At 42.9% G+C, this 141,605-nt stretch overlaps 12 protein-coding genes across 15 annotated transcripts in view; 7 read left to right on the top strand and 5 right to left on the bottom strand.

Moving 5' to 3' along the window:
- rcor2 (REST corepressor 2) overlaps positions 1–6,711 on the bottom strand; it is a gene marked incomplete at its 5' end in the record, with an annotated part of 8,409 nt that extends 1,698 nt beyond the window's left edge. Inside the window, 11 exons of the mRNA XM_079295764.1 lie at positions 197–264; positions 1,148–1,205; positions 1,542–1,619; positions 2,168–2,407; positions 2,661–2,727; positions 3,076–3,200; positions 3,334–3,495; positions 3,588–3,640; positions 4,041–4,121; positions 5,065–5,121; positions 6,588–6,711. Coding sequence (XP_079151890.1) covers positions 197–264; positions 1,148–1,205; positions 1,542–1,619; positions 2,168–2,407; positions 2,661–2,727; positions 3,076–3,200; positions 3,334–3,495; positions 3,588–3,640; positions 4,041–4,121; positions 5,065–5,121; positions 6,588–6,711 — 1,113 coding nt within the window. The remainder of the gene's footprint in view (positions 1–196; positions 265–1,147; positions 1,206–1,541; positions 1,620–2,167; positions 2,408–2,660; positions 2,728–3,075; positions 3,201–3,333; positions 3,496–3,587; positions 3,641–4,040; positions 4,122–5,064; positions 5,122–6,587) is intronic.
- A 10,676-nt stretch (positions 6,712–17,387) lies between these two features.
- naa40 (N-alpha-acetyltransferase 40, NatD catalytic subunit) lies at positions 17,388–25,572 on the top strand. Of its 2 annotated transcripts, XM_079295229.1 has the most exons (8): positions 17,388–17,697; positions 19,258–19,353; positions 20,959–21,011; positions 21,192–21,287; positions 21,711–21,869; positions 21,952–22,035; positions 22,400–22,477; positions 22,576–25,572. In XM_079295229.1, the coding sequence occupies exons 1-8, from the start codon at positions 17,692–17,694 to the stop codon at positions 22,721–22,723; spliced, it is 720 nt and encodes a 239-aa protein (XP_079151355.1). In that variant the 5' UTR covers positions 17,388–17,691; the 3' UTR covers positions 22,724–25,572. The 2 variants fall into 2 exon arrangements, with proteins under 2 accessions (XP_079151355.1, XP_079151356.1); XM_079295230.1 differs by lacking the exon at positions 20,959–21,011.
- A 419-nt stretch (positions 25,573–25,991) lies between these two features.
- Positions 25,992–28,722, top strand: b3gat3 (beta-1,3-glucuronyltransferase 3 (glucuronosyltransferase I)). The gene is made up of 8 exons (XM_079295125.1): positions 25,992–26,120; positions 26,403–26,516; positions 27,107–27,278; positions 27,385–27,568; positions 27,656–27,817; positions 27,975–28,061; positions 28,224–28,427; positions 28,574–28,722. Exons 2-8 carry the CDS (start codon positions 26,417–26,419, stop codon positions 28,670–28,672), a joined length of 1,008 nt encoding a protein of 335 aa, XP_079151251.1. The 5' UTR covers positions 25,992–26,120; positions 26,403–26,416; the 3' UTR covers positions 28,673–28,722.
- Positions 28,723–53,653: 24,931 nt separating this feature from the next.
- arl2 (ADP-ribosylation factor-like 2) lies at positions 53,654–55,599 on the bottom strand. Its single transcript, XM_079295699.1, has 5 exons — positions 55,406–55,599; positions 55,174–55,284; positions 54,488–54,650; positions 54,210–54,290; positions 53,654–54,086 (listed from the first exon to the last, which is right to left on the bottom strand). Exons 1-5 carry the CDS (start codon positions 55,468–55,470, stop codon positions 53,952–53,954), a joined length of 555 nt encoding a protein of 184 aa, XP_079151825.1. The 5' UTR covers positions 55,471–55,599; the 3' UTR covers positions 53,654–53,951.
- Positions 55,600–68,397: 12,798 nt separating this feature from the next.
- On the top strand, positions 68,398–95,386 carry ppp2r5b (protein phosphatase 2, regulatory subunit B', beta; the record flags this gene model as incomplete). Its single annotated transcript, XM_079295798.1, has 13 exons — positions 68,398–68,590; positions 82,884–83,080; positions 84,473–84,574; positions 85,434–85,526; positions 86,023–86,153; positions 87,101–87,160; positions 89,147–89,255; positions 92,103–92,156; positions 92,830–92,880; positions 93,064–93,183; positions 93,459–93,586; positions 94,259–94,360; positions 94,909–95,386. The coding sequence occupies 13 exons, from the start codon at positions 68,398–68,400 to the stop codon at positions 95,141–95,143; spliced, it is 1,575 nt and encodes a 524-aa protein (XP_079151924.1). The 3' UTR covers positions 95,144–95,386.
- A 5,248-nt stretch (positions 95,387–100,634) lies between these two features.
- LOC306796678 (glycoprotein hormone beta-5-like) lies at positions 100,635–102,965 on the top strand (the record flags this gene model as incomplete). The annotated part of the gene is made up of 3 exons (XM_079295738.1): positions 100,635–100,744; positions 101,643–101,850; positions 102,777–102,965. Exons 2-3 carry the CDS (start codon positions 101,644–101,646, stop codon positions 102,963–102,965), a joined length of 396 nt encoding a protein of 131 aa, XP_079151864.1. The 5' UTR covers positions 100,635–100,744; position 101,643.
- Positions 102,966–105,107: 2,142 nt separating this feature from the next.
- Positions 105,108–105,884, bottom strand: gpha2 (glycoprotein hormone subunit alpha 2; the record flags this gene model as incomplete). The annotated part of the gene is made up of 3 exons (XM_079295143.1): positions 105,108–105,222; positions 105,320–105,504; positions 105,764–105,884. 3 exons carry the CDS (start codon positions 105,882–105,884, stop codon positions 105,118–105,120), a joined length of 411 nt encoding a protein of 136 aa, XP_079151269.1. The 3' UTR covers positions 105,108–105,117.
- A 6,698-nt stretch (positions 105,885–112,582) lies between these two features.
- Positions 112,583–117,433, bottom strand: majin (membrane anchored junction protein; the record flags this gene model as incomplete). Its single annotated transcript, XM_079295892.1, has 7 exons — positions 117,330–117,433; positions 116,388–116,433; positions 116,201–116,276; positions 115,995–116,105; positions 115,799–115,833; positions 115,359–115,498; positions 112,583–112,739 (listed from the first exon to the last, which is right to left on the bottom strand). The coding sequence occupies exons 1-7, from the start codon at positions 117,428–117,430 to the stop codon at positions 112,583–112,585; spliced, it is 666 nt and encodes a 221-aa protein (XP_079152018.1). The 5' UTR covers positions 117,431–117,433.
- A 496-nt stretch (positions 117,434–117,929) lies between these two features.
- LOC306796897 (putative oxidoreductase YtbE) lies at positions 117,930–120,350 on the top strand. Its single transcript, XM_079295964.1, has 6 exons — positions 117,930–118,072; positions 118,374–118,660; positions 118,969–119,114; positions 119,363–119,502; positions 119,623–119,781; positions 119,890–120,350. Exons 2-6 carry the CDS (start codon positions 118,422–118,424, stop codon positions 120,067–120,069), a joined length of 864 nt encoding a protein of 287 aa, XP_079152090.1. The 5' UTR covers positions 117,930–118,072; positions 118,374–118,421; the 3' UTR covers positions 120,070–120,350.
- A 414-nt stretch (positions 120,351–120,764) lies between these two features.
- LOC306796896 (putative oxidoreductase YtbE) lies at positions 120,765–123,111 on the top strand. Of its 2 annotated transcripts, none has more exons than XM_079295963.1 (6): positions 120,765–120,902; positions 121,365–121,666; positions 121,845–121,990; positions 122,118–122,257; positions 122,378–122,536; positions 122,645–123,111. In XM_079295963.1, the coding sequence occupies exons 2-6, from the start codon at positions 121,416–121,418 to the stop codon at positions 122,822–122,824; spliced, it is 876 nt and encodes a 291-aa protein (XP_079152089.1). In that variant the 5' UTR covers positions 120,765–120,902; positions 121,365–121,415; the 3' UTR covers positions 122,825–123,111. The 2 variants fall into 2 exon arrangements, with proteins under 2 accessions (XP_079152089.1, XP_079152088.1); XM_079295962.1 differs by lacking the exon at positions 120,765–120,902 and adding an exon at positions 121,021–121,154.
- Positions 123,112–123,521: 410 nt separating this feature from the next.
- LOC306796513 (glyoxal reductase-like) lies at positions 123,522–126,204 on the top strand. 2 transcript variants are annotated; one of them, XM_079295470.1, is made up of 6 exons: positions 123,522–123,659; positions 124,136–124,437; positions 124,557–124,702; positions 124,830–124,969; positions 125,049–125,207; positions 125,324–126,204. In XM_079295470.1, the coding sequence occupies exons 2-6, from the start codon at positions 124,187–124,189 to the stop codon at positions 125,501–125,503; spliced, it is 876 nt and encodes a 291-aa protein (XP_079151596.1). In that variant the 5' UTR covers positions 123,522–123,659; positions 124,136–124,186; the 3' UTR covers positions 125,504–126,204. The 2 variants fall into 2 exon arrangements, with proteins under 2 accessions (XP_079151596.1, XP_079151595.1); XM_079295469.1 differs by lacking the exon at positions 123,522–123,659 and adding an exon at positions 123,792–123,925.
- Positions 126,205–128,892: 2,688 nt separating this feature from the next.
- On the bottom strand, positions 128,893–130,900 carry badb (BCL2 associated agonist of cell death b; the record flags this gene model as incomplete). The annotated part of the gene is made up of 4 exons (XM_079295965.1): positions 130,746–130,900; positions 129,805–129,960; positions 129,130–129,341; positions 128,893–129,030 (listed from the first exon to the last, which is right to left on the bottom strand). Exons 2-4 carry the CDS (start codon positions 129,950–129,952, stop codon positions 128,893–128,895), a joined length of 498 nt encoding a protein of 165 aa, XP_079152091.1. The 5' UTR covers positions 129,953–129,960; positions 130,746–130,900.
- Between the last annotated feature and the right edge of the window lie 10,705 nt (positions 130,901–141,605).

The raw sequence follows: 141,605 nt of genomic DNA, 5'->3' as shown, positions 1-141,605 counted from the left end.
GCGAACAAAAGGATGCGGGGACTCGAGGTCAGTAGACAAACGAAAGGAGGAATAACGAAGATTATAGTTATCCTATAAAATAAAAATGCTTATCTAGACGGGGATGAGAAAAGAGATGACAAGCTGATGGGCTTCCTCACAGAGTAAACTACTGGGTGGAATGAGGTCACAGTAAGAGATGAAAGAGGAAGCTCACCTGAGCTGGTGTCTTGGTCCCGATCACCTCAGCGATGGCTGCAAAGTCTTTACCATAGCGACGGATAGCTGTGAGAGAGAGAGAGAGAGAGAGGAAGAGACTGGAGTGAACGGCTTGATGTGTGTTTCCTGTTAACCTTCACTGAGGTTGGCTGGCTGAGTGCACTCTGCGCTTCATCCACTCATATCAGACACGCATTCATGTGTTTCAGCCTCTGCATTACACAGCTGCGGCCAATGGGGGGTTAAACGCTTTGCTCAAAGGCACGCTGACAGCAGCTGCTTGGTTCCTACTTACTTCAAAATGCATCTGATTCAGCCGTTCAGGACTTAACACCCATTTATGCAGAGCTCTGTGTCCGTACCAACAAACAAACAACCTCATCAGCCGTGAATCCTCTTAATGAATAACTCAGTGAGCGATCCTCGATAACACAACGCTCTCTTTAATTGATGAGGAGCTGGAGCGATACTAGTGTACTGATGTGGAACAGTAGCTGCTTTACTTCTCCCGGAACTTTAATTCACTTAAAATCCCAGCTGGGATCTGACTCCCAATCACTCCTATCGCCGTTGCATCAAACTATAAAGGCAGTACAATTTATTATGAAAACAAACGCATCATGTCAGATGGTAAAATAAAAAGGTAAATCCAATATTTCCAACACAAACCAGGCCTTTTTATCTGACAGTTGTGTTTTTCTGTCTAGAGTTCTGTCTTAGAGCAAGTAGTGATTATGGACACAAGCCCCAGTAATTAAAGTCAACCCAAGCAGAGGGGTAACTTAGAAATGTAAAGATGCCTATTTGATCTTTTTTTCAGGAGATATATGTCGTGCGGTGACTCTACAGTACCGACACATGCAGTTCCTGTTTGTGGAAAATATGAATGTCAACAACATGAGGTGACTCTGTAAGAGGAGAGGAGGATGATGCTGCAGCCTTTACTCACCCTGCACAGCCAGTAGCTGCTCCTCTGAGGTCCAACGAGAGTTCATTTTAGGGACAGGCTGAGGGAGAGAGAGGGGGGGGGGAGAGTGTGAGAGAGGGAGGTGGGAAGAAAGAGAAGAAAACAGGAGGCGTGAAAATGACAGCAAGAGAGAAAAGGGCAGATTAAAACTAATCTCAGTCCCACAAGGGGTGAAATGATATCTTGGGGGAGTTGAGGAAGGGCAGAGTGAACACATGCGAGAGGAGAAAGACACTGAAGAGAGATCAGAGATGAAGAAGAGCGAGTACGCGTAGGAAACAGAAATCAAAGAGGGGATAGATGAAGGATGTAAAGGAGGGACGCTGTAAAAGAAAGGAGTGGAAAAAAGGAAGCTGTAGAATAAAAAAAGATTTACCTCAGCGGGTTTTAAAGTGTCAACACCTTCATTTAAGCTCTGCTTTAAACTACTGTTGTTCTGTTTAATAGACTGGACCTGAGAGAGAAAGTGTAGAAGAAGAGAGAGCGAGGAGACAGTGTAGTCGTTTTATTGGTTAGTTGCACATACACAAAGAGGCTTCTGTTACTTAAACATGCAGCTGCAGTGTCAAATGATGAACAGTTATATTACGGAAGCTGCTTGTAAAAAACAAAAAGACTGAATTCATTGTAGTTGTCACATAAAAAGGTGACAATTCATTAATATATTGTTGCACCATAAAGCTTTGGAGGAGGTGTTAAACTGTCACCTTTATTGGCAGATACATAGTTCTAGGAACATTAAATCCTGTTGTGTTCCTTGAAACTACCTCTAGAAGGTCGTGAGTGAGTGTGTGCGCATTTCTGTCTGTCTGACAAACTGAATCGAGCCGACTATAACTGAGCGCGTCTTCTTATGCCAGTAGGAAGAGAGCTAGTTAGCTGTTAGCTGCCGTGGTCAGCAGAGTCCTGTGGTGTGTTTGGCTAACAAAGCTAACGGCTAACGGAACTAAAAACGCACAGACGCCGAAAGATGCAATGTCAGGTTAGATTAAAAGTACACACCTGTCTCTTGAGTGACACCAACTGTGTGTCCAGCTGCCGTAAAGTCAGCACCCCGGAATCATGGGAGGCCGACACCGACCTGATGTCTCCCTGCTGCAGGTACATGCCTTTGGGTGGCCTGCGGCGGGCTCTGAGCGGGTGGTGGCGGTACTGAGCGCCGAGGTTTTCCTTCTTCACCGGCCCAGAGCGACTGGGGGCCGCCTTGTCGGAGTTGGCGTTGTTGGGGTTTTGTTTCACCGCCTGTGTTCGCCGAGAATAAACACAAATATTAGAAAATCTGGTTCTGTCAGAATGATGCCTTTGAAATGAATAATAAAATGAAGGAGGCAGCGTTCAGTTTATGTATAATAAATGAAGTTGGAATTGAAGGATAGAGAAGGCGATTTGGCTCGGCTGATTTCCTCAGGCAAGTCATGACTAATAAAACACACAAAAGTTTACATAAGCCTGTACATACACACACACATACACGATTAGGTTTTATATTTCTCACCTCTTTCTTGGTGTCAATCTCAAAGTCACTGTCACTGCCAGGGTCTCCTTCCTCTACCTCATCATTACTAGAACAAGTAAAAAAAATAAATAACTATCCACACCCATGGTTGAGTATCATCTCCTGCCCATTGTCTCAATTTCATCAAAAATATATCCAAAATGCTCGAGAATGTCAACAGAAAATGACGAGTCATATCAAAGTACCTCATTGGTATTCACGAGGCTCTCGTTACCCAGGACGACATGCTTATGAGTGTCATTCAACAATGGAGCTTTGTAAATGTCACTTCTCAGAGGAGTAGTTGCTGAGAACCTGTGTTTCCTTCCTGCTCAGCCCTTCCGCCAATATTCATTCCCCCCCTCATTCTGTCGCTCCCTTCGGGTGACCATTAAAGTTTCATGGTGTCTCTTACCTATCTTCTTTCTCTCTCTTGCTGATCAGCCTCCTGGCCTGTCGGTCCATGACTGAGGTCCTGGTCCTGGTCTTCTTCCAGCTGTAGTAGTACTTCACGAGGCTGGAGATCAGCTTGTCAGGAAGCTACGCAACAACAATACAGGAATAAAAAAAAAAATGTAGTATGAAATATTGAAAGTGTGTTTGAAAATTGCACTGAATTCTGTACAAAATATTCTGTGTGTGCGCGTGTGCTTGTGTTCCCCCAGTCTCTCACCATCTGCTGGATGCGGTGGAAGCTCTTGCCGTGGAAGCTGAAGGCCTGCTCAAACAGCACTTTGTCCTCCACTGTCCACTCATCTGGGAAGGGGGTGAAGTTTGCCAGGTCGGCAAGGGAGCGCTCCACGTCGTGTTTGTGCCACAGTAACATGCCCAGAGCCTGAGTGGGAGGACGGGGACAGACAAGCAGGGACAGTGATGAGAGAAAGATCATTTACGCATGTTGATCATGAAATTATCAGTCTGCCGTACCTGCTCCATGTTGTATCCATGTTTCTCTTTAGCCATGAAGATGTACTCGTCCACTGGGGGAGGAGGAGAGAAGAATGGGTTACAAAGTGAAGAGATGTAGAGCAAGAAAGGAGGAGAAAAAAAAACACAACAGTGTGGAGGAGAGAGATGGATCGGGAAACAAGTTAGAGAGAACAAGGAAAAAATGAAAGAGAGAGAAAACGAGTGCACAGGAGAAAACACAGAGCATGAAAGTTGTAACTGCTATTCTCTAGTCAGCATGTAGCCATTAAACTGAAGGTGACTTTGTTAAGCTTGCACCAGCAGAGAGGCGTGCGTGCGTGCGTGCGTGCGTGCGTGCGTGCGTGCGTGCGTGCGTGCGTGCGTGCGTGCGTGCGTGCGTGCGTGCGTGCGTGCGTGCGTGCGTGCGTGCGTGCGTGCGTGCGTGCGTGCGTGCGTGCGTGCGTGGCTTACACATTGCATCAGAAAGTTGACTGTTGGGACACCAGACCAACATGCTCCTCTGGTCCTTCTCATTGTAGCGGGCTGGACTGTCTGGTGAGGAAAACAAACACGTTTTGAATTGTTTTAACACAAAGTAAACAGATTAGGCATTTAAATCCATATGTTATTTGAGGTTATACATGTATTTGAATCTCTCTCTGCCCGATCAAACTTCATATGAACTCCTACTTTCTTCCTCCCTCTCATTTGCATGTTTTCTCCTGTCTGGGCTCCATCTTTGTCTTCCTCTTCATCAGCAAGAAACACGGGGAGGCGGTGGCTTGTCAGTCGTTTTGGGAATTCAACACCTGTGTTTTGCCAAAATGCAGACGCTAAACGAGTTTAAACGTTTGCCTGCTTCTTCCCTAATCTACGGTGATTGTTTTCCGTGTTCAGCCACTTTACATCTACACCAACACATCGGGCCGTTTCAATGAGCCCCATGTCAGAATATTTAAAGCTTTTCATTCCTCATGAAAAACTATTCAAACAAAAAACAGGCTAACACACTAGCTTTACACTGAATCGCTACAAACTGTTCTGACACAATTATTGAACGCCCAGCCGCGTTTACTAAAGCAGATATGATGAATAAAAGGCTTGAATATTGCAGAGCTAATCCTTTTGTTTGTTATACAAAGTCACCACTCTCAAAAGAAACCTTTCGCTGCACGGCGTCATTGGTGATTCTAATTATTTAACACATTTTCTAACTTTTAAAACCTCAACTTTACATTTGAAGCCCCTCAAGGTACCACAGATACTTTGGGCATCTCTGTAAACCTGACAATCCACACTGAGCAAGGACAACCTCTGCCACATGTCTCCGTGTCCTGGAGAGCAGGGAAGCTGGTAACTGGTCATTTTACCTCGACTTCCCTCATCATCTGTATTCCCCTCCTTCATCCATCTCAATGTCCTCACCTCTAGGTCTCCTTCTCAGCTCTGATTTCCTCCCTCCATCTATTAACCTTCCTTTCCTCTCTCAGCTTACCCGGTTTGAACTCTGGTATCTGAGCCTGGTAGTCTCCTCCCACTCTGATCATGCTGTCTGTAGAGAAAGAGAGAGACACACAAGACAAATGTGAGTTTCTATTTCCCAGAAGGAAGGGTAGAGCTGCAGAGACAGAAGAGGATGGGGGACGAATATTCCCGTAGATTTCCCAAGAAGTTGCAGGAGTAACTACATCTCGCTATTAATGTAGTTACAAGAAGATGGTCAATGAGCCTAATATTACATTTTACCAAAACGCCCTCTATTGGGGGCGCTCTTGGTGGGGCACCTCCACTATGAAACAGTGTGGGAAACCCTGGGGACATACCGTTACTTTGCAAAAGAGCAAACAGTCCTTAAGTCGTCAGCCTGTGAGAAACACTCGGGGAGAACGCTTTTAATCAACTATTGAGATTCTAATGGGTTTAAAAAGACTGCCGAGTGTGTCCGTCTTCTCTTCTTCCACTTAATTGCTCCAAACATTTGGGTTTCTCAACAGTTTGGTTGAATCGCAGCATATCGTGTCTCTCTCTTTACAAGACAACAATTCAAATTGAACAGAAATAGCATATATTGTGATAAATACCTTGAAGCGTGCTATTTTTATGCCGATAACATTTTCAGCATGTTCATCCCTAAGTGACAGTTATACAGACAAGACACAGATGTGTGTGTGTGTGTGTGTGGGGGGGGGGGGGGGGGGGGGGGGTACGACAGCGAGCGGATGGCAGACATTAAGTAATTTGTGCCGTGGTAAAGAGGGAGGAAGACGAGGAGTGCAGAGAGACTATGAGTGAGGCAGGGAAGCAGACCAGCGCGGGGAAGAGACAGATTACGATTCCCTCGGGGAGAGAGGACAGGAAGGGAGGAGACGAGGATGAGAGAAACTGGAGGAGATGGGAAGAAATGGGTGGAGACGGGGAAGGCGGATGAGGAAGGAAGGAGGAAGACTGGATGGAAGGAATGAAGGGGCATGAAAGGAGGCTAGAAATGAGGGAAAAAATAAAAAGATGGATGAAAGAGATGTTGACGACTGGAGGAGGCCGAGACGAAAGTGGGCGTTGCAATAATGTTAGGGTGGTGGCTTTTTGAACGCTCGCCAACTATTCCAGTTAAACTGTCTGATCTGATAAGATATTGTTCATCAATGTGCCTTGTGAGATAACGGAGAGATCGGTGGGTGAGGAAGTCGGTGGGTGAGGAAGAGGACGGAGGAAGGAAAGATGTATGTGGGCAGAGGATAACAAGGATGGATAAGTGTGGGACGAGGGTGAAGGAGGGGAGGACAGAGGGGAGCAGTGTGCAGGGACTGAGGAAGCACTGCAGCAATGCAACGAATGCAACCGGAACAGCTGGCGTGATGCATCTGTACAATGGCAACGCGTGTCTACTGTACTGTTTAAAACAAGCAGCTCAATCACCCACGAACCCATTGAATTCACATGAGGTCAGTAGATTAGACTTCAGGAGAGTGTGTGTGTGTGTGTGCGTGTGTGCGTGTGTGTGCATGTGCGCGTCTCTACCGTGAGCGTGCTCTTCGTCGCTGCTCTCCTCTTCGGAGTGTGGTAGGCTGTTGCCGTTGGTTACGGTCTTGGCTCTGCTCCTGGACAGGACCCCGGCCCCCGAGCGCTCCATCACTGAGGGCATGGCTGCAACAAACACACAGACCCCGCATGTAAAATATCCCCCACATACACACACACACACACACACACAGACACAGTTTCTGTCTCAAGTATAATTCAATCTCTCGTTAAACCATCACTTAAGTGTTGTTTCAATAGCGGGTTGGCAGCTGTTGGTTTTCACTAGAAACCCTATAAAAACCTAACTCAGTCTTGTAAAGTAGAACAGCACCGTATGCTGCTACCTTGGAAGCGATCCCGTTCTGTTCCCTTGAGCTGGGTTTGTTTTCCAAACACTGGTTTACTGTAAACTCACTCACACTCAACAGCTCCCAGCTATCTCTCCCTGACCCTCATGTCATTCAATAGCTACGACTTGGTTGAAACCAGTCGAGAGTCTGAGACTTCCTGTTTGATTTGCTCTGACAGAAGTGTAGACGTGGTCGCTGGTCGTTCAACACCACGAGTGAAAGGTTCCCGACTCATTTGCATTTGGTCTGCGATATCGGCCTAAGACATTCTGTCAAACATCTTTTAAGACTTTTAGGCTCACGTTCTGATCTTCTTGACCTCAAGAGCACCTCAACACCCGATCCACAGACGCGTCTTCTTTTTGATCATCACAGGACCCAAACTGATTAACTCAAGCCTGCCTTTATTACTCCACTTAATTAGGAACATGCTTGTCATGGAGGCACCACCCACAAACAGAACAGAGGGCTCCAGACTATTTGTTTAAGACACACTAGAGCTAAGATACCAGAGCTCTTTTTTTCCAGTTAAAATCTGTCCACTTTACTGTGTTGAGCTCTATGGAGTCGTTTCTATGTAAAGGTAACGGGATGTGTTATAGTGTGGCACTCACAACTGAGCTGACGGCCCGCCGTAACTAAGCGAATGCAGACTGACGAAGACTTTTTATTCAATCTGTGTGAATTGTTCGCTTATGGCCGATATCCAATCCTCTCGACAAGGTCGGTGAAATGGCTGCGAGTCAGAATCGGAGGTATCGATCCGGCAGGTCTGCCAGGTGCATCGCTGTCACATCCATTCATCATTCAGGACAGTTTTCAAGCTAGAATGTTGAATAATTCCTCGATTCAGCTTCTTAACGTCTTAAAGCAGGGGTCTCAAACTCCCGGCCCGCGGGCCGAATTCGGCCCGCCACGTCATTTTATGTGGCCCGCGAATCCGCCAACACAACAAAAAAAATAATTAAAATTCTTTTTTTTTTTAAAGTTAGAATTGATAATAAAAATATCCCCATAGTCGAAATTATGAGATAGAAAGTCGAAGTTATGAGATAGAAAGTCAAAACTATGATAGAAAGACATAATGATGAGATACTTAAACACAGAAGCAGCTCTTTGGCTGGTTACTGTACATTTGAAATGGAAATGTATTGTGAGTACATTGAAGACTACTTCAAACGTGGCTTTAAAAACACGTGAAATACTTCATGTCGGATTGTGCAAACGCACCCTTGAAAGGATTTTAAGCATTGAACAAAGTTATTGTAATAACTTGTTTGATATTTGTCTTTGCTATTTTCTTTAATAGTTTGATCTTTGATAGAGTAATGTGGGTTTCTTAACCCTAAATTAAAAGGATTTAAGTTATAATAACAGAAATGTGCTTAAATATATGTTTACATTTATATAACTACATGCACAATATTTTTACACTTGAATAAACAATAATCAAATGCAGAGACAGTTATTTACCAACATGTTAGGAGTAGTTACATTTACACAGTCTTACATTTACAACCGGCCCTTTGAGGCCGACCATGATGCTGATGTGGCCCGGAGTGAAAATGAGTTTGAGACCCCTGTCTTAAACAAAACAAGCTGTATACATGTTAATTTGGGCTGTATTAATGATGTAACTGATTAATCCAGAAAAAGCCCCTGATCATTAACACTCCTGTGTATGTGAAAAGACTAACGAGTGAAGTTTGCTCTTGCCCTGGTCTGACCTCATATTCAGTCCACGCATAATCAATTTCGCTATTAAGATGTCCAAAATACGATGTCCTATTTTTAGTCTGACATAATTTCTAGTCGGCCAAATAAAAACTTGTGCATCACAAATATCGAGCACACAAACCATTACAAACACACGTCGGCCTCTTCGTCACAACAGCACAGCTGACAAGTGGCAGCATCTGAAAAACAACGTGGACACGAGAGCCCTCCTGCGTGAAGGGTACTCTTATTTGAAGTGTCATCCACAGTCTCGCGGTGCTATCTCATCGCGTGGCCGTGCCTCGTATTATCTCTCTCTCTCTGTGTGTTGATCTCTATGTCTCCGGGCCAGCGAGTCTCACAGCAGCACAAAAGACTAGACGGTCAGCTCAGGACACGGCTCCACAGAGCACAAAGTAACCCAACCAAACCCCCCGCCCACAAAAGAGCGAGATATTACTCAGACCACGGCATAAACGGCGCAATGGCCACTCCCACTCTTCACATTCGCTTTTCTGTCACCAAATCATCATCACATCGGCAACTTCATCGCCGGTGTCCAAACTTGAACCGCGACCAGAACAAAGCGCTTTAGGGCTTTAGGAGTTACAGACGGGCGACGTGGACTCGTGTCTCGGCACATTAAACATGACCGGTGGTACTTCTGCAGAGGGTGAGGGGCAATCTCTGCAAACCGAGAGATTCACATCTACCAAACTACTCCGGTAGACAATACGAGTGTCTGAGGCTCTCTGGGGGTCTTTGTCTGTCTCCCGGTGCCCCCTCCCCTCCTCAAGCCTACAACAGCTGTCCTCTCCCAACTTCACTGGAAACTCACATCATCCAAACATAGTTAACATCAACCACCTACTTATGCTTAGTAAGTCATTTTCACAACTTCTCACCACCACAAGGAACTTCTGGCTCAGCTCCTTAACTTTCAATATTTGGACATCTGACACACATACACATAACCAATCCACACTACACACACACACACACTGCTAAACATGGTTTATCAAGTTCAAGGTAAAGTCTCGAATTATTATTTGAATATATATATATATATATATATATATATATATACATACACACATATATATATATATATATAAATTTGTTCTATATCATCCCTAAATGTGTAGTATCTGGTCCTCCTTGACGCATCATTTTTGACTCATTCCTAAAGTGACTAATAATGTGCTCACGGATCACAAGAGTAAGTTTAAAGTGCCCTTGTAGTGGATTTTCTGAATTGTATTTTAGTGAAGGTAACGTGAACATTATAATATTAGTATGGGGACTACTTTTTAAGCATCCTTTTAAACCTGCTTTTGTTTTTTTTAAATAGAAAAAAAAATCATTATTAAACCAATACCAAAAGAGGTTAATTAAACCAAAGAGGTGGTGGATTCGCATCCGGTGCTTTATTGGAGCTAAATCTATATTTTTTCACAGCTTTCCTAAACAGTCGTGTGTGTTGTGTGTCAGACTTCGGAGTCCTTTTGTTTTCCGCACGCTTACTTCTCCTCGCGCTACTGTCTGCTGCTGGCACCAAGTACCAAAAAAACTCGCTTTCTGGATGAATATTTTAACTCAAATTGGCGCTACGTTTAGCCGCAAACATAAGCAGTTTGAGCGGGCATAAGTAATGTGTGGAGGCTGAAGAACACAAAATGAGGCGACATTTTCCTCCTCTCCGAAGTGCGACCTGAAGTCAGACCTATAGTTGGTCGGTGGGACGCTAACGTTAGCCACTTAGCTTGCGGTTCGTACCCTCGCGTTACATTAGTAACGACGATAGTTGGAAGTCGAGATAACAGTCACACCGTACCTGTGTTTCGCTTCTCTCCGCTCTTTGCCGCACTCAGAAACTTCTCTGCGCCTCTGTCCGCGGTTTGTAAATCCTCTTCGAAGCGCAAAGGGACAAGTATCGCATCTAAAACAGCCTAATTCTTGCCTAATTGATGAGCTCGGTCAGTACAATGAAGTGAACAGCATGGATAGATGGAAGCAGAGTGTGTGTGTGTGTGTGTGTGTGTGTGCAGGGGAGACAGACAACACCCGGGGAAAAGTGAGGTGGACATCCGCCCCGATGCGTTCGCCTCTCCCAACCAGCCGTGTGGATTGACAAAAAGTAGTCCCGTGAAACTATTAAGTGTAGACCACTCTTAATTTTAGAATTTGTTACGAAACACGTAATTTGACGCGCTAGCGTGTTTTATTCAGCAGCATGTTGTACTTAAAGGGTCTAGAAAAAGAATCAGCTTTTAATAACTGCCTACCTACTAATTCCTACTTTGAATGTTATCCAACGTTATTCTCGTTCAAATAGAAGGAGAAAGACGGCGCGGTTGTATGTTGTAGAAACAATAGCTGTAATAGACTCTTAATCTGACATCTATCAAAATCCCATAAATTAGGGACTACTTGCCAGTGTGTCGGCGGAGGGATTCGTCAACTGTGCATCTCTGTACTGAGGCAGGCTGTCCAGACTTGCACTGGTGTATGCATGTTGGAGAAAAGGGCAAAAGAGTGGTACAACTCAACCTACAGTGCGCGTGTGCGTGTGTGATTCTGTACGCGTACGTGTCTTCAAGAGCGTGCATGACTTTATGCATCAACGGACAATGACTCAGATGAATAGCCTCAATGTACTTGGCCTTTTTTTTTTTTTTTAAATGTCGAGCAATTCAAATAGTTCTGCCTTGTGCCACCATGTGTGTACGTGTGTTTGGCTGCGTGCACGTGTGGGTGCACAAACGTGTGTGTGTGAGTAGAATAGGGATTGTTTCAGTGTAGCAGGATTCCTCACACCTGATGCTGGCAATAAACACAATAACACACACACATAGAGCCTGCTGCTACCTTTACTCGTGCCTGCTGCTGACATGTAACAGCCTGTTACATACTCCTCCAGCTTTCACTCTTCGTCTCTCTCTTTGGCATCACCACCTCCTCTTCATTTTCACTAACTCTTCCTCATCATCCCAGTTCTCTTCATTTCCCCACCTTATCTCCATCACCTCCATCTCCCCCTTTTCCCCCTCCGCAGTCCTGCTTCCTGCTCCTTTCCTCGCCCTATACTTCTTTATTTCATCTCCCCCTGTTTGCTCCTGTCTTCTCCTACTTTCGCCGTCTACTCCCCTCCCTCTGCCCTAATTCTCCTCCTCCTCCTCCCCCTCTTTCCACTCTCCTCTCACTCTCTGTGCCCCCTGCCTGTTTTTTTTGTTTCTCCTCCTTGTTCTTCCTCTGTCTTTTTCTCCCCCTACCTCCCTCCTTCCTCCCCATCCATTTCCTTTGCCTCCTCTGCTTTCCTCCCCTCCTTGATATCTCTCGCCCTCCCTTCACTGCTCCCCTATACTTTCTTTCTCTCCTGTGATGACTCCTACTCTATCTTTTCTGCCTGCCTCCCTCCCCTCATTCCTCCTCTTCATCTCCTTCCGCACCCCTCCTCCTTTCCCTCTTCCTCTCCTTCCTCACCCCTCCTCCTTTTCCTCTTCCTCCTTCCCTTCTCCCTCTCTCGCCGTCTTCCTCTCATGTCGCTTTCAATTTCAACAGTGTGTGTGCGTACGTGCAAATTCTTCCCCTCCCCCCACTCTCCCCCTACGGTGATACAGTAGGCTAAAGCAGTTTCGCTTCGCTCACCTACAGCACCCCCCCTCTCCTCTCCTCTTCCTCCCTGTGCAGTCTCATTTTCACCCCTGCCACCTCCTCCCCTCGCCTCCTTCCCTCCTCTCATTAGTCAGTGTCCATGAAACTCACCATTCCACTGTCTCTCCTCTCGCTCAGTCCTCCAGTCCCTAACACATCCTCACTAATGAACAACTGCTACATCTCTGCCCTCCCTCTCTTCACCTCTCAGCTCTCCTTTCATCCTCCTCCTCTTCTTTCTGTCCTCCCCTCTCCTCTTCCTCTCCATTTGTCACTCCGTCGCTCTCTTTTCCTTCCCTTCCTCTTCTCGCTCGGTTTCTCTTCGATCTCTTAGAACTGAGTGTCCCTCCCACTCTCCCTTTAGCTCACTCTCGTTTCCACTTCTTTCCTCACCCCCTCTGCCCACCTCCTCCCGTCTCTCTCCACCTGTTTCGTTCCTCCTTCTTGCCTGTCTATCTGTCTGCTCTTCTCACTTTTTGTCTGCCTCACTTCCCCATTTCCCTCCACATGTGCTCGCAACAATCCCTCCCTCCTTTACATCTCCCCCTGACTCCCATCCCTCCCTCCCCCCTCTTCGAATTCTCTGACTCTCTCTGTTATCTCAGGAGATGATCTAGAAACAGATGGTTTCCTTGCTGTGTTCGTTGAGTAGTTGCTGTCACACAGGACCATCATGCATGTTGAAATGTTCTGCGCTGCACAACTCACCTTCACAGGCTCAGTGAATGAGGCCCTTCTCCATCGCCAACTCGTTATTATATGATTTCTGTGCACCGATTGCTAATGAATCGTCACTGATGTTGCCCACCATGACACACCAGATGACTCAAGCTGTTATGACGTGAATATATGTGGACCAAACTGAAATTATGTAAGGATGTAAAAGATAATGTATCACTGGATTAAAATGTGTGTCTGTAGAGGGTCGAAAACGATCTGTAGGGGAAAAAAAGAGTGTCTCTTAAGGAAAGTTCAGAGTGTAAAGAAGAATAAATGGAAAGGGCTTATCCTCTTGGGATCATGACTCAAAACTGCATGATAATCCAGCCTTCAAATCACTTTAAATGGCTGCATATGGAAGTACCACTGCAAGAGACAGACACCAGACATCTGCAGCCCACGTGGGGACACTGTACAACCGTCTCATCTCAGTCGAATAGACATGCAGGGTGGATGCCCAGTCTATGTGTCGTAATTCTGTGCTGCAGGGCTCGCTGTGTTGAGAGAGGCCTCATCCTCATCCACCATTCTCCTCTGGTCCTTTCTGCATCTGTTGATTCCCTCTCTCATCCTCCTCCCCCTTCCTATCGCTTGTCTCCCTTTCTCATCCTCAATGTCTGTCTGTCTATCTATCCATCTATCTGTCTATCTTTCTATCTAGCTGTCCCTCTGTCTATCTATCCATCATCCGTCTCCATCTATCTAATTGTCTGTCTGTCTATCTTTGGTCTGCAAGAGAAAACCACACACAGCAGTGCTGAGATGAAGAGAGGGATCTGAGCGTGTGTGTGTGTGTGTGTGTGTGTGTGTGTGTGTGTGTGTGTGTGTGTGTGTGTGTGTGTGTGTGTGTGTGTGTGTGTGTGTGTGTGTGTGTGTGTGTGTGTGTGTGTGTGTGTGTGTGTGTGTGTGTGTGTATGGGTGGAGGTGGGAGAGGGGGCAGCTTAAATGTGTCATTATCCAGTCCTGCGAGCCGACACACTACCTCGAGAATGTACAGAAAGTCTTAAATACTTACGAAATGAGTTGATGACTTGATGTTTGTCATTATGTGTCATCTGTATGCAAAAACGGACTTCTTGCAATGAGCACCAGGCCTCTGTATGGACTCTCAGAGCCTCATCGCGCCCCCTACTGACACATGAAAGAAATAGTTTTCGAGAGACAGATTCCCTGAAGACAAAAGGCTGTAGGCGGGGTTTAGAGACTGGGCCATCTGCGTGCTGGGGAGGGCTGCTGCTGTGTGTGTGTGTGTGTGTGTGTGTGTGTGTGTGTGTGTGTGTGTGTGTGTGTGTGTGTGTGTGTGTGTGTGTGTGTGTGTGTGTGTGTGTGTGTGTGTGTGTGTGTGTGTGTGTGTGTGTGTGTGTGTGTGTGTGTGTGTGAGAGAGGGGGGGGGGGTGAGAGAGAAAGAACCCCCCCATACAAGGCCTTTATTTGCATTTTGAAAAAGTGGGTCTTGTGAGAGTGGCCTTCTCATATCCCACCAAACCCAGATCTCACAGTCGGGGATCTAGAGGAATATTTGACCCTTTTGTTTGGGTCCAACAAACACCATTGTTTAGACAAAATAAATCCTTTGCTTTTTGTTTTCTTCTGACCTAATTACAGTGAAACCCAACATGTAAATAGTAATTCCTTTTGCCCCAACTGCCTTGCACATTTGATAAGAGGTATACAGACATGACCTTAAAGCTTTGTTGTTACACCACAAAATGTCACAATTTGTCACGTGTCGGATGAAAGGAAAAGCACATTATAGTGCATAGTGATGCTATTTATATGGTCACTTCGACTCCAGAGTACTGAGAAAACTACAACAACAGAAATTCAAACAGACTTTTGGGAGAGCAGATGAGGTGTGCACCTAGCAGCGTACGACCGTTACTGGATGTGCACGTTAAAGATGTCGTGATTGTGATGTTGTTATCGCCCCTCAGATGCATTACAACAGGATGCTTTGACATTCCTTTAGCAGTGTTTCTGCACTCAACAGTGAGTTTAGGCTGAAGTGAGCTTAATCACTCTGTGGTCCTATCAAGTTCTCCTCGGGGACTAATAGTGGGACTTAGTCTTCCTTGACATTTTTACAGTTGCGTTCTAACCAAATGATGCATTTGGTAGATACCACAGTGTGTTTTCTGCTTCACCAGACAATTATTGTTCATAAGAGCTGGCCTAAAGGGTAGAAGTGTACTCTAAATGGAAGCAGAGGCCGCTGAAATAAAGGCTTAGCTTTCCTAAAGCTAGGCCTACTTGTCTGCTACCTTGTCCGGGGCTTAATTCTAGGGTTGGAAGAAGTAAAGGGCTGCTGCAACGTGAACTGAGTGATTTCACGCTCCACGTTACCACCTAGTGACCAATGGGATGAACTGCTTCTCAGATAACAAGACAACCAGGAGCTTATTCTAACCCCTGTGTTTATGTAATTCATTGATTCATATATGTATTTTGATATCAATGAGGCAGACCCTCCAACCCATATACTTTCTAATAATAATTTTGATAGTCCAGTGACTTTTCTTTTTCTTCTTTTTCATATTTTTTGGAAGATTAATAAAAAAGAAATCGAAAAATATGTTTTTCTACACCATGATCTAGAAGCTGTCTAAGATTGTTCTCTAATTTTCCGAAAAATGTCATGTTGATTGATAAATTGCTCTATTAATCATGCATGTTTACAAAATATCAGTATTCCCATGTAAAAAAAACAATACTTTAAATTAGAAAGTGTAAACTGTTTCCCAGAAAATAACTCCTGAGTCTGTGTCCTACAGCCCTGAATAACATATATAGAAATGGCTGTTTACTTTATAAAGTGCAAATTGTACTGTAAATGCAAGATTAACAGAGAGAATACATTAATACATTTTAGAACAGGATTGCAAAAAAATATTTTAAAACATGATATACCATCCAAACACATCTCATCGCCCTTAGTTTGATATATACTCGTTTAACATAAGTAAGTAGAACATCTGAAAGAAAGTATTTTTAGGTAATATTATATTGAGAAAATATAATGCATATATCACTGATGGCAGGGTGTAATGAGTAATTGTGTTACATATAATATGTAATACTTTAACTCAACTCCCTGCATTTCTGTTGGTTATTATAATTAGTTCGGGTTCATTGTAATGTTTAAAAGATATTCTGTCATGACAGTTATGGCCAAAGTTGAATCGACTTGCAATATGACGCTTCTTGACCCGTCCACCCGTCTGTCGTCACTTTCTAAACAGGGAAACCATATTCGCGCTAAAGTGGTGGTGCTTTCAAGCGCTGTCGGAAAAGTGATACACACATATTTATGGAGTGTGTACAAGGTAGCGTGGCCGAGCGGTCTAAGGCGCTGGATTAAGGCTCCAGTCTCTTCGGAGGCGTGGGTTCAAATCCCACCGCTGCCAGAATTTTTCTGTGGTACATGGTGTGGTGGGTATGCAACTGGATACCTAGACTATAAATACTGTCGGTTTTATGTCAGTACTGATCGTGGGCCTAAAGGTTATCTTGGTAATGCAGAGGTGCAAAGGAGAGTAATGCACATATAGGTTGTGTTTAGGATTATTCCAACAATTAATGGCTACATTCAGTGTTATTTTACATTTCATAATTTGGAATCTGATGAAAGTAATATATTCTTCTGTTGTCAGGGATGTATTAATTCTTTCGAAATTTGCAACCATATGAAATGTGCGACACAGTTTATAAAATAGTCTAATTAAATTATTGAAAATAATAAAAATTAGAGGTTTCATCCACGTTCATGGATAGTTGTTGAAGTACCAACTTTGTTTTCTGCAGCTTTAAACTTGCACTTTACCTTGCAGATTAGGATTTTACGAACAAAATCTATAATTACCTTATAAAAACCGATGCATTGTTATAGGATAAAAAATAGTGAAATAGTTTCAGCTATCTCGACTTTGACCAACTAGAAACCCTAAACGGTCTGCACCACCAACAATAATCCAAAAATATAATAATATAACACTCACGGGGAGTTATTCTGCTGCAAAATGAGAACTCTCACCTTTCATGCCTTAAGTACATTTTGTTGATAACAGCCTACATTATTTAGCTCAGTGACATTTTGAATGCAGGACTTGTAATGAAGTTTACTTGGACTTTGTGCTAATTTTAGATTAAAATAGAAATACATATACCTCCTGCTCCACCGCTTTGAAGCAATATTTAGGAAACTCATCTTTGCTCTGTTAACAGTAAAATAAAAGTATGTATTTCTCATAAATATTACTCTCCCCAACGTTTTGGAGGTGTTCAGTAGTATTCAGAAGTCGGAGCCAGAGAAGAGCACGTGAACGTAGCATAGTTGGACGCGACGGAGAGGAGAGGAAAGAAAGGGGGCAAGGAAAGGACCTGTAATAAATTCAGCCTCGCACTCTTGGCGCCAATCCGATTTAAAGAGAACAAAAACAGCATTTTTTTTTCATTGATGTTTTAATCAAATGTTCGCCAAAGTGCTGGTACTCCCGCAGCCGTCAGTCGATGCTACATCCAGCTAGCCTCGTTAGCACACATTCATTGTCATATTAATCTGGCCCCTTCTCTGTGGTGACGAGACGAATAACTCAACACCAGCACAGCACGCGGACAATAGGTGTGTTTCTCTCTCCGGGGGATCGATACCAAACAGCTGCAAAATGGGGGTGAGTTTTTATGTGTTTTGCTTAATGTCTCGATGCGAGGTGAGTACACGAAAGGTGAATGTTTTGGGGCTCATGCGTGATGGTGAGATGGGAGAGAGAGAGAAGGAGGGAGGAAGAGAGACCATGGTGGATGTGTGCAGTCTAAGGTGTCGGTGGGTTTATTTGGCTGCCGTTAACGTTAGCTAGCTCTAGACAACGTTAGCCTGGTTAGCATTGTAACGGCAGTCCCAAAGCGTACACGTAGCGTGACATTTTCAGCGTTATTACCGCATTGTCCTCCCCGTTACGCACAGTTAACTTCTCCCGGTGTGTGCTGTGCCATTGTTAGCGTGCTAGCTGTGTTAGCCACTTCGGAATGCCATGTACATGACGAGTGCTTTGCTAGCTGTTACTGCTAATCACTTGCGCGCGTGTGGTTGTATATTTGTATACCAACAAGCCAGAAGTGTGTTGTCTCAGCCCACCTTAATATAATACATTCAGACTCGTTGGGTGTGAATAGTGTACTTCTTAACAGCAGCCAGGCCTGCACTCGTGCTGTACAGTCTCCATAACTTGAGCTAACGTCAGTCTCTTTAAGCAGACCTGAGTCTATCCTCCACTTAAACCGATCCACGTGTTTCCACAGTCCCGGCTCAGTCTGCAGCCTCTCGATGCTTGGTACACAGTTAATGCCCTGAGCTATAGTTGGCAATTCAATGCATTCCCGCCCATGATTGTTACCTCTCAGGTCTGGATCTAATGAGCTAATACCTACTTGTTTGTTCATGAAGCACCGGCGCTGTAAACATGTCACTGAAAACGTGATCATGTGTAATTACACGAGGCTTCGCAAGGTGGTTCATAGCTGCACACAAAATAGTATGCTGGAAGTGTAGGGACACAACGAATGATGATTTTCCATTATTGATCAATCTTTAAATGTCAGAAAATGTTCAAAAATCCCCAGAGTAATGTCTAAAGATAGCATTTTATATGACTCCCTGTCCAAAACTCAATTAAAAGTGACTTAACTTTCTCTATAAATTGCAGGTGCCAATAATTAAAGACAGCTAATAATCGTAATATTTATGGGAGTGCACCTGTTAGACATATTTATAGCAGCTTTGAGCGTGTGTGTGTTGTCAGCCAGGCATTGATGCAGTCAGAGTAATAATGTGTGTGAGTTATGGTTGCACCATTGCTGATAGGGGCACTGGACATCAAGCCAAGAGCAGGCAAAATTTGAGTAACACTACAGTCCCACATGGTCGAGAGCAATATGCAACATCAGCGAATAGAACCGCTCTTTTTATTTTTATTTTTAATCAAACCGATATAAATAATTGTCTGTCGGTGAATTTTGGGCCTGATCACAAGGTGGTTGAATAAGGAGTAGTTTGGAAAAATGATATTTCTGACACACCTGTCCTATATATTTTCCCGATCCTCTCACCTCTCGTCATCGTGCTACTTTCTTCCATATTTGCCCTCTCTTCTCTCCTTTGTCCCTGCTTTTCTCTTCTGCCTCCACCTCAACACAATCCTCCATTTACCCCTTTCCTTATTTCCTGTGTCCAGAGGAAGTCCAACAGAGCAAAGGAGAAGAAGGCCCGGCGTCAGGAAGAGAGGGCAGCCATGGATGCTGTCTGTGCCAAGGTGGAAGCAGCCAATAAGGTGGGACTGTTTTTGGTTTGCCGATTAACCAGAGAGGCAGCTATTGTCAGCCTTGGGAGCGGACCTCACGGAGGGGCTTTTGAGGGAGTCTTTTGGGGAGATGGAATTGAAACAGTGGTTCAGTTGTGAACTGCGGGATGGCTGCAAAGCAAGCGCAACATTCACATTTGTGATGTTTTGTAATTTGTAATGTTCGAAATAAATGCACTTTTTCCATCTAAGTGCTTCACATAAAAGCCTCCACCACTTGGCCCCTTTACGTGCTGTTTCAGGTTTGGCTTCAGATTGCACCGAGCACTTAACACACTTGAAACCTCCGTTGTGAGCTGTGATTTCTCTCATTTGTTAACTTGCAGTAACAGACATGGTTCAATGCAATGACACCAAAAGATGGGGATGCCCTTCTTACTCTTGACTGAACCCGTAATTAATATCCTCCCCAATGCAGTGCCATATGTTTCTCTATGCATAATTGATCAGCATTATTAAATCCTAGCCGTGTAGTAGAACACACAGCAGAACGCTCCTGTAGCTCGGAGGTTGGCTCGAGATGTAAACCTTTACTGAACAAAGCTCACACCCCAGCCTCCTCGAGCTGAGCTGCAGCTACTTCCTCCACGAGCTCTGAGCAGGCCTGCCTGTACGTCTTACTTCTCCGTGTCACTTTGTCCCAAAATGTGGCACTCTGTGTTGCATGCTGTTCTGTCTCTCTTTTTCACTGTTGATATGCCAACGGCGCAGGAATGCAAGAAATTCTCCCAAAGTAACCTTTCTGTTTGTTTGAGCTCTTGCCAACAGTGATGAATCTTGACTCTGATTATTGTTTCAAAGGAACAAACAGTGCATTCACTGCTTAAAAAACTATTTCTGGGAGGTCTTCTGATAGTTTCTCCTACGTCATTGGAAAAATCAACTGGCTCGTTCAAAGAGTAGGGGACGTCTGAACTGATATCTGTTTGTTTTGTATGTTTTTTCATCTTTCCCCCAATAAAGCTGCAGAGGTCACACGTCTGTGCCCAGGGGCCTAAATGTCCCATCATCTTTGCAAGAAGAGGTGTATTCTTAATGTGATATTATGTGTTCTATCAGGACCGAGGAAAAGGTGACTTTGTGGGCGCTTATTATGAGTCAATAACGGGGCCCTAACACTAACTGTAATGTTCCTGCCTGTATGGGCCCTGATTGGCTTATTTAGGCTCCAGAGCCTGTGGTTGAGCCTGAGGGATGTTTGGATGATACAGTGTCTATTACAGTCCATTGTGGGGATTTCCTGCATTCACAAATGAAGGCGTTGATTTGAAAATACAGAAGTGTAGCGGAACTAACGATAATTTTGATGAGCGAATAATCTGCTTGTCGTTTTATCGATGATGAATTGTTTTGTCCACATAATGTCAGCATTTCCTCAAGCACACGGTGACGCTTTCAAATATCTTGTTGTGCCAACAGTTCAAAACCCAAAGAGACGCAGTTCACTACCATTTAATTACAAAGAGAAATACATAATCATTACGTTTGAGAAGCTAGAAACGGCTCATATTTGATAAAAACACTTTTGTGTTTTTGAAAGTGTTTTTCAGCTAATTTTGCCTCTTCTCATCACAGCTTGATGACCCACTGGCTGCCTTCCCAGCCTTCAAAAAGTACGACAGAAATGGGTACGCAATGTTACAAAGGACTTATTACATACTTGTGTCATTTCTTTTGGTTGGTCTGCTGGTGGCATTTCTGTCTGGTCTTCTGAGTCTTTCTCTTACTTTACTTCGGCACGGACTCGTACACACACGCATATGTTCTCGATGTAGTGATTGACCCTGTTTCCTTGTCCTTCCGTCTAGGCTGAACCTGCAGATAGAGTGTAAGAGAGTGACCTCCCTCAACCCGCTGTCTGTGGAGTGGGCCTTCGAGCTCACCAGAGCCAACATGCAAACACTGTAAGAAGTCTGTACTCTGTAGCTGAGGAACAAAGTGACCCATATTTAACAGGGATGAACAGTCTGGCGAGTGGTAGATTACCGCTGAAAATAGATAGAAGAAGAAGAAGTGCAGACATGCCAGGTGTTTTTTTTTTTTTTTTAGTATGCAAGAGAATTGGAGAGTGACATCAAACATAGATATGAATGTGAATTGAATCATCCTCACTGGGGAGCCTGTGGAAAGGAGAGCAGAGGTAATGCAGACGGATTAGAGACAGAGGCAGAGAAATTACTACAATTGTGTTCGATTTAGCAAACGGCATCCATCCAGTGAGTCGACACTAAATGAGTCCGTTCTGGGACGATGGTGAGGAATGAGAGGGTAAAATTACAGCAGGCCAGGTTTGAGATGACCCGCTTTCTCCCTTTGCTGTGCTGCAGGTATGAGCAGAGCGAGTGGGGGTGGAAGGAGAGGGAAAAGAGGGAGGAGATGAACGACGAGAGGGCGTGGTACCTACTGGCCCGCGACGGAGACTCCGCCCCCATGGCCTTCTCTCACTTCCGATTCGACGTGGAGTGTGGGGAGGAGGTTTTATATTGGTAAGTTATAGCAGTAGCTTTTATTACCACGAGTGAAGAAAAATGTATTTCACTTGTTTTTAACAATATGCTCTCATTGCAGCTATGAGGTACAGTTAGAGAGCAGAGTGCGGAGGAAAGGACTCGGAAAGTTCCTCATCCAGATTCTACAGCTCATCGCGAACAGGTAAAACCCACAGCTGTCCTCATAATGTGTGTATGTGTGAATGACCAAGTTAATCTGGATGAATTGATGTGTTATGTGCTAACAGCTGTAAAACAATTGTATAAATATTAGTTTTTCTGAGGATGTAAATGTCTCTTAACATGTTGTTGGATCTCAAGGATGCATGCAATGTGTTTTGGTGGGAAACACTGACTGCACTCCCAACTTTAGTCGACTGGAATATATGCCCATCACATCCTTCAGTCATGTGAAACTAAGACGTTTCCTTTCTGCTCTGTTGCTCTCTCTCTCTCTCTCTCTCTCTCTCTCTCTCTCTCTCTCTCTCTCTCTCTCTCTCTCTCTCTCTCTCTCTCTCTGTGTCCAGTACGCAGATGAAGAAAGTGATGTTGACAGTTTTCAAACACAACCACGGGGCTTACCAGTTCTTCAGAGAAGCTTTACAGTGAGTGTACCGGCTCCACAAAGGCCATGTTTGTTTTTAACGTTACAGGACAGACCTGGAATGTGAAACATCTTTCTCTCTCTCTTTCTCTCTCTTAGGTTTGAGATCGACGAGACTTCGCCGAGCATGTCCGGCTGCTGCGGCGATGACTGCTCCTACGAGATCCTCAGCCGGCGGACCAAACACGGCGAGGCCTCGGCGGGACACACCCACGGGGGTGGCCACTGCGGGGGCTGCTGCCACTGATCCGCTCCGGCTCCACCCTTTTTATGATTGGTTAAAAAGCCAGCAACTTTCGTGGCTGTGTGTGAAAGCTTGAGCTGCCTGCTACTCCGCAAGCGTTTTGAGTTTGCCCCCCCCCAAAGTCATTGTTGACATTCTTCACCACGGCAATGAGCCTGGTCTCCTAACGAGCTGCGTGCTGTATTCAATCACCCTGCAGCGCTTCTTAAACTGTGGCTCAGGGACCCGGCCTGAGGCTGTATTATAGAAACTCACAACCTCAAGTCAAGGCGTCACCGTACATTTTTCTAAATAAATCACGCCCTCGTTCAAGTACCCATCAGATAAGAAGATTTAGTCAGTTTCTGTTATACAGCCCCGGATTTCTTTTGCCCCCCCCACGCTGAGACTACCAGCTTGTGTCACTGCACCAGGGTCCCACGATTCGGCCTAAAGTACTCTCATCTGGGTCCCAGAAAACAGTCAAACCCTGCTGTACCGTGATACCACCTGTTGTATCCAAATATGGCTTTAGTGGTTTTGTAACAAGTGAAGTTCAGCAAGCAGCAAACTCTACATCGGCCCATTCTTAAAATCTGCTGCTGTCAACTTAATCCCAGTCGGACTCTCTTGCTCATCCAGATGTTCCCTCGGTTCATTCCCTAATCAGAGTTGCATGTCATTATTTCCACGCTGACAGATTCGCCCCGCCATAACGTGTGTTCACATCTGTAATATAGCATCCTCCCAGTCCGTTGCTTTCTCCTCTTCTTTCTGCCTCCATGTCCTCGAGGTCCCGGTCGATGACTGCGGACGTGTTCATCTTCAGCCCCCCCCCCCATTGTACAATTGCATCACTCCCGCTCGCCTCCCCGTTCGCTTCCTTTCCAAGAGGTACTAATGATAAACAAGTTGATGTTGACGCTACCTTTTTTTTAGCTGTATTTAAAAAATACTACAGAACCATCCTCCATCCCTTCTCTTACGTAGTCTGTTAGCATGAGCGAATCATATTGATTTAACATGGATGAGGATCGGTAGAAGTCACCGTTTCATTATGTGGCCGCCTGAGGCTGATGAATGCTTTTAGCTTCGGAGGAGGGAACACCGATCGGATGGATGGATGATGGAAGTGATTGCAGAGCACCGCAAGTGTTTTTTTTTTTTTTCGTTTTTTAATGGCCGTTATTCCTCTTCTTCTCATTAGCACCCGTTTTGCGGCCCCACTGTCATTAGTTTGTAGGACAAAGTTTAGAAGTGTTAACACAAAACTCGTAGTCTAGATCATGATCAACAGCGCTGTTTTGAACAAGTGTCCCATGATTCAGTGCATGTTAGAAATATGTGATGAGGGAGCTGTGTGAAATTTGAAAGTGAGTGCTGACATTCGGTATTCCTTAAAGTCCGTACAATAACATTTGTACCGTACACATGGAACATGATTCCTGTTCCGCTTTGGATTTTAGATGCCACATTGCCGTCGATCTGTTTAATTCCATGTCTGTTTACAAAACCTTCAGGGTATTTTTGGACAGTTTCGCGTGCTGGTCTGCCGGATAAGAAGCCCCGTCTAGAAACCGCCATCAAACCCTTCTTGATTCCAGGATTGTAGTCAGTTTGTACAGATTGTCCTTGTGGGCTGGAGATGTAAAATAATATCACTTTACCTTTCTGCTGTGGATGTAAAGGTTCCTCCATGTCGTGTGGCTGTGAAGGGCTTTAATTGGTGCGTTTTGAAACGTTTTTTTTTTTTTTAAGGTCATATCGAGGCTCAACTTGAGGTTTGTCTCTGACGAAAGCCTGGTGAAAGTATGTGAAGCAGGGCAGACTGAAATGTGAAGTCGACGGACTCTTTCTTATACCTAGATACAGAAATACTGCGTGTTACAAAAGATCAAAAATGTTATGTATCACCAAAAACAAAAAAAATGAATTTTGGATGACAAATCCAGATCGTGGGGTGAAAGTTTGTGGTTGCTTCTAGACTGGGTAGAGACTTATAGAGTATTCAGCACCTCAAGACCACATGTTGGTGTCTCATGCTTGTTTGATCATGAACAACAAAATAGTGCTTGTTTTAGTCCTAGACTACCGTCTGATAAGTACAGTAAGTCTTTTTTTTTGTACTGCATAGATTACAATACAAAGGGGATGTTGTACATAGTGGTAGTATATCAACCGACTGACAGTCTCTCTCTCTCTCAGGTTAATCAAAAGTAATCAAACCTCATCTGTTTTATTTAACAGCCATGTCAGCTGGATTAGATTGGCCCCAGCTCTGACCTAGAGTCAGTTTTTTTGTTTGTGTGTCATGCCGTAGTCTTTTTACGATGTGTTGCAGTAAAAAGGAAGAAGCTCCTCTGTCTTGGAAATGTGAAAGTGAATGACACAAAGTTTGAACTGACCCTAGATCAGTGCTCAGTGTTTACATTAAATCCAGATAGGTGGGCTGTCTTTAAAAAAAAAAAAGAAGAAAAAAAAGGCTCACTGGAAGTAAAAAGCAGTTTGTGAAAATATCTTAAGTTTAAAAATGAGCCTAAACTCAACCAGTTTATTTTAAGTCAGTGAGTGCTTTTATTTTGGAAAATGGTTACAAACCCTCACAAATTCACTGATCCTTCTCTCGGTCCTTTCTCTGTGTATGTGTGTGTATATATAAGCTGTTGTGGATCCATCTTCATTTTCATTTCGTGGCCTTTTACAGGTGAAACACTTTTTAAACATGTTGTTGAAAGTGAAGCTCCATGTTTGAGAGTGAGTGTTACAGTCCTGTCCATGAACGACAATGAAAGGGAAAACTAAGTCATTCTGCCTTGTCAGTGTTTTATTTGTATGTTACAAATAAAGGAAAGTTGTTTGACTTTTCAAGAGATGCCCGTTTGTTTTTTGTCATTTATGATCTTGGAAGTTTTATTTTCAAGGGACTAAACAGTGGAATATATCGAGGCCCACCTCTGCCTGGTAAAGGGAATAAAAATACCTAAATTACTTATAAATCACTATATTATAATACTACCATAGCATCGTACAATCGTTTAATTTTTTATCATGCCCATCTTTTCATCATTCGTCTGTTCTTGGTGGAAATGGACTTCTTAAATACTTACGGTTGCAGGCATTAAATATTGGAAATAATTAAGTGCTGTTCACCCTTTACAATAATTAAAAATGATTGTTTTGTGAACTGTGGATTGTGCAGGTATCACGTGGAACAATTCGAACTACGTGATTGTACACGCTCTGAGGGGGGCTCCTTACCGTGTTGCACCGAAACCGGAAGTTGTTGGTACATTGCTCAGGCAAATGAATGGACGTTTTGATGCACTGAGGTGCCTTTGCTCACGTTTGTCAAAGATGAAATGAACCGTTCTGCTCATAAGTCGACTCCACCGCTCCTGTCGTCTAAGATCTCCCGCCTCTGGTAAGTGAAGGAAAATGAGAGTCGAGCTATTTTCTGTTAAAAGAAATAGTCAAGCTAACATAGCCTAGCTAGCTAACACTGATTTTAAGGTTACAATTGAACGCGAATGATGTCCCTCTTAGCTAGTTTGCTTAATGTTGAGAGGTATTTGAGGAACAGAATTGTGGCCCATTGTAGTTAGTTACCACAGCCTCGAGACAAAAATACCAAGTGATGAAATACAAAAACAATCCTTGGAGTAATGCTTTGTGAGTGGTAATGTTTACCATGTTGTCATTTCAGCTGGTCAGGGTACCATGGCAGCGAGGATGAAGCTGAAGCTGAAGCTGAAGACCGTGTTCGTGCTCTACTTCATGGTCTCCCTCATGGGCCTTGTCTATGCGCTGATGCAGCTGGGTGAGCGGTCACCACACAGCCTCAATGGCCTGATTTCTACAGCAGACATTTACAATTGAAACATTGTAGTAGGAAAATCACAGGTGCTCACATTAACGATGGCTCAGTGCCAATAAGTGTCCCAGAGAGCGACACTAGTGAGCCAGCACAGACCATACCAGGGCCCCCACTAAGTGGAATGCAGCTATCATTTATACTATCAAGTATATTAAAGTATATTAAATATACTTGTGCTTTTCCTACTATGACGTGTCAAAATGTCTGCTGTGGAAAAGGCCCATGAAGACTTGATCCATAGGTATAATAGGCTGTGTCCATGACAGACAGATGTGTTGATTGATTTGACAACAACAAAGTAAAGACGATTCATGGATCAAATGACGATTAAAGATCAACAGAGGGGAAAACCCCAAAACACATGGAAGTGATTAGCTTTGTTAGCTTTATTAGCCATGTTGATCCTTTAATTTTTGGGAACGTATATTGAAGATCCCATTTCCCAATAAGCCTGATCTTAAAGTTTGGGAAGAGAGGTTTAGCTTTTGTACTTTAACGTGTCTTGTCTGTCTTGTGTCCCAAACACGTTGCAGGTCAGCGCTGCGACTGCACAGAACACGACATGCCTAAAGACCGTACCATATCTCGGCTGCGGGGGGAGCTCCATCGTTTTCAGGAGCAGATAAGGAAGTCCGACGCGACGAAGCAACCACAGAAACAGCCAGCTAAGCCCACCATCTTTGTCATCACCCCAACATATGCAAGGTAGCCCAGGGAGGCCGGTTTCCTTACCTCCTTTCCTGCTCACTAGCCTACTTCACCTCCACCCACAAACACACCATTCCTCTGATTTCTGCCCGTCCCCGTCCAGGCTGGTGCAGAAGGCCGAGCTGACTCGTCTGTCCCAGACCTTCCTCCATGTTCCTCAGCTCCACTGGATCGTTGTGGAGGACTCGCCACACAAGACGCCGCTGGTGTCTGACCTCCTGGTGAAGAGTGGCCTGGCCTACACACACCTACACATGCCCACCGCCAAGGACCGCAAACTGCAGGAGGTGGGTAGAGACATGGCAGCCATTTAAGTGTGAACAAACAAGCGTGTTTTTTAAACTTTCGGTCTGAATGCTAACTCTCCACCTCAGGGTGACCCCAGCTGGCTGAAGCCCCGCGGAGTTGAGCAGCGGAATGAGGGTCTACGGTGGCTCAGAGAGGACAGAAGGGCTCAGCCAGGAGGAGACAACCAGCAGGGAGTGGTTTACTTCGCTGACGACGATAACACATACAGCCTGCAGATATTTGACGAGGTGGGTGTCTGAGTGTGGACGTGTTTATTTGTATTAATCCTCAGCATGTCGGCCACAGGGACTGGTTTAGTTTGTTAGTCCACAGATAAGGGAAGTGAGTGTTTTAAATGTGCCATGATTGACGAAGAAAAACAAAGTTGCTCTTGTCTTGTGTCAGATGAGGAGCACCCAGCGAGTGTCGGTGTGGCCGGTGGGGCTGGTCGGAGGGATGAAATACGAGAGGCCCGTGGTTGAAGAAGGAAAGGTAGGTGCTCCTTCTTTTATATTACGGTCGGTTAACTGTGCAACTAAAGGAACAAGTCACAGATGAATAATGCTGATGAGCTGTTTTGCTTCATTTAAGAAATGAATTGGCCAAATTGCACACAGATAGATACATTTTGTGTGTTGTTGTGATTTTTCTAAGGTGGTTCGCTTCCATACCGGCTGGCGTCCCAGTCGCCCCTTCCCGATGGACATGGCCGGCTTCGCCGTGTCCCTCAAACTGGTCCTGGCCAATCCAGAGGCCTGTTTTGACGGCGACGCGCCAATGGGCTTCCTGGAGAGCAGCTTCCTTCAGGGATTGGTCACCATGGACGAACTGGAGCCGAAAGCGGACAACTGCTCTAAAGTACGAGCGTGTGTTAGAAAGATGATGAGAAAGAGAGAAGGGAGGACTTGAGAGCTTGAACTAAAGATGGCTATCATGTATGTGCGTAATAGGAAAGAAGAGCCGATAGAGATCATTTGTTTTGTCCATTCTGTGTGTTTTTATAGGTGCTGGTGTGGCACACACGGACAGAGAAACCCAAGATGAAGAGAGAGGAGGCTCTGCAGGCTCAGGGACTTGGTTCAGACCGTGCAGTTGAGGTCTAAAGAACACACACACACACACACACACACACATTGTAAAGCGTACTCTGCCGTCTGATGCTGCATATGTAACTCTGCGTTGTAAATACTGTAAAACAGAAATGTCTGTTCGAGGTCACATTTAAACTTATCTGCTCTTTTATGTGTCAGGTAGTCGATGTACGTGTGTGTATATATTGAGTGAGTGTGTTGTTACAGTGAACGTTAGTGTGTGTATCAGGGTTTTCTTTGCTTTTAGTGACAGTGGAGGACGACTCTGGAGTTTGAACATTTGCCTGATGGGGGTGCCAGTTCTTTCATTTTTTTTTTTTTAATGGCATGCGGTTCCACCACCAATACATTACTCCTTAAAGCTTGAGCAGTGACACGTCTTAGTACAGAGTCCATGCTTACCTCATTCTAGGGCTGGGCGATAAATCGATTTAATCGATTAATTCGAATGTGTGCTTTAAGGCGATGTGTTTTATTGAAAATCGAGAAAATCGCCCCCACCCTTCCCCCCCGTTGGGTTCCCGTAGTTGAGTGCGCGCGCATTGTTTACAAACGAAAACAACGGCGGCTAGTAGTGAAGCTCTCGTTCTTAAGAGAGGGAAGAATGTGTCTTCGGTGGTCTGGAAATGGTTCGGGTTCGTTTCATCTGACACAGAACAAACAGCCTCAAACAGAGGCATGCCGCCGAGTGGGAGAAGTGTTGCGCCCTGAGCAGGACCGCGGGAGCACAAGCGACGCTGTCTTCCTGGAAAAAAATATTTAGAAAAAACATGCACTACTGTTTAATACTGTTGGTTATGTTGTGAATGCACTTGATTTTGTTTACATGCACTTATTTACTGTGCAAAATATGTTATGTTGATGTTAGATCAGATGTTGGACTTTTGAAAATGTGAATGTTAAAGGGTCACATACATTTTATTTCATGCTGTGTTTGTATCAGTGTATTCAGTTAGAAAAGCTTACTGTAAAAAGTTACATTTGCACAGTTGTTTACAATGGAAGGCTACTATTTAATGCCATTTAATGTTATGTTTAATTTAATTTTATATTTAAATGATTCAGGGAAACAAAAGAGTGACCAAATACTTTTTGTATACTACAGGCACCTTTCTACAATGTTCAGGTTTTGTTTGCACTTTATTTTTATCAACCTACGAGGGAAAATCATCACAAAATAAAATAAAAAAGTGTTTTCAACAGCTTCTGTCATCTGCAAAAATTTGTGGGGGAAAAAATCGATTTAAATCGTGAATCGGATTTTTTGTAAAAAAATCGGAGATTTTTTTTTTAGGCCATATCGCCCAGCCCTACCTCATTCGTAGGGTTTCACACGTTTACTTGTGCTCAGATTCAATCCTGCAGCGTAACTCATTCCTGGTGATTATTTTTTATGGCCGAGTCTGATTAGTGTCCGCAATCATCCACATAGATGCGTTTTTACGTCACCGTCATTGCATGAAAATAAGCTTTATACAACCTGTCTTATCAAAAAGTCTGCATTTGTTATCAAGGTAACACTATTGTGGAGCAAACGTGCATTTTTTCACAGTAAACAATATCCATAACATACATGCAAACGTATATGCACATTACTCACAGATTAATTAAGAACGATGCTTAAAAGCTGTTTCCTTGTATTTATTATGCTCTCATACACAAGTGGTGCAACTCGGCTATAACACGCTATGCTGCAATACAGACGACAACAGATACAGAGACGCAACGGTTCCACACCCAGTGGAGCTAAGAAAGCCCCGACTAAGGGAGCAACACTACTGACACTCGCGTAAAGCCCTTATGCAATAAGCAAATACAAAACACGCTCTCCATGTTACATTTCCATGCTTTAATAATGGCAATAAGAAGACTTGAATTGTTTTTACTAGGAAACCCCTGGTACTTTAAAGTAGCAGTGGTTCAATAGCCTTGAACGACTCGAGCTGTGCTTGATTCTTTTCCCTGACATCCTCAGAAGTTGTAAGAATAAAGAGCAACATAACATTATAGCTCAAACAAGTGCTCCTCGGCTACTGTTGTATAATACTGTACAAACAGCGAGTGCCTGCTTTGGTGTGATTAGTGCCTGTAAGTCAGTGCTCTACTGGTGTATTGTGTATTTATTACTGTAATATTGTTCTTTACATTAAACAATGTGATAATCTCTGTCCTTCGTCATGAAAATAAACCAATATGATGTAAAACATTCGTCGTTGTATTTTGGCCTTTTTCTTTTTTTAATACGTCAGTTATTCATGCCTTTTTAAAATTGTTTTTAAATTTGCTCTTTAACTGTTTGCAGGACGAAATTGTGGTTCTTATATTTACTATAGGTGCTGATATGTGATCAGTGTTTGGGAGGAATTTGCTGACACGAGTCCGAATACAGAACGATTTTCTCGCCTGCTTGGTGACTATATATGGAGTGCTATAAAGGTGTGAGTCCACACACTCACACAGAAGATGATGGTGCACTGGGAGGAGCGGAAGAAAAGATGAAGTCATAGCACAATGATTCACACACACACACACACACACCTGTAGACTAGACTACCTGTGATACTAGAAAGTAGTTTAGTCACAGTAACCTTTAAAGTATCATCGACATTGTCATGCTTTCACCCATAAATAACTCTTATAACACTTTATTTAATGTGTTTATTTTTCTCTGAGTGTGTTTTACCGCTGTCTGTGTGTCCTCACAGTTGCACAGTATGCATGTGTGTGCATGTACAAGAAGGTGTGAGCACATCCTAAAGCTAACTTAAAAACAACATGTAGATAATTACCTAATGCACACACAAAGCTGAGCAGCTCCCGTTACCCGTCCCACCCAGACATGGTGTTTGTTTACCATCCAAACAGTGAGATAACATTCAGTGACCAAAGCCAGTTCATTGCATCTGTACACACACATACTTTCCATTCAGACATACCAGCTTATCAGGAGAGACTCCTATTTTTAACACGTTACTGGAGATAAAGAGACAAATTCCTTCATTTCAGAGGCAGACATTTTAAAGTACGGTCACAATTTGCCTCAAACCAAAACAAATTTTTTGAAATCTCAAATATTATCAATGTTAACAATAAATTACTTTTCATTGTTAATAATAATGGATTAAAAAGTAAGATTACAAAAATAATTCATGGGGATGTTATACCCACTTATTAATGGGTTATAAATGAAAAAGGCCCTTTATATAAATAGAGTTAAACTGGACCACTTTATTAGTGAGCTTAGTTAGCGTGATTAAAGAGAAATTAAGTAATTCGTGTTTCATACAGCTACAGGTGTAAAACTGCCACATGTAAGGACTTCAGGTACAGTTATGTCGTCATATTGTTTTGAACATGTTCATGAACTGCCATCATGCCCATGTGTCATCGAGTGTAGAAGCTGGAATGTATGTTGAAAGTGGCCTTTGGGGTTGAAGTGGACCTGAAATCTCCATCTGTGTTCTCTGCAGGTTTATCTGTGACAGCTGAGGACGTTCGTGGTTAATGATTGACAGCCACTGATATCAGAGTAGGATGTTTCTTGAGCTGAAAGGCCTGTGTGTGCGCGTGTGTGTGTGTGTGTGTGTGTGTGTGTGTAAGCACATATAGGTTCTGACTCTAAATCCGAACTTTATCTCCAACTCAATGATTGTTTAAGGATGTATAGAGGAGGTATGCGTGGTTCAATAGAAAGAGGGCGGGAGAGAGAGACAAAGAGTCCTTGAGAGCGAGAGTACTCTGCCGTGTGTGTGCGTGTGTGTGTGTGCGCGCGCGCCCTCTTTGCATGTGTGTATTTGCTTTGCTGACGACAGACGTGCAGGTTGGGGCAGGGTGGGTGTGTGACGCTGTGTGTTCGGAGAGTATCCTGAGCTCCCAGCTCTCAGTCATTCACTCAGTCACACACACTGGATGTACACACACACACACACACACACACACACACAAACAAACAGGGGGAGAGAGGAGACAACAGCAACAGATCAGGTAAGACAAGCAACCCTTTCTTATCTAAAAGTGTCTGCATTTTGCTTTTCAGATCAATCACCATAAAGTTACTTCATGTAAGAAAACAAGTCACAGCTTTATTGTTTCCTCCAACAATAACTTCCAGGATGTTAAATGCATTCTGTTTGCATTCGCTCTTGCTGCTCTACCGATCACATTGATTGCTTTGTCTACATTCTCCACATTATGCTATTAGATTTTCAGATGTCCTTGTTACGTTCACCCTCTGTTTCCGTTTTTAGTTTCCTCCTTTGTCTTTGTTAAAGTATTAAATAAATAAATGTAAGGCCAAACAATAATTCATAATTTGATTGTAATTGAATGTAGATACTGGGAGGGAAAAACGTAAAATTTCACTCCGATAGAACGGAAGTTGTGCAGATGTAAGGTTGGTTTGTAAAAGATTTAAAGTGTAATTAGGTGTTTAGCCCTCGCTGGCTGTTGGAAACTCACCTGCTGTGACACCGATAACAACCTCTCTCTGGTATTTGTCAAAAATGTGATCCTTTTCCTTTTTTTTAAACATTACTGTGAACGAGAGATAGTCAACATGGAAGTCATTGATTCTGGCTGCTGTACAGCGTCCAACTAGTTTCAGTCGTGTCAAAGTCTGAGGCTCTGTTTGCACTGTGGTTTTAAGAACATTGTGTAGTTCGCTCTGACATCCAGTTATCACTGGCCTACACACACACACGCACACACACACACACACACACACACACACACACACACACACACACACACACACACACACACACAGAAGTCAAAAACAGAACGACTGGTGCAAAGCTCATGTCTGTTATTTCGTTTCTTAAACATCTTGTGAAGGCAGATGCTATGTTGTACTTCGGTGCATACCATTCAGCATTTTACACAGATAAAACACACATACCCACTGACATTAGCTTCCATCTATGGTCTCCTTTCATGAGTGAGGGTTACGTAACTACATTAATCTCTGATCTCTCTTGCCCCCCCCCTCCTTTTCTGTCTTTCAGCCGTGAAGCACAAAAAATAAAAAGAGTGAAAGAAAAACAGGAGACAGAAAGAGAAAAGATGACAATTGGCAAGAACTCCAGGAAAAGCTCTGCGCGGAGCTCCATCCGGGCGCCAAAGTTCCTCGACAAATCCAGCGGCTTCTACGGTCGCCTGGATGAGCCTGAGCCCGCCGGAGAGGGAGAGAAGGTGAGGGGGGAAGAAGTGGAGGAGATGTGTCACAAGAGGGGGGACAGCAGCAGAGACGGGGGAGTCGTTGCGAGCAGCCTGAGCTCAGGGGCAGATGAGAGGGAGGAAGTCGAGGCGTTTGACCTCAATGAAGGGATGATGGAAGACGACGGGGAGACTCTCCTCCAGAGGACACCCAGCCGAAGCAGCAGCAGGTGGAGAAGGAGCTCCAGGAGGAAGCAGAAGGTGGAGAGAGGCGAGGAGGACGTGGCCCGGGATGATGGCCGCAGCTCGAGCACAGAGAGTCCAGTGGGCCCACATGCCCTGGAGGGCACCAGGGTGGTAATTGAAGTGGAGACGGAGAAAGTGAAGAAGATGGAGGAAGAGAAGGAGAAAGCAGGAAGAGGGATGGAGCCCACGCTTCTTCACTTCTCGATTCGGGAGGATGCGGACGACCGGGTCCTGATCAGAGACAATCAGAGGTGGAGAGAAGAGGAAGGAGAGGAGGAGAGGAGGATGAAGAGGGAGCAAGAGGAGGGAATGAAGGTGGTGAAGAGGAACACGGTGAAGAATTACCGCAAGGTGAGAGAAAATTGACGAGTTTCTGTCAAGTTGTTATTAGCATATTGCAAACAGGCTTTTATTCTGCTAATTCTCATATTTACACAAATTCCATCTTCAGCTTCACAGAGTTGAACTTTAAGCCCTGAACATTACATAACCGAGTCCTCAGAGTTGGTGGAGCAGAGGGGTAAAGTTCTCCCTCAGCATCCACATACTGGGCTATTAATCACCATGGAAACTATCACCTAATAATAGACTGCCAGCAGGGTCAAGGTACAGCAGCCACTGGTGCATGTCACCGACTCATTAGGTCACTTCCTCTGATGGGATTTTTCCTTTACGTCACATTTAACGGCATTCAAATCAAACCAAACGATGGCGGGACAGAGGTTTCGCCAACAGGCTTTTAGTTATACGAGCTAACAGGTCCGTGTCCGCTCACCTGATGCACGGTTTTCTGCTCCCTTGGAAACACATGCACAGAGGTGACATTCCTGTGCCTCCCATATCGTGTCCTTTGATCAGTGGAACGAAGTATGGCACTGTTTACCCGCCCACTAGGCCCACACCATAAAGAACATTCCACTGCCGTTAACCAATCAGCTTCACCCTCAGGCCTGTGTCTGCACAAGATTAGTTTGATGTGTAAGGAAATGAAAATGAGAATTCCTGTTGCTGTTCAATGTTGAAGAGTCTTGAACGGTGTAAAAACACGATAGTCACAATAGCAATAGGCTTAGAGCAGTGGTTCCCATCCAAGATATATCTGAGGGGTACAAAAAGTTAGTTTTTCTTTTTTTGTATTAGCTTTTTGCTTATGATACACAGAATTTTATATCTTCAGGTCATCGTCCACAGATACAAGAGAGACAGTTTCTATACTTCCACTTATTTCCAATGAACTGCGGCTGTAAACTGATGAGCCTTTCAGTCAGGACACAGCAGGTCAGCTGAACATGCGAAAATGTGACAATTCAACATGTGTGGAGGATAAAGTTTGCCTCAATAATTACTAAAAATAACTTCCTAAAAAACGAATTATTAACAAAATAGAGACCTATAAGATGCTACAGAGAAAGAGAAGCAATCAAAAAGATAACAGGAAATCACCACGCTAATCCCACCACTAGACTGTGATTGTGGTTTAAACATAAACACGATTATAATGTACAGTGCCTTTTTCTGATCATGTGTATGGGTCATTAACCTTTACCCTCTCGTTCTCGTCAGGCCTTGGACCGAGCCTTCCGTCGCGGCTGGGAGGCCTTCATCACCAACCTCTACAGCGTCACGCTCGCACCTGTGACATCATCATCCTCGCCGCCATCTTCCCCACCGTCGTTGAAGAAGAAAGTGCAACACAACTCCGTGTTGGCTGAGTTTCAGTAGAGACTTGCGAGCGACATGGACAATCAAACTAACCCCTTTCTAATATTTAGTTGGATCGAATCGTGGTTATGCACCGCGGACTGTCCTGCCTGAATGACGTTTCTCACAGCATCAGCTATCACAGAGACCACATGATGCGAGTCATACATTAGGCCTCAGAAACATTACTTAGTTATGCAAGTCACTGAGTCTTAATTGCTCATCATACAGTTTATTGCCTTGTCTCACGGTGCACATTAGTTTGCACACAGACTGCAGGGATTCAGTTTTGCTGTTGCTTTTACGGTGAAGTCTATGGGCTTGAATGGAAAAGCCCTTCATGTGACTGAGTTCAGCTGCTTCTGGTTCCCCTCTACGATGTTGCCACTTTCAAATTAGGTCTTAACATCTCAGCTCCTTAAATTCGGTCCACTGTCAAGAGCTTAGAGCACAAATAGTCTTTGCATCCTTTGGTTTAGCACTGTGAAACTACTAAAGTGTTGATGTGCCACCAAAAGGAATGGAAAATGTACAACCGCATGAGCAGTGACTGATTAGTGGACTTCAGTTTTGGAGACATTTCTGTATGTTAATCAGTGTCATTTATTGCTGCCTGACAGCTAATCAGTAATGAGAGGAGGACACGCACACACAGTGAATCAGTATTTCGGCACTGTGATAGTGATTAACGCACACATTTTTCTATGTTAATATTTTTTTGAAATTGCATTTTTTTTTTACCAATGCTAAGAGATTCAAACAGGGGGTTTGCCGTCTGTGTGCACAGAAACACGCAAGAGTACAGCTTGTCATTGTTTGACTTCCTCACTGTGTGTTCTGGTGAAGGTTATATAACCTGAAGGGACAAGCAGGAGAGTGTGTGCATGTGTGTGCAAATGAGAGAGAGAGAGAAAGAGATATTTTTTATAGCCTGGTTATAAATCAGCCTTTGTTTCACTTGTTACCGTTGCAGCTGCACATCATGAAGAAGTTTTAGTGGCCTAAAACATCACTAATTGGCACTTTAAAGGTCAAAATAGAGTTAACTTCGGTACATGCATTCAACATGCAACTGGTGGAAAGAAGACATCATAGAAGTGATTCAGGAGATTTTCAAAATATTAATTATTTACCCTTGTTACAATGAAAATATAATGTAATCCTACTGTAATTCCCTGTTATCTACTTTATATCAGATTTATATATTACCTCTTGCAAACTAGACTGAATAGCTGGAAGAAGTTGGTGTGGTTGTATATGATTGTTTAAAAATGTGTTAATTTTTTATAAAAAATCCTTTTGTATCCTAATCAAAGCATCTGAAGTCATGGGACATAAAAATAAGCACTTTTCTGAATAAATAAAGACTTAATTTATTGTACTGGTTGTATTTTCATGTTTTGGGATGAATGCAATATGAATGGATTTGTCCGGATTTTAATTAGCTGATGTCAGTCATTGTTGTATGAATGAGTCAGAATGAATAAGATGTAAAACACAGCATCTCATCATCATATCCACTGTGCCATGACACCGAGCAGCTTAAAAAACGGACCAATGAGAGTGCTCAAATCATGATGACGGTTAACGTTAACTTGCTGAACTTTGATATCGTATGTAAATATGATCGAAAAGCTTTCTGGAGTTTTCAGTGCATATGGCACATGATAATATAAGATATGAATCTAGACCCATACATACGGTACAAGGTTGTAACAAATGGATCTAAGGCTACTTAATGACAAGTGATTAAACATGATCATTTTTGAACCACAGAAACTTGTGTTAAAACTGAAGAAAAAAAGGTACCTCCTATTCTTGATAATATTATTTTAATTAAAGAAAACTTCCCGCTTTCTTATCTTAATATTAATTCCCACTGTATTGTGGTAAATAAATCTCGAATTGGGAAGAAAATGTTGCTTTTTCAGTAACTTTGCTTCCACCGTGTGGATGTAAACAATGTGTTTTATTTTCTGAACGGAAATGACGCAATAACAAATAAACTGTAGTTTTCTTTTGGACTTCAGCTCTCAGTCCTCTATCCACAAAAGGTGATAGTCAGTTTATCATAAATAAAACAGTTTTCTTTGTCAAATTTTATTTTTTTCGAAAGCTAAGCTCGTGGAAATCCCAGAGACAGTTTTCCCGGTCATATTTTGCCTGGTGGGAGGAGTCCTTCACCGGGGACATAAAAGCCAGACGGACCGGTAAGCTCGTCCACTTCCTTCTCTGTTCTGTTCGAGGTAAGACTTCTCACATTGCTGGTTAGAGCGCCTTCACTTTGAGACTTGTATGTTATAATAAATAACACGGTGGACTTTATGCATTGACAATACATTGCATCGCTTATTGAGATACTTCTGAACTTAGTTACAGAACTCCGTTTTGTTTAAGCTTGCAGCTTCTGTGCAGCTGTTCAGTGACCAGAGTTCATCACAATCCTTAACCATCCGGCACTAAAGCGCATTATTTTAATCTGATTAGTTTGATGAACATGAACGATATCATGTTTTCTAGATGTTGCACGGAGTATTTAGTGCGTAACACAAGTTAAACACGTTCTTGTTGAATTCTTCCAGCAATGGCCGCTGCACGTTTGGTGCGGCTGCCAGCAGTGTCTCTCAATGATGATAATTACACAGACCTGTTCTGAATGACTGTGATTGCATTGAATAATTCTGATGTGAGACACTAGTTATATATATATATAAATGTATTTATTTTTCTTGACTCGTGCCATCCTGAACTCTGCTCGTGGCGCGGTCACGTGTTACCCGGCCACATGACGTTAGCCTGCTAGCTAACGCTTCGTGTTAAAACAATGCTTTCTCTAGTTTACAGATGGAGACGAAACATCCAGAAACTGCTAGCTGCCAAGGTAATTATCTACACCACGTTGCTCTTTGGGACGTGATGTAGCATCACATGTGTATTATATTGATGCTTTTGGGTTAGCTCGACATAACCGGGAGCCCTTAATGCTACAATGATGACATTGAACTCTCTCACTGAAATTCTTTTGAGGAAATTTAACACCAAATTCTGAGTGGCATGAAACATATCTTATAAGTGAGATGCATGAAGTCGTCTTAAAACTCATGACATTGTTTTTCCCCTCCAGGCATGAGGAGACTGTGACTGAACTCTGTACATGAGGTAATTTAAAGATCAGTTCTTCATATCAGAATCTGTTGACTCTGGCTTTCTGGTGCTGCAGTGATGAATCTATGAATTCTCTACCTGAATCAGCATTTGAAGAAGAAACTTCTTTACCAGATTCTGAGAAGCATAAGAATCACACTTTGTTAAATGGTAATAAAGGTCCCCGTCTAAATCTGAGCTCTCCTCCTTCAGATGTTCACGGCCAATCACAGATGTGGCTCAAGAATGTGGACTTCTGCAGGTAAGCTAGAAGGGACCCTCAGATTCCACAAGAGCCATAAATGATTTTTTTTTTTTATAGACAAGCATATGGCTGCTTTTTGTGATGAGAGGTTATTAACCTGATGAGCCCTTGAGCATACTGAAGCTCAGATTTACCCCTCAGTTTATGGCTAACCCTGATTCTTTTCAGGTTCTGCACGGGCGACTCACTAAACTCTACAAAGTGCACAATGGTGAGAAACGCATGGATTTATTTGAGTTTGTTCAGTGGCGGTGTGTAAACATGATGATTACAGAAGACAAGCATATACCTGATTAAAATGAAGCTAGCCTTCTATCTGATTACCCCTTGTTGAATAAATATAGTTCAAATTCCTATGCATGTGATTTACACCATGTTGTTTCTCTGGTAGGTGTCTGTTACCAGATGCTTGAAGAAGGATGTCGCATACAAGTCATCATGTAAGTCTGAGTGTGTTTGACAAGTTGGCTGAAATGCCTCCTGCAGAGAATCTGAAGTGTTCGTTTTTGTCTGCAACACCGAATTTATAACGGCGTGTTAAGTTGTTTGAGAGGATGAAATGGGGTAATACCCATCAAACCACTGGACGACTAATGTCACATGGCAGTTTGTCACCAAAGCACTGATCAAACATTTGAACTGTAATGTGACACAGAGTTATCGTTGGACCCTACTGAAGTGCTTTTTTCTCTCTTGCAGAGCCTTAAGGATTCAAGCATCATGGTAACTATTGTTTTCCTCCCAACACATTACAGTAATGTACATGTCGTCGTGCAGTGTCAATGATGAAGAAACTAGCGCACTTTGAACCGATGTGAAACGACACGAACTTCTGAGCAACTGCATTATTTTAGATATCTCTGCCAGTTTACCTTCTGGATTGTCTTTAAGTTGTGACGATCCTATTCTAAACTTTACATTTTCATCTCTTGCCAACAGATGATTCGTTGACGACTTCAACACGATTGTGGTCTGGTTGAAGGTAAGATATAAACATTTAGAGTATTGGCACCTGTATGTAGCCTTTATTCCCAGACCTGCTGAAAATGATGAGATATATATATATGGAATCTCGTTCGTCTGAACTAATGTTGAGAAATATCATATCTGATATCAGCAGAGGTCATTTTAAGCTGTAATGATGCAGTATGAGTAACGATCCTATTCCAAACTTGCGCATCTGGCTCAGTCGTGTGACCTGTTCATTCATATTTGTTTGAAAGTCGATGGTGGGGACGTGAACATTGAGTTTCCTTTGAATGTGCAGTAAATTTCATCTCTTGCCAACAGATGATTCGTCGACTACTTCAACACGACTGGTCTAGTTGAAGGTAAGATATAAACATTTAGAGGATTGGTACCAGTAGCCTTTAGTCCCAGACCTGCTGAAAATGATGATACATTTGGAATATCGTTCGTCTGAACTAAAATTGAGAATATCTGACAATCAGCGACGGTCGACAGTGAGTAGTGTTTGTTTGTGTCCTCAGATCTGACTGTAGTCTGTTGCAGGTGTCTGGTTTGGAAGATGCCGATATCTTCTCCACAGCAACGGTGTTCGTCCAGGTGAGCGAGCTCTTTAAACATTAACTAGGTGATCGACAACAAGTTTATAGTCTAATTTACAACTAGAAAGGTTTCCTTCGTGATGATATCCGCACACGTCTTACGCCTTGGTTCAATGCCAGAACCTGAAAAGGTGGACCCACTGGTGTTACCTTGGCAATAAGGGGAAGACACGTTGGGGTTGTCAACAGTCTGAATGGAAACTAAACGTGGATTTGACTAAATAATGAAATTGTGACTCTGCCTGCCAGTGAGATGTGGGTGATAATGGAAGTTTAGAACATGATGTAGTGTCAGACCAGTGCTTTGACAAGAAGAAGCTATATGTCGTCTCTTTAGCTGCTGTAGTGAAAGTGTCCTAACGAGTTCCTCGTCTTCAGCCAGCAGGACGGCGCTGCCTGACAAGCTGTGGATGAAAATGGACACGGTATGTTTGAATCTCAACCACCACAGTGACACTATTGTAGAGTGAGATGATGAACTATCTGGCTTATTGAACAGGCCCATCCCTCCAGGTACCAGACTAACCATGCTTGAAACCATCAGACTCCCCGTTGGTCCGATCAGACACTGAGAACCCTGAAACCAGCTTTCATGTGTAAAGTGATCTCCGGCTCCCTGAAGGGTTCTGATGGTGTGGCTTGTTTGTTACCTGGATAATGACTGAAAACATTTGATGATCACATTCTTAACACTAGTTCTGTGCATCAACAGACGCGTAAACTTCGTAACTTTTCTTCTTTGTTCTTAGAAGTCAGCCTCTATGCTGAACGAGTGACGTCGTCTGGATTGCCCAGACTTGTAAGTAGTAAATGTCTGTCAGTGATTACTTGTGATTCTTAAAGGAACAGTGTGTAAGTTTTATGAGAATTGGCAGCAATTTTATAATCACCGGGGAAAAAAAGTTCAAATTAAGACTGCGCATTTTGCATACAAGTAGTAGAGTCTTTTTCATATTCATAACAAGAAAAGTATTTCTTTCACCTCAAAGCCGTCGTGGCACTCGGCCGTTGGGAGGCGTTACAATTGGATACGATCGTGCCACTAAATCTTACACACGGCTCCTTCAGTAGAAGTGATGAGTTTGTTATTACCGCCCCAGTCTGATAATTCATGACTGATTGGTACCCCTCTGATCACACTAGAATTAATAATGTAGTTGCTCACATTAATCAAACTAGATGGACTAACCCGTTTCACTGGTTACAGGTTTGGTGTCGGCCTCGTCGGTGGGGTGAACAGCAGACCCCTGGGACCGTTGCAGGTAAATCACAGTAATGTTTCTGGGATTGCAGGCGTGATGTGGACATACCCTCAGTCAGGAGTGTCCCACCAGCCGCTTCTTTCTCCTCCAGTCAGCCTCCCCTCCTATTGACCCTGTACGGCACTGAGCACCCTGACTACCTCCTTCAGGTCAAGGGATATATAAACGATTAAAGATGTAGATCTGTGTATGTATATAACAAATGTATTTATCGCTAGATGAATGCATGTATAGCTTGATTATTCTAGATACATTAGTGGTGGAGAGGAGCTTGACCTCCCTCAGGTGTAGTGACCTGCAGGAGTTCTGATGGAGAGTGCTGACTGAGAACCAACTTCTGGTTACATCCCAGAAGCTAAATCCTACCTTGTATTCTAATTTAACATTGTACTGAAAACTTCAACTAAAGTAACGATGCTTGGGGACGTAAAGGCAGTCAGCATTAACTGTTTAAGACAAACTGCATGGCAACATTGTACTAAAGATTTGACACCACAGAATTGACTTTATTTAATGGTAGTACAAAACACTTAAGATAATACATTGAGATGGTAAATGAATGAACCGGTGGCAGCCAGAGTATCACATTCTCTGCAGCGTGTTGTGGATGCACACATTTTATAATACATCTAATTGAAAGTGGACACATAGGCGTGGAACAAGTGTGGCCCATAATCATTATTTATATCCATCTTTCTTTTAGGTCATGCGGTGTGAAGTTATTGCATGTCTCGATCGTGTGCGCCCTGTCCGCTCATGTTGGTGAGTATTCAAATGTTTGCATTTGGCGCTGATTCGATTTACTTGCTTGCTAATTAAAGTAGAAGTGATGAGTTTGTTATTACCGCCCCAGTCTGATAATTCATGACTGATTGGTACCCCTCTGATCACACTAGAACTAATGTAGTCGTTGGCATTAATCAAACCGGAATGACTAACGCTCGTCTCTTGTTGCAGTTTTGGTGATGCTGTCCGACTCTTCAGTGTGGGGAACAGCAGAGGTGCTTTAAACTGCTGCAGGTAAATGAGAACACATACTGTACTTTCCGGACTATAGAGCGCAACCGGTATATAGGACGCACCAGCTGATTTTTAAAAGAAAAAAATAATTTGTACATGGATACGCCGCACTAGTCTATAAGCCGCAGGTGTCCCCATTGAACAGCAAGATGCTTTCAACAGTACTAAAGTTGTCGTCTATGAACATCATAACATGTCACTAGCTTCTAAGCTAATTTTAACATTACGGCCAATGTGGAAATGCTAACTGCGATTAGCATTAGCGAGCATATAATATATCTTTGTACATCTTTTCATGCAGACATACTTGCATTACAGACTAAGGTCTCTCACGGCTACCAAACGAAAAACTATGAGGCATTAACTGTTGTTGCTCATAGCTCTGAATGGCTGTTGTGCTAGCAGCAACTGGCCAAGCCAGTTGGCCGTAAATGCTATTCAGAGCTATGAGAAGAGCAGCTTTTTCTCAAGTCTGCCAGTGGACCCTAACAGTGTGGAAGAATCCATCATCACCAACGGGTTCTGAAAGGCTGGGATACTATGAGATTATGGGGACAGCGCAATGAGGACAACACAAGCTCAAGGGCGGATTTGCCCCGGTTCATGATGTGGTGTGTTCAAGGACCCAAATGCAGACTCGTTTATTTTTTTACAGTTCTACAAAACATTTATTTCTCTCACTCAAACACGCACACACAAAAAAACGGAACAAGCTTTGTAGAACTGGGAGAAAAAACGAGTACATTTGGGTCCTGGGGCAAACCGGGGCAAATCCGCCCTTGAGCTTGTGTTGTCCTCATTGCGCTGTCCCCTTAATCTCATAGTATCCCAGCCTTTCAGAACCCGTTGGTGATGATGGATTCTTTCACACTGTTCCGCGCTGTTAGGATCCACTGGCAGACTTGAGAAAAAGCTGATCTTCGCTCATAGCTCTGAATAGCATTTACGGCTAACTGGCTTGGCCAGTTGCTGCTAGCACAACAGCTATTCAGAGCTATGAGCAACAACAGTTATTGCCTCATTGCTGTGTCTGCATGAAAAGATATATTATATATTTGCTTATGCTAATCGCGGTTAGCATTTCCCCATTGTCCGTAATGTTAAAATTAGCTTAGACGCTAGCGAGTCGGACATGTACTGTTAAAAGCATCTTGCCGTTCAACCTTTTTTGTTAACAGTCCTAGTGAGAGGTAGGTCAAAGGTACTTCATCCATATTGTAGCGACCCTGTCAGTAACAGCTGGTAGCAGAGGGGTTGCTGGTAGCAACTGTTCTGTGTCGGGAGCTAGTAAATGTTGTGTTAGACCGGAACCGGAAGTTGCGGTTGTTGTGGCGGAGAAAAGCTTTGGAAAAATCCATATATAAAGCGCACCGGACTATAAGCAGACGCCTCAAAGCGTGGGGTAAAAAGTAGCGGCTTATAGTCCGAAAAGTACGGTAGTAATGTTTCTGGGATTGGGGATATGATGACGACTTGGGTGGCTCAGTCAAGGGATATCTGTGCCCCCTTACTCCTCCAGTGGGCCGCGCCTCCTGTTGACCCTGTATGGCACTGAGGACCCTGGCCCCCTCAGGTGTAAAGTGACCTGCTGGAGTTCTGATGGAGTAGAGTGCTAGCTGTGAGGGCATGACTGAAAATTTCTCTGATCTCATCCCAGAAGCTAAATCCTACATTTACACAGCTTGCAATTTGTATACCAGTCAAAAGCGTGTGACCAGAATGGTATTTAGGTTTGAACTGTACAATCAGGTAGTTTAAGATGTACTAGTCATTCTCCTTTACATTGCTTCAGCAATATTGTTTAAGACAAAAAGGGCAGATGACTCAAAGCAATAGTTTAAATGAGAGAATTCTCCAAAGAGGCAAACTATTATTAGCTACGGTAGTTTAAAACATTACATTTACAAATGTTTTTATATATTGCCACCCAATCTGAGACATTGTGACTGATTGGTATCCACTCTGCTTACAGACTATGATCTCTTGTCTTGTGTTGTGTGCACATTTTGATATCTTGTGTTATCTTGTCAGAGTCCTGCTGGGTCTGCTGCCGCCTGCTTCTGGAGTTCATGGTAAGAATTGAGAACTTAAGCGTCAATATTTTCCTCTAGAAGTGATGTTTGTTTTTACCGCCCCAGTCTGAGAATTCATGACTGATTGGTACGCCTCTGATCAACATGTTGACTTTAATGTTGTGGTGTAAGTTTATGCCACTTGTTTTTAAAATGATGTCCGTCTTTACAGACTCTGGCCAGACCGTGGACTCATCAGTCGGCTCATGCTGCAGGAAGTTTCCCAAAAGCTCCAGGAATACTTCAGAAGACATGTTTACATATTCATAAGTACCAATGATAACCTGTAGTTGATGCTCATTGGATCAGATGAGCAGGACAGTTATGGGCCTTGAATGATGTGTTATTTGGTCCATGGACCGTTCAATGCTTTCACTTGAATGTGTACTTCTAGGTAACTGGAAATTATTTTCAAATAAATTTGTAATTAATTCATAAAAGTGTTTGTTTTTAATACAGCATATTTTGTGTATTTTATATCCCAGGATGCAAGAGACAGAAGCGTAAATCTGAAACTGCTACAAATGGTCATCAGATTTTCTGTCACTTACTTTATTCACATAATTGAGTATTTAGTATAATTGAGTTTTAAGTGATTTAGTTGAGAGTATATTAATCCTGTAAATCTCACATTTGAAAAGTTTGTACTATGAAGTAATGTGACCGTGCCCGGTTCAGTGTTCAAAAATCAAATGTCTATAATACAGTGAAAATATGCAATGTGTTCTAAGACTCATTTTCTAATGTAATGCTAAAATGTCTGGAATGTTTATATTTTTTCACGAGTTAAAACACCTTTATGTATTTCAGAAATTGTCACATTCAGTTTTCAGTCATGACTGTAATCTTTATTCAAAAGGCATTTAAATGACTTAGAACATGGTGGTCAGGCATTGCATACTGTAAACAAGCTTCATTTAAGTTTCTAAATTCTAATCTGCAAAATGCGGAATTTAAACTTTGGAGGCGCATGAGCACGACTGCTCTGAACGGATCAGAGATGGGCCGGGTTGTCGGTGACTCTGATTAGAAAGCCTGGCAAAGATCCATCTGAACTCACCAGCTACAGACCAATAGCGCGAACGTCTAACAAGATAATGGAAAGGATAACAGAAATATTTTCATATGAGCTTGGGAAGAGAGGACTGCTGGCATGTTTTAGGAAGGCAGTACAAGAAGCAATTGAGGTGAAGTGGGGGTGTGATTGGAGGTTCAGGTTCTCAGTTGAACAAAACACAAACTGTCTTTTTCACCAGGAAAAAAAGGATGGGATGAAGCTATGAGGAAGACTCAAAGGGTTGGAACAACAGTTCTTTTTGAGTCATGGCTAACAGACCATATCAGGAGAAGAGAGGAAAAATGCAAACAAGTAATGAATGTGATGAGATGTGTGACTGGTAGGGAGTGGGGAGCCAGTTGTTCAGCATTAAATGCCATGTGGCCTTGATAGGATCTGTGTTGGATTACGGCAGCATAGCATACGGATCAGCAGCCAAATCTCTAATTGGTAAATTGGATGATCACTAAGCCATATAGACTCCTGCCTCTCAAACACTACCAGATTGTTCTTCAGTGCCAGACCTTCCAGCACCTTATCCCGGGCTGATTTCCTGTTGTCGGCCCTGCCTGCCCCTGATCGACCCGTCTCGCCTGACTCCCGGTAAACTCACCAGCCTTTTGTTGCTGACTTGTAATCATTCTGCTGCTCTGCTGTAACACTCTGTACCTGGTGGTGAGTTTACATTAAAAGCCAATGAATCCTGTGTGCTGCAACCTGTTACAGTTGCAGGTGGAATGAGAGGAGTCGGGGATGAAACTTTGGTTTGTGTCTGATCTAAGGATAAGCCCTTCAGTAGCTTACCCGGTGACTGCTCCATGGACACTTGTGTGGCCTGGTATAGATTGGTATTTGTTAGATGTCAAAGAAAAATGTATAGTTTATTTGGTAAGTGCATTTGAATATTGTGTAATAAAGAGTACCGTGATTATACACGGATGGTGCTAAGAAACCTGAGACAGGAGTGACAAGATTTGGGGTGGCAATACCAGCTAAAGGAATTTGACTCAACAGAAGAACATCCCATAATCTAGGGGTTTACACAGATGATGGACATGGAGCCAGTTGTGGTTGCACTACGATGGGTGGAAAAAAAACAAGACAAGAAAAGGTGTTCATCTCAGACTCCTCTTCAGCCCTCGCAAGTTTAAGGTGTTTTCATTTGAACAGCCGTCAAGACATAATGTATGAAGTCCTTCAGTCAGCTACAAGAATAACTAATTAGGGAGCTCAGGTTAAATTCCTGTGTACCAGCACATATAGGGAATGAGAGGGCGGATGAGTTTGCTTTAAAGAAAGGAAACTTAGAAATGAAGATTAGCATCAGTAAGGCAGAGGTCAAATGTATTATCTGGGAAAATATCAACCAAATGTGGCAAAATAGGTGAGACCGGGAGGAGAACGGGAGACATTTATATCATATTCAAGAGTCAAAGTTACCAGGGTATAGTTCTGAGAATCTGAGAGAGGAAACTGTGTTGACAAGGTCTGTAATGCAATGAACAAAACACTGAACATGATAGAAAACACCAGACAGGGTTGTGTGGAGAAGAGGAGTCAGTTGAGCACGTAGTTGAGTATGAGATGCAGAGAGAGCTGGTGAGGAATAATCTGAGGGAGTTGGCGGTGCATGAATGCACACTGAAAGGAGTACTGAGCACGGGTTAGGGTACTGTAAGCTTTATTAAGGAACACAGTTTTTTTTAAAAAAAATTTTTATACAGGGTATGATTGAAATGCAGGGATAAGGTACAAGGGTGCTGGTTAGAGTGCTTGTTTTTTTGTATTTTGTTTTGGGGTACTTATTGTAAGTCTTGTCTGATCCACACTCCGAAGCAGAAGGTGGCGGTAATGCACCAATAAGATGCATAACAACTACCGTAAAACCAGAAGAAGTTGTTTTAGGTGTGGCGCGTGCGTTACCCTCTGTGCTCCAGTGTTTTGACGAAGCCCAGCGTTGGGGACAAGGTGCTGACGTCTTCTCCATTGAACTGCTTCAGGATGGTCGTCTTACCCGCGTTGTCCAGACCTCTGCACGAGCCAGGTTAAAGAAGAAACTCATACTTTTAAATATCCTAGTTCATTAAATTAAGACGTTACTGTCTCTCAGAACCAACATGGCTTCTCTCTTCTGTTCGAGGTAAGACTTCTCACATTGCTGGTTAGAGCTCCTTTACTTTGAAACTTGTACTTTATAATTGATAACTGTAATACTTGATGCATTTAGAATACATTGCATCGCTTCTGCGTTGCGTACTTCGCAACAGTTACAGGACCACGTTTTCTTAAAGCTTGCAGCGTTTCAGTGACTCACCGACCAGAGTTCATCCCAATCCTTAACCATCCGGCACTAAAACGCATTATTTTAAACTTATTAGTTCACTGAACATGAACGACAACATGTTTTCTAGATGTTGCACGGAGTATTTAGTGTGTAACACAAGTTAGACACGTTCTTGTTTAACTCTCCCAGCAATGGCCGCTGCAAGTTAGTGTGGCTGCCATTAGTGTCTCTCAATGATGATAATTACACAGACCTGTTCTGAATGACTGTGACTGCATTGAATAATTCTGATGTGAGACACTGGTTATATATAAATGTATTTTTTTTTTTTTTTTCGTGACTGGCTAACGCTAAAACAATGCTTTCTCTAGTTTACAGATGGAGACGAAACTGCTGGCTGCCAAGGTAATTATCTACACCACGTGGCTCGTAGGGACGTGCTGTAGCATCACATGTATATTATTATATTGATGCTTTTGGGTTAGCTCGACATAACCGGGAGCCCTTAATGCTACAATGATGTTCAAATTGAACTCTCTCACTGAAACACTTTTGAGGAAACTTAACACCAAATTCTGAGTAGCATGAAACATATCTTATAAGTGAGATACAAGTATTCTTAAAACTCATGACATTCGTTCTTCTCCTCCAGGCGTGAGGAAGATGTGGCTGAATGCTCTACATGAGGTAATTTAAAGATCAGTTCTTCAGATCAGAACCTGCTGACTCTGGCTGTCCAGTGATGAATCCATGAATTTTCTATCTGAATCAGCCTTTGAAGAAGAAACTTCTTTACCAGATTCTGAGAAGCATAAGAATCACACTTTGTTCAACGGTAATAAAGGTCCCCGTCTAAATCTGAGCTCTCCTCCTCCAGATGTTCACGGCCGATCACAGATGAGGATCAATAATGGACGTCTGCAGGTGAGCTAGAAGGAACAATCAGCTTCCACAAAGGCCATAAATGATGATTTCTTTAATAGACAAGCATATGGCTGATTTTCGTGATCAGAGGTTATTAACCTGATGAGCCCTTGAGAATACTGAAGCTCAGATTTACCCCTCAGTTTATGGCTAACCCTGATGTTTCTTTTCAGGTTCTGCACGGTCGACTCACTAAACTCTACAAAGTGCACAATGGTGAGAAACATGTGATTTATTTGAGTTTATTCAGTGGCGGTGTGTAAACTTGATGATTACAGAAGACAAGCATATACCTGACTAAAATGAAGTCAGCCTTCTATCTGATTACCCCTTGTTGAATAAATATAGTTTAAATGCCTATGCATGTGATTTACACCATGTTGTTTCTGGTAGGTGCGTCTGTCTTACCAGAGGCTTGAAGAAGGATGTCGCCTACGAGTCATCATGTAAGTCTCTGAGGCTACATCCACACTACTCAGTTTTCGTTTTGAAACAGAGTTTTAATACAAACTATCTCCAGCCACATGCCGTTTCAGCATCGTTTTCGACTCGCACATCAAATTTAGTTTAAAATCAACACTTGCACGTAAAGGTTTACAAAAGTGTGGTCAATAAATGTGGTCAACACGCATCTGTCACTCGTTTCATTGTTCTCACTCGTAGCTCTGCTGGTGGCTTAACTATCTGTCCTACTGGAGAGCAATTACTGCTTCTGTTCCTTTACATTTTATCTGGGGACTTCACAATGGTTGTGCAGAACAAAATAGGAATTATTAAGGACAGGAAAGTCCTCCGTTTTGTGTCCGTCACCCTCCCCAAAGCCGCTAACAGTGACTTCAGACGCCCGCTCCGTAGGTCTGATAACGCTGCTGGACACGCCGCTCACTAATCGCTCCAATAAGCGCTGCTTCCTCCGTAATAATTCAGACTTTAACTGGACAACAGCTGCTAGTAAAGGCAATAAGGTCAGCAACACCTGTAATTCTAACAACGTATTGATTACAGCGTGTTAAGTTGTTTGAGAGGATGAAATGGGGTAAAACCCATCAAACCACTGGATGACTAATGTCACATGGCAGTTTGTCACCAAAGCACTGATCAAACATTTGAACCTTAATGTGACAGAGTTATCGTTGGACTCTACTGACGTGCTTTTTTCTCTCTTGCAGAGCCTTAAAGATTCATGAAGAGGATTCAAGCATCATGGTAACTATTGTTTTCCTCCCAACACATTACAGTAATGTACATGTCGTCGTGCAGTGTCAATGATGAAGAAACTAGCTCACTTTGAACCGATGTGAAACGACACGAACTTCTGAGCAACTGCATTATTTTAGATATCTCTGCCAGTTTACCTTCTAGATTGTATTTAAGTTGTGACGAGCCTATTCTAAACTTTACATTTTCATCTCTTGCCAACAGCTGATTCATTCACCACTTCAACACGATTGTAGTCAGTTGAAGGTAAGAAACATTTAGAGGATTGGTACCTGTATGTAGCCTTTATTCCCAGACCTGCTGAAAATGATGAGATATATATATATGGAATCTCGTTCGTCTGAACTAATGTTGAGAAATATCATATCTGATATCAGCAAAGGTCAGCAGTGAGTAGTGTTGGTGATAATGTAGGTTTAGAACATGATGTAAAATCTAAATATGTCGTCTCTTTAGCTGCTGTAGTGAAAGTGTCCTAACGAGTTCCTCGTCTTCAGCCAGTAGGACGGCGCTGCCTGACAAGCTGTGGATGAAAATGGACACGGTATGTTTGAATCTCAACCACCACAGTGACACTATTGTAGAGTGAGATGATGAACTATCAGGCTTATTGAACAGGCCACCCCTCCAGGTACCAGACTAACCATGCTTGAAACCATCAGACTCCCCGTTGGTCCGATCAGACACTGAGAACCCTGAAACCAGCTTTCATGTGTAAAGTGATCTCCGGCTCCCTGAAGGGTTCTGATGGTGTGGCTTGTTTGTTACCTGGATAATGACTGAAAACATTTGCTGATCACATTCTTAACACTAGTTCTGTGCATCAACAGACACGTAAACTTCGTAACTTTTCTTCTTTGTTCTTAGAAGTCAGCCTCTATGCTGAACGAGTGACGTCGTCTGGATTGCCCAGACTTGTAAGTAGATGTCTGTCAGTGATTACTTGTGATTCTTAAAGGAACAGTGTGTAAGTTTTATGAGAATTGGCAGCAATTTTATAATCACCGGGGAAAAAAAGTTCAAATTAAGACTGCGCATTTTGCATAAAAGTAGTGGAAGAGTCCTTTTCATAACAAGAAAAGTATTTCTTTCACCTCAAAGCCGTCGTGGCACTCGGCCGTTGGGAGGACTTACAGTTGGATACGATCGTGCCACTAAATCTTACACACTGCTCCTTCAGTAGAAGTGATGAGTTTGTTATTACCGCCCCAGTCTGATAATTCATGACTGATTGGTACCCCTCTGATCACACTAGAACTAGTAATGTAGTGGTTCACATTAATCAAACCGGAATGACTAACACTCGTCTCTTGTTGCAGGTTTGGTGATGCTGTCCAACTCTTCAGTGTGGGGAACAGCAGAGGTGCTTTAAACTGCTGCAGGTAAATGAGAACATATAGTAATGTTTCTGGGATTGGGGATATGATGACTATTGGCTGAATCAGTCAAGGGAACCGCAACGCTCTCCCTTACTCCTCCAGTGGGCCACCCCTCCTGTTGACCCTGTATGGCACTGAGGACCCTGGCCCCCTCAGGTGTAAAGTGACCTGCTGGAGTTCTGATGGAGTGGGAGTGCTAGCTGTGAGGGCATGACTGAGAATTTCTCTGATCTCGTCCCAGAAGCTAAATCCTACATTTACACAGCTTGCTATTTGGATACCAGTCAAAAGCATGTGACCAGCATGGTATTTAGGTTTAACTGTACAATCAAGTAGTTTATGATGTACTAGTCATTGTACTTTACATTGCTTCAGTAATAGTGTTTAAGACAAAGAGGACAGATGACTAGCAACGGTTTAAATTTGAAATGTCTCCAAAGAGGCAAAACATGTCTGATGGTAAAATGCAGCCAGAAGAGATGACTGTCTCTACACAGCATGTGGATTCACAAGGAATCCAGATGTTTGTATATTGTAAAGCTACTTTCCAAAGATGTTGGTGAGCACTAGAACGACTTTGTGTGAAACAAGTTTCAAAATGATTCAAGTCAATTCTTTAATGAAATGTTTTTATATATTGCCACCCAATCTGAGACATTGTGACTGATTGGTATCTACTCTGCTTACAGACTGATCTCTTGTCTTGTGTTGTGTGCACATTTTGATATCTTGTGTGTTATCTTGTCAGAGTCCTGCTGGGTCTGCTGCCTGCTGCTTCTGGAGTTCATGGTAAGGATCGAAAACTTAAGCTTCAATATTTTCCTCTTGAAGTGATGTTTGTTTTTACCGCCCCAGTCTGAGAATTCATGACTGATTGGTACGCCTCTGATCAACATGTTGACTTTAATGTTGTGGTGTAAGTTTATGCCACTTGTTTTTAAAATGATGTCCGTCTTTACAGACTCTGGCCAGACCGTGGACTCATCAGTCTGCTCATGCTGCAGGAAGTTTCCCAAAAGCTCCAGGAATACTTCAGAAGACATGTTTCATATTCATAAGTACCAATGATAACCTGTAGTTGATGCTCATTGGATCAGATGAGCAGGACAGTTATGGGCCTTGAATGATGCGTTATTTGGTCCATGGACCGTTCAATGCTTTCACTTGAATGTGTACTTCCAGGTAACTGGAAATTATTTTCAAATAAATTCATTGAAGCACATTTTGTCTACTTTTATATCCCAGGAAGCAAGAGACAACTGAAGCCAAGAACTTCTACAAGTCGTCATCAGATTCTCAGTCACTTAATTATTCACAACATGGAAAAATATAATGAGTTAAGTGATATAGTTGAACAGTCGTAAGCTGAAGTATATTAAACCTGTAAATCTCACATTTGAGAAGCTGGTACTATGACTGATGCAGTGCCTGAATTCAATTGACTAAACTTCTGAATCAACTGTACATGGCTGATGCCAGACTGGAGGTGTTTTGTTGTTCGAGATTTGGGTTCTGAAGTAACTTCAAATGGTAATACAGTGAAGTGCTGTTCAAAGTCAGATACTTGACACAATCTGGCATTGAGATTAAAGCATTTTAGAAATGAGCCTGGTCTACAAAATACATGCTAAAATGAGTGGAAGTCTACTTTCATGAGTTAACACGTTTGAGGATGTATTTAATTGGCACATTCTGTGGATTTCAGTCATGACATCTTTATTCAAGACATTTAAATGTATTAGAACATGGTCAGGCATTGCATACTGTAAACAAACCTCATTTCGGTTTCCATGTGTGAATGTGTTCATGTTGACACTTTCTTGCTGTTTTCCATCTACATAACTGATTAAACTAAATTAAATAAAAAAACAAATGTATAAACCAGGTTTGTAGTGTTATACAGACAGCAGCACTGATATCAGGTGCCCCCCCCCCCCTAAACAGCTGAAGGGACAAAAAGAACACGTGTTTTCAGCATCGTCTGGGCTGCGCTCCACTCAGTCAGTGGTGAAGATCCTTGCAGCGATGTCATCTAACAGCCAGTCCACTCCAGCCAACAAGTTGTCTCCTGTGACTGCGCTGCAGCCGATGATACACCAGTGATGACTTTTGATCCCATCCAGGCCCATCGCCTACAAGAAAACAATGGCACGCATTGTGATGTGCGTAATCTGACATGAATTTATAGCCGCAATAGTGAAAATAAAATTATAATCCATTACGAAAAAAAGTAACTCGGGGGGACCAGACCGTACCTCTCGTATTGCCTCTTTGGACAGGGCTCCCGGTAAATCCTGTTTGTTGGCAAACACCAGCAGCGTTGCACCGGCTAACCTCTGCATGGAGGGAAGGACTCAATACACAGATTGATGTAATAATCAAACAGAATCATGGATTTCTGCTTCAAACAATGCAAGAATAAAAAGATTCTTCACCATTATCCCTAGCAGTGTCTTTGTGGCTGACTCCAGAATAAAGGACCTGCTGTTGACCACTACACCAAACGTGTGTGTGTGTGTGTGTGTGTGTGTACCTCCTCCTGCAGCAGTGAACTGAGCTCCTGTCTGCAGTCCTCCAGTCGGAGTCTGTCTGCGCTGTCCACCACCCACACCAGCCCGTCCGTGCTCTCAAAGTAGTTCCTCCAGTAGGAGCGCAGTGACTTCTGACCCCCCACATCCCAAATATTCAATTTAAACCTAAAAGAAAACACAGGAGAACATGAGGAACACTGGAAAACTGCATCCTGATAATGGATCCTGGCTCAGAAAAATACATGAATGTGGGAAAGAAAGGAGCGATCAATTAGAAAAGACAGGATTTAAAAATAACTTTTGTTTTCTCCACGGTTGCTTATTGAGGTTTGATTCAGTTGGCTGTGTGGCTTATATGACTTTATAACTGTCTTACTGTGTGTAAGTCAAGTATATATTTTGACTCAGTTATGTTTTGAGTGAATAAAGGTATTTTTCCAAAACAAGTACAACATAAAGCAACTCTGTTCAAGCCATAGCCCTTTCTCACAGCAGCCATTTACAGACATTGACAGAGAGCCAGCATTCATTTTAATATTCACACATACGAGACCGTTAGCTAAAACGTCTTCAATAAAATATGCCCATTGAGAACAAATGTACAAAGTCTGTTGTGTGGAATAAATAAAGCGTCATGTTCGCTACGTTATTGAAGCTATGACATACTGTGTGTGTGCGCGTGCGTTACCCTCTGTGCTCCAGTGTTTTGATGTTGAAGCCCAGCGTTGGGGAGATGGTGCTGACGTCTTCTCCATTGAACTTCTTCAGGATGGTCGTCTTACCCGCGTTGTCCAGACCTCTGCACGAGCCAGGTTAAAGAAGAAACACTCACACATACACACACATACATCTCACCTTTAAATATCCTATATGCTACTTTTGTTTCATGCTAAGCTAGTAAAGCCTTACAAACAGGATACAACATCAGCAGCCTCATCTCGCGCTCCTTCTGCTTCATCTTCTTTAAAATTGTCAGCAAACCCATCGCGACGGTGTGGCGCTCAACTTCAGTTGTGACAGATAGGCTACTTTGACCGATTTATAGTTGTGTATGGAAGATATTTAGCATCCATAAAGAGCAAGGCGTACCAGGAAGAGGCTGCAATGCTAGTCCCGCCCCACGCAGCCACCAAGTAGACTGTTTGGTAAGGAGCGACCGTTGATTGGTTGTTGGAGACGTTCGACGCTGCTTCATTGGTCGTTGAGCGGTTTAAGGTGTGACGCTGCGGGTTTGGTTGAGTTTGGTGCCCCCGTGGGTCAGTTGTGGGAATTACACATTTGACTTAAGCAATCTCGGAATTTTCGGACTGTCAAAGCTTGTTGGCAAAATAAAGAACACAGACTGTTATATTTTGTCGTGCAGCAATCCTGTATTGACTATAATAGAAACCCTGAATCCTTTAATAGCGACGTGCACGAATACAATAAAAAAACATACATTCAGGCAAGAGAGTGTAAAAAGATAACTCCTGAAAATGGAAATAGTAATTTGAAAAACCATATCAACACAAGGCTTTTCCCAGAGCTTCCAACTGCAAAAAAAAGGCAATTGATTTTAGTGAATTTAAGTCACAGAGTGCAGCAAGACTGGGTGTGAATTCATCAGCGGAGTCAAGATAAACCGTATATTATTATCTGCTTCATTGTCAAATTGCAACGGCATTGAGAACTGAAACAATATTCAGGCGACGGGGCATTGACTTTATAAGAATATCTGTTTGCGTCCTCCAGAACGAAACAGTGCACCAATATCCTGCAACCTAAAACCTTTCCAATTCTTCATAATTCAAAGATGAAGTTACTTTGCCACAGGGTTTCCTCATCAATACTATCTTATCATTTTTACTTACTCACTGTATCAGAAAGTGTTAAAACTTAGCAGTAATCTTATACATAAATTAAATAATCATCAGGAAACAATTATAAATGTACCTTATTCAGTTTATTGAGGTGGTTTCAACAAAAACATGGGAGTTATCTTTTTATTTATGCACATCACTTTTATGTCAGATAGATATTTTGTGGATGGAGATTTATGGATACATGATATTTACCTCTGAATATTATGCCTACTCCTGTTCATCATACCAAACTGTGATACCAAATGATCACAGTTGTGAAATGCATGTATAAAGGATGTATTCTCTGTTAAAGTAATTCACGCAATGCCAACGAACTAGGTAAAAACAATACATATGTTTGTAAAACCTTTTAGTGTGGGCTATGTTTTACTTCGTCGAGGAGAGAGTAAGCCATGTAGGGTCAGTAGCACTTTAAGTTACATCATATCCTGCAGAGAAGCGGTAAAACCTGCAGACTGTCGTCTGGAGGCTTGGCCATTCATTTCCTGGCATAAGCGCTCCAGAAATCCCCCGCACATGAGGGAGCCACAACCTCATTCATAATATGGTCATTAAGCCCTGAGCTCTTCCTGTCCTCCAACATCTTTCCCCATCCATTTATCATGGTGCGTTCATGTGCGATCGAAAATAATACGACAATGGAGCTTCACTCTGATACCAATGGAAAGATGTGGCTCACTTTTGTGTAGCCACACACTGTGTGTAACTAACACGCTACACACGAAGGCAGCACAGATCCCACGCAGCACTTGGCTTGCAACGGGTCAGTTTAAAACAAAGAGAAACTGAAAGTCGCAGCATCATGTTGCATCATCGGCGGTCCGATGCCAAACTTCATGCGCTCAAAAAGACATCAGACGCACCAGCGGTGTACACATTTACAGAACCGGTCTCTCAAAGTTCACCCACAAGCTGCAAGACGCGCGCCGGTTGTGCATCAACTCCAAGAGGTTGGATGGCAGTGGTTTCACACGCGAGCGCGCAGCACAGATGATCCGGGCTCGGTGAAGGTGCATCCTGCCGGTGGACACTCCAGTGAACGCCCAACCGGCTAGCCAGACATCTCAGGGGGAGAGAGATGTCCCCGTTATTCATGGACACTGGGTATGAGCTCAACAGCCCCGGATCACTGTCGGCTGAGGGGAGCAACACCGCTGGATCGGTAAGTTTGTCAATCAGTCAATAACAGACAATAACCATATCTGCGCTAAAATAAAGTACATTATCCCTATAGCTACATATACCATGTCGGCTTAGTATTTTAGAAATATTAGCCTGCAATAAAACGGTAATATGGGTATAAATGAGAATAGTTACTCACACTAACCATTCAACGTTATTCAGTTTACTCCACTTAGTTTTAAGCATTGTTTGTTTTTGTCTTTTTCAAAGCACATTGTAACATGTTTTTGAAAACTTCTTTAAAAATAAAGTTATTAGTATTATAATGATCAAATGACTACAATCAATGAAAACCCACCATTGAGCACTGTAGATACAGTATCATAGGTTATTAGTAATATTATAGGAATTATTTGTATTTTTAAGAATATCGATCACGGGGTGTCTGTTGGTCCAGTTCAAGTCCAGATGGTGATATTTATTGCAAATCATCCGCGCTAAAAGTGCTCTGAAAAGACACAACAGTGCATTTTATTTTAAGTTTCAATACAAAAAGTTTATGATACATGATGCTGACAGTTAACAGTTATTATGTATATTATGTGGTGATAATGATTGTCACTTAGCTTTAGCCTGGTTTACTATTTCTGCATGTTTTCTCTTGAAATTGACTAAAAGATAAAGCGCTCCTCTGATTTAAAAAAATAAAATAAAAAACTTTTTAAAAGTCTCCTGTACTGTTGTACTTAATACACTTTTAGCTGTTTAGCTGAGTGGATGAACTTCCAATTTGATATTCAGCTCCTGTTGGTTTTCAGCACAGGTGACTTGCCATTTAATAAACAGGATACACATTTAATATAGACATTGCTTTTGGGGTCTATTTGAGTCAAACACATGGAAGAAGTAGATGCAGCTTTGAAAGCTCTGTAAGCTTAATGTTGTTTTGCCCTGCTTCTGATTTTAACATCACACGCAACAACTTCCTGCTTTTTAATTAACAGACCACATGTAATTGCATGTGACAGGTTTGTCTCATGACCTTGTGGACAATGACATCTTTAAAACTGTCATGCAATATAAAAAAGTTATAAATGTCTGCCTTCAAAAAAAGATTCCTTAAAAAGGCAGTAGAGAAGTACCACAAGAGAAGTACCGGTAGGCACCTCAAATCACCCACAGGCTCTGTTTGCAGTACTGAATCCTACGAGTGCGGTGAACTGTGTCTGTTGCATTCGTCTTCACAGGAGAGAGAAGAAGGGGCACAACAGATGCGAGGCAGAGGGAGAGTACGACAAGACAAGAACAGGAACGCTGCGAGGAAGAGTCGCAGGAAACAAATGGAGAGAGCCGACGAACTTCATGAGGTTAGAAATATTCACTCCTTATGTTCCGTGCTTACACCATCAGCCCGTTCTCTCGCTCTGTCTCCCTTTCAATCGCACCCAAAGGCTGTGTGACTAGTGGTGCGTGTGTCTTGTGTAATCTGACAATATGCTCACAGCCGTTTCTTGTAAATACTCTGCTTTAGGAGAAGGGCTTCCACTCCCTCTGGTATGCCCTCCCCATTGGCCCTCCCTTTCCTCGAAAACACACACACACACACACACACACACTCTCACACACACACACACACACACACACACGCACACACTCCCGCCTCTGTTTTTCCACCCATGACGCTCTGTTTGTCTTTCCTGACGGACAAATTCCACAGGTTGTCTTTCACATGCAACACACACACATTATAGACTTTATAGAAGCACAACTTCTTGATTTGAAAAAAAAACTTCATTGAAAACTATTTATGCATATTATGCTTTTAAAATAAAAAAAATGAAGTCCTCTGAAAAAAGCAAGCGATTCTTTTCAGGACTTTTTTGGTACAAAAGTGGTGTTAAAGGACAGTTCGTATACTCTGTGTTTTTGGTGGTATGAAGTTTTGTTTTGAGTCAACATTTGTGTTGCTGTTGTTGATGATATTCACCACTAATTCAGTTTCATTCTGTGTCATTTGTTTTCCCAAGAGGAAGAGCAATGATGACATTAAAGCTGGCGTTGGTAATGTTGAGAAGCTAGCAAGAGTAAGCTCGATTCCACCAATCCAATGAAAGTAGCTGGCAGTCAGAAGTTTTGCAAACTACGCTTATTTGCTGCCCTCAGCGTTAGCTGAGAAGATTTATTCTGCTGCCGTACAGATGTGAAGAGAGTGGCATCGGTCTTCTCAGATAACTCTGCAAGAAAAGTGAATACGCTATTCCTTCAACCGATCCAATCTTACATCTCAATTAGTTGGTTTAGTTTCAGCCTGATCTGGAGGTTTTGTTTGGATATAGCAAACATTAAAATCCAATTTGTATCAATCTGTGACATGTGGTTTGTTACTTGCATCTCGATACACACCCATAAAATGTGTTATACGACTCTCCTGATGATGATGACATGAAAATCAAACCTGTAGTTCACTGCGCTGCACCTAACCACCTGGTCGGGTACGTTCTGTTTTTCTCACTGATTACAGTTGACCTTCCGTTCCTCTAACAGCACCTATACCTGCTATAACTGGTTGGATAGGTGTGTGTGTGTTTTTTTCCAAATTTATGAATGGGCGTGTGTCTTTTGTGTTGTCAGGAGCCCAGACTTTCGCTTTCGCTCTCTCTCGCTTCTCTTTCACTTCTGCTCCTTCGGGTTCATTTCGAAGAAGCATTGCTGCCACTGAGCAGTGCAGTTCATAAAAAAAAACACGGAGTCGGTGTCAGCAGTTCATGGTTTAAAGCAGGGGTCTCAAACTCCCGGCCCGCGGGCCGAATCCGGCCCGCCACGTAATTTTATGTGGCCCGCGAATCCGCCAGCAAAAAACAAAAAGTTACATTTTTTTTTTTTTTTGTTTAAGTTAGACTTGATAATAAAAATATCCCCATAGTCGAAATGATGAGATAGAAAGTCGAAGTTATGAGATAGAAAGTCATAATGATGAGATACTTAAACACAGAAGCAGCTCTTTGGCTGGTTACTGTACATTTTAAATGGAAATGTATTGTGAGAACATTGAAGACTTTAAACGTGACTTTAAAACACATGAAATACTTCATGTGGGATTGTGCAAACGCACCCTTGAAAGGATTTTAAGCATTGAACAAAGTTATTGTGATAACTTGTGTTTGATATTTGTCTTTGCTATTTTCTTCAATAGTTTGATCTTTGATAGAGTAATGTGGGTTTCTTAACCCTAAATTAAAAGGATTTAAGTTATAACAACAGAGATGTGCTTAAATATATGTTTACATTTATATAACTACATGTACAATATTTTTACACTTGAATAAACAATAATCAAATGCAGAGACAGTTATTTACCAATATGTTAGGAGTAGTTACATTTACACAGTCTTACATTTACAACCGGCCCTTTGAGGCCGACCGTGACGCTGATGTGGCCCGGAGTGAAGATGAGTTTGAGACCCCTGCTTTAAAGGGTCAACTCCACGGCTGTTGTGCTTTCTATGACAGGCCTCAAGAAGAGTCTCGAACAAGGGGGTCTTGATGAGCATTGCGTGGCTGTACTGTGTGGGATGTCTTTTGATGTATGTCTGTAATCTTCTTTTTTTTTATGGCCCATGAGTGCCCGTCTTAGGGGTAATAAAGATAGACATGACTCAACTGACATGAACTCTTTTCTCCCCCTCTCTTTTTTTCCTGTCTTCCCTGTCACCCTCTTCTCATTAGGAGCTCCAGTGTCTGGAGAGATCCAATTCGGCAATTAAAAAGGAGATCGCCGCGTTGAAGAAGGACCTCCACCTCTATACGTCAGCTCTGGAGCGCCACCAGCCTTTCTGCTGCCTCAAAGACTCCGCATCCAGCTCGACAACCCGCCCCTCGGTTTCCTCCTCAGCCGGCTGTCGGACCAACTCCAGCCCCCCTGGAGTCCCTCCCCAGGCCTCGCGCTGCGCTTTCGCTGCTGCCCCTTCACTCTCGACCTCCTTAACCTCCGGCCTGGGTTTCCAAACCCGCGACTGTGTTGAAAGCGCACGTGTCTCATCTTTAACTCCCACTCCTCCGACAACCACAACATTAGACTTGCCTCACGGCTCGTCTGCTGAACTCTTCACCTCCTCCAGCTCTGCGACAGCTCCTGACTCTGTGTCTTTCTGTGCTGTCCCGACTCCTCGCTCTCTGTTTAGCGGAGATCCCCCTTCTCGAATCACACCGAGGCCGACAAATGTTCCGCCTCTCTGCACCAGCCTCGTTTCGCACTCGGCGCCCTCGAGGTCAGGCGCCGTCCACGAGAGCTCTTCAACGTCAGCAAGCGCTCACTTCTCTCCTCTTCGTCCTGCTGCACTGGATGAATTTCTAATGACGCAAGCTACTTTTCTTCCTGCTTCTTCTAATGTAGTTACCCTCAACTCCCCTTTGGCGGCTGACAACGTGGGTCTCGGTTGTCCCATGAATGTGTCCCAGCTTCGTCCTGCTCAGTTCAGCACAAATTCAGTGAATTCAAGTCTGCCGTGTTGTCTTTTACCGACAACTCTTCTGGATCCTTCTCCTCAGTCCCTCTCAATGTCGCCTCCCGCCTTTGCTTTTGCCTTCAAGCCAAGTTATAGTCAACAGGTCACGCTCAATTGTCCGTCTCTGCTTTCCATGCTCACTGTCCCGAGTCCCCTTAATGTGTCTCAGTCTACCTCCAGCAGCTTTGATGAACTAGTCCCGCAACCCCCACCCTCGCTGCCTCTGTTCGGGGACAGCTCAAGAGATCTCTCCCTCTCTGAGCTCCTGGAGGGCAATGATTGGATACTAAGTGGGACGAGTCACCAGTAGCACTACATGTCACGAAGCAAAGGAAGACCAGTTTCCTTGAACCAAAATAGTGGTTTAATTTATATATTTATACATTTTGAGCAATCAAACTCTGCCGAGCAGCTACAGCGCCAACTGAAAGATGCAACCTGATGGACATCTGTTGGGATGTATATATGTATTCTTAAAGGGACACTTGTGATGTCGTGTTGAGCTTCCGTAAAGTTGGTGGTCTCACAAGAGCCAAATTAAAGACAAACTGGTCAAAAGCCAAGACAGCACAAGCAGAGACGACCCAGCATCAAGCTCCAAAAACACCGGATCCTACACTTCCCACAATGCAACACACAGCATCTTTGAGTGAGATGCTTGTAAATGGCCGTGTCCGTGTTCTAAATTCGAAGCCTCACGTTTCCTTTTGATAACGGCAAAGAGCGCAGACGACTCCTGAACGCCGAGCTGAGCTTTCAGAGACTGAATCTCTAACTTTGCCGGATAACGTGCCAAACCTCTGTACAGTAAGTCAGCTATGTGTGAATCCATAGAATACAAGCTCTTCTAGATGAAACTTTAACCAACTACGCTATGAAATCCATCAAGGTGCAGTTTTTCAGTTTCAAATAAATCAGGTAGGTCCGTGTTATCCCTTCCTTAATCCAGAGACCAAACACCACAAAAATGACTCAACATTTGAAACTTTGGCTTTTAATTTTAGATTGGGTAGAGTACTCACTTCCTTGCCACTTTAAGGAAATGTCATGAGGAGAAATTGCGGCCTGTGAATGGAACCGCATGTGTGAACACGCAAAGTGCCAAACTCCGAGTACTGACAGCGCCAGGAAACTTCATTCTGTTGTTTCTGCTTTTAAAATGCACGCCGTCTCACATGTTCTGCTGCGAGTCAGTCGATTTGCTGATTGTTGATTTTGTTTTGTTTTTAAAGCTCCAATTATTTATTATCTAGTTCCTTCTCCACGTCAAGTAACAGAATTGTAATTTTTCTACATACTGTAATTATGCGACTACATGATTAATTATTATTTTAGGTATTTTACCAGCTTTGCTTGCGAGGGTGGATCACCAACCAGACAAAGGTCCAGCTACCCTCAGGGGCCCCAGAGTCCCCAGATTGAATGTGTGTCCTTTGGTTTGTGGCTTTGATTCATTGCAAATAGTTTGGGTATCTATATTATTTATGTGTCTATCGGTATCAAAGTTAATATTCACAAATATATGTGTGCTAAAAAGTGCTCATGGCTTCTTTTTGTTTTCTGCCCTGGGGTTAATCCACCCATGATTACAAGGACACTTTATGTGACAACTAGCGGCCCACGGTGGCACAAGTTGTGCAATTAATAATTCCCTTATCGTGTTCATTTCAAGTGAGACAAATTAGAGAAATAACTTTCTATTTGATTTCCTCTCCCTGTAACTGACAATATGAGAACATGGGGCTGCTCCAACCTGTTGTATAGGAAGTACTGCTGTAAAGAAATGAATAGTGGAATGTATTTTTTTCTCAATAGGACTTATAGCTATAGGCTTATGCACCATGATTGTATTCAAATTAAGATTTCGTTTTTTTGAAAGGATATTTTTTGTCGATTATTCTGCTTTATTTACATGATATAAGAGTATGTGCTCCACACAGAAGTCTATGATTCCGTGTGAGGCGTTGTGTGTGTGTAGGACTGGACTATTAGGACTATTTTGTATTTAACGAGCATACGGTTATTATATTCATGCTGTAATAGTAGTTTCAATAGAAAAGTTAATTACAAATAAAAAATGTATTGAAACATTTTATTTAACTTTGGCTCAATTTACAATTCTGTTCTAGAGGCTATTTGAATGTTCGAATATAACATATAAATACAATTAAAGTGAAGCTTCGTAACTTTTAAAAGATATAATAAGACTAATCTTCTTGCTAATGAAAAGTTGAATCAATTAGCAGTAAAACACCCTTAATCAGTGCTGCTACTGGCTTATAATACTAGCAATCTACTGCTTATGGTGGCTTCTATTAGCAAACTTTATAAATGTTGCTGTAACTGATACTGTCACTGAATTTGCAGATTTTGGGAATATGTTCTATTCAGATTGAAATATCCCAACACCTATTGGATGGATTGTTATGATACATTGTACAGATATTCATGGTCCCCAGAGGACAAATCATTTTGCCGTGGGTGATCCCCTGATTTTTTTAGTGCCACCATCAGGTTGGCAGGTGCTTTCGGGTGAAATCTCTTACTGTAGGGTGGATTGCCGTGACATTTGGTGCAAACATTCATGTTCCCCACAAGAAGAATTGTAATAACTTTGGTGATCATCTGACTTTTTCTCCAGCCCCCTTATCGGGTCCAAATTTGAATTTGTCGAACTTGATGTAAAACTACACATCTCCCTCATAAGCCTCAGCTTTATTTTGTGCTAATAGGACATGTTAGCACACAAACATGCCAAACATGTCAACGTTGTCATTGTGAGAATGTTTGCCAACATGTTTCGCTCAAAGCTCTGCAGCCTCACAGAGGTTAGATTATACAGTCTATTATTAGAATGTAGACACGTGTTACCAGACTGAGTATACAGACTTGAGAAGATGTTTGATGTATTATCTCACAGTTGTAATGGAGTACAATGCAATAATAGAGTGCTGTTAACCAGAGTGTGTCTAAATGCCAGAGCAGTATTAACAGCCTCTGGTGGTGATGGCAAACGACAGGCAGCGCTCCCAGACACTTACCGGACTGCCGGTTCCCCCCGGTATTTTTCCCAGGAGCCAACTGACTGAGCTCATCTGCGACACAACACGGAGGAGGAGGAGGAGGAAGAGGAGGAGGAAAATGGGGCGCAGGCGCGAGGTATTACGCACGCCCTTGTACTGAATATAAGATTATAAGGCTGGAGTGTGTTTGTGGTGAGAAGAGCACCAAGGAGGGGTCAAGGCTGGCAGCGCAAACACACACGCAAAACGCATCCCCAGCCAGCCAAGGTGTGACTTGGAGAGGGAGATGAAGGCGCGTGGATAATTGCGCTTTTGAGTGCGTGTGTGCGCGCGCGCGTGAGAAGAGAACAAGTGACTTAGTGAGGACAAGAACAATGGATGGGACTTGATCCTCATAAGCCAACTACAACCCCGCGCACACGCGCAATCAACACACACACGTGCGCGCGCGCTCTCCTCAAATAGGAAGCGAGGAAAATGGGGAAAGGGAGGGGAGGAATGGGGGAGTCAGAGACAGAAACACTGATGATGCTGGAGAATAGAAGGGGGGGGGGGGGGGGGGGGTATTTCATAACCGGATGATACCGCAGCCAGAGGTGATGCATTGACGGCAGAGGAGCGCGAGCCATTAATGACGCATCTGTTCAAAATGAACCGGGTTTAAGAGGCAGAGCCTGGCCACATAAATAAAGGGAAATAAATAAATAAATAAATTCATCCTATAGCGTCATCCGCATTGAGGAGCCTCATTCCTCTCTCCCCTTGCACCAGCTTTAGGCTGAGGAACCAGCGGCAAGACTGTCAGAGTGAGATCAATTAGCATCCGGTCACTGCTTTCAAAATAAAACCTTTTTTTAAGGCGCCTCAAAGACATTTGCTCACTTACACAACAAGTATGGCAAAGTGTGGCACTGATCAAACCTTTACTCTGCGGCTTCTCGCTTCTGGAGAGACTGATATGCATTGAAGATCCTGCTGTGTTTTATCACTGAAGTAAGTTAAATACTCATCAGGGTGTTCTAATGTAATTTGATCAGGTCCGAGGCGACCTCTTGAACCCTTCTCAGTCAATACTGAGGGGTGCATTTGTTCAGGGTTAAGTCTATGTTCTACAGCTCACTACGATAACTAAGCATACATTTGTCTTACTTGACCCTTCAAATATACGCCTTCGGGTCCAGCTGTGAATGATTGAATGCAATTAGATGCACAATTGGCCTTGAGGAACTCCAGTGCAATCTGTTCAGTTGTCAGCATTTCTACATCCACGTGTTTTAGTGTAGAAACGAGGCCCTCTGGCATCCTGAATAAAAAGATTGGAGTTTTGACAGCAACACGTTCCACCTCTGTTCTTTGATGTCAACCTGCAAACCAGCTTCTCGTCTAAAAAGAGGTGTGTTTTCGACCAGTTCCCTAGTTTACCATATACCTGTGAATGTTTCAGCTCATAATGCTCACTTAATATTTTATTTAATTCACATCCACTGTTGGTGGAAAGAAGTTAACAACACTTGAGTATTGGATTTGCACAAATAACATGTGATAATGGGCAAGATGATCTCCGTGAATCCGATTTAAAGACAACTGTTTCACATCCTTGTGTATTTCCTTTTTCTCCTTTTTTTAAGCTTAGCCTGGATTACCAACTGGGCAATGCAGGCAACAGTCCAAGTGACTCCCAGCTGCACTGAAAAGCCTCAGGTTCACTGCACAGCAAATGGTGGGTAGGTTTATTCATTGTAACTTTCTTTGAGAATAGACCAATTGGAGTTAGTCTCCTAAATCAAAACATCAACTGCCATGGTTAAAGCCTTCACATGCATTTTGAGGCCCTGTCTTGAAAGGGCCATATATCAAAATACCTTTTTAATTTCAGCTGCTTGAATTTTGCATATTCTTAATTTGTGTTGAATCAAATGACTGCAATAGACGTATTGCACAGTAGTAACGGGCTGAGTGCATAGAACGCGGTTATTTCGGACCTAGCAGCTCATTCTTTCCTCGGTAATCCGGCAAAAGAGTCAATTTCTTGTAACCAACACGCTTTTGTTTTCTCCAGCTCTTATTTTATTTTGAAAGTTCTGATTCCTAATTTCCTGCGTGTTCCTGACTCACCGCGTGCCTCTTGACGCAGCGCGTTGAGGCGCTGTAGGACGACCGGATAACTGGAACCGAGAAGGGGGACAGGAGCAAAACGCGTCAGTCTGACAGACATAGACGGGGTGCGATTGTATAACACAGGCCTTCAGTCTTTTTCTTCACTCCGGGTTTTGCAGGAGGAGCGGCTGCTCTTGGTTTATTTTTGCTGTTTTTCTTTCTCTCTCACCGCGGAGGTAGAGACGGAGCGCGGCAGCGGGGCTTGGCGTTGCATCGGCCGCTGGCGGAGGACCGGCACATGTCTGCGCGGTGAGGGAGCGTTTGTTTCCCCGCCCTGATACGGTTGGAGGACGGCAGGAGGAGGAGCAGGAGGAGGAGGAGATTGTTTGGAGGGGTTTAAACCGCGACGAAAACAACCATTTCCACCTCTGAGAGAAAACAAATAAATAGAAATAAGCAGGTGCGGCTGTTTGAACGGTCGAAAGAGGGTCCGTTAAAAGAAACGAGCGAGAAGGACAACAGTGATGCGGCAGCCGAGGTGGGCCCAGATTGATGATTTTATGATATCATCATCCACCGCCAGGACCGATCACTGATCGTATTGATAAGGAGCATCTTCGAGGAGAATACGCTGCACTGACCGGGGTTCCGTTCGTTTCTTTCTGAGCTGGATAAACCGGAGGAGGTTAATCTGTGTTTGATCACGGTGGTTTCTTTACGCGAGGAGCTCAATTCTAGAAATACATTTCCAAATTTAGGCCGATGACTTAGTCCGTGTGTGTGACGCCAATACAGCAGCAGAGAGGCGCGCGTGTGTGTGAGAGAGAGAGAGAAAGGGGAGACGCGCCTGTCTGAGCATCATCTGGTAGCTGCACAGGCTACTCCTCCACGGGGATGATACACAAGCGATTTTTTCATCTGTGCGTGAAATAAACAGAAGAATCGGGGATGTTGCTGATGCTGCCGCTGCCATTTCCTGTCCGGCTCTGATAGAGACAGCGAGGCGCACAGCACGGGACTGGACATCCAGAAAATCTCTCTCCTCACCTCTCCTCCGCCTCTGCACCTTCTCCCCCCTTCATCTCCCTCCCACCCCCTCCCCTCTCTCTCTCCTGCTCTTCCTCCTCCACCCCAGAGCGTCTATTCATTCTGATCAATTGATAATCCGTCTGTGATTCAGAAAAAAACACCCACACCACCCGTACATCATCTCAAGCGGCCCCTTTACGCACTCACGCGCAAAGGCACGCACTCACGCACCACCACCACTACCACCGCATCACCACCGCCATCTACAGCCATCATGGAGACGACCAAGCTGCCTCCGACCAGCCCGTCCTCGCCGACGACCAGCTTCTCGGTGCCGTCCGCGGAGAAGGTGGACGGCTTCCCGCGGAGGTCGATGCGCAGAGCCCGGCAGAGGAGGTCCCACAGCTCGTCCCAGTTCCGCTACCAGAGCTCCCAGGTGGAGCTCACCCCACTGCCCCTGCTCAAAGGTGAGACACTGCAGCCACGGGGCAATACATTACAGTGACAGGCCAATCACAGCGGATACAGGGTCCAACCAGGTCACCATAAACTCACTGTTTAAACACCTCGAGATGAAGGTGAAGGCCGTCTCTTGACTTTACACAAGACACCAGTTGATCAGAACTGTGGAGAAAGGTATTGTATTTTCTATTGACAGGCGTCCAGTGGTACATGTTGTCCTCTCTGTCATGTCCTTTCTAACTGACAGAGGTGATAGCAACAGCTTTGATTTGTTGTCTGATAGGAGACCGTCTGGTTTAGGATTATTTTAAAGGCTTGCTGTTGGAATATATATATATATTTTTTTTAGGGCTGCACCCAACAATTAGTTTCATGAATAATTAATCATTTCTCAATGAAATTACAGAGAAGTGTAAAAGATGTCCATCCCAGAGTCCAAGGTGACGTCTTCACTCTTGTTTTGAGTGACCAGCAGGCCCAACCCAAAATAAATTCAGTTTTCAAATCAATACAGAGAAATCACTCAAACCCTTAGAAGCTTAAATCAGTGAATTCTTGTTTGGAATATAACTGAAATGGTTAATTGATTATCAAAATAGTTTCATATACATTTTCTGTCACTCGACTAATCCATTTATTAAATGATATATTCTGCACTCTCTAATATTTAGGCAGAAGAAGATCAAAGGAAATATACAAAATCACATTGTATGAGTGTTGACAAAGTGCGTTTGAAGAACACATGCTTTAAACTGGGGCTGAGGAAGAGTTTGACAAATTGTTCAAGTTCAAACGCACATTATGCAGAGTCACTGAGCTTGATGTGGACCACTTACACACTCATTAAAACACAATATCATCAAACATCAGCTCGTCTCCGTGATTGGTGAGATGGGTGAAGCATCTCACCATTATAAAGCCATTTTCCTTGCCTGTCTTTAATTGTCTCATTAGATGAACCTCAAACAAAAACACAGAGGACAAAACATATACTTCTACACTTTGTGACTTCATGTACGTACGGACCTTGACATCCCTCATAACGGCAGTCAAAGGTGCACTATTTGCAGGCCGGTTGTTGCCGTATTGCTCTAATCCCAGAGCTGCCGTTACCACACAGAGACCACTTTGATCTATGCGGGCTCGTTCAATAACCTCTCACAATGAAGGCATGAGGCTGCAAAGACATGGAGCCCATTTGCTTTCATTTTCAAACATTCTATAGTGCTGTCTCCTATAGGCCCGCCCATGCAACCCGCGGGTCTGGGTGGGGTTCGGTCTGATACAGTGAGAAAAAGATTACAGTCACAGAAAAGGATGATGTAATCGCCAGCAACTTTAGTCATCGATCTAGGGCAATTTGTTAAGCAGAAAAAATCAACATTTTCTGCTTCCAGCTTCTCAAATCTCCCTGTTCCATCCAGCTCTAGGTTCAATATCTTAAGGGTTTTTGTCGGTTGGTCAACAAAACTAAAAATGTTAAGTTGTCACCTTGAACTCAGGGTACTCGGGGAATATGACACATGGATCCATATTCAATACAATAGTTAGTTGCACCCCGAGAGTAAACATCAGCATGTGTAGTGTACTAAATAGAACAGGCATATCATGGTGCTCGTTGCCAATAGAATTACCTAAAGATGGTCTATTCAAGTTCATTTAAAGCCACACTATTTGATTTATGAATGAAAAGTTTGATTCTACACAGAACTACACCCTTACTTAACTCGACACACCCACAGGTTTTACTGCTAGCTGCCTCACTTGGTCTGGTATGACCAGATGCTTTTAGTGGCTTAGCGTTTGCAATTTGTTTTAGCAAACTCGATGTTGTTGTGTATCTAAGAGCTCTTCTATCCATGTGCGACTGTTCTGTTACGTTCTATCATCTAACCGCACAGTTGCTTCAACCCATGAAAGATATTTATCTTGCGAGACTTTGTGATTAGACAGTGAGCACATATCAGAGATATCAAATCAATATTTATGTGCCGTTTCTCAAGGTTCACGCAGTAAACAAAACCTATCCCTTCACATGACTTCCCCTTTTCTAAATTGTCTTTCTCAAGTTCTACTTTCTCTTCATCGACCCTTCTTCCTCCCCTTGTGTATCTTCTGTCTGAGTCTTAATATATGCCTCATATGCCTCTGACCCCTCTTTATAAGGTGACTCCCCCTTTCATGTAGCCTGCAATCTCTTCCCATTAACCCTCTATGAAGAGAAGACCTTTCTGCTTTTAGAGGGCCGTGTGTGTGTGTTTTTACACCTCATTTCACCATCTGCGACTTCCTCTCAGGCCCGTGAGCTGGGGGTGTGTGCAGCGTGATGATGGAGTTTTTTTGTTTGTTGCGCCTTTACAACACCTTCGGTTCAGACCTCACCGCGCATACGCGCTGTAGCCTTCATAGACTGAAGTCGCAGCTATCACATGGCTGCTGCACCGCTGCGGCATTGTTTCTGGATCCCCAGGAGGAACTAATAGTAAGATCCTGCAGCACCGGCGCAGGAGAGAAAGCCTGGTGTGGGGAAGTCTGTAACGGGCAGTATGTAGGCCAAGTGTAGACAGACTTGTGGGTGTTTGGCCCTCAAGGGAATCACATTCTCATTGTTAATTTGAACTACTCCTGCTGTTAACAAACGGCACATCTCTTTCACTTTAAGCCGCGAGCATAGGTTCGCTACCTGGCCAAATTGAAGGTCATTGGTAACTTGGATCCCTATACGATGAGTGCAGATGGTTTCAGTGCCGATCCTACTTATCTTCCATCGGTAAACTACGCCAACATCTACACGTATCTCGTGAACACCCCCAGTCCTTACACAAAAGACGAGCTGGAGTGCTACAAAGGGCTCGACGCTTATAATCAGTTTGTCAGTGGATGGGTCCGAGACGTCAAAGCAACGGTCGTCGAGAATTCTCATCTCGTCATTGGAAGGGTAAATATATACAGATCTGGTCAGATATTTAGCAATATTCAATGTTTACTCAGCGCAAACAGACACGTGTGTTTGTTTACATTGTACGTGCACGTCATTGTGTGCGTGTGTGTAGGAATTAACTTTCAACTAACTCCTAACTTCATCCCCCCCCACACACACACATATATATATATATATGTATATATATATATATATATATATATATATATATATATATATGTATATATATATATATATATATATATATATATGTATATATATATATATATATATGATCTGATGTTAAACTCATATCAAGCAATGCTGAGGCTGCATCTCTGTGTTTCGCCTGTTGTACACGCTCGACACGTCTCTGGTACCGACTGCTGTCACGGGCCGATGAAGCTTCGGTAACCTTCTCATGTCCAAGGTTTAGAGACGGAGACCAGTCTGGATTATCGGCATCTTGGAGAGTAGAGTGTTTACCTGAAACAGTTTGTAATAAACATTGAAATACAAGTTTACCGAAGTAGTCTTATCGGATTAATTTATATTTCCTTTATTAAATACTGTTCACAAACGAATTTGTAAATAAAATCACTGACCACTTATAAAGTGATCCGCACATACTCTAGCGTACGCCAAATTCCATTCCTTTATATCTCGAGAGATGCGTGACAGCCATTTCTCGCGACGTCGCTTGGATAGCTCCTTCGTGTCATTTCCTTGATGTGTAATGACCGCTGGCAAACGAAAGAATGATTTCTTGTCTCTATCAGCTCTGCTGCCACAACCAAAGACAGCACAAAAGTTCACCACCGATAGGTTATGCGACTCAGCCGTGCATGCCAGTGGCTTTGTGTGTACTCCAACATGGCCGACAGCTAAAACTGTGACGTCACACGAGATCGCTCTATAAAAGAGCAGCAGGGATGGTCAAGGCAGCCGTTAACTCCACAGATGAAGGGTGAAGGAGACCCTTTAATCCATTTCACAGTGTATTCATATTTGGCCACAGGCCTGCAGCAAACTCCAGCACCGGCATTTCACCCCTTTCTGTACACTGTGTTCTTGGACCAGCGCTAGTTGTTGTACCAGTATATACTTGTTTGAAACACGGTGAGTCTTTACTTGAAGGTGTATTTGATAAAAACACAGCACCCTTTCTGGTAAAAGACGACCTTATACCTTTCAGCAGGCACTTGTGTTGTTTACTCTCAAGAGATTGATCACTGCCTTTACCGCTACCAGCAGTCGCTCCTTTTACATTTTTTACCCACTGTCTAAATGGAGCTTCAATGTAAGTACTGCTGAACATTTTCAGACAGGGCCTTGAGTGAGATGATGAGTAAGTCACACAGAGGCACCAAGACTCGACAAGCTTTCTCTGGGACCTAGACAAATTCAATGATTTAATGTCACACAGTTACACAGAAAGCATGCCTTTCCTTCCCTATCTCTCCACACTAATTGTCACATTACAGTCAAGATGAAATGAAAAATGCCCTTTAAACCCTTTAAAACCACATCACCGGTCATATTGTGACAATATATGGAAACACTATTCTTTCTGTAAAACTAAATAACAACAGAGCTTACAAAAACTAGTACAGACAAATTTCCGTCTTGAGTTACACTGCAGCTCTCTGTCTAACCAGAGAACAGGCTGTTAGCTCAGAGCTCCTCCCCGGCTGTGATGCTCTCCCCCGGGGCCGCAGACGCCATCACAGTCAGGCCTCCCGGTCACGTATGTCGTGCTGTCGCTGGCAGACTAACCAGACAAAGGTCACTGCTACCCAACATCCACTCAGCCGATAAGCAAACTTATGATTAAGATGTATGTCTCGTTAAGCACACCAAAGACAATTTGCACAAACGCGTTGATGATTGTCTGTATTCAAACACACAGAGATGAATCCAGCTGTCCTCTATCAGTAGCAGAGGATCCTGCAACCAACGAGGCGGCGCTACATTCCTTGCTTTTGCCCTTGAGATACTTGCACGCTTGGTTTTCAAATCCTAGTTAATTCGTAGACTTTTCCCACCTCTCCCTCTGCTGCCCTCTCCACACACTGTGTTAAAAATTCAAACTACAGACGAGTCTTATCTGTGCGATGAAAAAAAACTCATGTTACATATGCGCTCAGCATGCACCACAGTCAGGATGTGATCTTCTTTTCTAGACCACTGGGTGTGCGTTTTGATTTGACTTACAGTAAGTATGAGTCATCCAGGTGAAAATACACTCGACGCAGTGTGGCTGCATCTGTGAAAAAAGTATCCACATGAGGGATAAACAATGTCACCAGCAAGGACTGAATCACCAGGGGCAGAAATATGCATGTCAACAGGTAGAAACTTCATAGTAAAAGCATCATAACTGTGTGTACAAATAGTAAGTATAAATGTAATTACATCGCTGCAAATAGAAACCTCGTCACTGGGAGTAAAAACACATTCACTGCAGGTAGAAATGTAATTGTAGAATCATAGAAATGTGACCATTTTCACTGCTAACAATGAAGGGATTAGAAGGAAAAACGTCAGACATGACGTCATGAAATCTTCAAGACCATCTGATGAAATATAACGGGGAAGAGTATCATTTTGAGGATGTGCTGTACGAGCCTCATAAAAGACTGTGAAGGAAGGTTTTACATTTACATATACGGTTATTTAATTGATTAAGACTATTTCTTTGAATTTAAAATGAATCCCATTACATTCTCACTGCACTCTTCTGGAAATGGAAGAAGCTATCGTAGCATTAGCTGTATTGCTCCTTCCATTTTGATACAACCTGATCTACTCCTCAAAAGAGGCATGCTTTGCAGGCAGTTGTGAGACAGCAGCTTGATCAAATACACCTCTTGTGTAAACTATGTTACCGTATCGTCCTTATTAGCAATGCTTACTTACAGCCAGTTAGCAAGAAAGTGACATTTAGCAAGCTAATTAGCTTGGAGCGCTATTGTGACCGAGTGGTGCCAGGTCCCGCCTTTTTTGCACGCAGATTACATAACAGGTGCGTCAGTTAATATACTGTCAATAAAAATGCTCACAGTACATACATAGCCGATTTACACATGTATTTACTATAAGTATACGATTAAGATATTGTTAAGCAACATGTTGAGGGGTTTCAGGTGAATAATGTATTGCATTAACGACAGTAAATTCATATGAATCAGTGCATTCATGTTGTCCAGGGAGGGAGGAAGAGGGGAAAGTACAGAGCAAACAGGTTAGTTTATGTGTCGGTGAATTGGTCTTCATGTCCATACAGAGTAATATCTGAGGCCATTTTAGGAGCTTGGTGAAAACTGCTTTTAGTGCTGGCACATAACAACATTTGTGGTTTTACTTTGCAGATATAACAATATATTTAACAATGACAGCAATGCTGTTGGAGTTTAAAACCAGTGGATATGGTTGGGCAGAGGCATATTTTGAGTTCTGGTTTTGGGCTGGTTTTGTTGCACAGACCTGGCAACGCTGGGCAATATGTGTTAGCGGTTAGCTCTGGCTACATTAGTCCACCAACTAACCACGCCAGTCGTCATGTCCCCAAGCTTGTAGACCCCGCATATTTCGCCCAGACGCAAGGATGAATTTGGCTGTACCACTTTATGGTGTGTGACCAGTCTTTAGTTTTAGAAAACAAGAAATACTTGCGTTGAGTTCATGTTAGTTACAATGAGCAATGCTAACAGTGCTAACTGTGTTCAGTTAAAGTAACATGACAACAAACAAACACAAACGCAAGTGACAGTTATGGGATCGTGGTGAATGTTAAAATATAGTGTCACATTTATAAAACCTAAAATGTGACAATATTAGCATGTTGGACCAAATAAAGCTGTAGCGGCAAAACTGCATGTTGCAACAGAACTATACTGCAGTCATAATGATTAACTAAACTGCCACAAGTAGCTGCCTCTGATAAATAGCCCAGCGCGTTTCCCTTCTTAGATGTAATTTCTGTTGTTTCTTCAGGCCACCATGTGATTACGTACTTGTCAAAAATGACATATTGCCTATGCAACATGTAACATAACATGACATGATTTAGGTCACATGTTAACCTGCATGGGAGGATATGTGTATGTGTGTTTCCCTTTTTGTTTGTCCAGCATGTGTGTTTGTCCACATTGTAATAATGACTGTACGGCAGGCTCTATTTTAAACGTGCTGTTTACTGTAAAACAGTCACCTTCTAACACAGATTGTATGTGGGAGATTGAATGACTCTGTGTGTGTGTGTGTGTGTGTGTGTAAGGGAGAGGCCAGCTGGATGGGCCTGGTATTGGGTTACAGAAAGCATGGAGTAGTTTTTGCTCTATGACGGTCTGAGATCAATTAAGAGGGAGAGTGAGGCAGAAAGTGAGGGGGGTGATGAAAGAAATGGAGTGGATGAGCGAAGAGGAAATGACTGAACATTAAGTTGACAGGTGGAGGAGGAATAGTGGGAGGAGGAGAGACGGCATGATAAAACATAAAAGAAAGGCTGAGGATGTAATGAAAGGGCCAGCGATGCAATAACCACAACAGCTGCTGTGTCACCGAAGAAAGAGTTGATTCTTAAAGGAAGACGCTGATGCTCGGGCAAATAAGCGCTCTGATTGAATAAGCACATGTTTCACCTTGGTGGGCGTTCACCATTAGAGATGCTGTTGCGGTATTGACGCAGGGCAAAGCTAAGTCTACAAAGAAAGTAGATATTATGGAGGAGAATTAGCAATGAATCACAAGGACAGGATACTGTGAGATTTCTTTTTTCACTACAGCAGTGTGGAAAGCACCGCTGCTGATGTGTGTACGCTGCACCGAAAACCAACACATTCATATTCAACAAGTGAGGGTCGCAAAGCTGCTAATCAAATGTTGAAGAAGTCTCCTGCTGGGATAACCGTCTCCCATATTTGTTTACTAACCGTCTCCAAATTGTGTTTACATTTGGCGCAGCCAATACTGCTTTCAACATCTCAAAGTTGTTTCCGCACTCAAGGACAATTTGGACTTTTCGATAAAAGAGGTCCAGTAGCCCAAAGACCTGTGAAAAAGGTTTGCTTTCGATGATCCGAACCGAAATGTATTTATTGACAGTGATTCAGGTGATTATAGGAAGAGAAAGCGACAAAAACGACAGAGCGTACACACATGAACGCACAGTTGGTCCAGGTCTCTACGCTGTGCGGTGGGGATGTGTGTTAGTAGTGTCATTGGATTATTTAAAGATGGGCTTAGCGCGCCACTTCATCTTGACTTGCCATGACTTAGCCTTCTCTCACTGCCTTTGTTAAAGAGAGAATGGGGACTTTTCTGTGCTCCATAATATAAGAACCGTGTTTTGAAATCCACTGCCATTAAATCACAATGCTGTTTCTCAGCAAAAGTCTCCAGAGACAGTAGCTGTCACTTTCCCTGTTAATCAGTAATGAGTTACACTTCAATCATTCATGTCTTTCAGAAGGTAATTTCGAATAAAACTCAATTTGTGAAAAATTCTGGAGACTGTCGTTATGATTATGTCTTGTTTAACACTCAGTATGTCACAGAAGTCTTTCAGCCTAAAGAATGAAAATAGAAGATAATTTCTTTAAAAAAGCACAAACCTCCATCATCACTGAATCCAAGTACATCATTCTTGTAATTTGAGCTGAAATTGATTTTCACCCTGCAAGCATCCCATGGTATTCGGAAATCAGCCTCCGTCTTCGTCCACATAATCTTTAGCTCCAGTCAACGCAGTCCGAGTTCAACGTTCTTCCGCTTTCAACCACATCCCACAGCTTTCATCAGCAAATTGGTTCAGTTTATGGTTTAATCAGTCCCAATATATACGAACTTCAACTCGCTGACAAAGACAGTGAGACACTGTTGAACACAAAAACACCAGCGTTGTCACTTTAGGTTTAAAATGTGATGAATTGTTCCCACCAGATGTCATGAAACTCTGTTCATACTTCGGTGCGATGCCAGACAAGTGAGAGGAATAAAACATCCTCGGCAAAGAACACAGATATGTCAAAAGAAATGTGCTCGTTCTTTCCTGTTTCTGTGATTACCATTAATTAACAGACTGTAGATGTACAACTCTATTTACATGTTATATGCTAATACCCTGCCGGTCTCATTACCTATTCCCAGTACCATCGCCAAGTGACGACTTCCAAGTATTTCCTGCTCTAATTTAAAGCAGCGGGGTGATTTGTCCTGTTCTTTCTGGGCAGGGAAATTGCTGTTTACTCTTCAGTGCTCTTGAAAATCTGACTGGGGGGGGTAGTCAATCACACATGATAACATCATCCCTCCTCATTTTTCCTTCTAATCAGCCTTTTTTTTACAAGCAAGATGATGTGTTGTACATCAGTTAGACAGTGTGTGATGATGTGTGATAAGGAGGATTAGATCACTTAGAGATGGACTTTAAGCATCACTTAAACCCCTTAAGGTGATATTTATACTGCCCTGACTTCTACATATAGCTACTGTTGCACCCTTCCACGATCCCTGTGTCTCTCTTGCTCTCCTTCTTTATCTGCCCCCCCCCCCCTCTTCCTCTCTGCGTCACTGTATCTGTGCATTGAGCATGAGTGTGTCTGTGTGTGTGTGTGAGTGCTTAATGACAGCGGTGCAGAGGCGGCTTGGATGGTGGCTAAAACAGAAGCTGTCCTCCTCTCTTTCTCTGTGTCACACAAACACGCATGCACGCACACACACACATACACACACACACACGCACACACTCAGCCAAAAGAATAACTGTTATTTAAAGACTAGAGCTGTACTTCCTCATTTGAGCAAAAAACAATGCCTTGGAGAGCTTGATGGGTGGAGTAGACGAAGGGAAAGATGGAGGGAGTGATGAGAGAGAGAGAGAGAGAGGAAAAGAAGGGAGGTACCCTCGAGATGGAAAGATGAGAGAAGCAGGAGGAGGACGAGGGGGATGATGTCATCTTTTAACCCTGTGCTGCTCCCCTTCGCCTCCCTCCTGTTTCCTCCCCAGATTCTCTCTCCTCTCCTCTCCTCTCCTCTCCTCTCCTCTCCTCTCCTCTCCTCTCCTCTCCTCTCCTCTCCTTTCCTCTCCTCTCCTCTCCTCTCCTCTCCTCTCCTCTCCTCTCCTCTCCTCTCCTCTCCTCTCTCGCTCCAGCAGGACTATATTTAGATCTGTGCAGCTGTGTATGTGTGTGTTTTGATGCTGTTGCAGGGTGCTTGGCGCTGCTCATTCTTACATATGTGCCTCCTTTCACCAAAGCCCACCCACCCCTCTCCCTGCTCTCGCTCTCACCACCTTCTCTACGTCACATGCTATCTTTACCCTCTCCGTGTCTCAGGCTGACGTTTTGTTTTTTACCAGCATCTTCATCCTTTGTTTATTTAAAGGATACGTCTGGAGATATGCCCTTATTCCCTTGTTGTCAACAGATACAATGAAAAGACCAACACCAGATTGATCCCACAAACGAGTATGTTACATGTGGCCAAAGGTCTTTTCACACAATTCCATTCCGAAACACATCAAGTAGCCACCGTTGCACTGGGTCACAGGTGCTTTCATTACAATGAACATGGGCATTGTAGGTTATTCATGAGTTTATTTTGACTGAATTCCACACACATTGTCCTGCTGCTGCAAATACTTGCTTGTGAACCAAATGTGTATTAATCCGCCACTGAAAATAGTTCCAACAACTGCACCATTTACTCCTGTTTGAGTGTTGTTTCCTGCCAAACCACAGTGACAGAGAGGTAGAGTGGTTTAGAATAAACACAACTGAGGCAGATGTTACGACAAGTGGAGAGCATTTCTCATTAAACATCACTGACTGTTTCATGTTTTATTAGCCGATATCATCCAGCGTTTGTCAGTATCTGCATAATGTAAAGTGATCCAGTGACGTTCGGGACTGCATACAGTATGTGAGCTGACTACCTGTCTCCCCTTGGACTTGGATCAATTAGAAAGAGTGGACTTGGGCTTTTTCAAGGTACTTTGTCTGATTTTGTTATAGTATGTGTGAATTGGACTGTTGTTCTCTATTCCTGTCATTGTTACAACATCCTTTCATTTTTTGTAATTGCTTTTTATTGCACCCCAAGCTATCCGTGCAGAGGGAATCTCTCATTGAGTTGCCTCTCCAGAGGTTTGGCACTTATTTTTCACCAAATCGTTTTTTTTACTTTTCTTCGACAGCTACAGGGCTGACTTAAGAGCCCTTGCTGACACATTGTATGCGCGATACTAATAGAAAAAACGTTTCCTGACAGCTAAGAACTCTTTTAGTTCTTTGGACTTCAATTAGCGAAACACACCTACACAACAAATGGCTTGAGTGAAGACATTATTGTTTTAAAACTTACTATGAAGTCTTACTTAGGAGGAGGGGAATACAAGACAAAAACTGGTATATTAATCAATCTTTGTGCATGTGGATTTTGAAAAGATCCTTTATTTGTACAGCATGAAGAACAACTTTGTATTAGCACTGACAGTTTAATCTGAAAAAGAAGTAATTGCTTTTCTTATTGACTGTTTTAATATGCTTCTATAAATGGTGGTAATGTAACTTTAACAATGGTGTGCCATGTTGACAACATGCGTCTCAATCTCAATGGACTTTCTGAGCTAATGAGGAGGAAATGAATAAAGAAGTCAAATTAAACTACACGCATTTAATGTTTTGGATCATATATTCACAGCTAGGCTTGTTACCCATTGAACAAAAAAGATTTGGATTGTGAGAAACATGAATATAGCTCATAAATGACTCACTTGCGGTGATTAAGATCCTAGTTAGAACTCTAATCACTTTACCGACATGGTATTAAAAGCTGCCTTGAATGAATGGGTCTGGAGCGACCTGCGTTGACCTAATAATACAGCAGAGAGGAAAGCTAAAATCCACCCCAGTTTGGTTTCTGCGCTGTCTCACTGTGCACTGAGTTTGTGCAAGCCTTTCCTACCTGTACCAAACATGACAGCAGACATTGGGGTAATAATACTGGTGGCCGGTTAATGCTTTGCCTTAAAATATGTACTGTGGCTCCGTCTGTGCCCATCATCTCCCGACACTTTTTCTTTTTCAAAAATATATATATTTCATGTTATTTTACTTTTCTCTCTCCCACACTTGTTCTCACATGTCTCTCTGTCTCCCAAACCCACATACATGCTTTTTCTTTCCCCCCTTCTCGCTCTGTGTTTTTTTCCTCAGTCCCAGCACGGCACATCTTCATACAATTACTCTCCATTAAAAATGGATTCGATTTCACCTTCACAGCCTGTCTACAGGGGGATAACAGGAGGGAGTGGACAGCAAAGATGGTTGCTGTGAGAAATCAGGAGAGAAGGATGAAGAGATAGAAAGGTTAGGAAGGGGAAAGAGAAGTGGGGAAACGGAGGCAGGAGGAGGAGCGATGAAGAGTCAGGAAGATGAAAAGACTGACGCTGCAGCTACATCAAACCAGCCAAGAGCGACATGTACAGAAGTGGTCGCCTGGCAGATTTAGACTCACATTTGTTCTCTAAGCAAAGTCAGAATAAATAGTTCTTCCTCTTAAACTTTTCACACTTCTTTTTCGTGACCAATAGTCAGAAGATTGTGTGAACTCGTCTGTTACATGTTTGTCCAGTCACTGAGAAATGGCTGCAATTCAAGAACAAATTGGTGGCTCAGTACAGCTCAATGAGCAGTCTCTTACACGTCAACACGAGATGTAAAATGGGCAAAAAGGAAGGTTGAAGAAAAGTCACAGAGAAAATGTATTCAAGTCACGTCACGTGACAAAAGAAGAAGCAGGCCAGTCCCGCTATTCTGAGCCTTTATACACAAACTACACACAATCGTCTCCACGTACAACTCGGAAAAATTCAGAGAACTTGCCTGAATGCAGGACAGTCTGGTCAATTTAAACTGAACTTGCAACAAAGTCAAAAAGATTTGCATCATAATCTTGTGTTTAAGTTTCCCCATATCACCAACTTCATCAACCAGCAACTTAGTAGTTTCATTATGTATCAAACTTAAAATAACTCCTGTTCAAATACAGCTACTCTGTCCCATCACCATCTAAAGAATGGAAGTTGGTCATAATTGAGAACAAAGGCCACTTTAGTGTGTGTCTTGTGCCTCGACACATCAAGCAAAGGTCAGGCCTCGTCTATTGTTGTGCAGCTTTGTGCCAAAGGGAGCAGATGGTCACGGTGTGCCCACAAGAGGTGAGGGGGTCTGGGGCTGGAAAAAGCTCCAGTCTGCCCCCCTTACCCCTCCTGAGTTTCCCACCTGGGGGTTAAGAAGGGTTAAATCTAATCTGCTCCTGCTGTGTCTGTGAATGTGTGTGTGTGTGTGTGTGTGTCTGTGTGTGTGTGTGTGTGTGTGTGTGAGAGAGTCTTGGATCATCCTCAGATAGTCTAGACTGTCAATGGTCGCCTCAGCCTACAGTCCTTATTAGGGCGTGGTTAGTGGTTGTTTTGGATTGATTTAAATGCGACAGGTGATGATCTCATCAAGTCATCGTTACGGCAGAGCTGTTCTTATACTTTTGAATATATGCACCACTGTCTACTCCCCGACTCTGCTATGAGTACAACCCGACACAGAGTGTCAGGTCTGTTGGTCAGGCTCAGCTGGACGTAGAAATCAAGTTTTATACATTTATATTTCATATAATGTATTATTATCCTCACATAAACCTCACATACAGTACATCTGACTAATATAGGAATCTATTTCACCGCATGCTATTTTTTGCTATTGAGTCATCAGAAAAAGAACCCAGCATTCCCATTTAGTTGCAACTCTCTACATCTCTTTGTTTTTTGTTGTTGTTGTTGTACTTTTTGCATGCTGCTAAGTTCTCACACCCCCTCAAGCCTGTGGAATCAATTTCAAACTCACTGCGTGTGTTTAGTAATCCATGGGTATCAGACACTTTCTCTACATCTGAGAAAAGTGGTGTTTTCTTATTTTGGAAGTGCACGGTTTTAATGTGACGGCCGGCAGCGGGTCGTTTCTTTGTGACGAACAGGTCTGGAGAACGGATCTGACAGGTAATAGGACTGAGATGCAACACAGCCCTCTGGAGGAAGGTGTGTGTGTGTAAAAATGTGTTTGTAGAGTAATGGCCTGTTTTCTTTCCCTCATTACGTTGGAGAGAAGATCTAGCCTGTAGAATATATATCTGTGTACTCCCAACACTTCGACTTTGTCAAGCGATTCACTGCCGAACACAAAGCGCCTTTCAGGAACGCCATTGGACATGGCTGAGCTGCATCAGCCTTTTTCTTTATTCTCCTTTAACCTATTTGTCTAACATGTTTCTGTCTCTCTCTCTCTCTCTCTCTCTTCCCTCCTTCCTACCTCTCAACCCTCCAGACGCCCCGGTGGCAGAGTTACACGACCTGTTCTGTAAGAAGCTGCAGCAGTGCTGCGTGCTGTTTGATTTCCTGGACTGCGTGGCTGACCTGAAGGGGAAGGAGATCAAACGTGCGGCACTCAACGAGCTGGTGGAGAGCGTGGCCACGAGCAGAGGAGTCCTCATAGAGCCTTTGTACCCAGAGGCTATAAAGATGGTAGGAGGGGAGGAGGGGAGGAGGAGGAGAGGGGAGGGGTGGAAACGATGAACGATATAGGGGATGGATAGATGAAAGAATAGAAATGAAAAAAGGAACATTCGGGCACAGACAGTGACAAACAATCATCAATGTAGATGAGCAAAACGTAGAACGCAAGAAAAACATTTCCACAGGAAGAAAGGAAGTGAGAGGCAGATACATAAAGGGAGGAAAGGAAAGGAAATGTAGAACATTTGCAAAGGAGGCAAAGTAGCAATAGGAGGACGGCGGCGAGAACGTGAGGGATGGACAGGAAGGAGATCCAGAGGTCCCAGATGATATAAAAAGGGATTGAGGAAAGAAGGTAAAATGAACAGAGGATATAGCTTATGTTATGGAGTCACTGGACCCAGAGGATAAGAAAATGCTGATAGGACGGGATGGAATGAGAGGAAGGTGGGCAAAGGCTTTAATGTGAAGAAAGCGTCGATATTTCAAACAAAGTTTCTATTAAGTGCATCGGTTCGAGTCCAAGTGCAATGCAACAGAATGAATGTAATACAGGAGTAGGGGGAGGCTACGAAAGGAACCAGATGACCCACATGATGTTTCTCAAACGTGGAATTGTTGTGTAACTTTAGTCTAGTTACAGTTATGGTTTTGACCTTTTTAAATCCAAGTGAGGTCCTTTTGAAATGGGCCGATACCCTCCTGCAGTGAGGAGTATAAACGAATGCAAACAGATGTGTGGAGAGGGGGAAACAACAGAAAAGAAAAGAGTGCTGAATTGGGGAGTTGAGATTTACCACATTTACTTTTCGCAATGCAGTTTATGCACTAAATGGGCGATGGAGATGCACGTGTTGAATAAATCATGACTGTGCGAGCAGTCGGGTTGCATGGCTTAAAATAGCTGAAGTTATTTTTTTGTGCTTGATTTCGTTGATACTAGCCCACTTAATTGTCCAATATCCAATATAATACAAGACGATTACGTGTTGAATGATCACTGACGCTGTGTTACAACACCAGCTATTCAACTATCCCGAGAGCTAATTTGGTGTGAAGTGACACAAATCTGTGATGTGCATCATGTCGAATAATCAGCATGATGAAGTCGAATGAGTCAAAGGATGTTTTAGTCAGAACTGTTGTTTTACAAAGACCCATAGACCTGCTTTTTGGAAAATACAACTATTACTGTCATTTGGCTCTTTCTAATTTTCTTTTCTATCTCTCCACCTCGTTCCCTTTTCCCTCTCATCTTCTTTTCCCGCATCTCCCACTATCCCCTTCCTCCATCCACATCCCTCCTTACCTCTCATCCATTTTCCTCTTTTCCTCTTCCCATTTCCTTCCTCACACTCTTCCACCTGTTCCCTCCTACTCCTATGTTTGCGGTTTTTCCAGATCTCGGTAAATATCTTCCGTACTCTCCCACCAAGTGAGAATCCAGAGTTTGACCCTGAGGAAGATGAGCCAACACTCGAAGCCTCCTGGCCGCATCTGCAGGTACATACCTACAATCCTGGAAACCATTTTCTGACGATTTACATAATATCAAGCATTTTCCACTTCAGATCTAAGGACAATTTCTCTTGAAAAGATATGTCCAGCAAAATGTGTTGGCTTTGGCTTTTTGTTGCTTTAAGCGGTTTGGGAATTGTTGCACTGCCTTTGCTTTGTTTTAAAGTTAAAGTAAAACACAATGCATGTGGCCCTGCTATATATTATATACTATATTTGAGAGGGTGGACAATACCATAATGCACATAACTCCCTCCAGGTGTTGCTTTTAATGCAGCGCTCAGCATTTATCTGCACATGAACATACTGTACCTGAGGCCGAGGTCCTTTAGATCAGTTAAATCTGCTGTTTAAAGCAAAACTTTGTGCCTAACTCTTCCTGTTTTATCAGCCGGAATCACAAAATGGGGCTCTAGCAAAGAAGAAAATCACATCTTCTTTGTTGGACTGCTGGTGTTTGCAGAGTATTAAAGAAGATTACCGTGCTACGTTACCCAGAGCCGCTTTAGAAAAAACATTGTTTGCCATTTTGAAAAAATACACTTTCGAGTTCTTGCCGAGAGTTAGATGAGAAGAATGATGCTCTCCTTTCTGTTTGGCCAATGTGAAGCCAGTCCCTGCAGCCTGTTAGCTTAGCTTAGCATTACGACTGGAAACAGGGGGAAAAACTAGCCTGGCTCTATCTAAAGGTTAAAAAAAGCAGTATTTTATTGCTAAACTAAGCTAACAGGCTGCTGGCCTTAGCGTACAAGGTAATAGTTCCCGAAATATCAAACTATTACTTGAGGACAAAAACACAGACACTACATTACATCTAATCGTTTACCGTTTGTGCCTCCATTAGCTGGTTTACGAGTTCTTTCTGCGTTTCCTGGAGAGCCCGGACTTCCAGCCCTCCATGGCCAAACGCTACGTTGACCAGAAGTTTGTCCTGCAGGTAATCCTCTCTCTCCTCGCGGTTTGTCAAATCCAAAGCTGTTAAGATGTTCCCAAAACCACGATAAATGGAAAGCTATCAATAAATGAAGCTCTTCCTTGAAACAGCAGGTATTGCAGAACCGAGTAATATTCCGGAGTGCTACATTTTATGATCTAAGTTGGGGCACATAAAAAAAGAATTGACTAAATGACTCAGCAGTTCTTGTTGTACAACTTTTATGTTTAATATCCTGCTGTAATATTAAGCAGATGGTAAAATACCACCAATGTTTTTACACTGAAATATAACAAATGCTGGAGATCGGTGGTCTTTGTCTCCTGTTCGAGATTCGTTTTTTATTGAAGAATAATTCACATTTAAGGCTTTAAGGTTGAGGTTCAGGTGCAGGAGTGAGGAGGTTAGAGAATGAATGCATTTAGAAAATGGCCCCACAAGAGCCATAAAACAAACCTACTGTAATTGTAATTTGTAATTATCGTGTGTGTGTGTGTAGCTCCTGGAGCTTTTTGACAGCGAGGACCCCAGGGAGAGGGAGTACCTAAAGACCATCCTGCACCGTGTCTATGGAAAACTACTGGGCCTCCGAGCCTACATCCGCAAACAGATCAACAACATCTTCCTCAGGTATAGGCTGCCTCCCACCAGTCCACTGCATAGGATTTAAGGTTGCTTGCTATTTATAGCATTTTAACATCGATAAATCAAACATCCGCCAACAAAGACCATCAGCAGGGTGAAAAGCGGTGTTTATGAGCTCTGTAATGCGTTGCTTTAGCTTGGTCATCATAAAAAAGTACAAAACAGGAACATTTGTCACTGAGTTATCAGTATAAAGACCTCACACATTTTTGGGTTGAAGTCACACGAGATGCGTGGAAATTTAGGCTGAATTAGTACATTAGAAAATGAGTGCTGCATATTTCGAGTGGTTCTGTAACAAGGGAAACCAGCCTCACACGAACAGGCCCACGGCATGACTGTGCACTTCTGCACTCACTCGACCATCAATGCATCCCCATCCTGCAGCTATCCGGAGAGTTGAATCCTCGTGCGGTGACTCAAATTCCCTCAAATAATTGGTCAAACAGCTCTGACTGACGAGAGTGCTGTGATGTACAATCATGTCTCATCATTGTCCTTCACCAAAGTGTGGCTGCATTGTTGCGTTTGCAATTGCAATTCAAGCGAAAGGAGAGCGGCGATGCTGCGACGCACTCTTTCTGTCCAGTTCAACTGGTTTCAGTGTCATTGTTTGTACATTTTGACAGCTGAAAGATGCAGAATCAGCATGAATGTGCTTCACTGACATTGTAATCCATGTCTCTATCACATGATCACAGAGGTATTGGAGTTGTATTCCAGAAATCGTGTTGATTATCAATTCCTTAGGAAAGTCAGCAACGCCAGCCGGGGAATTATATGCATTTGTAATTGATGTGAACAGATTATGTTTTACTCTTTCAAGAATTGCAGTCCTTCTTTTAGTCCCTTTTGCTTTTGTTTTGGTTGCTTCTTCTGCTGATGCATCATCCCAAGTCACTCTCTGTGTGCATGTTGTGTCTGATCTTTAGGTTCATATATGAAACTGAGCACTTCAACGGTGTAGCGGAGCTTCTGGAAATCCTCGGCAGGTTCGTGTCAAATCACGCAGACACACTTTGGGGCAAACTCTTCTGCTCTGGAGGAAAGCATGCGTCGTAGTATATCACGACTTACATGAATGCATTTGGAGTTGAGTGTGAACACGCAGACACATACTGTACTTGGCCAGCTGCTCCTATTCACGAGACAGCTGGTAACCCACTGATTTAAGCAACTACGAAAAAAAACCGGTGACGAAGCACAATCACTTCTGCAACAGCTCAACGCAAAAAGCAATTTAATCGGCTTTGATTTGAGATTCATTATCGTTCTCTCGTTCTTATCAGGCAAACGCAACGGTGGGTGCAAAGACCGAAGGAGTAAGAAATGAGTTTAGAGGCAAGGGGTGAATGAGTAAAGGTGGGTGGTGGCAGGAAGGAGAGACAGAAACAAGAGGGAGTATAAATACACAAATGAGAAATGACTCAGAGGTTTGTATCGTTTGTTGCTTTGTCTCTGAGGCCAGTAAGAGAAATATGAGGAAGATGGAAATGGGAGCGCACGGGAGGAAGCCGAAACTGATAAGCAAACATGTCCTGCTCTCCGCTGGTACTCGTACGCAAATGAATGGGAACAAGAATGGAGAGATGACAGTAACAAAGAGAAGTAGAGGGAGAGAGAAAATGGAGGATGGACACAAACAAGATCGGTGTTAGTATCTAGTCTAGTTTTAGTCTCACTCCTTCCGTACGCAGAACAATGTTGAAGGAGTAGCTTTTTGGGTGACAAACATTAACCTCATGTCAACTAAACTGACTCTGTCCAACGTGAAAACATGTTGAATCAACAAGTCTGTGCACACCAGTCTAATATGCCACAAATCTGCCACAAGGAGAGGCTAGTTGCGGTTTCTCTCGGAATAAATGAGAGGAAATGGAGGGAGACAGGGAATAAATAAAAGGCATCGAAAGAGCGAAATCATCTGTAAGCAAACAAAGAAATTGAGTCAATAAATATAAAATTCTCTCAAGGGCAGTCTGTGCTGGAATCTAGCTTGTGCCCTCTGTCTTTGTCTTTCATTATTAGACACTAATAAGAAAGAAATGTTTTTAAATGGTGATTTGTTTGAATTCTGGTGTGCTAGAATATTTAGCAAGACAATTTGTCCTTCAGTTTTTGCCGATATAAAGGATAAAGAGGTTAATATAAAATCTGAAACATTTCTTCCAGCCCATGACCACCTGACTGAGCAAGTAGATAAAACAATGGTTGACGACTTTTGACTTTTGAGTTCATGCAGAAAAGAGAGCGGGAGTATAGAGGAGAGGCGGAATTCAAGGTGAGAAAAGATGGAGGGGTGAGGGATGGCGAGAGGATGAGTGAGTGAACAGTGAGTCAGAAGAGGAGGAAGGAGAAGCAAGAGCAGGAGAGGAGAGAGAGGTTTGTATTCATGATGGTGGTAACAGAGGTATTTATAGCTCCTCCCACACATAGAGAGAAGGAGAGAGAGATGGGAGGATTCATTGTACAGAAAGAGAGAGAGAGAGGAAGAAGGCAGGAGGCAGAAAGAAAGATTAGACGAACAGCAGGACGGAGATATTATTGAAGAAATGTTCCCTTAAACAAAGATGCTGTTCGGCAGACAGACAGACAGGTATGACTGATTCAGAGAGACTGAGACAAACAGATAAACAGACAGAGTGCTCCTAAGACTCATACTTTGCCAAGTTTAGTTCCCACTCTTCCGCTGCTCATCGTCTTCCCTCTGTAGGCTGAACTACCTCTATGTCAGTCAGTGTAGCTGTGAACAGAGCGGCCCACGCATTTGTCCAGTCACTTGGAAATGTGTGCAAGAATAGACTCCCCCACGCAGACGAACGCACACGCATACCCAGATGGGAATAGTAGACTTTATTGTAAATACATATCTGTCTATAGAGTTAAAATACCAAAAACATCACCTTGTTTTTGCCAGTAAAAAGCAAGTATATGTATGTAGAGTGTAAGTATTTGACTGTAACTGTCCTTTCCTCCAGCATCATAAATGGCTTCGCCCTGCCGCTGAAGGCTGAACACAAGCAGTTCCTGGTTCGGGTCCTCATCCCGCTACACACGGCAAAGTCCCTTTCCATCTTCCACGCACAGGTCAGTGGTCTAGTATTTAAAGTCCTTTGGTTGCATATTACTCTATGGCTAGTATTACCGCCATGTTTATTTCGATTCCTTTGGAATTAAGAACCGTTGAAACCCATATATGCTTTATGTAACACCACCAATGCAATTACACAGTACCAAATGTGTTTGTGTAGTTTGTCGCCATGTCTACATCCACATGCAGGGGACAGATGTTTATTTAACAGTCTGTTGTACCATCCAAGTGTTTTTCCATGTGTGCATATGTTATTTGAAGGCCAACATTGATGCTGTTTGCTGATATTTTGTGCCATTTCACCATTTCCAAGCAAAAAAACCAGCATCATAACTCTGAATTATTTAAAATATGTGGTAGATTTGCAGTTCTTCTACCTGACTGAGGCATGCTTTATGGTAGGTTTTAGAGACCCTGCTCCTCCAGCTATCATAGAATCAAACTGGCTTGCAGCTAATCTTCTGGTTTCTCTACTAAGAAGAGATCCAGGTCTTTTTCTCACCTTGACAAATCCGCCATACATGTCTCTCAAATGGTCGTACTGATTCCTGCAATGTGTGAAATGTACCACTAGGGGGCAGCGTTGGGTCACAGATAATACTGCAGAGCGATGCGCTCACTGTTGAAGTACAATCGGTGTGTGTTTTTGGTTCCTTTGGTGTGTGTGTGTGTGTGTGTGTGTGTGTGTGTGTGTGTGTGTGTGTGTGTGTGATTGAGGACACAGATGGCAGCCGTTCTATTGTGTGTGTGTGTGCATTCTGTTTGTGCCACACATTATTTAGTTATGCAGAAGGTACAGTTTGTACAGAGGTGTGTGTGTGTGTGTGTGTGTGTGTGTGTGTGTGTGTGAGTGTGTGTGTATTCTGGGTTCCAGCATCACCGTGCGTTACATTTCTCCTCCCTGTCTTCCTCCCCGTGGTTCACACATTATTCACCCGCTCAAACACACACTCGGTTTGCCAGGGTCACAGGGGATACATGCGAGTGGACAGAAGTTTTGTGCTCACTAGGTGTGGCTGCGCGAGAGTGAGTGACCCAGATCTGGATCTAAGTATCAAAATATAATATCACAGCGGCACCTAATCATCTTAAATGTTCCTCAGCACCGTGAAATACATTTGAATCATCCCTACAGTAGCTTATGAAGGGTTTTCTCTTTTAAATTCATGTCACTGAATTGTAGTAACAGCTGTTAGAGCTATATTTTGAAGCCACAACATGGTTACACATAATGTATTTCAGCAAAAAGCAAATGCAGCTCAGCTCAGACTGTCTTGCTTTAAATTTGAACTGAAATTACAAATCGGTTCTGCTAAGAAACCAGGATACCCTTGGTGTTTGTTTTCACTTATGTACCTATCTGGTCCTTCACTTTATTGCAGTGGTATTTTAAGTGTTGCCCAGTGTACGTCAGTTTTTGTCCAAACTTACAAGGCCGAAAACTCGTATTTGGATCGGTGCACTATCAGTACGGTATTGAGGAGAATTCCGGTATCGGTTCGACTTAAATCGAAGTGACACTGCGAATAAGTCGGCACGATTCACACAGATCACGCCGGTTTATGTTTATAATTGACAGGGTCATTTAAAGTAGTGCTGAAAGGATGGAAAGGACACTTTTTGATGTGCAGGTTGTAACAAATATGCTGGCAAAAAGCCAACGTTAGAGCTTTCTAGAATGACGTCATCCCCAAAAATAGACCCTGATTTGAACTGTCACCTTGACAGATCAATATTGGTAAAATCTCAGCCTTAAAAAGACTACAATCTCCATAATCCTTAGCTTAACAACGGCCTCCAGCACCCACATATCCCGGCCTGACAACAGAATCCAACATCATATTTACCCCAAGCAGCATCTCCAATGTCTCGCTAATACTTTAAATGCTTTGACCGGCCAGCACCTTCGTTTTAATCCTCCTATTTCAAACTTGACATCCCTGCTTTCACCGGCCCCCCTTTTCTTAGCCTCCACTCCCTCTTTCTGCTTCTCTAACCACGTCGTAGTGCGAGGGTGAGGGACAGGAAAGATAGGGATGGAGCGAGAAGAGAAGGCAAACAAGAAAGGTGCACCGTAAGAAGGAAAAGGGAGTAGAAGATGAAAGCTGTGGGTGATGTGGAAGCCAGACAGGCAGAGAGACAGACAATTGAGCTACAGTCAGGAACGAGACAAAGACAGAAAACAAAAAGAAGAAAGAAAGAAAGTAAAATGTGATTGCTCTACAAAAAGACAGAGAACAACCATCAATAATCTGACAGTGCCTCTACTGTCTATAAGTGTAAAACTATACATAGTAGAGGTTGTGCATACTTTTACATCAATGCCTCTTGAACGCACTTCTCTAAAAGTCATCAAATAGACCAGGACAGTAATCATTTGAACAAAGCAGAGGTATAAATAGAGCAGAAGAGGAAAGACAGAAGCGGAGACAAGAGGTCTAAACTCTATCTCACATTGCCCTTCAGGGACGTTGTGTGTGTGTGACATCACTCCTTCCGAAGTAAACACACGCACACACAGTCTCCGTCGCCACGGTGCCCACTCGCCACGGCAACCGGACGGGGTGGAGGGGGCAACCACAAAACACACACACACACACGCACACACGCACACACCCGCTGAATAATAGGAAATGATTGCAGATCATAGAGGAGGAGACAAGAGCTGATGTAGAAGTAGACACACACACTTGTGACACATCTCCCCTCGGAAAACTTGTCTTTCCGATCTTTAGCCGTGTGTAATCCTGAGGGATAAGTGCTAAGATCCCCCTTGTCTCCTTGACAGCTTCAGGGAATGTGTGTGTGTGTGTGTTCTAACCACGTCTCCTCTGTCCTTGCAGCTGGCCTACTGTGTGGTGCAGTTTATGGAGAAAGATGCTACAGTGACTGAATATGTAAGACTGTGTTTCATTACATTATTATACTCACTACAACACACTTACTAATCAAATTTAAGGGATAATGACGTTCCTAGTTTTGTCGTTTTTGTTAATTGCTGTGAAAATTGAACCGTGGCGACATTGCAGATAGAAATGTATCGGTTTAAAGCTGTTTTTGTGTTAAAAACGGCTCAAGTGATACATGTAATGTGTGAGGTAGTGACAAACCTACAGAGTACCTCCTGTACACAAGCTGCCCAGCACCAAACGGCAGACAGACAAAGTTAGCGGTTAGCTGGAGAACATAGTGGCGCATTTAGCAACGAAAGAGCCACATATTTCACTCAGGAGTCGGTGCTAAAAGGACAGTGATTATCCACAAATACGAAATAAGACAACCAGTCACATGACCATGAAACATTATGATCAGTGTTGGTCCTTAACATTGGTTTGTTCACCAGTGGTAACTAAACTGGTCGAGGTTGAATTAGAGCATTAGCTATCACCTACTTCTTCATTCACCAACATCATTGCAGCAATAACGAGACAAAGTTAACGACATATCTCTTCAACGCCCCAGCCAAAGTATGAATATGAGTTAATGGAGATGGCACAGATGGGCGCCAGCCAGCTCCCTTGCTGAGCCTGCAGTTTATTCATATTAATCCGCTTCATTGTTTCTCTGCAGATCATCAGAGGGCTGCTCAAGTACTGGCCAAAAACCTGCACGCAGAAAGAGGTGAGAATAATAAAATAATAATAAAAAGGCGCTGATGTTTCTTGTGGGACTTAAGTATTGGAAAGGTGTTCCTTGAAGTGTCTTATCGTGCTTTGATTCACTTCTGGGAGTCACGTGAATGTCGGTTCTGTCCTTTATATATTGATTATAAAAATGTGTTTGTCGGCGTGTCTGCGTATTCAGGTGATGTTCCTGGGGGAGATTGAGGAGATCCTGGATGTGATCGAGCCGTCTCAGTTCATCCGGGTCCAGGAGCCGCTCTTCAAACAGATCGCAGCCTGCATCTCCAGCCCTCACTTCCAGGTAAACACGACAACTCCGACATTCAAATCACGCTGCAATGTCTTTTGTTGTCAAAATGCACGACAACAAAAGAAATCCCCAAATAAAACAGTTTTGGGGAGTAATAAGCCTGATACCAGTACCCTAGTTGCCGACAGATTTATTATATCGCGATAGAAAAACAAACCACCGACGGTCAGTTCCTCGGATAACTTCAAAAACCAGTCTGATGAAAAGAACCCTGCTACACCTGTGATGAATGAAAGTCGACTCCTCTGTCCCTGTGTTTGTTTTAGGTAGCGGAGCGGGCTCTTTACTTCTGGAACAACGAATACATCCTCAGTCTGATAGAGGAGAACTGTCAAGTCATCCTGCCGCTGGTGTTCGCCACCCTCTACAGAGTCTCCAAGGAGCACTGGAACCAGTCAGTAGCTCACAACGACACACACACTTTAGATAGGGGTCAATGTGGATGTAACTTTTAGCTCTGCTAGCTACTGTTTTGATAGTGAAAGAAGTATTCAGATCCTTTTTGTTAAGCAAAATTAATAATACTATCATGTCAAAATAATGCATTGTCGGTAAAAGTCCTGCATTCAAAGTGTTTCTTCAATAAAGGTGCAGAAGTTTTAACAGAAAAGTATACTACGAGTACCAGAAGTATGGCTGTTGAATAAATGTTGTGGAATAATAAACATTCGCCATTTCCATCTGAAATGGCGTGAATCCTAAATACAAAGTTGCATGAAATTCACATACTCATGTAAAGTGCAAGTACCTTAAAATGATATGAAAAGTAAATGTGCTAAGTTGCTTTCCACCACTGCTAATACGTAATAAGATAATTTAGCAGTTAGCGTCACAGCTGCTATCTCTAACATCCCAGCACTGAGATAAACGTACAAGCTAAAACGTTATCACTAGAGCTAATAATCTACGAGACACATGAATAACCCTCATGTTATGATCCAGGCAACACATATGTGGAGTTAATATCTCCCCAAAACCAAGCTTCCATAACTTCTATCTCCTGACCCATAATGCCTTGGGAGTGATGACCGCCCAGGTTCATTATCCTCTTTCTCCGTCTCTACAGGACCATTGTGTCTCTGATCTACAACGTGCTGAAGACCTTCATGGAGATGAACAGCAAGTTGTTTGATGACCTCACTGCCTCCTACAAAGTGGAGAAACAGAAGTGAGTATGACTCACTCTCTTTGTGTGTGTGTGTGTGTGTGTGTGTGTGTGTGTCTCACTGGATACAACAATGACTACAAGAGGAAGAACTAGAAGGCTCTTCAGTCATGTTTTAGTCGCTATTTGTTCCATTATCCATCACATCATATTTCACGTTGTGCTGTAAGTATGTGTTGCTTCGGTCATCTTTTTCAACATGGATCACATCATGATGACACTTCGTGTGTTGCCAAGTTTAAAACTCAAGAAGGTGGATACGTTTGGGAAACACAACTTAAAGGAGTAGTTCAGTATGGAGTTGGAGTCAGGGCACGGTTAACTTCAGCATAAAGACACAGCTAGTGTCCGGGCTCCATTCAAAGTAAATAATATGTTTGATGAATACCTTACTGTTGACAATTGCCCAAGTTGTCCAGTCTTTGAGGCAATGCTCCTTATATTTAAGTATTCAGCAAAGATACTTTGGCATGTCTGAAAACGCTTACTTCTTGTTTCCTTTCCCTCCATCCCTCTCTTTTTCTCTTCCTCCCTTCAACCTGCCTCCCCAGGGAGCTGAAGCGGGACAGGGAGCGTGTAGACCTCTGGCGAGGCCTGGAAGAGCAACAGGACCGCCGGATGCAGATGCTCACCGAGGCGGCCAGGAACCAGCGCAACCTCCAGGAGCGGGGCGAGAGAGGGGACCCACCGACCCCTTCGTCCCCGCAGACGTCTCTCTCCGACCAGCCCGAGCCCAAGCCCAGCGGGGCCTCCTCTTCCTCTGGAGGCGGGGAGAGCGCCACCTAGGTGCTGATCTGCAGAGATTTGGATAGCACGGGGGTTAGGGGACAGGGAGAAGACATGAGGTTGATGGTGAAAGTGTTGGGAGAGAAAAAGGTACAAAACGAATCCACTGTTCTTTTTATCTTGTATCATCGAGAGGGTGGCTTTTTGTGAAAAAGCGCACAAACTCCGTGATCCGAGGTAAACACTGCACCTTTTTTTTCCTGACCGACTTGTGTGAAACTGGTTCACTTTTATGCTGTACACACATTATGTTGCAGATCAGAAGATGAATATTGTCCGAAAGTGCAGACAGTCGTTTTAATAAGTGGCTGGTTTATTAAACTGCAGGTCAGTGTCCAAAATTGGTAGCTGGCCTGCTTCAAATCAGCCTCAAAAATAAGAGATGACATTTCTCTTTTGGTGCAACACTAACCAAGTTGAACATGAGTCTAACTTGATTTAACCGGCCGAGTCAGAGTCTGTACTAGGGCCACGTATTTATCTTTTGGTCAGAGATGCTTATTTCATGCGTGGATAGCACAATGCATTAAAAAAACAAAAGAAGCAATTTCACACAAATGTCCCAAAACTATTGCTGCACAGACCACACACACACACACACACACACACACACACACACACACACACACACACACACACACACACACACACACACACAGATGCAGGAACAGTACATATTCACTGTAAATATGAGAAGACAGAGCTACAGAGAGAAAGTGTATCCGGGTCAAACAAATCTCACATAAAAACACTCGATTGATGCACCAAAACATTTCATACAGGTTTACAGGCCCAAAGACACACACACACACACACGCACACACACACACACAGAGGTGGTTCTGGCGCTAACTTCTCTCCCATTCTGCCGGGGTCCCACCAAAGGACGAGCCTAAAGTCTCTCGAGGTTAAATAACCACTGATGAAGATGATGATGATGATATAAAGTACAATACTGTTCCTTCTTCTTACTTGTTACTCTACTACTACTACTCTACTCTACTCTAAGTACTACTGATGATGATGCTGATAATGTTTTTATATACATACATATGTCTCTGGATATTTCTGTAGTGTATTATGGGAGAAACACTAGTGTAGCAGATACCATAAAGGGGAAGGCCGGCTCGAATTTTGAATTCACATCACATGTTACCTGTATGAGGCCATAATGTGAGTGCTGAAATTCAGCGGGATTCCCCTTTAACAGACCTTAAAGAGGGGAGGAATGAACTGGATTGGCGGCAGCTGTTTTTCTTTTCTTTTTAAATTTGGGATGTTTGTGGTGCGACGGGTGTATTTTAAAGGGGTATTTCGTAACAATCCAAAAACATTCCATGTTCAAAGATTATGTTTTATTTTGTTTGTTTATTAAAGGTGCCCTGTGGAGCTTTCTTGTAAACAAACAAAAGTTATGTTAACGTTCAGTGTTACGCACCAAAACACACTGTGTGTATCTTTGAGGCTTGACAAATGTGTTGACTGCATTTCCTTCCTCATGAAACATCCATAAAGTCCATTTGAAAAAAACACATTTTAACTCTTGCATTGTTTACATACTTGTTTACTTGCTAGCAATCTCCTTCTTCCCTGCCTTTGTGGGCATATTGCACAGTGTCGTTGCACATTACCGCCACCAACTGCCGATGCAACACAAACATAATGGGGACCCGCTCATAAAAACATTACTCTCTAGCGCCACTAGTGGTCAGAAACTCCACAGGTTACCTTTAATTTTGGCACACAGTGATGATTTTTTTGGTTAAAGGATTTACAAATTTACTCATTTGCCTCGGTTACGTTTCACAAAGTTGAACTTCAGAACCCCCCCCCCCCCCAATTTTTTTACCAAAAATGTATCCAAGCAGACTGGCAAACCCCGCCTATCACAGAGGTTACTGGAGGACAAATAAAGCGCACCACAAGTGTTTCAGACCAAAAGAAAAACACAGTGATCCAGTTGGATTTCTGAGCCCGGAGCGTCTGTTTCCTTTAGGATCAGCAGACCTGACGTTGCTAGATGGCGACCATGACGACGATAACTTTTTTCGGTGTGAACCAAGAAAAATCAGTTTATTCTTGTCTGATCATTTGACGGAGTGATGGGATGAAGAGAGGGGGGGGGGAAACAGAAAAAAATTATTTTAGCAATATTTTCATTCTTTCAGGATAATATGTGTGTTCTTAGGGGGTTAAACATGAAGCGGGTGTCACACTCAAACGTTTACCCCCCACTACTTGTTTTTACTCCTGTCGCGTCCTTGATATTCACATTGTCTTAAAGGTACTTTTTGTGTAAATTTATTTGATGAAAAATGACTTTGCTTTGTAATTATGTTGTTTTTCTTCTTGGTTTTTGTATGATCTTGTTCATTTTGTGGGAAACTGATACTGATGCTATTTATTTTCTATTTGATGATGATGGTCAGGTTGTGTGTGTGCGAGTGTGTGTGCGAGTGCACGCGTGTGTGTGTGCGCGTTGGTGTGTATCCAGTGAGTGAATCAGTGAGCAGGAGATGTGCGTAGACAGAGTGATAGAGAACGAGAGAAAACTGTTCTCTCTTTGTTTCTTTTTCTCTCTCTCTCCTTCTCGCCTTCCTGAGGGACAGGGTTTGAATCCGAATGTACCGTGAAACGAATCGATTGATTGTTCTTTTTGACGCTTGACACGCAAGAGCTACCTGTCGGCTGCTTCGTAAACCAAACATTTAAAAACCCTTCAGACCAGCAGTTTTCACTCACACTCACTTTGAATCATGCCTGAGTCAACAAGGTTTTGAAATCCATTTGATTAACCGCTCTCGGATTGGCATTTCAAGTTTTATTGAGCTGATTTAGCATTTCAAGCAGCTTCATGAATCTGCCCCTGGCCCAGTTTTCCAAGTTCTTGTGGATGCTTTAAGTTTGCTTTGAGTTTGGTTGGCTTGTTCCGATGCTTTCAGGCTGCACTCACACCTAATCTGCCATCGCTTCTTCGTACAAAAGAGCTTGTTGCTTTCGAACGTCGACGCTGCAGCTTTGTATTTAATTAGTTACGTCCAACATCCAGGTTATACCTTCCAACATGTTTGACAGTCAAACCAAATACAGTCAAGTTATTATCTCATGATGGCACCGGAGCAAAAAGTGAAAAGAAAATCAAGTGTGTGTGATCCGATTGTGTGCTCAACCTCATGAGTACAATCAGTAAAAATAAAAAAGAGCAAAAAAAAGAATTGCAGAAGACCTTACTTGTGATCCTTCTGATCTATCTCATGACCCCTTATGGGGCCCCAACCCCCAAGTTGGGAACCATTGACATAAGCCTTTCTTCTCCAACAACCACAACGCTGTGTCGTTTTTTTCTTTTCAGGCAGATTTCTTTCAGAAGAGAGTGTAGACGTTAAGTGCACAAATTCGCATGGGCCGTGCTCCATGGCCGCCACAGAGAACGAACTGATGCATTAGGTGTTATAGCAGCTTAATGCATCAGTGAACACCTGCAAACAACAGCTGGTTGGCACTATGGGCAAAAAACCTCAAAACAGCCTCACATTTAGTTGGATTTCAAACATTCTTTTGATTCAGGCAAAAAACACTCAAAAAACACAACTCAAAAGAGACAAAACTTGACCTCGCTGTCATAAAACTCAGTTTACCTTATGATTTTTGTTTTGGCTGGCTGACTCACAAACCCTCTTGATTGTTTTGTCAGTCGGTCAGCTGACTCTGGGAAAACAGAACCCCAGCTCCCACTGTTCTCACTTAATGCTCAATAGTAATATTCTTCTTTTATAGAATTCTGTCGTACATTCTAGAGCTGCTCCAGGAAAGGAAGCGAGAGAAGAGAGAGTGTTCGTAGATCGGGTATCGCCTCACAGACAGCCATCGTCACATTTCCTCTCTGTGGCCATTTCCGTGTGGCCAAATTGAAACAAAGGCTTTAAATCAGAGGGTTGGTGTGAACGGATTCGATGAAAGCATTAAAGACACAAAAAAATAAAAACAGAGGAGAAAGACAGAGGAAAGAAAAGACGTAGAGTTAGACACGATAGAATGGCAATAAGTCAGAGCAACAGTAACAGAATGAGAATATAATGTTACCGAAACCTACAACTGCATTAAGTAGCAATTTCACTGAATTTCTAGATTTGCACTGTCTGCCCAATGGTCTGTGTTTGTTGTGTTGAAGAAAAACCGTAGAGAAGATGATTAAGACGATGCAGGGGAAGAGGAAGAAGATGTATATTTTGTGGACCAACACAGCGGTGGGGGGGGGGGGGGGGGGTTTGAATGTAGAGAAGCTTACTACTGTACGTAACATTACAGGGGGGTGTAGAATGGAGAAAAAAAACTATGTGCTAAAAATGAAACTTCACTTTGAGAAAACACTCTGGGAGTCTGCTGTTTTTGTGTCACCTCATCCACTGACTTTTATTGATACTTTGATCAACAGGCACAATGGATGTTACTTAAAGCTCAACCACTTTATATTCTTATGTCGACAATGTGTCTTGTAGCATATTGATTTGATTGATTTTAAATAATCTCCATTTCCTGTCATAACATAACAGAGCGAAAAGGAGTTAATATACTGGACTAACATTTGTCTTATAGGTGATACTGTCAATGTTATTTTAAAAAGAACACTGCTTTAATCTGTTAGAAAGTGCATTTTCAAATAACAGCTCCAACCATTTCTCACCCTCTTGCTGGCTGTGCAGGTTATACTGTTTTGATGTGTTTTCCAACCATTTCAGCTCACTATTGATTTCCATTATTTTTCTAATTGTGGTAAAATCAATTAGCAGACTTTCAAAAGTTGCTTGAGTTGAGTAATTCATCATAATTTACATCAAATCAGAAATAAACTTTATTTCATTGCATTATGATGGAGAAAAATGAATGGAAATCAACGGCTATGGAACTCTAGAAAAATGCGCCCAAAAACGTAAAGCAGCATGTAAAATGGTTAGCTGTGATGTAAAGTATAAGTACGTTACAGTAAATGGGCTAAAACATGCAAAAACAGTGAGATGGTTTGGAGCTTTCAGAACAGAAATGTCCATGTGACAGCAGGGGAGACAATTACTCTGATGAGGTCACATTATCTTGTTTAAATCATTAAATATGAAATCGGCAGGACTTTTTAAAGTCGTAGCCAATCTACCTTTTGTCTAATTATATGGTGTCCAAGGTTTTAAATGACCCAGTAAGAGCTAAAAGTTCCGTCCTTTGTTGTCATATTACCAATCCTCCATCACAGTAAGTGTCATGACGAGTACTGACAATCCTCACATCACTGAGAGTAGAACAGAGTTGGATAAAGAACTGCACACACACACACACACACACACATGCACTCACCCAGAGAGATGCAGGCTGAGGTTAAGAAAACATAGACAAGCATCAGTTTTTTCCAGGGAGTCTCCATTATTTCTGGCTTGGGGTCTCTAATGGTATTTCATTGTAATTGCTATGATGTCAGAGTGTCCGTCCGCCCTAATGGCCTTCTAAAAACAACAACAAGGACAGATTGGTTCCATTCACATGGTTGTTGTCCGGGCAGAGAGACTCCGAAGTCCAGCTGCTCAAATCTCTGCAAGATCTTCAGCTGAAAAGGTGAGAAGTGTTTTATTTAACTTCAATTTAGTAATGTAGGGCAGGTATGCAACATTCATTTGATTTATAATCACTTTTAAGATACTTTGAACTGTTTTAAGGACAGAAAGTCTACATAATTATGTTAGCAGGCTTTTTTTTTTACACCACAGTGTAGTTCCATAGCTCATGTGGAGTTATTGTACTCAGTGTGGTGTAGTATCTCATTGCCCATAAAAGCATTCACATCATTCTGTTCATGCAGAAAGTATTTTTATGTCAGTGTTATATTTCTTAATAAGCATTCTACAGTCTGGCTCAGTTGAGGTGATTCCAGTTGTTTTAGTGCAGCGTAAGTAGTTTGCTTGAAGAGTAATGAAGCAGATGTCTCCGGTAACATTTCAGAAATGATCATTAATTCTGATTGAAACAAGAGAAGATGAACTGCTTCGTATGCCTGCAAGTGAAATTACCGAACTGTCAGATGTGTCACTTGAAAGGAAATTCAAATGTTTTTTTGTTGTTGTATGTTTTTAGTTGGAAAGTATAATTTAAGTTATTAATTACCCAATGAAATAATTACTTTTTATTTATAGATATATTTTCTTTTACAGTATAGATCGCTGCATTGGCTGCAGTAGCCATAATAAACACTAGAGGGAGTTGTGAGTCAAGTTGAATGTCACAGTATACTGCTCTGACTCTCTTTTCAGCTGTTTTGGATCATCTTCCTCTGTAGATATAAAATAGAGGCCAAACTGAATGTTTTAGTCTGTAAATATATATTTTAAGGTGAACTGTTTTCCACCCAGACAGAGAAGGTCACTTGTAGCCATAGCTGAGGAATAATGGATACACCGATTTGAATAATAGTATTGCCTCCATCGAAGTTCCTTTACTCTTTTTCTTCTTTTCCCAGCATGCATCTCCATCCCCTGTCCCCGTCTTTCCTCCTCCTCCTCCTCCTGGTTGCCGGGGCAGTGGAGGTGTGCGTGGCCCTGACAACCACACTTCACAGCTTCCGAGGCTGCGCCGTGCGAGAGTTCACCTTTGTGGCCCAGAAGCCGGGCTGCAAGGGACTGCGCATCAGCACAGAGGCTTGCTGGGGGCGTTGTCACACCTGGGAGGTAAGGTTCATACACACACACACACACACACACACACACACACACACACACACACACACACACACACACACACACACACACACACACACACACACACACACACACAGTAAAGTGACAGAACATCAGTTATATTTAGCCGATGTAGGAGTCGCACTCTTTTCTCTTGCTATTTCTGAAAGATTCCATAATACTGGAATTGTGAAACATGAAATAAATGATAAATGGCCCAGGACTCAACCCAATGACCAATTCTCCACTCAGACCCATATGTCATTGTCGTAAGACCTGCTTAAATCCCTCCAAGTAGGAAGGGTCCCTGAACTTTTAATGAACTCATTTTAGTTTGCAAGGATTCAAATTGAACCTCTGAATCAATTGAAAGAACAAGTTTTGGGGAAACTTTAGTCCGATTCAAAGCCTTTAGAGGAGAAAGAGCTCTAAATCCGCAGCAACAGCGCTGACTCAGGCACATGGCAGAAGGTCATTTTTGAAAGTCCACACTAGCTTTTTCCAGGACTTTCAACAGCAGCTCATGGTCCTCTTCAGCAGCTGGCGGTTTCTCATTTGATGATACAAATCTAAACTGCTGATTAAGTGGACTTTTTTAACTGCATCTTCATACTTTTCCCTCCAAAGAAGACGGTGACATGTAATTGAAAGCTCAGGGAAGAGCAAGGAAGTGGACCTTGGGTTCATGCTTTTATTTATTTTTTGGTCAAGCTACCAAGTCCAAGGTCAAGAATGAACCAATTTAGTCATCATGTCTCCAACACATGCTTACAAAGTGTAGAGAGCTCAGAAACGTGTTGCATTAACTGCCAATATTCCCTGTTGGAATGTGGGGAAACAGTGTCTTGTCAAAGAGCATATGGAGATCAAAAGTAACCTGTGTTCCACTTGTGTGTGTGTGTGTGTGAACCCTGCAGAAACCTGTGCCAGATCCCCCCTACATCCAGCGACACCACCGTGTGTGCACGTACAGTCGTGTCCGCCACATGACCGCCCGCCTGCCGGGCTGCCAGCCCAACATCTCCCCTCTCTACCACTATCCCATGGCGCTGCACTGCCACTGTGCCGTCTGCTCCACACAGGACACAGAGTGCGAGACCTTCTGATGGGCAGGACACCGCTTTCAGCCAACAATGTTATCAACAGTTGTACTGACATGAATGAGTCTGAATAAAATGATGAAATCAAGATATTTGAGTAAGTGTGATACTTGACACCCAGGGACTTAGAAATGAGTCTTTCTGTCGACTGAAGATGTGTGTGTCTCCTTATGCATGTCTGTTTGTGAGGAAGGAGATGTAGCAGAGCAAGCATTACATTTCAAAATAAGAGTTATCTGAGTTTTGAACACTTAAATCTTGAGGCTCAAAAAAACTGCTATACATAATAATAACACACAATAATAACTTCTCAATATCATTATTTAAGTTTATATTGTACTCACATGGCACATTGATCGCTTGGGCAAAAACCTAAACTCTCGCAAGATGGTTGAGATTATACATAGACCTCGAATGGTTAAGGTTAGGAAGTATAATAAGTTACTTTTTTCTTATTACTCTTTTAAAAAGTAATGACATGATATGATGATATTATGTTACTTGTTATGTCACTATATTATATATGTTAGAGCACAAAAGTCAGTCTGCATTGATCTACGAATGAATGTGGTCGATTCTGACAGTGTCACTTCTGGTTTATGTTGTATGAAAACTATTAACATTAATATGATCAATATTCACCGTCAGCCAGCCATTTTACATGTTGTAGACGACATACATGAACCAAGATACAAGGTGCGGATGGCGACGCTCACGCAGTCCTACCACCTTGCGGGTGGCATTTATTATTCAAATGTCAACTGAGCTCGCCAAATACTCAGCTGAGGGTGCAATGCTTGCTCTAACACCCTGGTAGAACCGGGCCTGACTTCTCGTTCTTAATACCGACACATACGGGGGTCTTGTGTGTTGGTATCAAGACGCCCTGGGAGTGAGGCCAGGCTGGAGAAACAGTGGTGGTGAGGTGAATAGGGGCCAACAGTCATGTTGTGGAGTAAGGGTTGGGGTTGCATGTGGTGGTCATGTTTAAGGTTCGGGTAAGTCAGTGTACTGTCCCCTTAATGGAAACAAGTTCATCTGTGTGTGTGTGTGTGTGTGTGTGTGTGTGCGTGTGCGTGTGTGTAAAGTGAGAAGAAAACAATCACTTTACAGTTGCAGAACAGAAATTTATTGAAATACAATTTCATCACAAACTATACAGTGCATTCTTTGTCTTTTCATTTCATTGACATTTCCAACATTATTTGGTTTCATCAATAGATACTATTTACAAAATGTCCTTTAGTTCAAATCCATAAATATAAATAAAATGTGTACGGTACATTCTTTGGTCTCTTGTCTGTGTTTAGTGGTTCTTGCAAAGAATGAAACTGCTTGTGTACATGATCTTTATGTAGATTCCAAAGGTTGACCGTATATTTACTGTTTTGTTGTTTGATCAAGTCAATGAGATGACTCAACTGCAATGCAATGTTCTCATTCATTTTGCCAAAATGTTAAATGTGAAAGTGAGGTAAACCCAGTACTTTTTGGGGGTACAGTGAGTTTGATGAATTTGATTGTAATCCTGGAGTCTCTGTGTACATATACTTGCTCCTGAGTCACTACTGTAAGTACGAATGGTGGTGTGACTCTCTATTTCTTATTTCTAGCTGCTTACAAAGTCAAGAGTCTGCCCAGCCTCAAAGCAAAGACATATAAAAAGGTTCAGTTCGTTTGAAGTGAGTGATATAATGGTTTATAAAGCCTTTTATCACATGTGCATCAATCAAGTTTTCTAGAGAAACCTCCCTTACATCACATTTTACAAAAGCGCACACAAAAGGACACACAATCACACACTCACAGAAATCTGAATTTCCCATTTCGATCGTATTCTTAAGTTACTGGGTGACTGATCCAGAGCAGGTGTTACTCTGCCTGAATGGATTTCACTCGATGTGAGTAGAACATTTCAGAGTCACATGGTTTTTCATTCTTTGAGAACACAGATGGAGGAAACCCTGGTTTTGACAGCAGCTTGGTGGAGAGCTGATGCCTTTTCAGTTAAAGTGGATGTTCTTCAACATTCAAAACAAGTCGAAATAGAAAAGAAGCTGGTTGTATTTCAATAATACCAGAGTTTGTAGCTCTTAGCTGACTAAACGTGGCTGTTATCCTGGTGTACATTAGGTATGCAGCGTACTGTCTTGATGTGTCAGTAGCGGGCCTTGCGGCACATGTCGCAGCGACACGCCTTCGCCGTCAGGATCTCGATTTCGTCATGGTGACGACCTCGAGGGCAGTCCAGGCGAACTTTGACCTGAGGGAAGTCAAGCAAGATAGACATGAACAACCGGTAAGAATGATTAAAAAAAACAACAACAAACAACAACACACAACCCACCCTTTCCTCTCACCTTAGCATCCTTGCTGATGGTGCAGCATCGTGAAGCGGAGGTGATGTTGTGGGTGAAGTTGGAGGCCACCAGCACCGAGTATCTGGACGGGAAGGCGCTGGACTCGCAGTAGCCCACGCAGGCGTAGACAAGGTGGGTGCCTTTACATGTGCCACGACGGTCACTGCGGATGGTCACGTTGAAGGCTGGAGAGGTGAGAGAAGATGGAAGGATGAGCGAGAATCAAGTCCTGTATGTGTGTGTGTGTGTGTGTGTGTTTTGGATTCAGCACTTAAAGAAATCAGAACAACATCGCCAAATCTATTGTGATACACTGATGCAAACGAGCAGAGACTTGAGAATTATAAAATCATGTTAGAAGGACTTTTGACGCTGCTGTTCTTAAGAACACATAAATGGATGCTGTTTTTTAAGACCATTTAAAAAACAGTGTGTGTTCCTCACGGTGTAGGTGACATCCTGGGGTGAGGCCGTCGTAGCTCCAACCAATAGGAGAGAAGAGCAGGAGCAGCGACATCACTGGTAGGACCAGCAGGCAGAATTGTGAGCTCATGCACAGCGACATCTGGATGGCAGCCTGGAGGATCCAAACAGAACAACAAAGTAAGACGCTACTGTGACTTAAGACCAGAGGAAATCTGACATTTAACTGTCTTTACGAGGTTTTTAATGCAAAAATAATTCCAACTTCAACTTCTTTTTGGGGCTTTTCTCAAATCTTTGCTTTTGGTCTTGTGAAATACGATAAAGTTGAACCTCTTTAGACTTTTGGAAAATCTGAAGAACTGCAAAAATGACAAACATCTTTAACTTGTGATGAGGCTGTGAGGAAGCATTGTTTGGTTATAAAAAGGCTAATTGAAAGATCTTATCCAAACATGATATCTGAGCTGAAGAAACTGAAGAAGTTTTCTATCAACCTTTGGTGATCCCGTCCTGCTGAACTCCTTCATCAAACCTTAAACCAAAGCAGGTTGCCAGAGCCCCCTCCCTTACCCACCGAGGTGATTTCCCATCCTGAGCGTCTGCCTGTGTGTCACTCGGTTGAGTAACAGCTAATGTGAATACAAACAATGCAGTCTTTATCCTTTCAATACGCCTCATTGACCAGCTACCCGCTGACACACGCATACGTACACGGCTCACACACCGACTCGTTGAAACGTACACGTAGCTGCACAGCGACATAATCAGAAACCAGACGTGAATACATTCTTTAAGATACAGAAAAGCTGTGTTTTCCGTCACAAGCATGAATGCTTACAGTGCATATATTGTATGTGCACGCATGCATGCATGATCTTGCGTGAGTGTTCATGCACACACACACACACACACACAGTCCAACACGTGTGTAAACAATAAAGTCATGTTTTCTTGGGAATTTGGGGATCCTGACCCTTGCCCTCTAAAATGGCAGCTCTTTCCAGCTCCGCTTCCCCTGCGACTGCAGCTTTGGGAATTGCCTATGTGGTGATGGTGGAGCGGCCCTGGGAACGCCATTAACGCTGCTGGTACGAACAAACGCACGGGTCAGGACTGTGTGTGTGTGTGTGAGGCCATTAACCCCGTGTCAGCTGGTGGGGCAGGGGGAAATGCCCGGCTTTTAATTGTTATGTGGGGTTTCCACGCCTGAAGGTTGGGTTTGTCTTTGAGGAAAGTGGGTTGTGATATGCTGCACCCCGCTATGAGGGAGGGCCAGTGTTCAAGACCACCAATACAGCCGGGGGAATAGCTTCCTCAGAAAATACACTTAGAGTGCTTGGAACAGTATTCCATGTCAAAATTAAGTTTGGTCAGTCAGTGCTGCCTTTAAAATAATTTAAAAAGTGTGCGTAGATGGAATGTACTACTCACAGAACACGAAACAATGTGTCTTTAAAACAACCTTCAGGACTGAACAGACTGCAAACTGACTACTGCTAAAAGGAACGAGGTTTCAACATAAATTGACATGAGGGGGGATTTCTTCAATGTAAATCACTCAATTTACCCTCTATTCTCTCAAATCTAGTTTATGTTCTTTGAATAATTTAGTTCATAGATCAGGTACTGACCAACAAGTTGCAGGAGAAGATCTTATTTTAAATAGAATTTGTAAAATTGCTATTGTATTGTACCGTCTGCATCATTATTATTATTATATTATGATGTATTATTATACATCAGAACCTGAAACCTCTACTAATTTTACTTAATACTGATCAATGCCAATAGGATGGAATTCAATACAGTTTTTCTTTTCAAAGTAGAACAATAACTTCTTATCTGTGCTCAGGTAAAATGGTTACAGCCTTAATAACAGGAAAAGATACATTATAAAAATACTCAAAGGAGGCACGTTTTGACTCATCTGTCACTGTTTGGTGTTTTTTTTAATTATATATATATAGTCCACCATATAAATAAAAATATTGCTGTGTTTTACAAATATGAATGTTGTCATGAAAGTCAAAGTCAGCAAAGTAGTGAGCTTTTTCAAAATAAAATAAAAACAAACAGAGCAAAATGTGTGCAGGTAAATATTCTTAATATGGACCATTTACACGTTTGCAAAATGTGGTAATATTATTGTTAATATAAACATAAATGTAAAAAGTCCGCAGAATGAGAATGTAAATAAACATAAGGAGAAATAAAAAGGTTAAAAGTGCATTACTTACTGGAGGAACAGAAGTCTCCTCGTATATATAAAAACTCAAAAGCTAAATTCGATAAGAAAGCAGCAATCTGAAGACCGCAGCCTAAATGTCACAGAACCAGCATTTAAAGGTCGATTCCACCAACATGTAGACTGATGCACTAAACTTCATTCCAGGTGTAAATAGCAGCCGAGTCTTACCTGGAGACGTGAAGCGGAGAGTGCAGCTTCTGGATTGCAGGACACGCGTGGCGACTGACAGGTGTGTGTGAGTGTGACTGCCCTGAGCCTCATGCAGCGATATAAGTAACACAGGTAAGAGCCAAGGCACTTATAGCTCTGGACACACCCACAATTAGAGAGCTGAGTGTGTGAATCTTTTTTTTTCCCTCCTTTTCTACAGATCTCTCTGTCTTCTACCTGCACAAAAATAATGTGAAATTATCTAAAAAAATAAAAGATGATCAAAAAAGCCTCACTTCTCTCTTTCATGTCTTTCTCCTGGAGTGTGTTACCGTCTCGCTGTCCCCTCCACCCTCCTCGCTCTGTTTTCCGACCTTTAGGGGGACCGCTGCTGTGACACAGAGGAAAACTAGATAGGTTTTCCATTAACAATAGTGAGAACACACACACAGCCTTACCACACGCATGCATTCAGACGCAAGCGTGGGACACACACACACACAAAAAAGTGTCCTTGCATGCATGTGCTCAAAATCACACAAAAGCGTTTTTTATTCTGGGCCTCAGCTGCCAGTTGATACAGTGAACTAATAAATACACTGAATGGGAGACCTCACACACACAAAGTCTGCCGGGGTTTTCCATTTGTGGCTGCAGGAGGAAGGACAGGGTCGGGTCAGAAGATACTGTGGGTTTGGGTCAACTCTGTGTGTGTGTGTGTGTGGCACATGATGGGTATATTGTGGGGAACGCCTGGCTCTGCTTCTCGTCTGTCTTGTCTTGCGCAGAGGAAGCCAGCTTAGCAACCACCCTGTCCAAACTACAGCGGGTAAAGACATCCCTTTAATGGACTCTTACATGATTTGTTGGACATTTGCAGCCGTTTCTTGGACACTTCGGTGACATGTCACAAAGGTCACAAACACCGCAGAGGACTTTCTAAAGTGTTGCCAAAGACACAAAATGGATGTCCTTTGTTCTCTTGTGGCGAGTGTCCACAAGAAACTGGGTTTCAGGGTTAAAGGAACGAATGTCTTACTTACTGGAACAGCACGAATTAGAGTCTCCTGAGGTTACGTCGATGAGTTTTGCCATGTGTCCCGAGAGAATTTGGGCTGGGTTGGGAATCCTATAAAGCCCACTGAGACACTAGAGCCTCGTGATATTGGGCCATAAAAATAAACGACTTGACTTTCCAAAAACGATCTTTGTCTGACAGACCTTGAGAAACTTCCAGGAGAATTGATTCAGGAAGTGAAGGACGTCACTATGTCGTAAAATCAGTCGCAAAACAGTAGCGGGAGGTGAACCCGTGCATTTATTTTTAAGTAACTGTGCTTTGGTTGGATCCCAGCAGTGATCACTGTTTTATTGTATGTTTTCAGCTACAGCAGCGGCTCCACATCTGTCTCGTATCCTGAATCAGACTCAGCAGGTCATCACAGGACAGCTTTCCTACAGAAATACAAACTGCAGATGCTCGTTATGACCTTTGATCAACTGAAATGACAAAAGCTGAACCCACCAAACATTTCCCGGAAGAAAAGCACTGTAATAAGTCATTCATCCAGGAAACGATAGCTTTTGATGCCTTTAAAAATGATTTCTCCACTGCAAAAAAACAATAAAGGTCCTAAAACCTGATTGTCTTATAACAAGTGACAAAAAGAAAAAAAGAATACGTGTTTTTTTTTCTAGAAGTGAGTGAGAATGAGAATAAGGTATGTCACCGCACTAGGAATCAACTTGATTTGAGTGGATTTGCTTTGGAAAAACGTTCGATTATTTCAACTGTGCTGGCAAAATGTTTCCCTTGTTTAAAGAAAACCAAACCAAAAACTAAACGTAAGACTTAAAGTCAATTACAGATAAAGACTTATTGTCAACAAATCCCATTAAAAAAAAAAAAAACATACAATGAGTTTCTCCCACTATATTATGTTTCCTATTCAGCCAAAGCCTGATACATATATCGTATTCCTGTACCATAGGGCTCTATTGTGGTCAAAAACCATTAAGCTACGAGAGGGATATTTAATGACGCATTTCAGAACAAAATATTAAAATCTCTTAATACCAGTTCAGAAAGAACAGGTTGCAGGGCTCATTTAATTCCTGATCCAGGAGAGATGCTCCGGCTTCCCGCGCCGCACACTCCCATTCTCACTCTCACACACTCACTCACACAGACACACATTCTAAGGAAAACACAATTACCATCTTATGGCCCCTCTATCCCAAACATCCCCAATCTAGTTATGTCAATGGAAAACGGAATCTGTGACATCATCAACACACAAAACTATTCGTCTGTTGACTGTAAGTTGCAGTGTGTTTCTTCTGATTCCATGCCAACCAGAGAGAGAGAGAGAGAGAGAGCGAGAGCGACTACACATCTGAGTGGCCTACAGCACCTCATCAGGAGAGAATGAAGTTTGTTAAACTGGAGACTCTCGTAGTCAAAATGCACACACAGTCACACACACACACACACTGCTCCAGTGTGACTCAGTGGGGTGACCGATGTTTGTATCGCTCTGTGGCCCCGTCGCTCTCGGCTGCCGTGGAAACCGTGGCGTCTTGAATAACTATAATGTCATTGATGTGTCCGCTTCCACTTCTGCCCTGTTATTGTAATCTCAGTGTGTGTGTGTGAGAGAATGAAAGTATATGATGTATGTGTGTGTGTGTCTGTTATTTCAAGTGCTATATGTGTGTGCATGATTATGTCTGACAGGATATTGTGTGTGTGGTCAAAGTGTGTAAGTAGATGTGAGTGTAAGATTATGTGTGTTATTTGAGGCGCTATGACAATATAAGGAGAGGATTAGGCAAAGTTTTCCTGTTTCTAAGACAATGTTTCAGTCCAGTTGACCCATTTACCCCCATATACAAACACACGCATGGACACGTGCATGCAGGAACAGACACACACACACACACACACAAAGATAGAACACTTTGCTAATTTAGATTGACAGGAGGGAAGTGGAGTTTCCACAAGGTGATACTCACTGAAGCTCAAGGTGTGCTCTTATGAGAACACACACAGTCGTGGAAATGTTAAGAAAGAGACGGCGTTGTCTGTTCATTTGACAGTCTACTGAGGAAGGATGTAAACATTTGGGTTTAATTGTTTCCTGCTAATTCGCATTTTACATAAGAAATCCCCAAACTGCATTAAAACAGAAGAACAAAGCATGAATAAAGCAGTGTGTAGATAAGTGCAGACGAAGAGACGGAGCTCTCTCAACTGGAAACCGAGTTTAAGAAAAGAAATCAAATGCAGATGGGGTCACAGATCATGAAAGGAGAGTTAAACGTCGCAGCGTTTAAGGCAGCAAAACCAAAAAATAAAAGACACACTGCTGTTTAGTTTGTGTTATTTGGAGGATGAAAAGAAGAAGAAATAATATCCACATCTAGGAAGTCACTGATATGGTGGTAAGAAAGAGAGGATCCAGTTACTGCACGTAGTAGCGAAAAGCTAATAGCAAGGACTCCATCCATAATGGTACAAAACAACATGAAATCACAAAAACAACCATTGGAAACAAAGAAGTATCTCTATTTATTAGCTTATGGTATCAATACAGAGCTACAACAACAACAACAAAAAAGAAAAAAAACAGACCCTCCAATGATAAGTGAACAACAGGTGAAATCTCAGCTAAATAGAAAACAAACACTGACACCAGTATAAAAGATGATCAATGTAGGATGAAGGCAAACAAAGGCAAACAGGTCTACGCTGTACTATTCTCCAGAAAAGACATCACACACGTTTTTAGTTTGCGCTGCAGAACTTTGACCAAACAAACCCCGGTGAGTTTCCACCACTGGAACCCGGAACACCTCCTGTCTCTCTACCACGGCCCTCAGAGCTCTCTGAAGAACAAGGAGAAGGGGAAGATATAGCTGCAAAGAGAGAGCGAGAGACAGAGTAAGCTCAGAGAAAGAACACATGGGTTTAACTGTGGGCTCACCCCATAAGGCTGCTACTGCATATCATTATTACCATAAAGAGACCACATTCGTAAGATCGCTTGGCGTGCCCCGTCAACGTGGAGATACTTGTGTCAGTCTTTTATGCGCCTCTGGCGTCTCAGCTTGTCTCAACAGACATTTCACAGGGATATTGTAATTTCCGTGCTTTTAATAGCTGGATTCCCCCATCCATTTGAATCTTTGTCAACTTTTGTCTTTCAGATGAACGGTACCAATTAGCCCTCGCGTCTCCTGTGGGTGCAAAATTGAATCAAATCTACAGTGACATCACCAGCGTCCAAAGGTATCAGTCTTACCCTTACTGTGTGCCGAGCTACTGATCTGCTGCCGGGTATATTTTCTCAGCTTTAGCTTGTAGCATGCTAGCTACTGATGGTGTGGCTGCCGTGAACCTCATACCAACCTGGCCAGTCGTCTCAACATCCCTGGCCTCACAGGTGTCCCAGGGTCAGACTCTCCCTCCTCATCACACTCCTCCTCTCCCATGTGCTGTTTTGACCCAGAATGCACTTCACCTGGAGTCCCGCTTCCTTTGACTGTGTTAACACCTGATTTCTGCCATGGTTCGTCCAACCCCCTGGAACCTTTCTGTGGGAGAGGATTAGCATAAATTAAAGTAAAATTTAAAATAGAACTGAATATGAAAAATGTTTTACAGTACTGGAAATGTAATTAATTGACCATTCGCTACACCCCTCCCACCAAATAGTGATTGTTCAACTATGGCTTGGTAGCTGTAACTACTGCAGCTTTGTATTCCTCCACATGAAGCGGTGTGCATGGGGCTGTAGTAAGAGCGGTAATCCATATGAAAATAGTTTATGGTCACGTATTGAGCACAAGTATAAGTAAACAATGCTTATCTGCTGTAGTGTAACCTGCTAACCTTAGCATTCCCAGCTAACTAGCTTACTGACAATAGCAATAACTTAGCCTTACTTACAAGGCAAGGAGTTTGCATATGATAAGTCTTTTCTGAGTTAGCATGATTATTATGTATACAGCCATCGAAAGAATATCTGAAACTCGTTTTTTAGTTTGCTGGCTAATAAAATATGCTACTGACAGTTGTCAGTTCAGCAGGTATTGACTATTGCTGACTATAGGAGGGCTACTTTTGACTTCTTCTGTCTGAAGTCGAAGGGAAAGTTTAGCGTAGCAACACTAGCTATGAGTCGTGGGGCTAAGCTAAGGGTAAGTTTGATTCTTCCATTTGCCTCAGTGTCAAAGTGTCTTTATGAGCTTGAACATGTATGGAATTAATCCATCAGAATGCCCATTTGATAACCCAATATCTGTCTTTCGACTACGCTTCCCTTGAATTTTTTTTGTGCCGACAGAACCTTCATTGTTCGCACTCAATCCTTTTTAAAGCTTGTAGACCTGTATTGGCACTTCCTTCTCAGAAAAAACAAGTAACTCAATGGGCTGACATAATTAGTTTAAATCATTTTTTCCACTTGAAACAAACGAGAGGGGAAAAAGAGTGGACACGTGTAAAAAAACAAAACAGGATCACATGAGATGAAAGGCCGTGGACGAGAAGGGAGCGGAGGGTAATTTTGGGACTTCGTTGCTAATCAATCTGAAGCACATCACCAGGAACACACACACACACACACACACACACACACACACATACACACACACACACACACACATTAACACACGTGCACTCTGTGTCTGATGTAACGCTATTATTAACCTTAATCACACTTGTTATCCTACCTGTCTGCACTAATGTCAGCCTGGGGAGAGGAAACGAAAAGGCTATTATGAGACTGTTGGAATCAGTTCATTCTAAACTGTGGGCGGAAATGACTGACTTCTTCATTTGTGACAAATCAGTTAAGCGGTTCATTAAATGTGACGAGTAAAAGACTGACCTGATCGAATAAATGAAAAATAAGTCACCTTGTCAACATGTCCTCGATCCTCTTGGACGTCTCTCTGTGCATGTGGACAACACAGAGGAAGCCTGCTGAAAGTTGGACACAACCAAGTTTATTAAATATTGTTTCTCATAATACAGTCCATTCTTCAGTTTCAGATTCTGCCATTAAGGTTTCTGTCTAAATTCATCTGGCCTTTTGTTTCTAACAGAATTTAAAGTTGTAATCGACACAATTTGTGTATCAGAACAATAGCAGCTAATATAATTGTAGGTAGGAATCGGATCTATTGAAGAACGTTACGCCAAACAATGACAATCAATGCTTGAATGTGAATCTCAGTGTTTTGTATTTAATTGGTGGGTGTCATGATGCACAATGCATGGACTCCGAAGGCCTTTAATTACATGTTGGTGGATTAAAATGCCGGATTTTGCAGCCAAAACCGACAATGTCAGTTAGATGCTTTGTTGACAAGTGTGAGTGCTCATTGGCTCATTGAAAACTCTTTTCTGTTCCCATTTTTAAAGGAGCTTTAACAAAAAACCAAACCATCTGTCGCTACACGACATCATGTAGACACACACACACACACGCACACACACACGCACACACACACACGCATACGCACGCACGCACACACACACCACACACACTACTGAACGCCATCAGTGAAACAGAAATGTGTACTACACTTGTTTTGCACCCTTCTGAGGACATGTAAGTGTAATGGCCAATGTGGTGAATATAATTCAATAATTCAAAGAGAGTTATTTCATGGACCTTGATTTCCTGTGAACTGATGATGTCGCTTGAGGCCCTGCAGGATGTTTACACAGTTTGTGCATCCGAGTGTGTGTTCCTCAAGTTCAAAACGATGAGATCATTCAGTTTACATAAGTTGGTGGGTGTGCATTTTAAATCATAATTTCCGCCCCACTGATCTGACTGTCAGTGTGATTGAGGTGGCGCCCGTCAGCCTCTTGTCTGTTTCGTAACCGCGAAGATCACTGGAGCGTGTAAGTGTGTGTGTGTGTGTGTGTGTGTGTGTGTGCGCAAAGCGGGCAGTAGTCAGAGTGGATGTGTTAGTGATAGTAAGAATAAATATATTCTATTGTCACACATTCATTCTCTTCTAAAACACTTAATCACACATTCACATGTGACCATTTTTGTGTCCACAGCGTAGGTTTTTACTCAGTACACACCTTGACTTGCAAAGATTTTTGAAACATTTAGTCATGGTTGTAGTGAAACAGAGAGTGAAAAGCTACAGGTTACAGATAAGCTGTACAGTAGTAAAGAGAGCGCTCACCCAACCACAGAAACGCTGCTTTCAGCCTCCATGTCCCTGTGTAAGTCCTTTAGGATGGCCTCCTCTAGTGGTGAATCTCTTCTCCGGCGCTTTGACTGGGGCTCAGACACAGACAGGAATCGCTGCGCAACGTCTTTCTGCTAGAAAACATGCAGTGGTGCACTGTACATGACACATGACGTGGGGTTGGACACCAGATCATTTAATATAAAACAATCCAATATAACAGCCCTGTGAGGTTTGGTAATGCTCACTTCTTACTGTTATTGTCAGAGAGGTGTTGATTCAACTACGTGGTACATGTCTGGCACTGCAATCTGGGCTGTTGTTGACATACGTCACATCAGACCAGACAGTTTGATAGAAAAGAATACTTGAACACTCCAGCCGGTATTACTTTTCTCACTGTGTTTTGTTGGAGTAACAGAACAACAACTCACTGGACTCAACTTCTCCGCTGCTTGCTTTGCTCCCTCTGCAAGAGAAATACATGTGAGGCATCGACATGTCTGAATAGCATCTCAGCCATACAGCCTGTAAAGCCCTGAGCATGTTTTACTGATAACATGTAATGCCTTGAGTGCAGAATGTGTTTCGTGAACACAACTGAGAAAGCCGTGAGTTTTTTTCGCTCACCCTTCCGTGTGTTTTTCTCCAGGTAGAGGATGAGACTAAACGGGTAAGCTCTCAGCCTCCTCTCACCCTGTGTGCACATCACCTCCGACGCTCCCTCCCACCGCTTCTTATCTGGTAGTTACAGTTAACGAAACGCAGTAAACTGCCGGTGAATGAGCATCATCATAATGGTGTGCAAGTAGAGGATCAGTAGTGTTGGAGGATACAAGGGAAGACACTGAAGTGGGCACTAGAGAAGGGTTGGAGACTGTCCAAGTTGCCAAGAACTGTCCTGAAAATGTCCTGACAACAGAGAAGAGAAAGCGAGAGAACACGTTTAAGAGAATTTAATACAGTGAGTCAACACAACAAACGTGAATGCTGACTAAGCACACGAACAGTATCCATAAATACCTCCAGCTCCTGATGGAAGTAGTTTTCTCCCATAACCTCCTCTCCTCTGATGAAATATAAAATACACACATTATTATATAGTTATACAACATTCGCAGTTCGGGTTTTGTAAACTTTTTTTCCAAACGCTGTAAAGCTGATAACAGTATAAAACCTTTTACACATCAGGCCTTTTGCTGATGCAGTACTTTGGTTGTTGAGCACTAATCCTTGAGTGTCAGAACTATTATAGGTGAAGTTTAAATGAACTCCAGGATCGGTTCGGTAACACACATCACAACGTGTAACAGTAGCCATTCTAGGAAATGGAGAAAAAAGATCAATGCCTTCTCTCTCGCCTGAAGCTCAGTCATCTCCCCGACTCCCCGGCTTTAGAGATGAAAGAACTTTGTGCAATGCTTTGCAGAATTTAATCTCGAGGAGGGAAAGGAAAGGGACGCATTGAAGGACCCAAGAGTGGGTCTAACATTGATCAATATTCCTTCCCTCGCTGGTGTATGTTTGTTCTAAGGATTCTGAGCTCGTGCTGTTTTGCTCAAGTCTGTAGCGGCTCTAATCCAGAGCCTTTCCTCTGTTTCAAGTATTTTCCCATTTCCGTCAAGCTACTTTAGCGCTTGAAGGATTTGCACTTGAGCTGAATTATTTAATTTCTGGCTATAAACTGATTTCCAGTGATGCATTGAAGAATGATCATCAAATATCACAGATGTGCAACTAGAGCTGCTTTATAAAAATGTAATTGCTAGCCTTACTTCCACGACTAAATCCTATCTCAAGCTGGGTTTTGAGATGACACCCTATCTATTCTGTCATGGTCTATACTGATTTACCAGCGGTCTGGTCTTGTTCTTGTGTTATACTTCTTGCTCTCACCAAAAGGGTAAACATATATGAAGTATAAAGACATGGCTGTGAGGGTGTTCAGAACAATGTCTGTCTTGCCTGAAGCTGCTGCCTCCTCTGATCTTGAACTTGTAGATTAAACTACCAGCTTTGAAGAATCGAGTTTCAGGGAAAGGGAAGGAGAAGGCCTGCAGTGGCATGACTGACCTAATGTGGTTTGGGCAACACAATCAGGACATAAACAGATTAATATATTAATTGATGGAGGACAACCAAAACAGAGAATACATGTCAACACTTACTGGAAATGTTGCATTGTTTAGCGAGCACCAGTATACTATAGCTCTTTACTATTCTAAACGCTCAGAAATGTTTGGTTCTCTCGCTCTCTCTTACAATTACCGTAATATCTAGAGGAAATGGCGAGCATGAAATTGGTGGGTCCTCCAGCAAGCTAACTTCAGCCTCCAACGGGACATTAACGGTTAATACCGCGGCCGTCACTCAAAAGCCTGACTCGGCTCGAGATTCGCTGGACGGAGGCGAATTCCCGCCTTCCGGTGGCGTGGCCCTTCAATGATTAGCTAGATCTTCTTCCAATCAGCGGCGTCAGAGCAGGTGTCACTATGGTGACGGAGGAAAAACCGCCCAACATGTCACATGACTGTCAGCTGACCACGCGTAGCAGGAAGTGGTAGTTGTAAACACTCCTCGGTGAGAGAGTGGAGTTAGATGTTTTTTTTTGCCTTTTGTAGCTCGTGACTTTTTATTAAGTATCGCTTTGTGAATACGCAACAAGTCCTCGCTTCCCTCGAAGGAATTAAGCTGAAAAGACCCAAAAGGTGAGATGAAAATATTATTTATTGTCAACGATTGCATCCTTATGGCGTTCCTACTCCATACTATGGTATTGTAAGTTAATTAACAACTCTCCTACTCGCTGTCACATAGTAGGCCTAATCCTAGTGTCTTCATTGTAACACTGTACTAACAGCTAATGTTACGAATGTTTCAGCGGTCTAACACCAGAACATTGCAGCATCATTGGTACTCATTTGCTCCATCACGACACGACAACCTTCCTCTGTAAAGAAGAAACTCTCTCATTTACGTCTCACTCAACCCTCTCTCCCTCTTTAACAGTGCTGGGTAGACCAACGGTACAGAAATAAGAAGTGCCTCTCAGATCAGATGTCCTCTACACCTCCTGTCCTCCTAAATACGGGGCTTCCGATGCCCCTCCTGGGTTTGGGGACCTACAAGTTGGTGGGTCGTGAAGAAGTGTACGGGGCTGTGGACGCAGCGCTGGTTGCTGGTTATCGGGCCTTTGACAGTGCAGCCGTCTACCGGAATGAAGCTGAGCTGGGCCGAGCCTTGAAGGAGCTCTTGCCCAAACATGGTTTAACCAGAGAGGATGTGTTCATAACCAGGTGAGGTACATGGGTTGTATCCACAATAGTTCAATGCACTTATTGAAGTCACTTAAACTGAAAGGGGCACACCTCTGGTTTTGGTGTCATACACACGTATTTTACTATGTTTAGTATATTTATTATCACACACTAATTACCAAGCCAAATTCCATTTGTGTGTAACATACTTGGCAATAAACTTTCTGATTCTGAGACCCAGATCATAGCATTCTCAGAGACCATATGGAGGCAGTGAAGCTCAGTGAAGTTTGACTCTGAGGTAAAGTCTCCAATTCTGAACAACCCTTCTCTCTGTCTCCCTGCAGTAAACTGGGCCCCAAGGATCAGGGAGAGAAAGCCATGGAAGGAGCCCTGCACAGCTTGTCTCAGCTGGACCTGGGTTACATTGACCTCTACCTGATCCACTGGCCTGGCACACAGGGTCTGGATGTGACTGACCAACGCAACCCAGGTAAACGGGCAATGTTTTTCTACATGTACCAAAATATCACTGGAACATCTGTGTATGTACAATCATGTAAAAACAATATGTTAAATAACTTGAAGCATCTTTTTTCTTTGACCATCTGAATGTTTTATGAATACATGCTCCACTTACTAAGAGATACGATTCAAGCTGTCTTCTCTCTTTCCTCCTCCACAATGTATTTGTACTTGAGTAACACTGATGACGAGCTCCTAATTAATATTTGACTCCAGGCAACCGAGCTCACAGTTGGGCCACACTGGAGGAGCTGCATGCCCAGGGGAAGCTGAAGGCCATCGGAGTGTCAAACTACACACCAGCACACATGAGAGAACTGATGCAGAGCTGCAAAGTCCCTCCTGCACTGCTGCAGGTAGAACGCACGAGAGGGAAAGGGGGGTGGATAACATTATGATATACATAATGGAACATAAAAAGCACCTTTTATGCACTTGTTTGTTGACTGTGTTTTATGTTGTTGTTGCTTCTTCAGGTAGAGTTTCACCCCAAGCTGTGCCAGACCGAGCTGAGGAAAGTGTGTCAGGAGTATGGAGTGTGTTTCCAAGCGTACTCCTCCTTAGGGCAAGGAGAGCTGGTCACTGACCCTGTGGTCTTGGAGGTGGCAAAGAATTGTGAACGCACCCCTGGACAGGTAAACACACACATCTTGATTAATGGCCTTTTTGGGCCAGCCTATAACTACAGCCTTCTCTGTGTTCAAAACATTTTAACAACATTTCGGTCTTTTGTTCCCCTTCAGGTCCTCTTGCGCTGGGCTGTGCAGCAGGACGTCCCAGTGCTCCCCAAGTCGTCAAAACCAGACAGAATAAAGGACAATGCCAGGCTTTTTGACTTCACACTGAGTGACGCAGACATGGACAGACTGTCAGCTTTGGACTGTGGGCAAAAGTATTGCTGGGATTCATCAGAAGTCGCTTGATAGACCACACATTTGAACACACGTTGTCTTCCATGATGCCTCTTAAATGCTGCTGCTCTTTGGCTCTGACTGGCAGTGATGCAGTGGTGGGAAACCACCACTAGAACGCTCAGTTACATAACAAAAGCATTGGGTGAATGTATTGATTTAGATAAAATGTATGAGGGTTCAAGTATGATTTTGTACAACATTGGCGAGTAAGTTCTCCTGTTTATTGTGACCCATGTGCCATAAAACACTGATCCCTTTCAGGCAGTAGATGTACAATAAACAAAAACGCATTTAATGTGCCAACATTTTAAGACTACTTCCATATTCTCTGTTGCCTCACGTTGATCTTTCATCATACTATTACAACCAAGATGGTGGCTTTTGTGTTCTAGCTTTCCCATTTGAGCTGTCTGTATTACCACATATTTGAGATGAAAGAATATGCAATTTTCAAAGTGTCCTTTGTACTGGAGAATTACAGACGATTTACACAATGAAGACTCACTTTAAAACCTCTCATCATTTATTGAGGACAGCACATGCCAGATGTTTCACAGCTGTAGAGAAAATCCATCTTTCATAAAAAAAAATACCAGCTTTGAAGAATCAAGTTTCATTGAAAGGGGAGGAGAAGGCCTGCAGGGGTACATACGGTTTGGACAACAAAATCAGAAAATAATCAGATTTATTTATGTATTAATGGCCTGTTGGTTCAGAGGGCAACCAAAATACAGGACAAGACGACATAACATCACTGAAAGTGTTGGAATTGGTTTAGCCAGGTTAGCTAGTCAGCGCAAACTTCAGTAGGCTGTACTGCTAACTGCAACATATCAGTTAAGGTAGTTATCATTTACATATTTAAATACTGTCATAAATCTCCCTGTCTCTGTCTCTCTCTCTCTCACACACACACGCAGGTTGCTGTCACATGACATATCAGTTTACCACGTATTGCCGTAAAGCGTATGCCTAGTCGTAAACATTCCTCTAATGTGTAAAGGTTGACTCAAGGTGGAATTTCCGTTAGTTCACACTTATCGTCGGTTTATGCACCTCTACTTTTAAATAATTCAGCTGAGAGCGCCGGCGAGGTGAGATGAAAATACCAATAAACGGCGTCATTGTAGCAATGCTAACATAATAGCGTTGCAATGTTCTAAAGCGGCACAAATGTTGGTTCGTTGTAACGGTGTTTGTCCTCCATTTTGACGCACAGCAAACAGTACTAATGTCATTTTAATGTCATTATAAATGGGAGATATGAAACACACCCATTTATTTCTCCCCCCTCTCTTCAACAGTGTTGGATAGTCCAAACAGGGTACCAAAGCTATAAGTTCCTTTCAGATCAGATGTCTTCCCCTGCCTCCGGTATCCCCTCTGTCCTCCTAAACACAGGGCTTCACATGCCCCTCCTGGGTTTGGGGACCTACAAGTTGGTGGTTCCTGAAGATGTGAACCGGGCTGTGGACGCAGCGCTGGTTGCTGGTTATCGGGCTTTTGACAGTGCAGCCGTCTACCAGAACGAAGCTGAGCTGGGCCGAGCTTTGAAGGAGCTCTTGCCCAAACATGGCTTAACCAGAGAGGATGTGTTCATAACCAGGTGAGGTACATGGGCTCGTAGGCCTTCCTAAAGAGCACAGCATGGCGGCGTACGGGCTTTGGTGTCATACTCCGATCATATGATTTTCCTCTCAGAGATCTTACCTGAAGCTCAGTGAAGTTTGACTCTGAGGTAAAGTTTACAATTCTGAACAACCCTTCTCTCTTTCTCCCTGCAGTAAACTGGACCCCAAGGATCAGGGAGAGAAAGCCATGGAAGGAGCCCTGCACAGCCTGTCTCAGCTGGACCTGGGTTACATTGACCTCTACCTGATCCACTGGCCTGGTACAGAGGGTCTGGATGTGACTGACCAACGCAACCCAGGTAAACAGTCCAGAATCACTGGAAACATAAACTGTATATATATATATGCTTCTCACTTTCCTCCTCCACAATGTATTTGTACTTTAGTAACACTGATGACGAGCTCCTAATTAATATTTGACTCCAGGCAACCGAGCTCAGAGTTGGGCCACACTGGAGGAGCTGCATGCCCAGGGGAAGCTGAAGGCCATCGGAGTGTCAAACTACACACCAGCACACATGAGAGAACTGATGCAGAGCTGCAAAGTCCCTCCTGCACTGCTACAGGTAGAACGCACGAGAGGGAAAGGGGGGTGGATAACATTATGATATACATAATGGAACATAAAAAGCACGTTTTATGCACTCGTTTGTTGACTGTGTTTTATGTTGTTGTTGCTTCTTCAGGTAGAGTTTCACCCCAAGCTGTGCCAGACCGAGCTGAGGAAAGTGTGTCAGGAGTATGGAGTGTGTTTCCAAGCGTACTCCTCCTTAGGGAAAGGAGAGCTGGTCACTGACCCTGTGGTCTTGGAGGTGGCAAAGAATTGTGAACGCACCCCTGGACAGGTAAACACACACATCTTGATTAATGGCCTTTTTGGGCCAGCCTATAACTACAGCCTTCTCTGTGTTCAAAACATTTTAACAACATTTCGGTCTTTTGTTCCCCTTCAGGTCCTCTTGCGCTGGGCTGTGCAGCAGGACGTCCCAGTGCTCCCCAAGTCGTCAAAACCAGACAGAATAAAGGACAATGCCAGGCTTTTTGACTTCACACTGAGTGACGCAGACATGGACAGACTGTCAGCTTTGGACTGTGGGCAAAAGTATTGCAGGGATTCATCAGAAGTCGCTTGATAGACCACACATTTGAACACACGTTGTCTTCCATGATGCCTCTTAAATGCTGCTGCTCTTTGGCTCTGACTGGCAGTGATGCAGTGGTGGGAAACCACCACTAGAACGCTCAGTTACATAACAAAAGCATTGGGTGAATGTATTGATTTAGATAAAATGTATGAGAGTTCAAGTATGATTTTGTACAACATTGGCGAGTAAGTTCTCCTGTTTATTGTGACCCATGTGCCATAAAACACTGATCCCTTTCAGGCAGTAGATGTACAATAAACAAAAACGCATTTAATGTGCCAACATTTTAAGACTACTTCCATATTCTCTGTTGCCTCACGTTGATCTTTCATCATACTATTACAAACAAGATGGTGGCTTTTGTGTTCTAGCTTTCCCATTTGAGCTGTCTATGTATTACCACATATTTGAGATGAAAGAATATGCAATTTTCAAAGTGTCCTTTGTACTGGAGAATTACAGAAGATTTACACAATGAAGACTCACTTTAAAACCTCTCATCATTTATTGAGGACAGCAGATGCCAGATGTTTCACAGCTGTAGAGAAAATCCATCTTTCATAAAAAAAAATACCAGCTTTGAAGAATCAAGTTTCATTGAAAGGGGAGGAGAAGGCCTGCAGGGGTACATACGGTTTGGACAACAAAGTCAGAAAATAATCAGATTTATTTATATATTAATGGCCTGTTGGTTCAGAGGGCAACCAAAATACAGGACAAGACGACATAACATCACTGAAAGTGTTGGAATTGGTTTAGCCAGGTTAGCTAGTCAGCGCAAACTTCAGTAGGCTGTACTGCTAACTGCAACATATCAGTTAAGGTAGTTATCATTTACATATTTAAATACTGTCATACATCTCCCTGTCTCTGTCTCTGTATCTCTCTCTCTCTCTCTCACACACACACACGCAGGTTGCTGTCACATGACATATCAGTTTACCACGTATTGCCGTAAAGCGTATGCCTAGTCGTAAACATTCCTCTAATGTGTAAAGGTTGACTCAAGGTGGAATTTCCGTTAGTTCACACTTATCGTCGGTTTATGCACCTCTACTTTTAAATAATTCAGCTGAGAGCGCCGGCGAGGTGAGATGAAAATACCAATAAACGGCGTCATTGTAGCAATGCTAACATAATAGCGTTGCAATGTTCTAAAGCGGCACAAATGTTGGTTCGTTGTAACGGTGTTTGTCCTCCATTTTGACGCACAGCAAACAGTACTAATGTCATTTTAATGTCATTATAAATGGGAGATATGAAACACACCCATTTATTTCTCCCCCCTCTCTTCAACAGTGTTGGATAGTCCAAACAGGGTACCAAAGCTATAAGTTCCTTTCAGATCAGATGTCTTCCCCTGCCTCCGGTATCCCCTCTGTCCTCCTAAACACAGGGCTTCACATGCCCCTCCTGGGTTTGGGGACCTACAAGTTGGTGGTTCCTGAAGATGTGAACCGGGCTGTGGACGCAGCGCTGGTTGCTGGTTATCGGGCCTTTGACAGTGCAGCCGTCTACCAGAACGAAGCTGAGCTGGGCCGAGCTTTGAAGGAGCTCTTGCCCAAACATGGCTTAACCAGAGAGGATGTGTTCATAACCAGGTGAGGTACATGGGCTCGTAGGCCTTCCTAAAGAGCAGATCTTACCTGAAGCTCAGTGAAGTTTGACTCTGAGGTAAAGTTTAGAATTCTGAACAACCCTTCTCTCTTTCTCCCTGCAGTAAACTGGACCCCAAGGATCAGGGAGAGAAAGCCATGGAAGGAGCCCTGCACAGCCTGTCTCAGCTGGACCTGGGTTACATTGACCTCTACCTGATCCACTGGCCTGGTACAGAGGGTCTGGATGTGACTGACCAACGCAACCCAGGTAAACAGTCCAGAATCACTGGAAACATAAACTGTATATATATATATGCTTCTCACTTTCCTCCTCCACAATGTATTTGTACTTTAGTAACACTGACGATGAGCTCCTAATTAATATTTGACTCCAGGCAACCGAGCTCAGAGTTGGGCCACACTGGAGGAGCTGCATGCCCAGGGGAAGCTGAAGGCCATCGGAGTGTCAAACTACACACCAGCACACATGAGAGAACTGATGCAGAGCTGCAAAGTCCCTCCTGCACTGCTACAGGTAGAACGCACGAGAGGGAAAGGAAAAAGGACAACGCATATAATATACTTACATGATATGTTTTGTGTTGCTTCTTCAGGTAGAGTTTCACCCCAAGCTGTGCCAGACCGAGCTGAGGAAAGTGTGTAAGGAGTATGGAGTGTGTTTCCAAGCATTCTCCTCCTTAGGGAAAGGAGAGCTGGTCACTGACCCTGTGGTCTTGGAGGTGGCAAAGAATTGTGAACGCACCCCTGGACAGGTAAACACACACACACACACGCAATGTCTTTTTGGGCCAGCCTTATTGACAGTTTTCAATAGAGATTTTTTAGCACACACACTAGGTAAATATTTAGGTCTTTTGTTCCCCTTCAGGTCCTCTTGCGCTGGGCTGTGCAGCAGGGCGTCCCAGTGATCCCGAAATCTTCAAATCCAGACAGAATACAGGGCAATGCCAGGCTTTTTGACTTCACACTGAGTGACGCAGACATGGACAGACTGTCAGCTTTGGACTGTGGCCGCATATACGATCTGGATGCATCACCAGTGGTTTGATAAACCACTGGTGAAATAATAAACTGTATTGTATCGCACCCTTCATACAAGAAATGCAAGACAAAGTGCTTTACAATACAGGAAGATAGATGAACATAAAAAGAGGGGAAATAACATCGGAAATACAACACACTGTCCTGTCATGATGCCTCTTCCAGGGTTTCCACACATCACCAGTGAATTTTCAAAGCTTTCCCATTATATTTACGCCTTTGTCCAAGACTTAATCGACGCTGTTTGAAATAGGCCTATAAAGCGATCATATGGTGCATTTAAAGACAGTGGGAACTCTGCTCTGTAATGCTGCTGCTGTTTAGCACAGCGATACAGTGGCAGGACATCACCACCAGAGAAAGTGGGAAATTGGAGTTTAGACAACAAGCACATTGGGCGAATGTATTGAGGATTTAGGTCAATGTATGTACTGAGATATCTAAAGGTTTAAGTAGCATTTTAGACAACATTGGCCAGTGGGTCGTCCTGTATGTTGTGACCCATATGCCATGAAACACTGATCCTTTTCAGGCAGTACATGTGTTGCTTACTGACCCCCCCCCCCCCAAAAAAAATTATTTTCTGTTAACAAATGTGTCAATGTGCCATCATTTTAGGACATTTAAATAAATACTATGGCTTTTGTGTTCACATTTGAATTGTCAATGAATTGCTACAAATTCGCAATAAAACGAAAATGGCCTTTTGATAGTGTCCTTGTTTACTGGAGAGTTTTACAGAGAATAACACAAGAGACTCACTTTAAAATTATTTATTCAAGACAGCATATACCAGAAGTTTCAAAGCTGTAGAGAAAACTTACAAAAGTCATTAAAAAATAAGAAAGGAACCCCCCCCCCAAAAAAAAGGAAGTAAATTTTACAATGCAAAGTTCTCCGCACACATCTGTAGATTCAAGTAATACCAAGGATGGTTGCAAAACTCCAGGTGCCCAGGCAGGTTCTCCCTCTAGGGCGTGTTCTCTGCCACACATGTTTTTAAAAGTCAAAATTACAACATGACTTCCTCTGAAATGGCTTTCCCAGCACTTGCCATCGTAATATTTTTCTCACAGTTGTGACAGCGAACGCACCGCTACATTTATTGTGCTTTTGTTCGTTTTCTTCAGCGCAATAGGTGACAGAGAGCTGTAAAGCTTAAGGCGGTAATTGGGTAAACAGACAAGGCCGGTTATGCGGCTTCACATCACAGGTTACAGCATGTTCAAGGCAGTTCATGACAATATTAAAATCTTAAATTTCATATTCATATCCGGGCCTGCGCTCTCGACACCGTGTACATATTCAGATCTGAGTGACTTAAGAGTGCAACACTATTTCTCATGACCCTGTTAGTGTGTGGGAGAAATCCAACAGCATAATATGGTTGAGTAATTTCTGTAACAGCATAGTCGAACCGTATTAATTGAGTTGGAAGCTTTATACCAAACTGTTTCAGTGAATACGTCGTACTTACAGTCAGGGTTGCACGATACCAAACATGTCGGTACACTTAGATACATCTTAAAAACCGCTGGTCAGATTGTCTAGAATTCTCTGATTTAAAAAAACGGTCCTGAACCAAGTTTTAGGAAAATCGATATAAAAAAAAACAAAAAGGTTGAGAAAAAGTTTTAAAGACGATACAAACGCATCCCCGCTCAGCCTGCACACCCGAGCACGTTACCACTCAACCCTACAAGTCGAGAGGAAGAGAGTAAGACAAGTAGAACAAACCTATCACCGTGTTCAATAATCACATATCGATAAACAAGTCACAAGTAGCCTCATCATATTCACCAAGCTGTGTAGAGGTGCTAATCGTGGTGTATAATCATTAATAGCAATAATAATAACACCCACAAATGCCATATTGTGTGTGCAGTGTGTGCCGGGTAGTCCTTAAAAGCCTGAATATAATACATGAACAACAACTGTCGCCTCAGATCAGCACTCCTAGACCTTAAGGCTTGATAGATTGAGATCCCGTTTTATTCACGTCCCAATGCAGATCAGAGTGAACAGCTGATAAACCCAACCGGACTGGCGACTGATTCAACAAACGTCACAAATAGTTTGGAAACAAGTTTACGTCCCCTTCCACCTGTGTTTCAATGTGACTTTAGAGTCTCTAAATCCATCTTCTCTGTGCACCGGGTCCTGAATAAATGGGGCCAAAGGCTAGTGTGTGTGTGTTGGCTCCTCGTAAAGCAGTTAACTCATCCCCACCCACATAACATTTATCACAAGAGCCATGGATTGTACACTGCCTATTGCTAGGTTGGCCAAACGTATTAAAGAGCACGGTCACCTTGTAATATAGGAACTTGTCAAATAAATGTCTGGCTCATAACCCCCACCCCTGAAATTTGATAGAATATTCACAACATATTTACACATAAAAGTTCCAACGGCTTTTTTGTTTTGTTTTGCTCAGCCAAGGCTTTTTAAAAAGATAGATTCATATCGGTTTGTGCTTTTATATGTATGTTTAATTCTCTTCAGATATAATCTAACCCTGAAGTTTTACAAAAGATAGTATTTCTGCATCGTCATCGGAGATTGTCCTTGTACAAGATTGTTCTTCTTTTGATAAATTTGAGATATAAAGCAGTTAATGACACTCGAGTACAGTTGTTTGAATGGTACTGGCTTGCAGGTAGTAGAACGGGAAGTTGGATAATGGCCCCCGAGTTGAATACTTAAAAAAAAAAAAAAATCCTTCCTTTTTTATACTCTTTCCTCTGTTGCCTGCAGCTCATTGTGGCACACTATTGCAGTGGTCTCAGCTTGTATTCAAGCACAAACGTGTGGAGCAGAGCAAAACCAGCATTAGTAACACATCGTCATTGCTGGTTTCCTGGAAGGAAATTCTAACAGCATTCAAGGAGGCCTCTAAAAGCCAGGTGTTTTGATTTCAGTCTCTCCAGCTACAGTATATTTGCATAGTGTCCACGGGAGAGACAACTGAAGTGGTTAGTGGCCACCGATCAGATCCACTTCTATCTTTCTTTGCGTTCAAGAGATCATCTCTCCTCTCTCGGCCCATCGTGTTGTATCCGTTCTGTGGGGTTCAGATAGCCAACAGTCCATCCTGACCGGCCTTTACCATTTCACAGTGGGCTGCCCAGCAATATCGTCAACACCACAACCAACACAGATACAAAAAAGTTTATTTAAATGTAGTTAACCAATGACGTATAAAAAAACGGCGTGACACTGAGCCGTGCCTTTTGTGTTTTGAATTTTTCTCTTTTTGTTCCAACCAACCTTTCATCCGTCCTTTCTCAGCGCAGCTCTTTTTGTTCTCATCACAATTGTCCTCTTGGCTCCTCCCACTGCTCTCCTCTCATTCCCATCGATTCCTTCGAAAACCCCCTCCCCCCCCCCCGGTGCCTATTCAGTGCGATGAGCGTGGTTTTCATGGTGGTTGTTCTCTCCCTCCATCTCCTGGTGACTGAAGAGGTAGCTCCACCAGCTTTTCGAGTGGTGCATCTGTTTGGTCGTCCCAGCACTCTTCACCCTCCTCATTTCCTGCACCAAATAGAAATTAAGTTAGAAATAAACTAATTGGTTTTAGTAGGGAAAACCCCGTAAAACGCTCCTTCCATCATCTGACCCCCTCGCTCTCACCCCTTTGTCGAGCAGGCTGTCAAACTCGTCGCTCATCCTTCGGAGCTGCCGGCCGTATTTCTTGGCTGCCCACAAAGCCGGGGGAGCCGACTTGGACCGCACTCTGAACGGCGCTCCGTCGGTGGGCGTGCCAGCCTCGTCTGCCCAGAGCTCCTCGTCTCGGGAGGCCGTGGAAGCAACGGACTCTGAGTTCAGCCTGATTCGACCCGTCGCTAAGGGAGGCAAAGGTGAGAGGGGTTTGTAATGCCTCACAGGGGCACGAACAGATCAACATACAAGGGTGCAATAAGGAAATCAAATAGGCATAAAGGGATATCAATCACTAGTTATCACTGTGGTTAAAAGCGTCAAACTAGGCGGTAAAATAATAACTTCTCTCCTTACTGCTTTGCATAGAGTTAGTCCTATTCTAATATAGGTTAGCTTACATTTCAACTAACAATGCAATCTCAAACTGTTAAACCAAATCTCTTCCAAATTAGGCCCAAGAGACAAAGCCAAGAAACAGGATCTGCATTGCAGCAGCTGTTGCAGTAAACTAGATTGGAACAGATGACTTTATCGCTTTCTGTTCCTACAATTACTGCAGCTATCATGAATAAGCAAAAGAGAAGTCGTGGGTTTAGGTTGAATTTCCCCCCCCCCCCTTTCCCACAATGCTTTGAGATTTCCTACCTGACAACCTGAGCTCAGGTAGGGTGAGGGAGTGGCGTTGAAGAAGCTGCTGCTCTTGCACAGACGAGAATTGGTTATTTTCTCCTTCCGCTACCTCCTCCGATGGCTCTGACTCGCTGTCGGAAATGGTGAAGTGTGCAGCAGCCATCGTGACATCTGGAGAAGAAAGATTCAGGAAGTATTAGGAACAGGGATGCATTAAAACCCTCTGAAGTTATGTATATTACACGGAAATGACTGTAGATGCACATGCTGTACACTGAGGCTGCCCCCCCCCCCCCCGGTTGTTTTTGTTCTTAATCGACTAAGATTTCTTTAGTAACTTTATCTGCTTTATTTCATGCTTATCTCCAAGAATATATTAATACGTTTCAATGTTATTAAGACCACAGCTGGCTAATGTTAGTGTTGCCCTACACTTGACTTGTTTGAGAGACCTGGAAACACATACAGTATGTTGTCCATACAAATAAAATGAAATCATTCATCGCCATCTCTATTATAAAGACTACAAAGAGCAAGGTCCAACAAAAACTCTTGTGGACAACTGTGCTGCCATTTTACTGCCAAGCAGCACATTAGCTAATTATTCAAGAATCATAAAATGGCATCATCCATTGTATCTCTGATGCTGCCCCATCCAACACACCCAGCAGCCTATCTGTCCCTGCTGTGAGACCAGTCCAAAGGTATTCACACCAACAATCCGCCACATAACCGACTTGTTCAGACAACACGGAGCCATATTTGATACCATTAACGATGTGTTGTCACACTGTTATTAAAACGCGCCATTACTCCTTCTTCATCGGTCAACACACTGGCTCGCTTGTTTTGTTGTTGTTGACCGAAGAGGACAAAAGAAACTTCCTTCAGGGCGGAAGCTGCTAAATTAGCCACCGCAGTGTGTTAACGACAAAAGTATGAATATGTTTCCTTACCCGAAGTCGTTATAGCTTGAGCCCGAAAAGTGCTCGTGTATGCTCAGTCGGCCTCATGTGGCCGCAGCTGTTGTTTTTGTTATCGGCGTCTTGTCCTCTTTTTCGGTACAATACAGTTTAGCTCCTCGCTCACCCAATCCCCGCGCGTCCGTGCACCGCCGCTGCGCGCTGACGTCACTGTTGCGAGCTAGGACTGGGCTGGGGCTTTGTTTGTGTTCCCGGCTTACCGTAGCGTTCGGTGTAGTGGCGCAGCAGGATTTTATATGGACTGAAGTCCGGCCATTAATAATTATATCCACCTATTTTTTACATATCTGGCAGTGTTGGGATTCAGATCATATACTAAAATAAAAGTAGTAATACCACCATTTTATAATAGGCTACTCTTATTAGAAGTAAACGCCATTACTTTGACTTATTATGTAACATAATGGCTCCTTTAAGGGGTGTGTGTATATATATATGTATATATATATATTGTTTTATTTGAATATAATTACTGATGTATTACTTTGTAAACAACATATTGATGTTGTAGCTGGTCGAGGTGGAGCTAATGTTACCACTTAGTACATACTGTTTGGTGGTTTGATGTATAAGAATGCATCATATTTTATAAAATGATCATCTGTTTTACAAGTATCTTAGAAAGTCAGGTACATGTAGTGGAGTAAGAAGTAGAACATTTGCCTCATAAATGTGGTGGGGTAGAAGTAGAAGGTAGCATAAAATGGAAGTATTTGTTCGGTTGCCTTTTCCCTTCAGACCCTTATTTGCTTTCTCTCTGATAGGGAGACAGACAACATCAAAAAAATTCAGGCTAAAGGTGAAATAAAAGTAAGAGCAGAACCCATGTTGCACAACACTTATGTAAGATTTGTTTCTGTCAGATGTTGAGGCTGATAAAGAGAGGGCGGGCCAAGAGCCAGCACATGCAAGTGTAAACACACCGATTATACTGTCTCACACTGAAAATGACAAACTTAGCATCCTTCAGAGTCATTTTAATCAGTTTGTATTTGTGGTAAGACTTGTTAGGCATCCACCAAACTGATAACAAAGACATGGAAGCTCGTCTCGTTGAATGTTGCCTTGTGTTCTTGTCCCCTCTGTTTTTCCTTCATGAGAGGAGAAGAGTACAAAACCTGATCAGTTGTCAAACCGTGTATGAGCAGCAGGTGGCGAGGCAAGCCCACAAAACGGATCTTTTCTAATGTCAGCTGAGCAGTGCTCCTCTTTGGTCACACTGCTTCACCTCCCGTCACAGATCCTGTGGTTTCCTGCGAGAACGAAAAAGAAAGGAAAAAAAAATCCACACATTTTGCAACGTGGAAAATGTTTCATGATGTCGGGATTGGTGTTGCCCACAACAATTGCGTTATAAACTCTACGTCAGTGGGGAAAATACTGTGTTTCTCATTTCCTGAAAAAAGCTGGCACTGCAGAAGTGATGCCTTTGACAGTGCTGCTGATGTGGAAAACATGTCCTCCGTCTCATATTGTTTGAACAAAACAGTTACAACAGAGCAATACTGTACACATGGTGCGTGTGGCACTGTGCATCCTCTATACTGCTCGTCTCTCTAATTTGCCCTCTTGCACTTTCCTCACATCAACGCAGGAGATTCAACCATGTAATTATCTACCATTTATATCTGCTGCCTCTATTCCTCCTCTCCTCCTCGACATCATTCTTCTGACTCCCCTCTCTTGCACTGAGAGCCTCTTGTGAGATTAAAAAATGAGCCTATTTTGCAAAGTCAGTAAGTGACACTTGAGCAGGAGGAGCGAACTATCTCTGTGGAAAACTGTGGCGGGATCCGAGGCGATGTGATGCATCTTCTTCTAATTCAGTGTGTCCAAATAGAACTAATGTGAGTTTCTAAGCTTAGACAAACAGGCAGAGTCCGCGCAGTCGGCTTTCGGGTGCGAGGACAGTGCAGCTCTAGAAAATGACTGTTGAGACTCGCTTCTTTTGAACTCTATTTTTGGAGGGATTATAGAAATAATACATGGGAGTTCTTTCTTTGGTCGGACTCGGGGGCATTTGAGAACCATATAATTATTATCCATTTTAAGCTGTATGTGTGTGTGTGTGTGTGTGTGTGTGTGTGTGTGTGTGTGTGTGTGTGTGAGCAAAGCCATGTATGCACTACGTTTGTAGCATTTTAACACCATAAAGCTGCCATCCACAAGAGTGTGTACACAGTTTCTCTCACAAGCAGGATCCTTTTTTTCACACACATACCCGGACAGTGTGTTTGTGTTTAAGTCTGCTGGATCTCAGTGTAATCTGAAGGAGCCATACAATTAGCATCCATTTATATCTTCCTGTACAAACCTCGCCCTGCCTCCCTGCCCCTCATCTGGCGGTTATTTTGGGAAACGGAGGCGTATGCACTCCCACACTGTCTCTAAACTACCACTCAGTGTGTGTGTGTGTGTGTGTGTGTGTGTGTGTGTGTGTGTGAGACTGTCTGTGTGGCAGTTTGAGAGCAAACGCAGCAGCGCTTCCAAGCGGCTCCCAAAACATGCCTTCCAATTTAATGCCAGGACACTGCCTGCCTGTCGGCCTGCCGGCGCTGCTTCAATCACCATCCTTTCAAGCTTTTTCCCCTCTCTGCAGACCCCAGTTCAGTCTACGTGGGAGCTGAGCAAGATGCAGAGCAGGTTTTGAATTATTTGAAGTGGGAGAGCTTGGAGAGAAGAAAAGAAAATGGATTTCCCAATGCCGAAAAAGATGAGAAGCAGACCCGAAATACAGACGGTGTGTGCCAGACATGGAGGGAGGAAAGTAACTGAAAGAGCAACAGAGGAAGGATCAAATGTAAAGACAGACCAAGACATGAGAGAAGTGTCTGAGAGTGCAGAGAGGGAATTAGCGAAATAAAAGAGCAGACGAGGTGGCAGTAAATGTAAGAGATTTGGAAGGCTGCTATAGAATAAAGACGAGTCCAAGAGACATAAATCAGAGGAATGCCACAGGTGTAAGAGACAGGAACAAGGAAGGAGCAATCTTAACCTACATCAGAGTGAATGCTCTCCTCCAGCCCCCTCATTCAACTCTGGCCCTTCGGTCATTTCTCTCAGAACATGCTCATTATCCACGGACCGCTCCCTCGCTGTGTAACTAAGTCACTCTGTGATCACAAGACCGGCATATGGCAGCTTTCTAATTCCATCCATCTCCGCCCTGGTGCAGCTTGTAACCCAGCTCTTCTTAAACTAAAGTTTGGGACTAAAAATGGGTTGCTGACTTTGGCTCCAGTGGATAAAAAAATAAAAAATAAAAAAAAACCCCAAAAGGCCCAGCTCAACAAGACATTTGATCTAGGACTGGTGTTGAAATCGTTCTCTCCTCATGACAGGAGAGAAATCCGTCATTGAGTTGAGGAAACGTTCGGTTCCCAAGTGGAAATAAAGATGTGTTAAGAAGCTCTTGTCTGTTGAATATCGCCAAACGTTAAAGGCATTGTTAGGAAGCACATGGGAAATGTGCTTTCCTGCCAATATCGCACTGTCTCACTGTCTCGATGCTAAATATGTAGCTTCATCTTTAGCGGACAGACATGCCAGTGGTATCAATCTTCTCATCCATCTATCGACAAGAAGGCGAGTACGCATATTTCCCAAAATGTTGAACCATTCCTTCACATTAAAAGACTAATGTGACATTATAAAGTTAACACCCTTTCCGGCAAGAACCAACTGTCAGCCTACATTTGAAATGATCTGTCTTCCAAGTCCTGGCTTGGCTAAAGGTTAAAAACTGTAATTAACATCTGCCTTGACTTTAATGGACACACACACACACACACACCTACCCAGGCGTGCACACGGTACATGCCTGTCATTATGCCTGTCTAATGATAGGTGTAGTCTTTGTCTAACTCAGGCTGTTGAAACAAGCTCATGGACGGGATGTCCTGCTCCTCAGACTCTCCGATTCAATGCATGCTGGGATAAAGCCGTGTACAAGTTCAGGTTTTTAATTATCGTCTGCTGGCTTCAACGACGTGATAGATCATTAAGTAAGTATTAGATATCATTAGTCATTGTCACAATGCTGCTTTAATTGTCTGCAGTTAATTCAGCTTTTGTTGGCTGATCAGTTTATGTATACCACGGTAAAGCTCTGCCTGCGGCAAATCATATTTTCATGCTTCCCTTAGTTATCGTTGAGCCGCCATACAGTAAAGCCAATACTCTCGCCCAATTAAATCATAATTTACTGTATCGCTGAAATCTTCTGTCACGATCTTATAGGTGCTGATTTTGTTGTATAAGACAAAATACATGAGATTGATTACTTTTTACTAAAATCACGAGTTGGCTTCTGGGGGCTCCATCCCTGGAGGTTTTTGTCAAAAGCCTAGTATTTTTTTGTTAAAAAAAAAAAAATACCTTCAACTTTGTGTCATTTCCCCTCAGGCTCTCTGACTGCACCGGCGAAATAATGAAGCCAAATTCCTACCCTACCTAGATATATGTTACGTAACTTACAAATGCCAACATCAGACTATTTTTGCATTTTTTTTAGCCGGAAGGAGTGAAAATGAACGTGCAGTTAAAAAACCAAAACAACGCCTGCTTTATTTTTTGCACAATATATTGATATTATATCTTTAGTCTGCCGTTATGATGCCTGTCAACCTGCTAATCAAAGGCATCGTATCAAAGCAAATATTAGGTCAGGCGACACTTCAGCTGTGCTCCAAGCCTCTGTTTTCCTCTCCATCCTTCACAAGGAGAGCAGGTAATCCATCCTCCTTACAGATTTTATTTGTTTTGCTATGACAGTGATGAGAGGCAGGAAATTGGGTGGAGAGGCGCAACATGGTACAAAACAAGATGCATTTTCAGCCCGAATGAGAATACATGGTCTCTGCATTAGTAGGTCTGTCTTCCTCATTGCCTTAATCCTCTCCCCCATCTTCCTCATTTCACCCAGACGCTCAGCATCTCCCCCCTTTTATTCATTGTGTCTCTTCTTCAATTTCTCTGCCCTCGCGCCTCCATTGCTTTTTGTCCATTACTGCCTTTCTCTGGTTTACCTCCCCCTTCTCTCAAATGTCCCCCGTGCTCTGTCTCTCTCTGCCTCCCTTTCCCGCATCTTCAATTCTGCCTCCCTCTTCTGCCCCCCCCCCCCCCCCCCACACAGTCATTTCCTTCCCCATTGTGTATCTGGGTTGCCGACTGAACTAGTTCACGTCGGGCTTGCTAGCTGATGGCGTCATTGCCCTTGTTTAATTGATGTGCTTTGATGGAGACAAGCTGCTTGATGGACTCAGTCAGGTGGCAACAAAATCTTAAGAGCCTGACCACAAACAAGAACAAACGAAAAAAATCAACAATAACCTTTTTGGGGTGGCTGTCATGTCACATTTTCAGACTTTGTTTGAGATAAAAGCTTTATATCACGCAAGGTGTTTGGAGACACGGAATGGTGCGATTCATTCGTGATTACGCCTCACAGGCTCGCGCTGCACTCGACTTCTGCTTTACCCTGATTGCACTTCTCTCTGCAGAGTTATAAAAGTGCTCTCAAACACTGTTGAGGTATCAGAACAATTACATTAACAAACCAGGGAACCCTAATGAGACCTTACATTGACTGCTGGCTCCGGCAAGCCCCAGTCAGCAGAACAGCAATGGGATAAGTAACTAACATTAGCATAACAATACAAATCTGCATACAAATAATGAAATAAAGCCGGTGATAGATGGCCATCATTACAAGGAAAGGAACTGGAATACATTTGCCAATAGCCCAAAGTATTTTTTGCTCCTTAAAGCCCATTATATTACTCAACTCTCCTCGTGGGTCCAGTCCCTGCTGCAGGCTGTTGGACATTTCTATCAACTCAAAATGTCTGCAAAGAGAGATACATCTCAGTTTTACTAAATCGTACAGCACAAAGTCCCAAGTTGCCACTTTAATATAAGACGTATATATAAAAATGCAAGATGTGTGTATCTGTACGCTTGTTTGTATTTGTGTGTTAGTGTGTGTGAGCTCGCTTGTGTGTAGTCCTATGAATCATCGGGAAAGATTAGTATTGCTTGAGGGGAGAAGAAGCAGAGGAGACAAGTGATGAATTGCACTTTGGGACCATTTTCCTTGCAACACCCAAGGTTGTATTGAACTGCGTGAATGTGTGTGTTAGACACAGAGAGAGAGAGAGATAGATAGATAGACTTTATACTTTATTTCAGACTCGGGGTCCATACAGGCAGATACATAAAAAAACAGACACAAACAATAAAAGTACATAGGCCTAGCAATGCGTGAGAGACTGTTTGCTTGTGCATACATCATACGACATTGCCTGGAAATGTCGTTATCGTCAGTCATGTGTTCTGTTAAAAAATGACCAAGATATTTGACTTCACTACAGACACCAAGATTATTGTCAGACAATTTGAAGTCAGGGAAGTTTAGACATTTGTCCTCTTTAGTTCTACAGATCAGGATCGCACTCTTACTGGCGTTGTATTTGATGTCATGTTCCACACCGTACACAGTACATATAGTGAGGAGCTGCTGAAGACCAGCGCTAGAAGGACTAAAGATCACCAGATCATCTGCAGACATGATGTGATTAACCAGAGTATTACCCATCATGCACCAGTATTACAGGCTTTCAGTTGCTTGGACAGATCATCAATATACAGATGAAACAGAACTTGTCTGACACCATTGCAAACCCCAAATGGGGCTGACACACTTTTACCCCATTTTACTCTCATACTCTGGTGCGCATACCAGTAAGCCAGAATTCTCACTATGTATGTGGGGACACCTCTTTGGCTCAGTTTAATAAATAATTTACTATGATTAACACGATCAAAAGCTTTGGAGGCATCAATAAAACACATAAGAAGTGATGAGTTTTGACCTCTGTATTTGTTTACAATATCCTTTAAGGCATATAAACACAAGTCAGTGCCATGTTTGGCGTTGAAGCCGAACTGGTTATCTGTGGAGGTGATGAAGTCCTGTATTCTGTCCAGCAGAATTCTTTCTAGGACTTTTGACAGGACGCTGGCCAAAGCAATGGGCCTGTAATTCTCTAGGCTACATACTTTACCAGCTTTGTTTTTAATGACTGGCACTATGAGAACAGACAGCATTGAGTCTGGTAACAAGCCGTGAATCATGAAGCCAGTAAAACAAATAGCGAGGAGAGGAGCTAACCTCGGACTAGCATATTTAAGGTGTTCAGCAGTAATATGGTCTAAGCCACTTGCTCTGCCTTCAGACAGTTTGTTGATAGCTTGGTGCACCTCATATGATGTAGGTGCATACAGGTGAATACAGGTGCATTCAGACGGACAGTGTGAGAAACATAACGTGTTTTTTGAACATGAAAGCATGCAAACATGTGCTAGTAGAAACCCAGAAATATGAGCCTGAAAATGAGCATGACATGTCCCCTTTAATATTTGTGTGTCTGCCTGCGGCAGAGACAAAGTTAGAGGCACTGTCTTTATGTTGTGCATCAGTATGAGTGAAAATCACATGCGTTAGCTCAAGATTTGAAGCTGAGTGTCGACCAGTATGTGCTATTAATTACCAACAATACGTTTGAATTTAGCCTTTTCGAGTTGAGTGGCAAAAATGCATGTTGCAATCTCGTTCTCACAGTCACTGTACAGTGAACTCTTCCCTGTGACTTGTTTCACTTGCAGCAACTTCTGCTTTATGAATTTTCTGGTAGAATTACACAACAGCAACAAGAGGCAGAAGACATATTTTCATTCTGTCTGCGGTGACGATGAACGTCATAGACGGACGACTGATCGAAAGAAAATACTTCTCATTTTGCTGTCGGCATTCCGGCCCCGTGCCACTTTTGGTAACGCAGACATCCTCTGGTCTTCAGGGTGCATTTAAATGTTCATGAGCTACAATAAGATCAGGCAGGATACATGCAGGGATTCTGCATTTCTGAGTGGTTTCAGTCTCCTGATTGATCAGCGGCTCCATTTTAACGCTGATCAATAACTCAGCAGGCTGATGGAGGTGGTCCTCGCCTCATATGAATCTTTTGTGTGTGTGTGTGTGTGTGTGTTTGAGTGTGTCTGTGCATGTCGGAGCGTCAGGACATGCCAGTTTGAATGTATATGCATCTGCTGAAATAGTACGGTGTGTCTCAGCCACGGATGCTACAGTACACAGAGTTTGTGAGTGTATGTGCACGAAACAATCGACCCCAGAGCCATGTAAGCACTTAGCAATTGAATTATGTTGTGATTGACGACGTGCCTAATACCAGGACGCCACAGCCAACAGATGCTTTGGCGCTCAAGTACGGCCGTTAGCGCTGTAATGACCTCGCGTGGACAGAAAGTGATCAAGCAGTGGGTGTGTGGCAGCGTGTGTGTTTCTGTAATTCTGAATCCACATGTGTGGTTACATGTGTTTGGACATGACATTGAGTGTACGTACAAGCCGGATGGAATGTATTATCCTGCATATTTTAGCTGGTGTGAGGGGGAAACAGTGTAGCGTGGCCAGCAAATGATCAAGGCTCATTTGCTGGCAATCCTCCGCATCGTCATTTGGTTGTTTCACAGCTCCCCTATGGACCATACTCAGCATGACTTACAATCACTTCAGTGGCCTGACACAATGAGTCTGAGGCGGCTCATGAATAACCAGGAGCCAACAATGCTTTATAAGATGAGCCATAAAGCAGAATGGCTTGATTAGTCGGCTACTGTGTAATCATGTCCAATATTTGAGCTGTCGTCAGACATTCATGAGAGGATTCTCAAATGGGATTTGGGGAGTTTGGCCACTATTAGCCTTTATTTACTGAAGGCTGCTTCTGTCATCACACAGGCTCAGCAGCACCCTGCTACAAACTCATGTCAGCCTGTGCTGGTATGAGCGGTTGAGGTTTGCCACTACATATTATGACGCTCTTTGGAAAGCACTAGAATATGCCATTCCAAGAAGTGAAAGCGATGCGATTGCAGTATGAAACTAGAAGTTCATGTTTTGTATTCACGTGTTGTGAAATAGGTGCAGGCTGTGATATGGAAAACGATCTAACGAGCTCAAACAGTCAATGTTCATCTTGGCTTTAAAAGAACTGTCATTTTTGGAAATAGTCTTTCTTGCCGAGAGTTGGATGAGAAGATTCATACCACTCTTTTATCTATCTGTTAAATACAAGGCTAAAGGTAGCTGGTTAGCTTAGCGCCTGGCCAAGAATTATTCAGGCACATAACCACGGCTCTTACTTTATACACTATGCTTTTTTATAAAAATATGAATGTATAATGTGACAATTTGAGAGCTCTGGAGGTGCTTGTGGGTGGATTTTGTTACCTATGGATAGAGCCAGGCTAGGTGTATCCTCCCGTTTTCAGAGCCTTCATGCTAAGCTAAGCTAACTGGCTGCTGGCACTAGCTTCTATTTAGCGTACGGACATACAAATGGTGTCAATCTCCTTATCGAACAAATTCTTTAAGCACATTTACACTTGGGAGCTGCACAGTAGCCTACAGACATTATTTTCTGCTGTACCGCAACATTCGATTATCGCTGTAATGTTCTTAATAATCCTCCACACAACAGAAACGCATGTAAGATTTGTGAAAGCAACAGGGTAGCGAGTGTGTTGGTGCTTACATCGAATGTAGCCGGTGTAAACCAGCTCATATTGACTACAAAAGGTACTGGAGCAGCAACAGGGCCAAGTCAGTGTGAGGAAGAACTTTTGTGCAGCGCCAACTGTTTGTCTGCCAAAGAGTGTGGAATGCATGACAGAGAGCAGCATGTACGCTCATCCAGGGAGTCGGTCCAAAGGAAGCTCGAAAGCTGCGGCTCTTAAGAAGTGTTTCTGCAGGTGTCACAGCCTGCAGCTTTGGTACCACAGGAAACCTTCATTTTCTACTTTTATTTCCTAACCTTTCATCTTCCCGCTGCAGGCTAAGGGAACTTAGTTAACCATTTGGATTTGAGTGTGTATATATCTGCATGGACATTTGGAAGACCGCTGTCATTTTGGCTGCCAACTAATAGGCATCACTTCAAAATGAGTGTGGCCGTGGCTAATTAGAACGTGGTGTAGCTGAGGTAAAATATGTATTGCACATGTGGAAATTCTCAATATTTCTAGAGGGAAAAAAAGGAATTGATCAAGAGATAATGATAACATGTTCGCGTCAGTTTGGAAAATAACATTTTTTCTCATAAATCTAATAAATGAATCGCTAATTGGCTATTGTATGTATTTAATGTACCCCACCATGCTGTTATGATCAGAGTTTTTAACTCATGAAATGCAAAGCTGACCCGAGAGCATGAAGGACAAAAGTGTGAGTGTTACATTGTTCACGCTGAATGCATCTCTAATTGGAGCAAGTTTACTGGCAAAGTGGGTAATGTGGCTAATATTAAAATGAAATATGGTCTCTAGAAAGTTAGCCTATTCTGAAATGGAATGTGTGAATGATTGCAAAACCAATTTATTGACCTAATTTTGGTCTAATCATACTAATAAACCACCACGAGATTACATGAAACCTAAACTCGAATTAGCCTGTTATATAACAGATGGGGCCCCCATTTCCATGAGTCTAAAGCTAAAGAGCCAACTTAATATTTCATTGAAAACTTAAATTATCCTGCAGGCGGAAACGGTTCACACGGCTGCTTTCAAATGTGCGCCGTGTTCTCGTCATCGTTTTCAGATATGTTACGGCAGTAAGACAGAAGGCTCTGCTCATGCTCTCATTGCCATAGAAACTGGGTAGAAATGTAGCTTTCTCTGAAGATATGGTTGTGGTTTGTTTGGCAAAGTAGTAGCGAGGCCGGCAGATACACGCTGTGATGGGGGAGGGTT

Source organism: Melanostigma gelatinosum (assembly GCF_949748355.1).
Source record: "Melanostigma gelatinosum genome assembly, chromosome: 23".
NCBI lineage: Eukaryota > Metazoa > Chordata > Actinopteri > Perciformes > Zoarcidae > Melanostigma > Melanostigma gelatinosum.
The sequence above is the reverse complement of the archived record's forward strand: the minus strand, read 5'-3'. Positions and strand labels throughout refer to the sequence as shown.

Bases quoted from the DNA above. Each gene is read 5' to 3' on its own strand.
- naa40 (XM_079295229.1), top strand. The intron at 19,354-20,958 runs GTGGGACTGTTT...TTCTCATCACAG, and splicing joins AGGTGGAAGCAGCCAATAAG to CTTGATGACCCACTGGCTGC. The intron at 21,870-21,951 runs GTAAGTTATAGC...CTCTCATTGCAG, and splicing joins GGGGAGGAGGTTTTATATTG to CTATGAGGTACAGTTAGAGA.
- b3gat3 (XM_079295125.1), top strand. From the start codon at position 26,417: ATGGCAGCGAGGATGAAGCTGAAGCTGAAGCTGAAGACCGTGTTCGTG. The intron at 27,569-27,655 runs GTGGGTAGAGAC...TCTCCACCTCAG, and splicing joins AGGACCGCAAACTGCAGGAG to GGTGACCCCAGCTGGCTGAA. The intron at 28,062-28,223 runs GTAGGTGCTCCT...GATTTTTCTAAG, and splicing joins CCGTGGTTGAAGAAGGAAAG to GTGGTTCGCTTCCATACCGG.
- arl2 (XM_079295699.1), bottom strand. From the start codon at position 55,470: ATGGGTTTGCTGACAATTTTAAAGAAGATGAAGCAGAAGGAGCGCGAG. The intron at 54,291-54,487 runs GTACACACACAC...CCCTCCATGCAG, and splicing joins GTTCACTGCTGCAGGAGGAG to AGGTTAGCCGGTGCAACGCT. The intron at 54,087-54,209 runs GTACGGTCTGGT...GTTTTCTTGTAG, and splicing joins CCAAAGAGGCAATACGAGAG to GCGATGGGCCTGGATGGGAT.
- LOC306796897 (XM_079295964.1), top strand. From the start codon at position 118,422: ATGTCCTCTACACCTCCTGTCCTCCTAAATACGGGGCTTCCGATGCCC. The intron at 118,661-118,968 runs GTGAGGTACATG...GTCTCCCTGCAG, and splicing joins GAGGATGTGTTCATAACCAG to TAAACTGGGCCCCAAGGATC. The intron at 119,503-119,622 runs GTAGAACGCACG...TTGCTTCTTCAG, and splicing joins TCCCTCCTGCACTGCTGCAG to GTAGAGTTTCACCCCAAGCT.
- LOC306796896 (XM_079295963.1), top strand. From the start codon at position 121,416: ATGTCTTCCCCTGCCTCCGGTATCCCCTCTGTCCTCCTAAACACAGGG. The intron at 121,991-122,117 runs GTAAACAGTCCA...ATTTGACTCCAG, and splicing joins GACTGACCAACGCAACCCAG to GCAACCGAGCTCAGAGTTGG. The intron at 122,258-122,377 runs GTAGAACGCACG...TTGCTTCTTCAG, and splicing joins TCCCTCCTGCACTGCTACAG to GTAGAGTTTCACCCCAAGCT.
- LOC306796513 (XM_079295470.1), top strand. From the start codon at position 124,187: ATGTCTTCCCCTGCCTCCGGTATCCCCTCTGTCCTCCTAAACACAGGG. The intron at 124,703-124,829 runs GTAAACAGTCCA...ATTTGACTCCAG, and splicing joins GACTGACCAACGCAACCCAG to GCAACCGAGCTCAGAGTTGG. The intron at 125,208-125,323 runs GTAAACACACAC...GTTCCCCTTCAG, and splicing joins GTGAACGCACCCCTGGACAG to GTCCTCTTGCGCTGGGCTGT.